The sequence below is a fragment of the Xenopus tropicalis genome, chromosome 1, assembly GCF_000004195.4.
Source record: "Xenopus tropicalis strain Nigerian chromosome 1, UCB_Xtro_10.0, whole genome shotgun sequence".
Lineage (NCBI taxonomy): Eukaryota > Metazoa > Chordata > Amphibia > Anura > Pipidae > Xenopus > Xenopus tropicalis.
The window spans coordinates 3,336,329-3,480,507 of NC_030677.2; the positions used below are offsets into that span (position 1 = coordinate 3,336,329).

Here is a 144,179-nt window from a genome sequence, read left to right on the forward strand (position 1 = left end):
TATTGGGGGCAGAACAGCCCTATTGGGTTTATTTCATGGTTAAATGATTCCCTTTTCTCTGTAATAATAAAACAGTACCTGTACTTGATCCCAACTAAGATATAATTACCCCTTATTGGGGGCAGAACAGCCCTATTGGGTTTATTTCATGGTTAAATGATTCCCTTTTCTCTGTAATAATAAAACAGTACCTGTACTTGATCCCAACTAAGATATAAATAATCCTTATTGGGGGCAGAACAGCCCTATTGGGTTTATTTAATGGTTAAATGATTCCCTTTTCTCTGTAATAATAAACCAGTACCTGTACTTGATCCCAACTAAGATATAATTACCCCTTATTGGGGCAGAACAGCCCTATTGGGTTTATTTAATGGTTAAATGATTCCCTTTTCTCTGTAATAATAAAACAGTACCTGTACTTGATCCCAACTAAGATATAATTACCCCTTATTGGGGGCAGAACAGTTCCACTGGGTTTATTTAATGGTTAAATAATTCCCTTTTCTCTGTAATAATAAAACAGTACCTGTACTTGATCCCAACTAAGATATAATTACCCCTTATTGGGGCAGAACAGCCCTATTGGGTTTATTTAATGGTTAAATGATTCCCTTTTCTCTGTAATAATAAAACAGTACCTGTACTTGATCCCAACTAAGATATAATTACCCCTTATTGGGGCAGAACAGCCCTATTGGGTTTATTTCATGGTTAAATGATTCCCTTTTCTCTGTAATAATAAAACAGTACCTGTACTTGATCCCAACTAAGATATAATTACCCCTTATTGGGGGCAGAACAGTTCCACTGGGTTTATTTAATGGTTAAATAATTCCCTTTTCTCTGTAATAATAAAACAGTACCTGTACTTGATCCCAACTAAGATATAATTACCCCTTATTGGGGCAGAACAGCCCTATTGGGTTTATTTAATGGTTAAATGATTCCCTTTTCTCTGTAATAATAAAACAGTACCTGTACTTGATCCCAACTAAGATATAATTACCCCTTATTGGGGCAGAACAGCCCTATTGGGTTTATTTAATGGTTAAATGATTCCCTTTTCTCTGTAATAATAAAACAGTACCTGTACTTGATCCCAACTAAGATATAAATAATCCTTATTGGAGGCAAAACAATCCTATTGGATTTAATCAATGTTTTATTAATTTTTTAGTAGACTTAAGTTATGGAGATCCAAATTACGGAAAGACCCCTTATCCGGAATACCCTTGTCCCCAGCATTCTGGATAATGGGTCCTATAGCTGTAATACAATGAATGGCCCGGGAGCCACACTGATGCAGGAGAAAGAACCTGTAGCATTTGCAAGCAGAGCTCTAACAACTACACAACGTGGTTATGCTCAGATGACACGTAACAGTGCATTCAGATCATAAGCCTCTGGAGACCATTACAAAGAAGCCTCTAATAAATGCTCCAAAAAGACTGCAGCGCATGCTTCTTAGATTGCAAATATATGATTGTGACATTTCCGACTGTCCAGGAAAAGATTTACTAATTGCAGATGCACTGAGCAGGGCCTACCTTCCTAACTCACATGGAGGTGACAAGGATATTGAAACCATCAATAAGTGTGAATATTTGCCGATGAGTAAAGATAGGCTTAAAGGGTACAAACATGCACAGAACATGATTCCACAATGCAGTTCTAAAAACTACCATTTTACAGAGTTGGCCAAAATATAAACAATATACCCCTGTTGAACTCCCTTTTTTCACATCAGAGATGAACTACGAATACATCAGGGCATCATATTCAAGGGAGAAAGAGTTCCCATACCAAGGAGTCTCAGAAGAGACATTATAGAAAGATTACACTCCTCACATATAGGTATAGTGTTATATAGGTATATATGTTACTCCTTGTAGATTGTAAGCTCTTTTGGGCAGGGCTCTCTTCCCCTCCTGTATCGGTTACTGATTGCTTTATATGTTACTCCTTGTAGACTGTAAGCTCTTTTGGGCAGGGCTCTCTTCCCCTCCTGTATTGGTTACTGATTGCTTTATATGTTACTCCTTGTAGACTGCAAGCTCTTTTGGGCAGGGCTCCCTTCCCCTCTTGTATCGGTTACTGATTGCTTTATATGTTACTCCTTGTAGAGTGTAAGCTCTTTTGGACAGGGCTCTCTTCCCCTCCTGTATCGGTTACTGATTGCTTTATATGTTACTCCTTGTAGACTGTAAGCTCTTTTGGGCAGGGCTCCCTTCCCCTCTTGTATCGGTTACTGATTGCTTTATATGTTACTCCTTGTAGAGTGTAAGCTCTTTTGGGCAGGGCTCTCTTCCCCTCCTGTATCGGTTACTGATTGCTTTATATGTTACTCCTTGTACAGTGTAAGCTCTTTTGGGCAGGGCTCCCTTCCCCTCCTGTATCGGTTACTGATTGCTTTATATGTTACTCCTTGTAGAGTGTAAGCTCTTTTGGGCAGGGCTCTCTTTGCCTCCTGTCTTGGTTACTGATTGCTTTATATGTTACTCTGTATGTCCAATGTATGTAACCCACTTATTGTACAGCGCTGCAGGATATGTTGGCGCTTTATAAATAAATGTTAATAATAATAATAATAATAATAACCCCATGAAACCACTGACAGACCATGGTCAACATGTTTTAGTGTTACTTTTTCTTAAAGGTTGCTAAAAAATAGGAATGAAAGTATTAGAGACAGATTCAGTTTGAATTGATTTCTTTTTGTTCAATAACATCACCTTGCTAAAAAAGGAAAAACTTTACGTGAAAGTGTATTTACTTTTCATATGACTATATATATAACAATTATCAGCAATGGGAAATGTGATATTACATTTTGTTTCCAAGTAATTGGGTTTTTGTGTTCAGGTCTGGTCTAATTAAAATGACATAACACTTTGGTACAAATATACAGGCTAAAAGGCCGGCGCTTGAGGTGAGTATGGCAAATATCTCCACACACACAGTGTTTTTGCCTTTGGTGCTCAGATAGGCTGGGATCATTGTGATCCAAACACTGCAGAAGAGCAGCATGCTGAAAGTGATGTACTTGGCCTCATTAAAACTGTCCGGTAAGCTCCGAGCTAAAAATGCTAAAACAAAACTAACAGCTGCCAGAAGCCCCATATACCCAATAACTGAGTAAAAGCCAATAGCTGAGCCCTCATTGCACTGAATGATGATGGTTCCAGGGGAAGTGTGAATGTCCAGTTCCTGAAAGGGAGGAGAAATGGCCAACCAAGTCATGCAGATGATTATTTGAATGGATGAGCAGAACAAGACTACAGAATTGGACAGTTTGACTCCCAGCCATTTTCTCCATGAGCTCCCTGGCTTGGTGGCTTTGAAAGCAACACAAACCATGATAGTCTTGGCCAGGAGAGAAGAGACAGCTATGGAGAAGGTGATTCCAAAAGTGATGATGCGCAGCATGCAGGTTATATCCACAGGGCGACCGAGGAACAGAAACACACTGAGGAAGCTCAGCTTGATGGAGACAAGGAGGAGGAAGCTCAGGCTCCGGTTGTTGGCTCTCACTATGGGGCTGTCCCAGTATGTAATAAACAGTATCAATATTAGCATGGTAATTAGAAAAAACAGAATTGAAATAGCTGAAAAAGTAATGGAAATTATATCATTAGTATAAGAGAGAAATTCCTCCACTTTGGCAATACACTGAGTCCTGTTTTCATTGGGCCATTCCATGTCGGGGCAATGGACACAGTTTTCACTGTCTGTAAAAGTAAAAAAAGAAAACAATGTAAAGTACAGATACAACCTCACCAATTACAATTCTGTCAGATTGCATTCCCTGAATTAAAGCCCCGGTACGTAGCTTTATGCTCTGATCATGGCTAACTGGTATAATCCCTTCTGTGGCACCACAAGCAAACTGTGTGATTTTCCTATTTACATAATAAAGAGCCCAAATGCTAGATGCAAATGTTAACATTTGTATTTTGCTCTTTCCATATTTTTCAGGATCCAGTAAGAGATAACATTAATCAAGGAAGAGTATTCCCATGACTATTAGCAAATATAAAGTACGGTTTAAAAATTCTTATTTGCATGTGTAAAATTAATGAAACAAATATACAGGTAAGAGGTCCATTATCGGGAAACCCATTATCCAGTAAGTTCCAAATTAGGGGAAGGCCATCTCCCATAGACTCCATTATAAGCTAATAATTCTAATTTTTAAAAATGATTTCCTTTTTCTATGTAATAATAAAACAGTACCTGTACTTGATCCCAACTAAGATATAATTACCCCTTATTGGGGGCAGAACAGTCCTATTGGGTTTATTTCATGGTTAAATGATTCCCTTTTCTCTGTAATAATAAAACAGTACCTGTACTTGATCCCAACTAAGATATAATTACCCCTTATTGGGGGCAGAACAGTCCTATTGGGTTTATTTCATGGTTAAATGATTCCCTTTTCTCTGTAATAATAAAACAGTACCTGTACTTGATCCCAACTAAGATATAATTACCCCTTATTGGGGGCAGAACAGCCCTATTGGGTTTATTTAATGGTTAAATGATTCCCTTTTCTCTGTAATAATAAAACAGTACCTGTACTTGATCCCAACTAAGATATAATTACCCCTTATTGGGGCAGAACAGCCCTATTGGGTTATTTAATGGTTAAATGATTCCCTTTTCTCTGTAATAATAAAACAGTACCTGTACTTGATCCCAACTAAGATATAATTACCCCTTATTGGGGCAGAACAGCCCTATTGGGTTTATTTAATGGTTAAATGATTCCCTTTTCTCTGTAATAATAAAACAGTACCTGTACTTGATCCCAACTAAGATATAATTACCCCTTATTGGGGGCAGAACAGCCCTATTGGGTTTATTTAATGGTTAAATGATTCCCTTTTTTCTGTAATAATAAAACAGTACCTGTACTTGATCCCAACTAAGATATAATTACCCCTTATTGGGGGCAGAACATCCCTATTGGGTTTATTTAATGGTTAAATGATTTCCTTTTCTCTGTAATAATAAAACAGTACCTGTACTTGATCCCAACTAAGATATAATTACCCCTTATTGGGGGCAGAACAGCCCTATTGGGTTTATTTAATGGTTAAATGATTCCCTTTTTTCTGTAATAATAAAACAGTACCTGTACTTGATCCCAACTAAGATATAATTACCCCTTATTGGGGCAGAACAGCCCTATTGGGTTTATTTCATGGTTAAATGATTCCCTTTTCTCTGTAATAATAAAACAGTACCTGTACTTGATCCCAACTAAGATATAATTACCCCTTATTGGGGCAGAACAGCCCTATTGGGTTTATTTAATGTTTAATGTAAAGTATTTTTTAGTAGATTTAAGGTGTGGAAATCCAAATTATGGATCCTTTATCTGGAAAACTCCAGGTCCTGAGCATTCTGGATAATGGGTCCCATACCTGTACTACAGTTCCAGGTGATTCTATCCCATCAATAATTTGAATAACATTTTCTGACATGACCTATATACCATTTATCTGCAGGGGGATAATGACAGTTAATCTAAGCATGTTTGAGGGTGCAGACTGCAGGGTGTAGGCATCATCAGCCACGTTTGATACTTTATTGTGTGCATTTAAACTTGTGCCTAGAGAAGAACTACTGAAACATCTGAACAACCAGCTTGTTATATAAACATATGGATATTATTATTATGGTGTTTGTACCAGATGTGTTTGCAATTTCTCCATTAGAACACGGGACACAGTTATAACAACAGGAATGGGCTCCGGGCTTTGGCACCTTCCTGAAGCCGGGGAGGCAATTATCTGTGCATTGAGACGCCGGGACCTATAAACCAAAATGCAGAATATTTTTTTTTTTATTTTAACATTTTTTAAACTGGAGTCCACAAATGGTTTACATTTATTGAAAAGTCTGAAATCAAAAAAGTCCCCCAGAGAAAAGTCGTTAAACTCTCAAATATTTCGACTGTCTCTGCAGCATTATCTCAAAGGAGACCATGTTGGGATCACTGTTCCCCAAATGCTCATCCACACAAATGTTAGAGATGAGTTCAGTATTATTAGATATTACCAGGTCCAAAATAGAGTCATTCCTAGTGGGTTCTTGAACCGCCTGAAATAAAAAGTTGCCATTTAGCATATTTACAAACCTACTAGCTGTTTCTGACTTAGCCCCCCCCATTACTGCAGTCAGTGTCCGGATAATTAAAGTCCCCCATAATAACAACTTGACCCAGTTTTGAAGCCTCCTCCATTTGCATCTATACGGGAGGTTTATAGCATACACCAATAATCATTTTCTTTGTGACCTTCAGCCCTACTGAAATTTCTACCCAAAGAGATTCAACGTTTTCATTGGTAATGTCTTTATTACATGGCTTTAAGTCTGACTTTACATAAAGACAAACCCCTCCACCCTTTTTAATCTCTCTGTCCCTCCTAAAAAGCGTATACCCATTTAAATTCACAGCCCAGTCGCATTTTTCATCCCACCAGGTCTCAGTGATACCAATTAAATCATAATTTTCATTACATGCAATAGCTTGCAGCTCCCCTAATTTACCCGACAAGCTACGTGCATTACCCAGCATGCAGCGGAGATTATTACTTCTCCCTCTGATGTTTACATTAGCTAACGGAGAGTTAGTGCTAAGGCGAATATTAGACTGTTTCCCTTGTAACAACGGGAGCTCCTTATCTGATAAACTAAAACATAAAGAAACATTTTCTAACCTCATTGTTCTTGGTCTTCCATCCTATCTTTGTTATAAACTGTAGATACTTATCTGGTGGAGCCCATGGTGTACACACCCCAAAAATATGCAAAGACATCTGTTTATAAGACCGAAAAGTAACATATTGGATCTTGTACTGAGTAATTAACTCTCCGTCCTCCTCAAATGATAGAGTTCTATTCATGTCAAAAAAATCGTACTGAACTTTTTTCAGATAATGATGCATCTATTTACAAAACATACAATACATATTATTATTATGTTATTAACCATCAAATCATTTATAATAATCACAGCCATCTGTGTATTTTGGAGCCCTTAATATGAGCTTTTAATTTCAATATTCCTGAGATCAGAATGCTGCAGCCAATAAATGTTTGTTTTGAGCTTTCTGTACTATTATTGTTCCTTGTTACAGGCCTGAAGAACTGCAACTCACAATGGAGCATGTGTCTCTTTGTTTCTTAGGTTGTCTAATGACAATCCTCAGGCTGTAGAATTGGAAGAAGGGTTTCCATGCTTCTCACATACTTTATAATACAACTTTGGCACCAGTGTTGAAATGTTGTGTTGAGTTTGGGATATGCTTTGGATATTGCTGTTTGATTTGCCCTTTATTCTGGGGGCTGTGTCCCGTTAACTTTGGCCCCTTTTTACTAGTCATTTAGGATCCTTAACTTTAATAAATTGTGAACCAATGGTTCTTAAAACACAGATAATTGGGGGTGTGTGGCTTGGATGCCTATGCAGTAGGATGCGCACATAGAGAGTCTCGTATTCATAGGACCAAAAAAGTGGCACAAAGAGGTGGAAACTCAGAATATACCTGCCTGTAACACTGTGACCAGCGAACAAAAGTAAGCAGATTAGTTAAACAATGAAAAAAGGAAGCCCGGCGAAACTAGCCAAGTTTTTTCCAGCAGCAGAGAGTAGGTTGCGGCAAAACTACCCTCAAAAGATACTACCCCACAGGCTAACCCACTATACACTGAACCCCAAGGACCAGCAGTCCCATTAATGCCAGAAGCCCCACTCACCGAGAATAAAATGTGAAACCTCCTGCACATGAAAGGTGCCATGATGTGGGAGCTAAAACACATGATGACAGATTTCCAGCAAGAGTTTCTACAAATAGGTGAGTGCACTAGTGATTTGCCAAATCACATAATGACTTGATAGAAGCTAATGAGGCTAAAAACCTTAACCTTCCCAAAGTAACATCCCTACAATTAGAACAACTGAATCTTCCTATACAGAATGCAGAAGTAACTGCAGCTATCCAAACACTAAAGCCACATAAATCTCCAGGTCCAGATGGACTGATACATGAGTACTATAAAAAAAAATTACTCAACCATAACGCCCTTTTTAACTAAAGCTTTTAACTTTGCAATAAGCCAAAAATTATTTCCATTGGAATTCTTGCAGGCTACTATAGTTACTCTACCTAAACTTGGAAAAGAACCAGACAGACCAAGCAACTTTAGACCAATATAATTGCCTAATTCGGACACCAAATCATGCACAAAAATCTTAGCGGCCGAGTTAATTAACATTATTCTTCACTTGGTCCAAAAAAATCCCATAGGAATGAATAGAAAGTGGGTGATTTTTTTTCTGTGGTGAGCGCTAATCTCATACTTTTATAAATCTCCCTTTATGTGTACAGACTTGCACTGTTAACTTTTTAGGAATGTTGAAGGCAATTTTACAAACCATAGAATGGGGGTTTTTAAAATAAAGACAATAAGGGGGATTTGGGTATTGTGTCAATATATGAAGTACATAGCAAATTATCAGGAAAGAGTCCTTATATCTCTATATCAGGGGTCCCCCAACCTTTTTTACCCGTGAGCAACATTTAAATGTAAAAAATGTTGGGGAGCAACACAAGCATGAAAACATTTCCTAGGGGATGACCAGTAAGGGCTGTAATTGGTTATTTGATAGCCTGATGATGACTAGCAGACTACAGGAGGCTCTGCTTGACAGTACACATGGTCTTTATGCCTCCAAATCTTGTCTTCTAGTCAGAAATTCAAAAATAGAATTCTGCTTTGCGGCCACTGGGAGCAACATCAGAAGGGTTGGTGAGCAACATGTCGCTCACGAGCCACTGGTTGGGGATCACTGCTCTATATTATATCATTATTATGTGTACAATTTGGAAAATAGCATAAATCAGTCAGTGAAAGACAAATTTAGGGGGCAGATTTTCTAAAACTCCATAACTCTTGAATGTCTAATGTTTACTAAAAAAAGAGTTGCAGGGAAAAGTCATAAAAATACTCTACTTTTCCAAATAGTTGCTATAAAAATGCAGAATTTATTGAATTGTCACATGATGATCTGAAAAAGTCAAGTTTTCTGACAATCCCAGCGAAGTTTTGCCGTTGACATCTACACGCTCTTGTCAAGTTTAACCTGGCGAATTGTCAAATTTGGATTTTTAGCCAGACACTAAGTTTGTCCAGGAGCTGTAAACCATAGCAACCAATCAGCAGGTAGATCTTACCAGTCACCTGTTTAAAAGCAAACATCTTATTAGTTGCCATGGCTTACTGCTTCTGGGCAGAATAAGTTATACCAAAATAGTCACCTGATTTCTATAATTCTGCTCTTTTTTGGCCTTTCCAGTAGTTCTGTTGGCAAGTGATATCTGCATATTATGAAGCGCACGAGCCATTATATCAACTGCAAAGGGAACGCGGGGGGAATAAAACTTGTTGTCAAAGTGTCGAACATTTGTAATGAGTTCCCTGCCACTGCAGTTGTACAAGGTGGCTGAGTACAGTTGCTCATATACTTTATTCTTAGCTGGGTCCTTTGATAAACATGAATGATACTGCATCCAGATGTCTTCAAGCAACTTGTCTTTGGGGTATTTTGAAGGATGAAATTCCTTTAGAACTTGAGTATTCTCAGGGCTGTACGGGGAGCTCAGCAACATTTGTGTAATTCCCAAACTGCCATTAAATATTTCTATTGCATAATCCATAAAGTGAAGAGACGATGCCAAATTATAGGAAACAATTAGTGTTTTTTTAATAAACAAATCTGAAAGGGGAATTAATTCTTCTACAACACCGGAAGGAACTGTTCCACAAAGTACAATTACACTGGCTGTGGATTCTTCTATAATCCTTTTATAGACCATATAATATGGAATATTGGCCTCAAGTTCATTTCTCAATATATAACTTGTTATCTTTATAGTGAAATCAATACATATCCCGTCATTAGAAAGGATGCTTTTCAGCAGTTGATGTTCTTTTTCTCCACCGTAATCATCTAATCGTATGATTCCAACCCAGGTCCAGCCAAAATATTTCAGTAACTTGCTCAAAACAAAGTAATGGCCACGGTCACTTTGTGTTATGCGGAAAAAGTACGGGAATGAGACTCTGTTGCTGAGCACGGTGTCTGTAGCTCCGTAACTGACCTACACAGTAAATATGGAACAAAGACGAAACAATGATAACTCTGGCACATACACTATGGGGTGCATTTATTAACATTGAAGACAAATATCACCAGTGATGAGATCAGATTGTTGCTTTTCTTGACTAACTTGTAGGTGACTGTTCATATTTAATTTCTGATGTATTGCTATGAGCAACATCACCAATGGTGTTTGTCTTCAATGTTAATAAATACACCCCTATGGGTGTCATATTGATTGGGTTACTCCAAGACAAGTTGTTTTCTAGTATCAATAGCTGCACTGTAACAAATAAGACTTTTGATGAGTGGAGACCTTGGTTTAGCTCTACTGGAGTCAGGCAGGAGGTCACTGTGTATCTGCAGAGTTCCTGTTGGTTCGTAAACTAATGGTAAGTTAAGGGGCAGATTTACTAAAACTTTATAACGTCTCATTTTTTTCATTTTCAAAATTGACTAAAAATTTTTTCCGAAGGTCTAATATTTTTTTTAAAAAAATTGCTAGGCAAAGTCATAGAAAACTCGATTTTGTAGAATCCTAATTTTACTGAATTAATAAAAACCCAGCGGCAAAAATCCAAAAGTTTCGAGACAAAAGAAAGACCTTCAGGGAGAGGAAAGGGACCCTTGTCATTGACTTCTACATAAACTCGGCAAGTTTAACCCAGGGAATTGTCAGGTTTTTAGCCATTTATATGCAAAGTAAATCTTGAAAAAGTTGCAGCATTTTCTATCTACAAATTAGCTAAAAATCCAATTCGAGTTAAAAAAAAAAATCAAAGGTTAGTAAATGAGCCCCTAATCAATTTGTTTTATTGTGGTTAAATGCAAATTAGTTTTTTTAGTGATCCATGTAATTGTTTCATCTGTGATTACTGATACTGAACTCATCTCTAACATTTGTGTGTGGGGGGGCATTTGGGGAACAGTGATCACAACATGGTCTCCTTTGAGTTAATGCTGCAGAGACAGCTCTATAAGGGATTAACTAAAATGCTTGATTTTATACATGCAGTATAAGGGCATCTCTGCAATGTGTCAACTGGTAAAGGCTTTTCATAGGGTTAGGCACAGAAGGAAAATGGAACATATTTAACCCTTTCCCTGCCAAGCACGTAGCTCCTACATGCTGGCATAAAAATATGTTAACCGCCAAGGACATAGGACCTACGTTTTCTTTATCTTGCACTCGTTCTCTGTGCTTGCTGCTTAATCCAAGGGCAGAGAATGAGTGCAAGGTAAAGAACCCCCTAGAGAACAAGCAGAAGGGGGTTACTAGTGGCCCCTGGGGCGCGATTGCCCAGGGGCCCCATAGAAAAAGTCGGGTACGTAGATTCTGCTCTCTCCCTCCCTTCCTGCGCTCCCCCCAACTTCCCGTGCTGCCTACTCACCACTGCAGTTGCTGTCCCTGCGTCTCCTGTCTCCCTCTTGTGATCTCCAGTGATCTTCAGCTCCTTTGACCCCAGGTAAGTGCAACATACACACATATATTACACTAATACACACATACTCACACTTACACACTCACATATACATTTTGGGGGGGTTGGGGGTTTCACACAGTCACAGCACTTACAGCACTCACACTTACTTGCACGCTCACACACATGCACACAAAACACATTTTACCTAGTGTACACACACTTACACACTTATATAATTTTGTAAATTTTTTTATTTATCACATCGTTTTTATTCTTGCCTGAAAAAAATGTTTTATTGCCTTTGCGGATAGTGTATTCACTAACCACACTGCGCAATACCTTTTGTGTATTATTTTGGTGTTTTTCTGGCATTTTCTGTGATTTTGGTGTATTTTTAGTCATTTTATTGCATTTTTAGCCATTTTATTACATTTTCAGTTATGCATAGTTGTTGTTTGCTTGACTTTGTCTGTAAAACTAATTTGCCCAAGCCAGAATACTCAAACTGTGATTCTGACTGCAGATATCACTAGGAAAAAAAACCATTGATTTTAGTTTTTTGGGGGGGGATTTTAGCAATTTCATTGCATTTTATATTGTTCTTTGTTACTTGTCTTGCACATGGACATTTTGTCTGCTGTATTTCAATTTGGCTTCCTCTGTACCCCACATATTTTGGTAAATCTATGCATATTGGTCATCAAACTGTTCAGTAGACCCCTGGCGTTCATATTTATGAAATGTGGGGGTACATAATGGGGCAAAATGCAAGCTTTGTGACAATTTTCAGAAATGTTATAAAAACCATTCTGTTTAGCATAGCTTTGTAGTTTGGTAGTTTGCAGTAGAAAGATATATTTACCCATTTTTGTTTTGTCAGAATGTGTACTTACAGAAAATGTATGGTTTTCTAGGGTCTCCATACTGTTAGGGGGTCTTATGGCACATAATACACATACCGGGTGCAAAAACTGCACGAGCCGGAGCATCATTCGTGAAAATTCATATGCACTATTTTCCTTTGGGTGCCCCTGTACCCCACATAGTTTGGTAAATCTATGCATATAGGGCATTAAACTGTTCAGTAGACCTCTGGTGTTCATATTAAGAGTGTTTTATGTTGATACATTACAAATTGTGAGGGTACATAATGAGGTAAAATGCAAGCTTTGTGACGATTTTCAAAAATGTCATAAAAACCGTTCTGTTTAGCATAGCTTTCTAGTTTGGTATTTTGCAGTAGAAAGATGTATTTACCCATTTTTATTTTTTCAGAATGTGTACTTTCGGAAAATGTACAGTTTTCTAGGGTCTCCCTACTGTTAGGGGGTCTTATGGCACATAATACACATACCGGGTGCAAAAACTGCACGAGCCGGAGCGTCATATGTGAAAATTCATATGCACTATTTTTATTTATGTGCACCAGTACTCCGCATAGTTTGGTAAATCTATGCATATAGGGCATCAAACTGTTCAGTAGACCTCTGGGGTTCCTATTTGGGGTGATTTTCCTTTGCATGCAAGAAATTGTGTGAGATAAATGCGGCAAATTGCAACATTTATAGGCGATTTTCTGAAATGTCATAGAAACCACTGGCTTTAGGAAAGTTTTGCAGATACTTTGGTGCAGAAAGGGCGCTTTACCCATGTTGGATTTGTCAGAATGTGTACTTTCAGGGGTTACCCTACATTTCTGCAGTTTCTATCCCACATAAAACTGCCATGTGTTTATGAATTAGGTAAAGGTAAGCCATGAAATTAGTGTGCACAAGGTATATTTTGGGGTCTCTAAGTGCCATGTGCTTTGATAAACCTATGTACAGTGGGCATCAAACTGTTCAGTAGACCTCTGGGGTTCATATTTAGGGTGTTTTATCTTGGTACCTAATGACCTATAGAAAATAAGATGCTGCATATTGGAAGTTTTGAGGTGATTTTTTGAAATGTCATAAAATCGGCAAACTTGAGAAACCTTTGCGGCTTTGTACTTTGGAGTAAAAAAACATCGGTACCCATTTTAGAGTTCAGGGAATGTGTACTTTCCAAAAATATTTGACTTTCTGGGGTGTGTACTTTTTACTAACTTTATCCCACATAAAATTATTTAAATGTGTTGATTTTGCAGAAGCTGAAATAACAGAAATGATAGATCATATGGGGGTATGTTCACATTGGGGCCCCTACATGCCACATACTTAGGTAAACCTAAACATATTGGGCATCATACTGTTCAGTGGACCCCTGGTGTTCATATTCAGGGTGTTTTATCTTGGTACCTAATGCTATGTGGGAGATAAAATGCTGTGAACTGGAAGCTTTGAGAGGATTTTTGGAAATGTTATCAAAAATGCCAACTTTAGGATAGCTTTGCGGCTTGGTACTTTGGCGTAGAAAGACATGGGTACCCATTTTACATTCAGGAGAATGTGTACTTTCCAAAAATATATGGCTTTCTGGGGTGAGTGTACTTTTTGTAGCTTTATCCTACATTACATTATGTAAATGTGTTGATTTTGCAGAAGCTGGAATGACAAAAATGATAGATCATATGGGGGTATGTTCCCATTGGGGCCCCTACATGCCACATACTTAGGTAAACCTATACATATTGGGCATCAAACTGTTCAGTGGACTCCTGGCGTTCATATTTAGGGTGTTTTATCTGGTTACTGGTATCAGAATGGCACTCAATAGTAAGAAATCCAAGTCCGGCTTGGGACTCCTCCAGTTACATGGGAGTAGGAGAAACAAAAGGTTAGCTGAAAGTAGTTGTGTTGCGCTGGCTTCGTCTGAAAGCTCAGACTCAGGCACACTTTACTGCTGCGCTGCAAGTTGGAGTGATATCCCCCCCTCACCCCCAGCAGCCGATCAGCAGAACAATGGGAAGGGAGCAAGATAGCAGCTCCCAGTAGGTATCAGAATAGCACTCAATAGTAAGAAATCCAAGTCCGGCTTGGGACTCCTAAATTATTTTTTAAATATGTAAATAGTAAGAAAATCAAGGCAGTGGCACTCAGTGGCTACTGAAGCAATGAAAGTTCTGTATTGTACTAAAAAAGGCACTAACTCAGACAGACATTTCTCTGTACAAGTACATTAGGGGGGGTTATGGACAGATAGACAAGAGCAAAACTGAATTCTCACAGTCTGTACAGAAAGGTAATAATTCCAAAACCATAAAAATACCAACTAAAAGGTTTCCTCCTTTTACCTGAACCTCTTCCCTTTATTCTCAGATACATTAAAACCCACCTCCGTACGGCCTTTCTGTTGCCTTTCCAAGCTGACCCATGCTTTTTTCCCAATAGATCCAGCCTTCCCATTACTCTATCTTCCTTATAACCTTCTCCTAAACTCCCCCCTTTTGTTTTTCATTCCCCTTCTCTGTTTTCACACCATCCTTTGCTGAAACCAACACATCTGAGTGAAGCATTCTGTTCTATGTTGACCCCTTTGCATGCATCTTTGCATTATGCTTTAACTAACTAAATAAATATATTTACACCCACCACCCAGTTATGGTCAAGTATTGTCCATAAACATATTTCTTACCTGGGAATAGCCATACAAGTTCAGAATCTGGGCTATTGCTACTGTATTCTCTGAGCTGAGATCCCCAATAAACCCAGCAATGTTTCTCTTTCCCACACAGGAGTAATTGGGAACCGGCTCCCTGGTACCAGATAATATCTGTAATACGCTCCTCACAGCCTTCCGGGGGTCCCCACAGGAATCATATATATGGTACCCCAGGGTCAGGTTAAGGAGAAAGTTTGGAGACTGGTTAATTTGCTTGATGGCTATAAGTAAATCCACTAATTGTCTGTAATACTCTGGGAAAATACTATAAAAAAAATATATACATATACAATTCAGGTCAAAATTAAGTTACAGATATTTCCTAGTTTGGCTTTGATATGTTTCTTATATACATATACTTGTACCCGAAGATGCATTATATGTATCCAAGTAAGGTTGTTCAAAAAAAAGTTAAGTGACAAAAGAAAGTTAGAGGGAGCAAACATATTAATATTGATGTTGTTGTTGATAGTGATGATGATGATGATAATAATTATAATAATATCAGGGTATTCAGTTGATGGGATCGCTACAATCAAACAGTTGGCAGTCTCGTTAGTTGATCATGTGGACAAATTATAGTTGTTATTGCTGGGTACTGCAGAAAGGATATTAGGGGGCTAAATGTGTAGCTAAAGTTTTGGGGTATTTCTGGGTTCCTAGAGCACTAAGTTTTCTTTCAGTAAAGGTTTATAGTTTGGTGATTGTGAATATAGAGATATTGTTATCCATTTTGTCCCATTTTGCTTTTTGGCGAAAACTCACAAAAAAAAATTTTGCTCATCACTAATTAGGAACATGGAGTGGATGGAACAATCCACCCATTTTTTTTAGAATATATCATTATCAAAATTATCTGTATAAATATTTTGTGGTGATAATGGAGAGGCAGATTTACCAGTTTTTGAGGTCAAGAAAAAAGCTGTCGTAGAAAAAAACCCACGACAATACGAGTGTGAAATTATTCTCAAACACAACCTTAGTGAAGAAAGAACACAGAGAGAATAGTTGTGTTTTGTTCCGTGTTCCGCGCAACTCTTCATTATTTTAATAAATCTTTACTAACGTTGAATTTTCAAAAATAGTGCTGAGTATACTTGCATTTGATTTTTTTTCAACTGGGATTTTGGTGGAATCTGCGCCTGGGTTTTTGTGGCACTTACAATCTAGGCAGTGTGTAATGATTACAGAGGCCCAGCCATTAGAAATTGTAGGCACTTTATATATGTTGGAACTTGTAGAAACCACACATTTTTTATACCCTGTGATTAACAGTAGTGATGAGCAACATTTTTCACCAGGCAAAGATTTGCTGCAAATTTCCACGGTTCACCATTGGTGGATTTTTTCACAAAAGGGTGCACCAATTGATCAAAACTGTTTCATTATTCAATTGATTCAATTTTTTTTTACAGTTCTGCAAATTTTCCACCTTTTCACAAATCTTTTCAAGTGCAAGAGGGAATATAGTGCTAAAAACAGGACTTTTCCATTCATTGTGAATAAGCTGGAAAAGATAATTTGTTATTTGTAGGGTGTCGGCAGCTTTTTTTCTACAAAATATAGTTTCCAATGCGGTTTGACCATGAAACCTAAAATATGTTTGTATCGTGTATGGAGCTTAAGGGCAGGGTACACGGGGAGATTAGTCACCCTGCAACAAATCTTTGTTGTTGCGGGTGACTAATCTCCCCGCATTGGCATCCCACCGGCTAGAATCTAAATCACCGGTGGGATGGCATACGCGTTGCTGCGATGTCCCACAGTTGGCCGGAGTTGTCTTGAGAGGAAACTTCAGGCAAACTGAGGGACATCGCAGCGACACGTATGCCATCCCACCGGTGATTTACATTCTAGCCGGTGGGATGGCATCGCAGGGAGATTAGTCGCTAATCTCCCCGTGTACCCCTGCCCTAAACAAAACATGTATTTCCATATTATTATGTTCACATTTGCTTCTTGTGGATTGTGATAAATAAATAACAGATAGAAGTAATTGCCCTAGGCACACAAAGTTCCCCCTCAGAAAAAAATAGCAAAACATTATGAAAAATTGCTAGACAGTTAACTTACTCAACACACAGCATTCTCAGGTAACCGTCGTGTGGATATCTGAAAGGAACTGTATACGAGTTCACTGTTAACGCTCCACCAATCATAATGTCTCCTTCCTGGATGTATTCATAGTCTTCATATGTTGGAATGATCTTCAGCTCACAGGCAGGATTTATGGTCTGAACTGTAGATGTGCAGGGAACCAGGAATAAAACTATGATATATATGGTCAGTTTAAAGGCATTAGTTATGTCTGTGACTCTTACCATTGCAGACCCACAGAGTGTCATGTATCCCAATATAAAGTAGAAAATCAGAGCATTCCCCCAGCAGCAGTCAGTGGCACAGAGAGACACAGGGGCCCCAGGGTTGGGCTGTGTGTGTAGAACAGAGTAAGGGGCCCGGCTCATCCAACCCTCATTTTATAGAGAGCAGAGAGAGGATTTGCCCCAGTAACAGTCAGTGGCACAGAGAGACACAGGGGCCCCAGGGTTGGGCTGTGTGTGTAGAACAGAGTAAGGGGCCCGGCTCATCCAACCCTCATTTTATAGAGAGCAGAGAGAGGATTTACACAGTAGAATGAATATAGACACAGCCACCTGGGAGTGCTCCCATCTATTCTGGAAGTGTTACATTTTAAAATTACCAGTAAAAATAGTACCTTCATTTATTAGTCTTTCCTTCTCACTTTGTAGGCATCTCAAAAAATCCAGATCACTCTCTAGATTTCTGTCTATGTGTCTATCTCAGTCTATCTGAGTTCGTGTCAATGTGTTACTTGTTTTTTATCTCTTAACTGTACAAAACCAATATAAAGCATGATGATTTGTATCTCTCAATACTTGATTGCAAACGTTGGCATTCTCTTATCTGGGCCTTCAGCCGGTCAATCTTTGACACCTTCTCCCTATCTGAAATGCAAGATTCCAGCTTACTTATGAGAGATAGGTACTTTTTATACTTGTTACCCTCCCTGCGTACAGATAGTCTCTGGAAGAAAGTCCTAAAGGAGCACTTGGCATCTTCCCACCAAAGTGACACTGAGTCATAAAAACAACTCTTCCAAGCTCATGCTGAAGAAGTACCACTAACTCACTCTTCAGAGAATCCTCACTGAGTCGCCCTTGCCCTTTGCTGGAACAGAGGAAACTCCCAAAAGAAAGTGTGAGATGGTCAGAATACTCCACTCCAACCTCTCTGACATCTACAAATGCCTCCCCTGCCCCAACAAAAGCCATGTCCAGGCAACTACTTCTCCCTGCACACCTGTATGTATGTGCTGCCTTCCTACCATCCTGAGTGGCAACATCAACCAGGCCTGCCTGCTGTATCATCTGGTTTAAATAATATCCTTAAGATCTCCTAGGATTTCCTGTGCAATCCTCAGGCCTCAGTACCTGGTTAAAGTCACAAGACAACTGGGAGTGACATCTGTAGGAAAGGTTGTACCTCAGCCAACAAAGCCCTCCTGTGTGACCCATAGATGTTAATGAGATATAGGCGTCTCCCACCCACAGTTTCATCCCCAAGAAGACAACACCCTACCTGGATTTCAAGAAAATGATGCACTCTAACTCCAAGATAATCACAAATTGCATAGCAATACCCCCATATGGTTCCTCAGCTCTTGACCAAAAAGAGGGACCATGCCGCCAGTCAGCCTTGCCCTTCTAAGATCCACCTTTTTAGCAAGACAGGTGTCCTGAAGGAAAAGGGAGTCCTGCTTCTCTTTTGGAATGCCAGCTGCACTTCCATATCCTCCTGCTCCCTCTCCTCCTCCCTCTATATCCTGTCAAGCCCCTTCTGCTCCTCTCTTTCTGCCCTATTACTCCAGGCATCTGGGTCCTCATCCAGCACTCAGTGTTTATTCCTAGTGCTGACTGAGGCAATTCCAGACACACCTTCCCCTGGGTCAATTGAGTGAGCCTGCTTTTTGTTCTTTTTATTTTGGGTAATTTGTGAACCATCATTTGTATGTTTAGGCCGGGCCTCCTTTCCTTTAGCTTAATTCCTAATCTCCAGTTCTTTTGCCTTCTCTGGTTTCCTTTCTTTCTATTTAGTATTTCTTGCCTTTGTCCCTGATCTTTTTGTAGTTTCCGCCTCATGTGCAGCTGAAACCTCTGTATTTGGCTCCTGACTAGTTTGCTCTGCTGGGGGTGACATCTCCTTTCTCATCTCCTTATCCAGGCCTGGAAAGATACGGACCATGTTAGGGTAGGCTTCAGGGCACTTCCTATGTGTGTGACCCATCCTAAAGCACAAGTTACACCTGATACAGTCACAGGACACGGCTTCATGCCCTACTGCATGGCATAAGGCACACCTTAGGACATCACAGGCTTTAGCCAGATCGTCTGCTGCTCCACATTTAAAGCAGCGGTGTGGCTGGCCTACATAAAAACAGATGCCGCACTCCTTACCTATGAAGAAAGAATTGGGCAGGTGGTCCGGCACATTACCAGACACATTCAACTTGTGTCCGCTAAACACCTGCCCAGACTTCATCGATGTCATATTCCTTAACCAAAGGGGGTTAACACTGCGAAGTGGCGGTGTAGCCAGACCAAGATGTCTTCCTGTGGGACTTGATCATTTTTCATAACAGTGGTAATATTTTTTGTGTCTGGCTTTGTCATAGGTATTACAATCAAGTTCTCCAGGATTCCCCTTGAGAAAGACTTTATTTGCCGAAAGGTTGGGTAATTCTCATCTTTGGTAAGTGTATCCGCCAACTTGTGTATATTCTTTTGCTGTTTGCACATTTATGTGGTATGTATCGACTCTTTAACTATGTGAAATTGATGGTATTGTATTAAAATAAATTGAATTATATGGGGGTATGTTGTAATGAGGTGTTTGAGTGCCTTCCATTGATCTATATTTTGTATATTACAACCAAGTTCTCCCAGTTTTGGTATCTTGCCCTTTTTTGGATGTTGTAAAGCCTCCAGAAATGATCTAGGGCCTCAGGTAACTTAAAGGTGATGTTAAACTCTGTTTCTGACTGGGAAATCACTGCCGAGATGTCACTTGGTGAGAATCCCATACCATCTAAAAGGATGGACTGAATAAAAACCTCCTAGGAGGTGCATTCTCTTTCTCTCTAGCACACCTGATCTTTACCCAGTTTCTCCTTTGAAAGGGCTCATTATGAGAGGAGAGATCTGGCACAAGGAAAAGTCTCATTCTCTCCCAAAAATTTGCAGAAGACTCCCCTGTTCCCTCCCCCCCCCCCCCACATGTACCAACTGCACTGCCACTGACTCCTGCACTTCCTGCTGTACTTGAACTTGCTCTTCTACCTGCCCATTTCCCCCTCCCCCTTACCACCATCTGCATTAGGGTTTGACTGGTCTCTCTCTCATGCTCCCTCTCTGCCACCGCATCCCCATCTATCACTTCAACTTCTCTCTCCAAAGTCACACTTTTACCATTCTCTCCCGGATTCAGCGTATTCACCTCATTCACACTATCACTCCCATTAGGACCAGCAGTAGGACCGGCAGTAGGACCGGCAGTAGGACCGGCAGTAGGACCAGCAGTAGGACCAGGCAGTGATACTTTTTTGCTTTCTGGCATAGCTGTGACTTGGCTTTCAGGGCTTCTGGTGCCCTGATCTGATGCTATTGCAAATGCTCCTGGTTCCTGGTTTTGTTGAAATATAAAGCACTTTTAATTCAAATTTGGTTTGGCCAGGACCATGGATTTGTCCGAATTCTACCAAATACCAAACTGAATCCTGGATTCGGTGCATCCCTAATTTTAGCCCCCCCAATGATTGTAACTTTCCTTCTCCTTTAACATCCCAGTAAATTTATCTTAAAAAGGCCGACAAACAGGAATGAAAGGTTGTGGAATGGCAAAGCCAAATCCAAGTATTAGAGATAAGGGAGTGTTTGCTTTTTCCCCCTGACAAAAAATTGCTAAACTATTGCAAAGTCAATTTTAAAATGTTTCCTTTTTGTTCAATAGCATCACCTTTATTTTTATATAATGTTTGAGTAAAGATGAAATATCAATATGTCCAGATATGCTAAAAAAGAATAAAACTTTACATGGGGGGGTGTACTTGAGTTTCATATGATTGTAACTATATTCAAATAGACCAAAGGGATTCTGGGAACAAATTCCTTAAGTCTCCTAAAAAAATCCCATTTACATGGGTTTATCTTATAGGCTAAAGCTCCCCCACTGGGTTTAAAGCAGAAGCCAGGATAATAGCTGATCAGATTCCCAACTACAGACCGGTTTCACCCTTTTTGGGGCTCATCAGTGTAGCGCAGGGTTTTCTGATCAGCTTGTGTAGAGCCAGGAGTGGGGATTCAGGAACAAGTCAAAAGAGTTGAGGAGACCGCCTCATATGTATGCAAATAGGCCAAAGGGAGCCCTAAGCCTTAAGAAATTTGTTCCCAGAATCCCTTTGGTCTATTAACTATATTCAGTGATGGGAAATGTGATATTACATTTTGTTTCCAAGTAAATGGGTTTTTGTGTTCATTTCTGATTTAATTAAAATGATATAACATTTGGGCAGAAATATACAGGCTAAAAGGCCCGCGCTTGAGGTGAGTATGGCAAATATCTCCACACACACAGTGTTTTTGCCTTTGGTGCTCAGATAGGCCGGGATCATTGTGATCCAAACACTGCAGAAGAGCAGCATGCTGAAAGTGATGTACTTGGCCTCATTAAAACTGTCCGGTAAGCTCCGAGCTAAAAATGCTAAAACAAAACTAACAGCTGCCAGAAGCCCCATATACCCAATAACTGAGTAAAAGCCAATAGCTGAGCCCTCATTGCACTGAATGATGATGGTTCCAGGGGAAGTGTGAATGTCCAGTTCCTGAAAGGGAGGAGAAATGGCCAACCAAGTCATGCAGATGATTATTTGAATGGATGAGCAGAACAAGACTACAGAATTGGACAGTTTGACTCCCAGCCATTTTCTCCATGAGCTCCCTGGCTTGGTGGCTTTGAAAGCAACACAAACCATGATAGTCTTGGCCAGGAGAGAAGAGACAGCTATGGAGAAGGTGATTCCAAAAGTGATGATGCGCAGCATGCAGGTTATATCCACAGGGCGACCGAGGAACAGAAACACACTGAGGAAGCTCAGCTTGATGGAGACAAGGAGGAGGAAGCTCAGGCTCCGGTTGTTGGCTCTCACTATGGGGCTGTCCCAGTTTTTAATAAACAGTATCAATATTAGCATGGTAATTAAAAAAAACAGAATTGAAATAGCTGAAAAAATGATAGAAATTATATCATTAGTATAAGAGAGAAATTCTTCCACTTTGGCAATACACTGAGTCCTGTTTTCATTGGGCCATTCCATGTCGGGGCAATGGACACAGTTTTCACTGTCTGTAAAGGTAAAAAAGAAAAAAACACTAGATGAAAAAAAAAAGAACTCAATGTAAAGTACAGATACAACCTCACCAATTACAATTCTGTCAGATTGCATTTCCTGAATTAAAGCCCCGGTACGTAGCTTTATGCTCTGATCATGACTAACTGGTATAATCCCTTTTGTGGCACCACAAGCAAACTGTGTGATTTTCCTATTTACATAATAAAGAGCCCAAATGCTAAATTTTGCTTTTTCCATATTTTTCTGAATCCAGTAAGAGATAACATTAATTAAGTAAGATTATTCCTACAACTATTTAGAAAATATAAAGTATGGTTAAAAAGCTCTTACTTGTATGTATAAAAGTGTATTATTGTAAACGTTGTAAAAACTTCTGATTACCAATAAATAAAAAGAGAAAATTTGTTCCTACCTGAAATTTTCATTTTCTTGAGTCCGAAAGGCAGCACCAAATGAAGGGTTAATTGTCTGATCCACTCTGGTAGGACAGGAGAAATAGAATAACCAATTAAATACATTATAAATACCTCTTAACTCCCCCTTATTCCCCAGTGTTTTTAAAAAGCTCAAGAAAAGACCACGCCATCTCATGCAAATGAATTTATTAGGGTAGGGATTATGTGCTGCCTTTCGGACTCAAGAAAATGAAAATTTCAGGTAGGAACAAATTTTCTCTTTTCTTTACGTCCTACAGGCAGCACCAAATGAAGGATATAGCAAGCTAACAATGGGGGGGGGAATTTTGCCTCATAGAAGCCGACTCCAACACCGAACTGCCAAAGGCTGCATCCTGCTTGGCTGCTAAGTCAAGTCTGTAGTGTCTGGCAAACGTGTGGACGTTGGACCAGGTGGCTGCTTTACAAATTTCTTGCACATCCATGGCCGATCTTTCCGCCCAGGAAGTAGAGATTGATCTTGTTGAATGAGCCTTTAATTGAGAAGGAGGATCTTTCCCAACAGAATCATAAGAGCAGGAAATAGCATTCCTTACCCAGGATGCTATAGTCGGTTTAGAAGCTTTACAACCTTTTCTTTTTCCCGCAAAAAGGACAAATAGAAGTTCTGACTTTCTAAATTCTTTTGATCTCTCGATATACAGCAACAAACACCTGCGCACATCTAAGGATTGCAACTTTTTTTGAGAATCCGATGAAAAGGAAGGTAGCACAATCTGTGAGTTAAGGTTGTTAGATGAAGCGATTTTTGGCCTGAAAAAGGGCAAGGTTTTTAGGATAACTTTATCTGGAAAAATTTGAGTATATGGAGGCTCTACTGCCAAGGCCTGCAGCTCACCCACTCTTCTTGCTGAGGAAATTGCAATCAAAAAGGTAGTTTTCCAGGTTAGATGTTTTATGTTGATGTCTTGTAAAGGTTCAAAGGGTTTTTCGCCTAACGCGGATAATACAATATTTAAATCCCACGGGGCTAAAACTTCCTTGATTCTCGGCCTTAGTCTTGAAACAGCCTTGAAAACTCTTTTAACCAACTGATTATTGGCAAGATTGACTGAAAGCATAGCTGATAGGGCTGACACATGAACCTTTAGTGTATTTGGCTTAAGTCCTTTAGAAAAGCCATCCTGTAGAAACTGAAGAACATTGGGAATTGAACATTCTTTAGGAACAATTTCCTTCTCCAGAGCCCAGTTTTGAAAAACTTTCCAAATTCTTCTATAAATTCTAGAAGTTGAAGATTTTCTGGAGTTCAGAAGTGTATCGACTACTTCCTCTGAAAGACCTTGGACAGTTAGAATGTCCCTATCAATCTCCAAGCTGTCAGACATAATTTGTCTGGATTTGGGTGGAACATCTGACCTTGAAGGAGAAGATCTGGTCTCATTGGTAACTTCCAAAAACACCCCTTGCTCAGGCGAATTAGATCCGTAAACCAAGCTCTTCTCGGCCAGAATGGGGCAATTAGGATTGCTGCTGCTTTGTCCTGTCTGATTTTCTGAATCACCCTTGGGATCATCGGAAGAGGAGGAAAAATGTAACAAAGATGGAATTTCCAAGGAATGTTCATTGCATCCAGGTAATTGGGATTGTCTGATTTCACCAAGGAGCAAAACTGAGGAACCTTCCTGTTGGATCTGGAGGCCATCAGATCTATTGATGGATAGCCCCACATCTGAGCTATCTTGAGAAAAACCTGAGAATTGAGTTCCCACTCGCTCTGATTTAGAGTTTTCCTGCTGAGTCTGTCTGCCAGCACATTCTCTTCTCCTTTTATATGAACAGCTCTGATCATCTTCAGATGGTTTTCGGCCCAAAACATCAGTTTCCTGCATTCCTTCATCAACAGAGGGGCTCTTGTTCCTCCTTGACGGTTTATGTAGGATACTGTTGTAGAATTGTCCGACTGAATGAGGACTTGACAACCCTTGATCTTGTCTCTGAATTTCTGAAGAGTTAGACGGACTGTCCTCAATTCTCTGAAATTGGAAGATTGACTTTTTTCCCAATATGACCACTTTCCTTGGACCACCTGACCTCCAAGGTGAGCACCCCAACCTGATGCGGATGCATCCGTCGTCAACCGAAGAAACTCTGGAGTCTGAAAAGATTTCCCTTGAGTTAGATTGTGACCGCTCAACCACCATCTCAGATCTTTCTTTAACTGAAGATTCACATGAAAGAACCTGTCTAGTGATAGAATATTCTTGTCCCAATTCTTTAGGATTACTTCCTGAAGAGATCTCATATGAGCTCTGGCCCAGGGGACAGCTTCCAGAGATGATGTCATCAGCCCCAGCACTCTCATGGCTTGACGAATAGTCACAGATCGTGATTGAATTAATGATTTTATTGCCGTTCTGAGAGATAGAACTTTCTCGCCTGGAAGAAAAACTTTCATTTGGCATGTGTCTAGCTGGAGACCTAGAAAAATGGTTGAAGTTGACGGACGAAGATTTGACTTTTCTTTGTTTATTATCCAGCCGTGATTTGTCAATACTTCCATGGTCAGATTCATATGATTGATCAACTGAGCTACTGATGAAGCTTTGATCAGCCAGTCGTCCAGATAAGGAATCACAAAAACTCCCTGCTTTCTCAAATGAGCTGCTAGAACAACAATTAGTTTTGTGAAAACCCTTGGAGCGGAAGTAATCCCAAATGGAAGAGCCCTGAATTGGAGATGAAGAACTTTCCCCTTCAGAAAAATCGCTATGCGAAGAAACTTCCTGCTGGTCAGATGAATAGGAACATGAAGATAAGCATCCTTCAAATCCAAGGTAATCATCATATCTCCCTTCTGAAGAATACTCAGTGCTGACCTGATGGTCTCCATTCTGAACTTTTCCTTTAGAATGAACTGGTTTAGGTACTTTAGGTCTATAATAAGCCTGAACCTTCCGTCTGGTTTGGGAACCAGAAATATTCGGGAATAAATACCTAACCCTTCTTCCAACCGGGGAACGGGTTCCAGAACTCCCATTTTTAGGAAATCCATGACTGCTTTCTCTAAAGCCTGCTGCTTTAGATTGTCTGCCTTTTCTAAGTTCACACAAAATTTGGGAATTGGCTTCCTTTGAAAATTGATGAAGTAGCCTGATCTTATGATGCTTAAAACCCAAGAGTCTGAAGTTGTTTTTTCCCACACTGGGAGAAATTGGGTTAACCTTGCTCCCACTTCTCCCTGACTTCTGGCGTCAGAATTCTGGCTTCTTTGAGGAAGAATCCTTTCTTTGAGTTGGATCTTTGGATGTCTGAGATCTAAAGGGTCTTGATCTGAAATTTCTGTAAGTGTATCTGTTTCCATCTCTGAAGTTATTTCTTCTGGAAACATTGGACTTAGGCGAAGATCTTTTAAAGGATGGACGAAAGGACGACCTATACTGCGACTTTTGTTTATTTTGCGGCAACACTTTATCCTTTCCAGTAGACAGATTTTCTATTAGTTTATCCAAGGCTGAGCCAAAAAGTTTCCCAGGTTCGAAAGGCATGGAAATCAGAGTATTTTTACTAGCTGAATCTGCCGCCCAAGCTTTAAGCCATAAGGCTCTCCTGCCTGCTGTAGACAAGGCCATAGTCCTGGCCCCCAGTTTTAAAGTATCCACTGCAACATCACACAAGAAATCTGTTGCCAGCTTTATTGGATAAAGCATATCCAGAAGGACATCTCTTGAGGTCCCAGAATCTATATCCTCTTCTAGCGCATTAAGCCAATGTTTTAGAGATCTGGATACTGAGACAGCAGCTAAAGAGGGTTTACAGATTGAAGCCCCTGAAATATAAGACCTGCGCAAGGCACACTCTGCCCTACGATCCATCTGGTCCTTTATTGCCGCTTCCTCTACAGGAATTGTTGTTCTTTTAGACAATCTTGCCACGGGAACATCCACCTTGGGAGGATTTTCCCATTCTTCAACATCTTTTGTCTCAAAGGGAAACATAAGTTTAAACCGTTTAGAAGCTTCTGGTTTCTTCCCCGGATCCTTCCATTCCTGTTCAATAAGATTTTTGACAGAAGGATGTACAGGAAAACTCAATGCCTTTTTTTGAACAAAAAAGGGGAACTCCTGAGTGTTGGGATCCGCTTGAACAGTATCCCTTGGTGATATAACTTTACAAACTTCTTTTAACAGCCGGGGCATTTTTTCAACAGGAAAGAGAAAAAAAATCCTCTTTTTGAGATGTATGGGGTTCAGATGTTGAAGCAGAACTGGAGACAATCTCTCCAGATGATTCCTCATCAGAGACAGAATCTTTATTTAAGGAGGCACGATGTAAAGTGGGAACTGGAGAACCTTTATACTCATCCACAGCTTTTAACATAAATGATTTAAACCAGTTAAGAAAATGGCTTGTATCACTGTCATGAGACCCAGGAACAGATTGTGAACATGCAGAACATGTGTTGCTATCCCAGTTATCTGGTAGTAACTCTTCACAGCCAGAACACTTTAAATGCCTCGATTTCCTTTTTCTCTTGCCAGACTTATCCATCTGCAAGAGAAAAAACTAGTATAAGAATAATCCCCCATACACAATTTTGTCTGGGAAGGAGGCTAGCTACAGGCACATTACCTTAGCAGCCAAGTCCCTGGAATACAGCCCAGCAGCGCACCAGCATGTAGCTACAAAGGCAATAAATTTTCCCTTCAGAAGGATTTAAATACCTTTTAGCCGCCATAGATTAACTCCTCCGGAGATAAAGATCAGCGTTGCTCCTTCCCTGACACGCGCGTGTACTGTCGCATGATTGATGACGTCATCTGGAACGCATCGCTCTCCCTCCGTGCAGGCACAGGGGAAGCGTCTGAAGGGAAGGTACAGGATATGCGGCTCCATTCATCATGCACTACTATCTGCAGAGCGTCGCCCACAGAAGTGTCAGGTACCTTTCCCAGCCTAGGGTATATTCATCCCCCTGACTAACCCGCTCTCAAGCGGTTAGTCCACGGCCCTCAAACTCCTCAGAGTCTGGATCTTCAGCCTATCAAGGCCCCAAAGATTCTCTGGCTACCTTGAGAGGACAAAAAAACACTGAGGAATAAGGGGGAGTTAAGAGGTATTTATAATGTATTTAATTGGTTATTCTATTTCTCCTGTCCTACCAGAGTGGATCAGACAATTAACCCTTCATTTGGTGCTGCCTGTAGGACGTAAAGAAAACATTGATTCAAAAAAAAAAAAAAAGTGATGAAACAAATATACAGGTATGGGGTCCAATATCCGGAAACCCGTTATCCAGGAAGTTCCGGATTATGGGAAGGCCATCTCCCATAGACTCCATTATAAGCAAATAATTCTAATTTTTAAGAATGACTTCCTTTTTCTCTGTAATAATAAAACAGTACCTGTACTTGATCCCAACTAAGATATAATTACCCCTTATTGGGGGCAGAACAGCCCTATTGGGTTTATTTAATGGTTAAATGATTCCCTTTTCTCTGTAATAATAAAACAGTACCTGTACTTGATCCCAACTAAGATATAATTACCCCTTATTGGGGGCAGAACAGCCCTATTGGGTTTATTTAATGGTTAAATGATTCCCTTTTCTCTGTAATAATAAAACAGTACCTGTACTTGATCCCAACTAAGATATAATTACCCCTTATTGGGGGCAGAACAGCCCTATTGGGTTTATTTAATGGTTAAATGATTCCCTTTTCTCTGTAATAATAAAACAGTACCTGTACTTGATCCCAACTAAGATATAATTACCCCTTATTGGGGCAGAACAGCCCTATTGGGTTTATTTCATGGTTAAATGATTCCCTTTTCTCTGTAATAATAAAACAGTACCTGTACTTGATCCCAACTAAGATATAATTACCCCTTATTGGGGCAGAACAGCCCTATTGGGTTTATTTAATGGTTAAATGAATCCCTTTTCTCTGTAATAATAAAACAGTACCTGTACTTGATCCCAACTAAGATATAATTACCCCTTATTGGGGCAGAACAGCCCTATTGGGTTTATTTAATGTTTAATGTAAAGAATCATTTAATAGATTTAAGGTATGGAAATCTAAATTATGGATCCCTTATCTGGAAAACTCCAGGTCCTGAGCATTCTGGACAATGGGTCCCACACCTGTACTACAGTTCCAGGTGATTCTATCCCATCAATAATTTGAATAACATTATAATTTATTTAAATTAGCACATTTTCTATATTCTATAGTTTCTGCCCAGATTCAAACTGTCACCAGTGTTGGTCATTACTGCTGTGCCCACAGGTTTCTGACATGACCTATATACCATTTATCTGCAGGGGGATAATGACAGTTAATCTAAGCATGTTTGAGGGTGCAGACTGCAGGGTGTAGGCATCATCAGCCACGATTGATACTTTATTGTGTGCATTTAAACTTGTGCCTAGAGAAGAACTACTGAAACATCTCTTGTTATATAAACATATGGATATTATTATTATGGTGTTTGTACCAGATGTGTTTGCAATTTCTCCATTAGAACACGGGACACAGTTATAACAACAGGAATGGGCTCCGGGCTTTGGCACCTTCCTGAAGCCGGGGAGGCAATTATCTGTGCATTGAGATTTCGGGACCTAGAAAACAAAATGTAGAACTTTTTTTTTTTATTTTAAAATTTGAGTCAACTCGAGTCCACAAATGTTTTACATTTATTGAAAAGTCTGAACTAAAAGAAGCCCACCCGAGAAAAGTCGCAAAACTGTCAAATATTTTGACTTCTTGTGTGAAAACTGCCACTCTTTCAAACTGTCACATGTAAATCAAGCGCCAAAAATCCGGAAACCTCTAAAGTATTGAGTCAAAAGAAGAATCACCCAGGGAAGGGACCTCTGCCATTGACTTCTACATGAGCTCGACAGGTTCAGGCGGAGAGTAATCGGAATTGTCACTTAATAAATCTTCTTTGGAAATATTCCTTGGAGCCTCAAATAGTCGATATTAGTGATGAGCAAATCTGTCCTGTTTTGCTTTGCTTAAAAATTTGCAAAAGCGGGTGTCACGCAACTTTTTTGTCTAACCCCCACACATTTTGACACAATAGTGCCTCATTTGACGCAAGCGCTTTTCTTATCTTTTTTTTTTTTTTTTGATGCACTGTGAATTTTTTACTTGGCGAATTTTTATATATTTTTTGTTCGCCAATGTCGAAATGCGGAAATTTGCGGCAAATCCATGCCAGGCCACAAAAATTCGGTCATCACTAGTCGATATTTATTAAAGAAGGAACTTGGGAAACGTAACATAAAAAAAATTCAATAATCAAAACGGGCGAGGTTCAGTAGAAGCCAATATTCTCTAACGATTTTATTTATTTTCCAATTTCATTACAACATGAGTTTAACCTAATTGAAAATGAATGGAACAATGTCATTCTCACAGGCGTGAAACTTTTTTTCTGCCAAAAAGTGCGGTGGGAATATTCTGTCGCATTTTTTTTCTTAAATAAACTTGGTTTGAAACAAAATTGCATGAACTTTTCATATTTTGGTGTGCATTTTTTTTCATGTTTAAAATTAGTAAGAAACATTCAGACTATGTAGGATTCACCCATATTCTTCCTCAGCACACACCAACTTGAACATAGATTATAAAGAATAATAATATTCTATTCTATTCTACTTAAATATACAGTAAAAGGCTATATGTGCTGCAATGGTGGGCATAACCACAACACTAGGGCCAGATTTTACAAGGCACAGACTCCTTATTTTCATCACACACGAGGTGCTCCAGAGAAATGGATAGATGATTGATAGATCGATAGATAGATAGATAGATAGATAGATGATAGATAGATAGATAGATAGATAGATAGATGATAGATAGATAGATAGATAGATAGATAGATAGATAGATAGAAAGATAGATAATAGATAGATGATAGATAGAAAACAAGAGGCTCTCTATTTAGGCTTGAGGGGCAGAAGTTTCACTCACAGAGAGACAGCCAGGCTTTGGGACACCCTGCCAGGTCATGTTGTGATGGCAGATTGTATTAAAGCCTATAAGATGCGCTTGGATTATTAGTTTAAATGTAAAAACATAAAGAAACATTTTCTAACCTCATTTTTCTTGGTCTTCCATCCTATCTTTGATATAAACTTTAGATACTTATCTGGTGGAGCCCATGGTGTAAACACCCCAAAAAGCTGCATAGTAATCTGTTTATAAGACCGAAAAGTAACATATCTGATCTTGTACTGAGTAATAAACTCTCCGTCCTCCTCAAATGATAGAGTTCTATTCATTGTTGGGTCAGAAAAATTGTACTGAACTTTTTTCAGATAATGATGCATCTATTAACAAAACATACAATACATTTGCTATTAACCATCAAATCATTTATAATAATCACAGCCATCTGTGTATTTTGGATCCCCTAAAAGCTTTTAATTTCAATATTCCTGAGATCAGAAGGCTGCAGCCAATACATATCATGTAAATTAAAAAATTCCACTGGAGAGCCGAGTAAATTCTGTGTTTTTATTGAGAGATACATAGCACTAGATGTTTTGGACCTCTTGGAAAGTGGACATGGCGGACCCTACACCATTGTTTGATTGAGCCCTTCACTGAGCTTCACATTTTGTGGCTTCAAAATGTATTTTTCCTTTGATGCAGCCAATAAATGTTTGTTTTGCGCTTTCTGTACTATTATTGTTACTTGTCACAGGCCTGAAGAACTGCAACTCACAGTGGGGCATGGGTCTCTTTGTTTCTTAGGTTGTCTAATGACAATCCTCAGGCTGCAGAATTGGAACAATGGGCTTCCATGCTTCTCACACACTGTATAATACAACTTTGGCATCAGTGGTTCTTAAAATTTTCAAAAGAAATAAATCATTTAAAAATGTGATTTATTTTTACTTTTGAAATTTTGTGTTGAGTTTGGGATACGTTTTGGATTGTTGTTAGATTTGCCCTTAAATTTGGGGACTGCGTTCCATTAACTTTAGCCCTTTTTGACTGGTCACTGAGGATCCTTAACTTTAATAAATTGTGAACCAATGGTTCTCAAAACATAGATAATGGGGGGGTGTGGCTTGGATGCCTATGCAGTAGGATGCGCAGATAGAGAGCTCCGTATTCTCAGGACCAAAAAAGCGGCACAAAGAGGTGGAAACTCAGAATATACCTGCCTGTAACACTGTGACCTGTGAACAAACGTAAGCAGATGGGGAAAACAAGGGAAAAAAAGAAGCCCGATGAAATCTGTGGACAATTCCCTAACCTTACTGCACTCCGGAAACCTAATTGATGCTAATGAATCCCCCTGCCTTACATCAGCAAAATGAAAAAGACAAGTGGACAGTGGCTGGATGGTGACATCTCAAAGGAGCCAGTGACAAGGGCCTACATGAAGTAGAACTTTAAACAAGAAAAATATCTAGTATAAATAAATCTAAAGCAACTGGACTTGTTAAGTAATCATTGAAGACGTTTCACTACTCATCCGAGCAGCTTCTTCAGTTCAACTGACTGGTATGGGAAGCCCTCAGCATATGTAAAGATATTCAAAATTTTGAAGAAGCTGCTCGGATGAGTAGTGAAACATCTTCAATGATTACTTAACAAGTCCAGTTGCTTTAGATTTATTTATACTAGATATACCATGACCTGGATGAATAAAAATCTTCATAGACATAAACAAGAAAAACTTATTTGCGACAAAAAGGGTAGATTTATTACATAAATAAATCAAAATGTGTTTTTTTAAAGCAAAAAGTTATGATCTTGTTTATTTTCAACGTCAACTATAATTCAGTTTTTCCAGACTTAAATACTCAAGAGTCATTAAGAGGGAAAAAAAATTGGATCAAACTATTTTTTATCTAAAAATTGCAAGCTTTAGTACAGGTATGGGACCCATTATCCAGAATGCTCGGGACCAAGGGTATTCCGGATAAGGGGTCTTTCCGTAATTTGGATCTCAATACCTTAAGTCTACTAAAAAATCAATAAAACATTAATTAAACCCAATAGGATTGTTTTGCATCCAATAAGGATTATTTATATATATTACAAGGTTCTGTTTTATTTCTACATAGAAAAAGGAAATCAGTTTTAAAATTCTGAATTATTTGATTAAAATGGAGTCTATGGGAGACGGGCTTTCCGTAATTCGGAGCTTTCTGGATAACGGGTTTCCGGATAAGGGGTCCGATACCTGTACTAGATATACCATGACTTGGATGAATAAAAATCCTCATAGACATAAACAAGAAAAACTTATTTGCGACAAAAAGGGAAGATTTATTACATAAATAAATCAAAATGTGTTTTTTAAAGGAAAAAGTTATGATTTTGTGTATTTTCAACTTCAACTATAATTCAGCTTTTCCAGACTTAAATACTCAAGAGTCATTAAGAGGGGAAAAAAATTGGATCAAACTATTTCTTATCAAAAAATTGCAAGCTTCAGTATATAGTGATGAGCGAATCTGTCCTGTTTCGGCAAAAGATTCGCAAATCTTTGAAAAGGTTCTCGAAGCGGTGAAAAATTTGCGAATATTCGCTCCGATTTCGAGAAACATTCCACCAATCGTGAATCCGTGCCTGCCGAAAATTTCACTCATCACTATCTTAAAAACTTAATGGGAGGTAGATTTTCAAAATTCAAGCTAATTTAAAATTCTTGTTTTCGAAATAACTTTGAGATTTTGCAGGCACATTGAAAATGAATTTTAACTGGGTTTTTGAGATTTGAGCATTTTCATGAATAAACTCTAGCAATCAAGATTTTCAGGTTTTTTCAAGTTTTTCCAAATTTTGAAAAAAATAATAATAAAAAAAAAATTAAAAAGAAACACAAATTTAATCCACCTCTAAGGAGCAAATTTATTGCCATGTCTCCAGTATAAGCTGCCATCATCTCATTATTTTTTGTTGCTCATTAGCAGTGAACTCCCTCCGCTGTATATGTAGTGAAACATTTTCTGTGTAGCCTCTGACCCTATGGAACCACTATACTCCTGACATGTGACCTATTACAGTGCATTGTGGGAGTCCAGACTCCATTTTGTAGCCCATGCTGTGGAAGAAGCATACTACATTATGGGCATAAAACCTCCACTGAGCCACCATTAAAGCTGCCAGCACCTCAGAGACACTGTTGCATTTAATTACTGTCAGCATTGCCATGTTGATGTTCCAGCTGTTTTCTGTGTTACATATTTTGCCATATACTCATTGTGTTTTATTTAATTTACATTCCAGCTTCACCTCATTTTCCATAATCATCCAGTAAAGTTCAACAGATTTCACCCTATTAGAGCTCACCACATAAAAAAATATCACCCACTTTCTATTTATTCTTAGAAACAAATCATTAGGGTTGAGGAGACTCAGATACAGATACATATAAAAGTACACAAAAGGAATTCTGGGAATGAATTCCAAACTCCTAAAAAAAAATCTTATTTACATGTGTTTACCCTATAGGCTACAGCTCAACCACTGGGTTTAAAGCAGAAGCCAGGATAATAGCTGATCAGATTCCCAACTACAGACTGGTTTCACCTTTCTTGAGGCTCATCAGTGTAGTGCAGGGTTTTCTGATACCTAAGCTGATCAGAAAACCCTGCACTACACTGATGAGCCTCAAGAAGGACAAAACCGGTCTGTAGTTGGGAATCTGATCAGCTATTATCCCGGATTCTGCTTTAAACCCAGTGGGTGAGGTTTAGCCTATAGGATAAACCCATGGAAATGGATTTTTTTAAAATTAATTCCCAGAGTTCCTTTTGTGTATTTATTCTTATGGGATTTTAAGAAGTATATTTATCAAAATGTGTACCCTAACTTTCAACCTTTTATAATTAGGCTTCTAAAAATCCCATAGGAATGAATAGAATGTGAGTGATTTTTTTTCTGTGGTGAGCTCTAATCTCACACTTTGATAAATCTGCCCCTATGTGTACAGACTTGCACTGTTAACTTTTTAATAATTTTGAACATAATTTTACAAACCATAGAATGGGGGTTTTAAAAATGAAGACAATAAGGGGGAGCATTTGGTTATTGTGTCAATATATGAAGTACATAGCAAATTATCAGGAAAGAGTCCTTATATCTCTATATTATATCGTTATTATGGGTACAATTTAGAAAATAGCATTATAACTCAGTAAATGAAGACACATTTAGGGGCAGATTTACTAAAACTCCATAATTTCAAATTTTTTGAAATTTTCGAATGCAACTAAACTCGTTTTCTCGAATGTCTAATATTTATTAAAATAAAATTGCAAGAAAAGTCATAAAAAAAACTCTTTTCTAAAAGAGTTCTACTTTTCTAAATTGTCGCTACAAAAATTATGAATTTATCGAATTGTCATGGGACAATCCAAAAACATCGAGTTTTCTGACAAAACCCAGCGAAATCTCTTAAGTTTTGAGACAAAAGAAAGAACTTCCAGGAAAGAGAAGGGACCTTTGCCATTGACTTCTACACGATCTCGGCAAGTTTAACCTGGTCAATTGTCAGATTTGGATTTTTAGCCCGGCACTAAGTTTGTCCAGGCACAGAAACCCATAGCAACCAACAGGCAGGTAGATTTTACCAGTCACATGTTTAAAAGTAAACATCTTATTGGTTGCTATGGTTTACTGCTTCTGGGCTAAATAAATGCCTACTATTATATATGGGGAAAGTTTTTTCAGTTTTGTGTAGTGTAGCCATGGAGATCAAATCTACCAGTATTCCCACTCTTTTGGTAAAATCTACCCTAATCTACCCTGACAAAAAGTGTTTTTTCTGAATTGTGATTACAATGACAATTTTGAGATAAAATGAATAATAAAATGACTTCTGATTCTGAAAATAGAGAGCAGATAAGTTTTTGGCTATAAATAGTATCTATTGGTGATGGATATTCCATAAATATATAACTATTGCTATAATGATAGAAATCCAAGTTAGCTGTAGATGAGCAAGAGTATCATATAGATTTATGGACAAAATAAGTTATTAAGCATCAAAATAATTACCTGATTCCTATAATTCTGCTCTTTTTTGGCCTTTCCAGTAGTTCTGTTGGCAAGTGATATCTGCATAATATGAAGCGCACGAGCCATTATATCAACTGCGAGGGGAACGCGGGGGGAAAAAAACTTATTGTCAAAGTTTCGAACATTTGTAATGAGTTCCCTCCCGCTGCAGTTGTACAAGAAGCCTGAGTACAGTTGCTCATATGCTTTATTCTTAGCTGGGTCCTTTGATAAACATGAATGATACTGCATCCAGATGTCTTCAAGCAACTTGTCTTTGGGGTATTTTGAAGGATGAAATTCCTTTAGAACTTGAGTATTCTCAGTGCTGTACCGGGAACTCAGCAACATTTGTGTAATTCCCAAACTGCCATTAAATATTTCTATTGCGTAATCCATAAAGTGAAGAGAAGATGCCAAATTATTGGAAACAATTAGTGTTTTTTTAATAAACAAATCTGAAAGGGGAATTAATTTTCCTACAGAACTGGTAGGAACTGTTCCACAAAATACAATTACACTGGCTGTGGATTCTTCTATAATCCTTTTATAGACCATATAATATGGAATATTGGTCTCAATTTCATTTCTCAATATATAACTTGTTATCTTTAAAGTGAATTCAATACACATCCCGTCATTAGAAAGGATGCTTTTCAGCAGTTGATGTTCTTTTTCTCCACCGTAATCATCTAATCGTATGATTCCAACCCAGGTCCAGCCAAAATATTTCAGTAACTTGCTCAAAGCAAAATAATGGCCACGGTCACTTTGTGTTGTGCGGAAAAAGTACGGGAATGAGACTCTGTCGCTGAGCTCTGTGTCTGTCGCTCCGTAACTGATCTACACAGTAAGTATGGAACAAAGACGAGACAAGGATAACTCCGGCACATACACTATGGGGCGTGTTTATTACCATTGAAGACAAACATCACCGGTGACGAGATCAGATCTTTGCTTTTCAACTTGTAGGTGACTGTTCATATTTAATTGCCGATTTATAGCTATAAGCAACATCACCGATGGTGTTTGCCTTCAATGGTAATAAATACAGCCCTATGGGTCACACTGATTGGGTTACTCCAAGACAAGTCATTTTCTAGTATCAATAGCTGCACTGTAACAAATAAGAGTTCTGAGAAGAGTGGAGCCCTTGGTTTAGCTCTACTGGAGTCAGGCAGGAGGTCACAAGGGCTCGACAGTGTGTCTGCAGAGTTCCCATGGGTTAGTAAACTAATGGTAAGCTAAGGGGCAGAGTTACCAAAACTCTTTAATTTCTAATTTTTTCGAATTTTCAAATTCGACTAAATTTGTTATCCGAAGGTCTTATATTTACTAGAAAAAAAGTTGCTAGGAAAAGTGGTAGAAAATTTTTTATTGAGTTAATAAAAACCCAGCATCAAAAATCCAAAAGTTTCAAGACAAAAGAAAGACCTTCAAGGAAAGGAAAGGGACCATTGTCATTGACTTCTACATAGGGCCAGATGTATCAAAGTCTGAATTACGGATCATTAAAAGTATGATTGCAAAGAATTTGGATTAAATACAAAAATTTCTGATGTTCGTTAATTGTGTGAGAAATTGTATCATGGTCGGATGAAAATATCACGGTATGATCCGAAAGTTACGAAATTTTCGTATCCGAATGATCGCAAATGGTGTGAAAAACTTTCTGACTTTGATCCTTCAGTTCATGATTTTGGAAGCCTCCCATAGGGCTTAATGGCACTCTGCAGCTCCAACCCGGCCCAAGGAAAGTCTCCCATAGGGCTCAATGGCACTCTGCAGCTCCAACCCGGCCCAAGGAAAGTCTCCCATAGGGCTCAATGGCACTCTGCAGCTCCAACCCGGCCCAAGGAAAGTCTCCCATAGGGCTCAATGGCACTCTGCAGCTCCAACCCGGCCCAAGGAAAGTCTCCCATAGGGCTCAATGGCACTCTGCAGCTCCAACCCGGCCCAAGGAAAGCCTCCCATAGGGCTCAATGGCACTCTGCAGCTCCAACCTAGCCCAAGGAAAGTCTCCCATAGGGCTCAATGGCACTCTGCAGCTCCAACCCGGCCCAAGGAAAGCCTCCCATAGGGCTCAATGGCACTCTGCAGCTCCAACCCGGCCCAAGGAAAGTCTCCCATAGGGCTCAATGGCACTCTGCAGCTCCAACCTGGCCCAAGGAAAGTCTCCTATAGGGTTCAATGGCACTCTGCAGCTCCAACCTGGCCCAAGGAAAGTCTCCCATAGGGCTCAATGGCACTCTGCAGCTCCAACCCGGCCCAAGGAAAGTCTCCTATAGGGCTCAATGGCACTCTGCAGCTCCAACCCGGCCCAAGGAAAGTCTCCCATAGGGCTCAATGGCACTCTGCAGCTCCAACCCGGCCCAAGGAAAGTCTCCCATAGGGTTCAATGGCACTCTGCAGCTCCAACCCGTCCCAAGGAAAGTCTCCCATAGGGCTCAATGGCACTCTGCAGCTCCAACCCGACCCAAGGGAAGTCTCCCATAGGGCTCAATGGCACTCTGCAGCTCCAACCCGACCCAAGTAAAGTCTTCCATAGGGCTCAATGGCACTCTGCTGCTCCAACCCGGCCCAAGGAAAGCCTCCCATAGGGCTCAATGGCACTCTGCAGCTCCAACCTGGCCCAAGGAAAGTCTCCCATAGGGCTCAATGGCACTCTGCAGCTCCAACCCGGCCCAAGGAAAGTCTCCCATAGGGCTCAATGGCACTCTGCAGCTCCAACCCGGCCCAAGGAAAGTCTCCCATAGGACTCAATGGCACTCTGCAGCTCCAACCCGACCCAAGGGAAGTCTCCCATAGGGCTCAATGGCACTCTGCAGCTCCAACCCGTCCCAAGGAAAGTCTCCCATAGGGCTCAATGGCACTCTGCAGCTCCAACCCGACCCAAGGGAAGTCTCCCATAGGGCTCAATGGCACTCTGCAGCTCCAACCCGACCCAAGTAAAGTCTTCCATAGGGCTCAATGGCACTCTGCTGCTCCAACCCGGCCCAAGGAAAGCCTCCCATAGGGCTCAATGGCACTCTGCAGCTCCAACCTGGCCCAAGGAAAGTCTCCCATAGGGCTCAATGGCACTCTGCAGCTCCAACCCGGCCCAAGGAAAGTCTCCCATAGGGCTCAATGGCACTCTGCAGCTCCAACCCGGCCCAAGGAAAGTCTCCCATAGGACTCAATGGCACTCTGCAGCTCCAACCCGGCCCAAGGAAAGTCTCCCATAGGGCTCAATGGCACTCTGCAGCTCCAACCCGGCCCAAGGAAAGTCTCCCATAGGGCTCAATGGCACTCTGCAGCTCCAACCCGGCCCAAGGAAAGTCTCCCATAGGACTCAATGGCACTCTGCAGCTCCAATCTGGCCCAAGGAAATTCACCATGCCAAAGCTTGAATGAATAACAAAACTTTGGTACTCGTTTCGTCAAATTCGATTTTGTCACACAAATAGACACAAAGCATGAAAAAGTAGCAGAAATGTATTAAAAAATCTTAGAAAATACGCACAGTTCTAAAAGTTAGAAAAAATATGAATTTTTCCCATTTTGACCAATTCTTTCTTTGATGAATGTGCCCCATAAACTCGGCAAGTTTAACCTGAGGAAGTGTCAGATTTTTTTTTTCAGTGATCCATGTAATTGTTTCATCTGTGATTACTGATACTGAACTCATCTCTAATATTTGTGTGGGGGGGCATTTGGGCATCACCATCAGTGATTGAAGAGTATTTTCTCAGATTTTTTAAGGTTCTTTGTTCTCTTTATACAGGTATCAGACCCCTTATCCGGAAACCCGTTATCCAGAAAGCTCTGAATTACGGAAAGCCTGTCTCCCATAGACTCCATTTTAATCAAATAATTCAGAATTTTAAAACTGATTTCCTTTTTCTCTGTAGTAATAAAACAGTACCTGATCCCAACTAAGATATAATTACCCCTAATTGGGGCAGAACAGCCCTATTGGGTTTATTTAATGGTTAAATGATTCCCTTTTCTCTGTAATAATAAAACAGTACCTGTACTTGATCCCAACTAAGATATAATTACCCCTTATTGGGGCAGAACAGCCCTATTGGGTTTATTTCATGGTTAAAAGATTCCCTTTTCTCTGTAATAATAAAACAGTACCTGTACTTGATCCCAACTAAGATATAATTACCCCTTATTGGGGCAGAACAGCCCTATTGGGTTTATTTCATGGTTAAAAGATTCCCTTTTCTCTGTAATAATAAAACAGGACCTGTACTTGATCCCAACTAAGATATAATTACCCCTTATTGGGGCAGAACAGCCCTATTGGGTTTATTTAATGGTTAAATGATTCCCTTTTCTCTGTAATAATAAAACAGTACCTGTACTTGATCCCAACTAAGATATAATTACCCCTTATTGGGGGCAGAACAGCCCTATTGGGTTTATTTCATGGTTAAATGATTCCCTTTTCTCTGTAATAATAAAACAGTACCTGTACTTGATCCCAACTAAGATATAATTACCCCTTATTGGGGGCAGAACAGCCCTATTGGGTTTATTTCATGGTTAAATTATTCCCTTTTCTCTGTAATAATAAAACAGTACCTGTACTTGATCCCAACTAAGATATAATTACCCCTTATTGGGGCAGAACAGCCCTATTGGGTTTATTTCATGGTTAAATGATTCCCTTTTCTCTGTAATAATAAAACAGTACCTGTACTTGATCCCAACTAAGATATAATTACCCCTTATTGGGGGCAGAACAGCCCTATTGGGTTTATTTAATGGTTAAATGATTCCCTTTTCTCTGTAATAATAAAACAGTACCTGTACTTGATCCCAACTAAGATATAATTACCCCTTATTGGGGCAGAACAGCCCTATTGGGTTTATTTAATGGTTAAATGATTCCCTTTTCTCTGTAATAATAAAACAGTACCTTGGAATTGATCCCAACTAAGATATAAATAATCCTTATTGGATGCAAAACAATCCTATTGGGTTTAATTAATGTTTTAATGATTTTTTAGTAGACTTAAGGTATGGAGATCCAAATTATGGAAAGACCCCTTATCCGGAATACCCTTGGTCCCGAGCATTCTGGATAATGGGTTCCATACCTGTACAAAGTTAGCCAAGCAGCTGCTATGTTAATGTCCTATACAATAACTTAGTTATAGGAGCAGGTGCAAGTCATATAATTTAATTGGTTAATATATATTATGGTCTGATGTAATTAGCCTTGGGGTGTATGTGTGTGTCTTATGAGGATTGGGGGCCTGGAGAGAGATCTACAGAAAAGGAGATATGTCAAAATTCGCCGATAAAGTACTATTGGGTCAAAAAGGTCATTTTAGGATATGTAAGAAGGGTCATTATAACCCTGACCTTTAGGCACAATCTAATATATTTGACTAATTTATAAATATTAAAGAACGAAGGAGGTACATATATTTTATCTTATATGTTGAAATATTTCGCTCTTCTGTTGATGATCATTTGTATCTGCAGACTCTAAGCTTTGCATCACTGCTTTTGTTGTTAGAAATAAATGATTTCCCTAAGCTATAAGGCTTGGTGTTGTGGACTGAGATAGAATTCAATTTATTTGGCTCAGAATTCTACACTGTTCTATGTTGACCCCTTTGCATGCATCTTTGCATTATGCTTTAACTAACTAACTAAATATATTTACACCCACCACCCAATTATAGTCAAGTATTGTCCATAAACTTTATATTTCTTACCTGGGAATAGCCATACAAGTTCAGAATCTGGGCTATTGCTACTGTATTCTCTGAGCTGAGATCCCCAATAAACCCAGCAATGTTTCTCTTTCCCACACAGGAGTAATTGGGAACCGGCTCCCTGGTACCAGATAATATCTGTAATACGCTCCTCACTGCCTTCCGGGGGTCCCCACAGGAGTCGTATATATGGTACCCCAGGGTCAGGTTAAGCAGAATGTTTGGAGACTGGTTAATTTGCTTAATGTCTATAAGTAAATCCACTAATTGTCTGTAATACTCAGGGAAAACACTATAAAAAAAAACAAAAAAACAAAAATAAATAAATATATATATATATCAATCCAAATGGTGTCCGCACTCCAAGGCTCAATATTCTGCGGGGTGAATAGTTAAAATTATGTGTATACAGAAAATAATCATCCATGGCCAGCACACCCTTCAATGCTTTATCAAAAATTTATTGAAAATACAGTATATTGTTTAAAACCAGGTTTTTATATATTTTCAATACATTTTTGATAAAGCATTGAAGGGTGTGCTGGCCATGGATGATTATTTTCTATATATATATAGCATACAGGGAGGAGCACACCCTATACAAGTCCAAATGCCCTTGGTGTAGATCAAAAACAGAAATATAATAGAAAGAGTGCCGCACACATAGGGACAAAACCTGAGGAAGAGCACAGATTGTGCTCAAACCTTGGAATTTTTTTCAATAAAACCACTTTTTCTTTTGTATCAAGTCCCTATGTGTGCGGCACTCTTTCTATTATATTTCTGTTTTTGACTTGCACCAAGGGCATTTGGACTTGTATGTATACAATTCAGGTCAAAATTAAGTTATTGATATTTCCTAGTTTGGCTTTGATATGTCTCTTATATACATATACTTGTACCAGAAGATGCATTATATGTATCCAAGTAAGGTTGTTCAAAAAAAAGTTAAGTGACAAAAGGAAGCTGGAGGGAGCAAACATATTAATATTGTTGTTGTTGTTAATAATAATAATAATGATAATAATAATTGACAATTCCTTTTTCTTGATACAACTGATACAGTACAGTACATACCAGTGTTAACATTCAGATTCTTAAGAGTTACATTGGGGATTATACACACAGAAAATGCAAACATAGTGTAACAGGCAGGCAAATGGGGACCGTGCAAATGCCACCTCCAGCCTGCAGATGGCAGCCTTAGACAATCTGGAAACAGTAAGGTTGATACCATGTGACTTAAAAATAACTACCCAGGTATATGAACCAGGAGAAAATGTATGGGTAAGAGATTAAACCAGGCAAAAAGGTGTGTGCCCAAAACTTCGACCAAAGTATAAAGGTCCATATGTAATTGCTCAAAAATTGTCTGATGTATTGTATATATGTTATATGTGATACAGAGGGAAAACACAGTTCTGTTCAGCATTATGCACGCTTGAAACCATTTTTTGGCCCTTGGACCCAACTGGCTGAACAGCCCCCTACTCAAGACCCTCTGTTACCTGACCAACTCCCAACAGGTGAATCTGCAATTCCACTCCCTGATGAGGATTCTGACCATTCTAACTCAAATGACCCACAGCTATCTGATGTGGAAGAGTCCAATGACTCCAGTTCGGAAACAGATGGTGAGGAACCATTGCTACATGCCACCCCAATGCCTGATCCAACTGTAAGTCCTGGACCTCAGAATGTTACAGATCCTCCTAACTTACAAGCCAGGCCCCAGAGACAGAGAAAGGCACACAAGTGGCATTCAGACTATTGTGCTCAGTTAACTGGATGCGAGGATGCATCTTTTCAAAGGAGGGGGCAGTGTAACAGGCAGGCAAATGGGGACCATGCAAATGCCACCTCCAGCCTGAAGATGGCAGCCTTAGACAATCTGGAAACAGTAAGTTTCAAGTTTCAGTAAGGCTGATACCATGTGACTTTGCAAGGAGAGATGGGAAAGAGGAAGTCAAGGCAATAAGGCAAGGAGAGAGCATGGACAGATCTGTCAGCAGGGAGAGAGAGAGACCCCTTGGGATGCATGGTTGGAAGAAGTACAGGAATAGCTGCACCAACTGCAAGTTTCCCTTAGTGTGCCAGTAAGTGTCAGTCAGGGAAGGATTTTACTCTCCTTGCACCTTTGGATCATTAGGTTCCAGTTCCAATAGGCCCTCACTATAACCAAGTACATTTCAGAGATTGATGGACATTGTACTGGCTGATTTGCAAGGATTGGCAGAACATTGGATGAACACCTGCATAGATTGTCCTGCGTGTTGCAAAAATTAAAGGAAGCTAACCTGAAAGTGAAGCCATCCAAGTGTAAATTATTCTGTGAAAAGGTCCGCTATCTGGGACATGTTATTTCATCAGCAGGTGTGGAGCCAGACCCAGAAAAAGTCACCACTATTACCCAATGGCCTGTTCCACAAAATATCAAGGAATTACGCAGTTTCTTAGGGCTGGCCTCCTATTACAGGAAATTTATTGAGGGATTTGCACATATTGCTGACCCCCTGCACAAACTAGCTGAGAAAGGTGCAAAGTTCATATGGAGCAAGGCCTGTGGAGATGCATTTTTGGAATTAAAACAACGCTTATTGTCTTCTCCAATTATGGCCTACCCAGACCCACAGTTGCCTTTTATATTGGACACTGATGCTAGTGAAACAGGAATTGGTGCTGTGTTGTCTCAAATACAAGATGGTCATGAAAGAGTAATCTCTTATGCAAGCAGAGCGCTGACCAAACATGAACGGAAGTATGCAACAGCTTGTAAACAATTGCTAGCTGTTGTTATATTTACCCGCTACTGTAGACATTACCTACTAGGAAGACATTTCACTGTCAGGACTGATCATAACTCTCTGAAATGGCTACACACCTTTCATGAGCCGGAAGGTCAATTGGCTCATTGGTTGGAACAACTTTCCATGTTTGATTATGTAGTTGAGCATCGAGCAGGCCGCCATCACCAGAATGCAGATGCGCTATCCCGCAGACCATACTCTGAGACCCAAAGCAGCACCTCAGAGCCTCCTTCTTGTTCCATAGCAGAGAACTCAATAACACAACCAGTTCATGTTCTCCCTGTGGATCTAAAATCAGCTCAAGACCTAGACAATGACATCTGCCAACTTAAAGAATGGATTAGGGCAGGAGAAACTTCTCTCCCAACTGAGGCTCATAGCTCCCCACATCAAGAAGTTTTTCAGAAACACTGGTCTAATTTATCAATCAGGAGTGGACTCCTGGTAAGAAAAACACATGGAGATGACCCCAGGCAGGCTAAATTCCAAATTGTTGTCCCCCGCAGAGCTGTACCAGTGATTCTAGAGATGTTACACAATGACAAAATAGGTTGGCATCTAGGTGTGGATAAGGTCACTGGCAAGGTCATTGCTCGGTATTTCTGGCCATCCTGGCGTAAAGATGTCAAAGCATGGTGTAAAACCTGTACTATATGTGGGGCTCGTAAAAATGAAAAGAAAACTGCTAGGGCACTAATGGTATCTTCACAAACAGATTGTCCTTTGCAAAGGGTCGCCCTTGATATATTGGGACCCCTACCAGAAACCCACAAGGGTAACAAATACATCCTAGTGATTGGTAATTATTGGTGATTATATCTCAAAATGGGCTGAAGGGTTCCCTCTCCCAGACCAGGAAGCTAAAACTTTTACAAAAACGTTACTGGAGGACTTTATATGTCATTATGGAGTACCAAGGTCTCTCCATACAGATTCGGGTAGGAATTGTGAGTCAAAAGTCTTTAAAGACGTGTGTTCAATGTTAGGCATACACAAAACAAGAACTACCCCTTATCATACACAGTTAGATGGATTTGTGGAGCGGTTCAACCGCACACTCCTTACTATGTTGTCTTCATTTGTGGAAGACCATCAGAGGGATTGGGATGACATTCTCCCATATGTTATGATGGCGTACCGTAGCAGTGTACAGTCCTCTACAGGATATTCCCCATTCATGGTAATGTTTGGGAGGTATGTTTGCCTGTAGACCTTGTTAATGGAGGGGACGTAGATGAAAAATTTACAAGCCCTACCAGTTATGTAATTAAAGTTGCAAGAAGGTTGGCAGGTATAAGAAATATGGTTAAATATCACCAAGCTAAAGCTACTGGAAAGCAGAAAGAGTACTATGACTTAAAAATAACTGCCCAGGTATATGAACCAGGAGAAAATGTATGGGTATAAGATTAAACCAGGCAAAAAGGTGTATGCCCAAAACTTCAACCAAAGTATAAAGGTCCATATGTAATTGCTAAAAAATTGTCTGATGTATTGTATATATGTTATATGTGATACAGAGGGAAAACACAGTTCTGTTCAGCATTATGCACGCTTGAAACCATTTTTTGGCCCTTGGACCCAACTGGCTGAACAGCCCCCTACTCAAGACCCTCTGTTACCTGACCAACTCCCAACAATCTGGAAACAGTAAGTTTCAAGTTTCAGTAAGGCTGATACCATGTGACTTTGCAAGGAGAGATGGGAAAGAGGAAGTCAAGGCAATAAGGCAAGGAGAGAGCATGGACAGATCTGTCAGCAGGGAGAGAGAGAGACTCCTTGGGATGCATGGTTGGAAGAAGTGCAGGAAAGGCTGCACCAACTGCAAGTTTCCCTTAGTGTGCCAGTAAGTGTCAGTCAGGGAAGAATTTTACTCTCCTTGCACCTTTGGATCATTAGGTTCCAGTTCCAATAGGCCCTCACTGTTGTTACTAGCTGTTGCTTTATTTATACAGAGGATCCACGGATTGGGGGAAATGTAAATTGTACAGCATTCTCATATTAACAAAAGATTTCCCTTCACATTAATAAAAATACCTTTATTACAGTGGTAATTGTTGTAGACAGTATGTGGGACTTACTCAACACACGCCATTCGCAGGTAACCATCCTGAGCATATCTGAAAGGAATTGTATATGAGTTCACTGTTAACACTCCACCAATCATAATGTCTCCTTCCTGGATGTATTCATAGTCTTCATACGTTGGGATGATCTTCAGCTCACAGGCAGGATTAATGGTCGGAACTGTAGATGTGCAGGGAACCAGGCATAAAACTATGATATATATGATCAGATTAATGGCATTAGTTATGTCTGTGACTCTTACCATTGCAGACCCACAGAGTGCCATGTATCCCAATATAAGGCAGAGGGACAGAGCATTCCCCACAAAAGTCAGTGGCACAGAGAGACACAGGGGCCCCAGGGTTGGGCTGTGTGTGTAGAACAGAGTAAGGGGCCCGGCTCATCCAACCCTCATTTTATAGAGAGCAGAGAGAGGATTTGCCCCAGTAACAGTCAGTGGCACAGAGAGACACAGGGGCCCCAGGGTTGGGCTGTGTGTGTAGAACAGAGTAAGGAGCCCGGCTCATCCAACCCTCATTTTATAGAGAGCAGAGAGAGGATTTGCCCCAGTAACAGTCAGTGGCACAGAGAGACACAGGGGCCCCAGGGTTGGGCTGTGTGTGTAGAACAGAGTAAGGGGCCTGGCTCATCCAACCCTCATTTTATAGAGAGCAGAGAGAGGATTTGCCCCAGTAACAGTCAGTGGCACAGAGAGACACAGGGGCCCCAGGGTTGGGCTGTGTGTGTAGAACAGAGTAAGGGGCCCGGCTCATCCAACACTCCTTTTTTAGAGAGCAGAGAGAGGATTTGCCCCAGTAACAGTCAGTGGCACAGAGGGACACAGGGGCCCCAGGGTTGGGCTGTGTGTGTAGAACAGAGTAAGGGGCCCGGCTCATCCAACCCTCATTTTATAGAGAGCAGAGAGAGGATTTGCCCCAGTAACAGTCAGTGGCACAGAGAGACACAGGGGCCCCAGGGTTGGGCTGTGTGTGTAGAACAGAGTAAGGGGCCCGGCTCATCCAACCCTCATTTTATAGAGAGCAGAGAGAGGATTTGCTCAGTAGAATGAATATAGACACAGTCACTGTGGGAGCTTCGGTCTATTCTGGAGATGTTATGTTTACAAATTACCAGTAAAAATAATACCTTTATTTAATAATATTTTCTATGCACTTTTCTACTTTGTAGACGTCTACTTTAAAAAAAAAAATAGATAATCTAGATTAGTTTCTAGATTTTTGTCTATATGTTCTGCAAAAATGTTTTCTCTATCTCATTGTAGTTGAGTGCGTGTCAATGTTTCACACTTGTTTTGCGTTTCTTAGCTGCGCCATCAGTACTTGAATGGAAAAGTATATTGCATGTTTGGTTACTATGCCGAGGGTTAGTCTCCTCTTTAGCAGCCTTTAATATTTTATTGGCTTTATGGCTTGACCTACTAGGAGTTGAGATATGTCTTACCTTCCTGTGGGTTCACAAATGCAGGATCTATTTGCTCTGTATGAAATTTGAGCAAATGGCTTGTTCTTGTTCTCTCTTGTGGAACTCATTGACCAGTATCAGACATAGGTTGTGTCTGCTCATCTGGGTCAACTTCAGTTATTTGTTCTGGAGAACAAATGTACTTGTTACCTGTTCAGTACTGATCTCCTTTTCTGGTCTTAGTTCTAGTGAAGTCATTAAACCATCTCTTAAGTCTTTAATAAAGGTTTCACTGTTGATGGTCATCACCTTGTCAATCTTTGGATGCAGAATTCTATACCCCTTGGAATTCTCAGCATGTCCAACAAGGATACCTTCCACTACCCTATCTTGCAGCTTGCCATTTCTCTTCTTAAACTAAACAAATGATTGTTTACAGTTTTAGAGTATGATCTGTTCTGTGGGTAAGTAGCTGTTATTGCTGCTTCATCCCAGGTTTTTTTTTTGGATAGATCAGAATCATCCCAGCGATAGTGATGAATGAATTTTTTGGCAGGTAAGGATTTTCTGCGAAATTCCATATTTCGCCATTGGCAGTTTGTTTTTCGCGAAACTGCAGCAAGAATTTGCCGCAACAAAATATTCACAGAGTAAAAGAAAATTTCATGGTCGCATCAAAAAAGTTGCAGTCCTGTCAAAAAAGTTGTGGTCGCAGAAAAAAAAATGTGGTCCCATTAAATAAGTCATTTTCACGTCAAAAAACACGGTCGTGTCAAATACGTTCTGGTTGAGTCAAAAAAGTTGCATCAAAAAAAGTCATGCGGTAGCTGCGTTTCCTGAATTTTTTGATGCAAATTTTTCGGCAGTTTTGTGAATTTTCCACCGAAGTGAAATGGAACAGATTCACTCATTAATATCCACCAAACAGCTGATCATTTTTGGCAGGATTCTATTTAAACTTCCAGCTACCCCATTCTGCTCTTGTGTATATCCGATTGTCTTCTGATGCTCTGGTGTAAGTCCCTACTTTGTGTCCAGAGAATTCCCCTCCATTGTGACTGTTAAACACAAGAAGTTTTCTCTGAAATGTGTTTCTTGCCTTTGTCACATAGTCCTGCAGATTATCAAACACTTCTGATTTGTTTTTAATTAGATATGTGACTCTGTACACTGTAGTTCTCAATACTCTATATGGGGGTATTTTTGTAGGGGCTTTTTTTGCATTACAGTAAATCTGTATGTTGTAATTTCTTATAGAGGTGTTTGAGTGCCTTCCATTGACCTACATTTTGTATATTACAACCAAGTTCTCCCAGTTTTGGTATCTTGCCCTTTTTTGGATGTTGTAAAGCCTCCAGAAATGATCTAGGGCCTCAGGTAACTTAAAGGTGATGTTAAACTCTGTTTCTGACTGGGAAATCACTGCCGAGATTTCACCTGGTGAGAATCCCTTACCATCCAAAAGAATGAACCGAATTATAAACCTCCTAGGAGGCGCATTCTCTTTCTCTCTATCACACCTGATCTTTACCCAGTTTCTCCTTCTAAGGGCTCATTATGAGAGGAGAGATCTGGCACAAGCAAAAGTCTCCTTCTCTCCCAAAAATTTACAGAAGGCTCCCCTGTTTCCTCCCCCCCACCCACATGTACCAACTGCCACTGACTCCTGCACTTCCTGCTGTACTTGAACTTGCTCTTCTACCTGCCCATTTCCCCCCTCCCCCTTACCACCATCTCCATTAGGGTTTGACTGGTCACTCCACTCATTCTCTCTCCCATGCTCCCTCTCTGCCTCCGCATCCCCATCTGTCACTTCAACTTCTCTCTCCAAAGCCACACTTTCACCATTCTCTCCCGGATTCAGCGTAATCACCTCATTCACACTATCACTCCCATTAGGACCGGCAGTAGGACCAGCAGTAGGACCAGGCAGTGATACTTCCATTTTGCTTTCTGGCACAGCTGTGACTTGGCTTTCAGGGCTTCTGGTGTCCTTAGCTGGATGTATGTATGTATGTATTTATGTATATCTTTATTTATAAAGCGCTACTTATGTACGCAGCGCTGTACAGTAGAATACATTAATACAAACAGGGTGTTAAGATAATAGATAAATACAAAGTATAATAATAAATACAGGTAAATACAGCAGCAACAAGTTAAGAGTCGAGGACAGAAGAGGAAGGAGGTCCCTGCCCCGTAGAGCTTACAATCTATAAGGGAGGGTAACTAACAGACACAAATAGGCAAATATAAGTGCTGTAGGTCACAGTGGGTGACAGTACAATATAAGTGCCAGTTCCCAGATCAGGTGCTGGGCGAGTGCTCCAATAGGGAGTCTTTAACCTTAGTTTTAAAAAGACTGGGGGAGGATTCTCTCCGGAGGAAATCAGGGAGGGCATTCCAAATGTAGGGGGCAGCCAGGCAGAATGGTTTAAGACGGGAAACCGCAGTAGTAGTGGGGGGCGCAACCAAACAATTGCTCTGCGAGGAACGAAGGAGTCAGCCGGGAACATACGGAGACACAAGGGACGAGATGTAGTGAGGAGCAGAGGAATGGAGGGCTTTGAAGGTTAGGAGAAGAAGTTTGTAGGATATTCTTTGTTTGATAGGAAGCCACGATAAGGACTTTAGCAGGGGAAGGGCCTGAACTCTCCTGGATGAGAGGAGGAGAATTCTGGCAGCAGTGTTTAATATAGACTGTAGGGGGGAAAGATGGGAGTTAGGGAGGCCGGTTAGTAGCAGGTTACAGTAGCCCAGTCGTGACAGGATGAGAGCATGGATGAGCAGCTTAGCAGTTACAGTAGAAAGAAAGGGACGGATTTTGGCAATATTGCGTAAGAAAAAGTGACAGGTTTTGACAGTGGAGTTAATGTGGTTAGAAAAAGAGAGACTGGAGTCAAAGATCACCCCCAAACAACGCGCCGAATTGACGGGGTTGATGAGGGTGCCATCAATAGAGATAGAAAAGGGGGGGTAGGACCAGGCTGAGGCGGAAAAATCATTAGTTCAGTTTTTGTTAGGTTGAGTTTGAGGTGGCGTTGGTTCTTCCAGTTAGAGATAGCCAGGAGGCATTTAGAGATTTGAGTCTCAGTTTCAGCTGTTAACGAAGGGGTCGACAGATAAATTTGGATATCATCAGCATACAGATGGTATTTGAAGCCAAATGGATGGATGAGATCTCCCAAAGACAGCGTGTAGAGGGAGAACAACAACAGCCCAAGTACAGAGCCTTGGGGTACCCCGACATTAAGTACAGATCCTTGGGGTACCCTCACATTAAGTACAGAGCCTTGGGGTACCCCCACATTAAGAGGAACTGGAGACGAGGTTTTATTAGCATAGGAGACAGTGAATGAACGGTTAGAGAGATAAGAAGAGATCCAGGATGCAGCCTGACTGCGGAGACCAATCGAATGCAGAATTTGCATCAGGAGGGAGTGGTCAACCGTATCAAACGCAGCTGATAGATCTAGGAGGATTAGTACGGAAAAGTGACTTTTGGCTTTGGCAACCTGAAGATCGTTTGTAACTCTGCACAACGCTGTCTCAGTAGAGTGCGCAGGCCGAAAACCAGATTGCAGAGGGTCTAATAAATTATGGTCATTGAGAAAGTTAGTAATACGGGAGAAGACAATACGCTCTAAGATTTTGGAGGCAAGCGGTAGAAGTGAGACAGGGCGGTAGTTAGAGAGGCAGGACTGGTCCAGCGTGGACTTTTTTAGGATGGGCTTGACACAGGCCTGTTTGAAGGAAGAGGGGAAACTACCAGAGGTCAGAGAAGAGTTAAAGATGTGAGTAAGAGCCGGAGTGAGTTCAGGAATGCAGTGTTTGAGCAGAGAGGAAGGCATAGGGTCAAGAGAGCAAGTGGTGAGGGGAACAGACAAAAGAAGGTGGGAGACCTCGGAGACAGTTACGGGACCAAAAGAGTTAAGACATGCAGAGGGGGGCTGAGGAAGGAGGAGCTGGTCTGTATTAGTAGAGGGGGGAATCTGATTGCGGATGGACTCCACTTTGTTCATGAAGAACTCAGCAAAGTCCTGGGGAGAGTGCATAGGGTGAGGTAATGGGGTCTGTGAGGGACGCAGAAGGGTATTGAAAATAGAAAATAGGCGTCGTGGGTTGGATTTATTGTGGTGTATGAGGGTGTCATAGTATTCCTGTTTAGCCTTAAACAGGGCAGAATTGAGGCAGGCCAATAGGAATTTATAATGTATAAAGTCTGCTTGCGTACGGGATTTCCTCCACATACGTTCCGCAGACCTCGCACAGGAGCGTAGGAATTTGGTTTGCCCATTCAGCCACGGGCGGGGGTTTTGAACCCGAGTACGCTTAGGCTGATGGGGTGCAAATAGGTCAATGGTGGAGGCAAGTATACTGTTGTACTTGTTACTTGTTCTGCTGCTAATTCACCCGCTGGCTTTGGAAAGTCTTGAAAGCCCTGATTTGATGCTATTGCAAATGCTCCTGGTTCCTGGTTTTGTTGAAATATAAATCACTTTTGATTCAAATTTGGTTTGGCCAGGACCATGGATTTGTCCGAATCCTACCAAATACCAAACTGAATCCTGGATTCGGTGCACCCCTAATTTTAGCCCCCCCAATGATTGTAACTTTCCTTCTCCTTTAACATCCCAGTAAATTTATCTTAAAAAGGCCGACAAACAGGAATGAAAGGTTGTGGAATGGCAAAGCCAAATCCAAGTATTAGAGATAAGGGAGTGTTTGCTTTTTCCCCTGACAAAAATTGCTAAACTATTGCAAAGTCAATTTTAAAATGTTTCCTTTTTGTTCAATAGCATCACCTTTATTTTTATATAATGTTTGAGTAAAGATGAAATATCAATATGTCCAGATATGCTAAAAAAGAATAAAACTTTACATGGGGGGGTGTACTTGAGTTTCATATGATTGTAACTATATTCAAATAGACCAAAGGGATTCTGGGAAGAAATTCCTTAAGGCTCCTAAAAAAAAATCAGTGTAGCGCAGGGTTTTCTGATCAGCTTAAGGAGAGCCGGGAGTGGGGATTCACGAACAAGTCAAAAGAGTTGAGGAGACCGCCTCATATGTATGCAAATAGGCCAAAGGGAGCCCTAAGCCTTAAGGAATTTGTTCCCAGAATCCCTTTGGTCTATTAACTATATTCAGTGATGGGAAATGTGATATTACATTTTGTTTCCAAGTAAATGGGTTTTTGTGTTCATTTCTGATTTAATTAAAATGACATAACATTTTGGCAGAAATATACAGGCTAAAAGGCCCGCGCTTGAGGTGAGTATGGCAAATATCTCCACACACACAGTGTTTTTGCCTTTGGTGCTCAGATAGGCCGGGATCATTGTGATCCAAACACTGCAGAAGAGCAGCATGCTGAAAGTGATGTACTTGGCCTCATTAAAACTGTCCGGTAAGCTCCGAGCTAAAAATGCTAAAACAAAACTAACAGCTGCCAGAAGCCCCATATACCCAATAACTGAGTAAAAGCCAATAGCTGAGCCCTCATTGCACTGAATGATGATGGTTCCAGGGGAAGTGTGAATGTCCAGTTCCTGAAAGGGAGGAGAAATGGCCAACCAAGTCATGCAGATGATTATTTGAATGGATGAGCAGAACAAGACTACAGAATTGGACAGTTTGACTCCCAGCCATTTTCTCCATGAGCTCCCTGGCTTGGTGGCTTTGAAAGCAACACAAACCATGATAGTCTTGGCCAGGAGAGAAGAGACAGCTATGGAGAAGGTGATTCCAAAAGTGATGATGCGCAGCATGCAGGTTATATCCACAGGGCGACCGAGGAACAGAAACACACTGAGGAAGCTCAGCTTGATGGAGACAAGGAGGAGGAAGCTCAGGCTCCGGTTGTTGGCTCTTACAATAGGGGTGCCCCAGTTTTTAATAAACAGTATCAATATTAGCATGGTAATTAAAAAAAACAGAATTGAGATAGCTGAAAAAATGATAGAAATTATATCAGAATAAGAGAGAAATTCTTCCAATTTGGCAATACACTGAGTCCTGTTTTCATTGGGCCACTCCATTTTGGGGCAATGGACACAGTTTTCACTGTCTGTAAAGGTAAAAAAGAAAAAAACACTAGATAAAAAAAAAGAACTCAATGTAAAGTACAGATACAACCTCACCAATTACAATTCTGTCAGATTGCATTCCCTGAATTAAAGCCCCGGTGCGTAGCTTGGTGCTCTGATCATGACTAACTGGTATAATCCCTTCTGTGGCACCACAAGCAAACTGTGTGATTTTCCTATTTACATAATAAAGAGCCCAAATGCTAAATGTTGTATTTTGCTCTTTGTATGTTTTTCTGAATCCAGTAAGAGATAACATTAATGAAGTAAGATTATTCCTACAACTATTTAGAAAATATAACGTATGGTTAAAAAGCTCTTACTTGTATGTATAAAAGTGATGAAACAAATATACAGGTATGGAGTCCGATATCCGGAAACCCGTTATCCAGGAAGTTCCGCATTATGGGAAGGCCATATCCCATAGACTCCATTATAAGCAAATAATTCTAATTTTATAATTTCTAATAATAAAACAGTACCTGTACTTGATCCCAACTAAGATATAATTACCCCTTATTGGGGCAGAACAGCCCTATTGGGTTTATTTCATGGTTAAATGATTCCCTTTTCTCTGTAATAATAAAACAGTACCTGTACTTGATCCCAACTAAGATATAATTACCCCTTATTGGGGCAGAACAGCCCTATTGGGTTTATTTAATGGTTAAATGATTCCCTTTTCTCTGTAATAATAAAACAGTACCTGTACTTGATCCCAACTAAGATATAATTACCCCTTATTGGGGCAGAACAGCCCTATCGGGTTTATTTAATGGTTAAATGATTCCCTTTTCTCTGTAATAATAAAACAGTACCTGTACTTGATCCCAACTAAGATATAATTACCCCTTATTGGGGGCAGAACAGCCCTATTGGGTTTATTTAATGGTTAAATGATTCCCTTTTCTCTGTAATAATAAAACAGTACCTGTACTTGATCCCAACTAAGATATAATTACCCCTTATTGGGGCAGAACATTCCTATTGGGTTTATTTAATTTTTAAATAATCTTTTAGTAGATTTAAGGTGTAAAAAGCCAAATTATGGAAAGATCCATTATTCGGAAAAATGCAGGTCTTGATTATTCTGGGTAATGGGCCCCATACCTGTGCTACAGTTTGATTCTAACTCATCACATTTGAACAACATTATAATTTTTTTGAATAAGCACATTTTCTATATGCTATAGTATCTGCCCAGATTCAAACTGTAACCAGTGTTGGTTGTTATGAAAATGACCTAACAAGTGTAGGCTCAAACACTGGAGAGAAACCGTGTAGCATTCCAGCACTTTATTTTTGTAAAGTCCAATGACATCACACAGCGACAAATCCTTCTAAGAAGTAAAATAGCAAAAAGACAGTTCCAAAGTCCCACAGAAGTAACTCCACAGTCTGAAGAAAATAATGGCCGAAGAGTAACTGAAGCGGTTGATCCGAAGTGCAGGAATCCTTTCCTCTCTCTCTCTCTGGAGACTGACTTTTTATGTCCCTGTGGGCCCATTCTCCCAGCAAGCCCCTATTGTTTCTATGCAGGGGTGGGGAGACATATAGGTGCCAGGGTAACTGGATTATCTGCCTATTGTTTCCAATCAGGCCAGGGCAGATGTGTTGGAGCCTTTGGGTATCAGTCCCTAATCTCATCAGAGAGAAATTAAATCAATTCCGCCATTGTTTAAGATAAACCCGTCACATTGGTCATTACTGCTGTGCCCACAGGTTTCTGACATGACCTATATAACATTTATCTGCAGGGGGATAATGACAGTTAATCTAAGCATGTTTGAGGGTGCAGACTGCAGGGTGTAGGCATCATCAGCCACGTTTGATACTTTATTGTGTGCATTTAAACTTGTGTCTAGAGAAGAACTACTGAAACATCTCTTGTTATATAAACATATGGATATTATTATTATGGTGTTTGTACCAGATGTGTTTGCAATTTCTCCATTAGAACACGGGACACAGTTATAACAACAGGAATGGGCTCCGGGCTTTGGCACCTTCCTGAAGCCGGGGAGGCAATTATCTGTGCATTGAGATTTCGGGACCTATAAAACAAAATGCAGAATATTTTTTTTTATCAACTCGAGTCCACAAATGTTTTACATTTATTAAAAAGTCTGAACTAAGAAAAGCCCACCTGAGAAAAAGTCACAAAACTGTGAAATATCTGACTTCTTGTGTTAAAACTGCCACTCTTTCAAACTGTCACATGTAAAACAAGCACCAAAAATCCAAAACCTCTAAAGTATTGAGTCAAAAGAAGTATCACCCAGGGAAGGGACCTCTGCCATTGACTTCTACATGAGCTCGACAGGTTCAGAGTAATCGGATTCGGAATTGTCACATAATAAATCTTCTTTGGAAATATTCTTTGGAGCCTCAAATAGTCGATATTAGTGATGAGCAAATCTGTCCTGTTTTGTCTAACCCCCACACATTTTGACACAACAGCGCCTCATTTGACGCAAGCGATTTTTAAAAATTTTTTTGATGCACTGTGAATTTTTTCTTGGCAAATTTTTGTTAATTTTTTGTTTGCCAATGTCGAAATGCGGAAATTTGCAGCAAATCCATGCCAGGCCACAAAAATTTGGTCATCACTAGTCGATATTTATTAAAGAAGAAACTTGGGAAACGTAGCATGAAAAAAAATTCAATAATCAAAACTGGCGAGGTTCAGTAGAAGCCAATATTCTCTAACAATTTTATTTATTTTCCAAGTTCATTAAAACATGAGTTTAACCTAATTGAAAATGAATGGAACAATGTAATTCTCACAGGCGTGAAACTTTTTTTCTGCCAAAAAGTGCGGTGGGAATATTCTGTCGCATTTTTTTTCTTAAATAAACTAGGTTTGAAACAAAATTGCATGAACCTTTTTGCATCATGTTTTGGTGTGCATTTTTCCCCACGTTCAAAATTAGTAAGAAGCATTCAGACTATGGAGGATTCTCCCATCTTCTTCCCCAGCACACACCAACTTGGCCATAGATTATAAAGAATAATAAACCACCTACTTAAATATACAGTAAAAGGCTGTATGTGCTGCAGTGCAATGGTGGGCTCAACACTAGGGCCAGATTTTACAAGGCTCAGACTCCTTATTTTCATCACACACGAGGTGCTCCAGAGAAATGGATAGATGATAGATAGATAGATAGATAGATAGATAGATAGATAGATAGATAGATTGATAGATAGCTAGAAAACAAGAGGCTCTCTATTTAGGCTTGAGGGGCAGAAGTTCCACTCACAGAGAGACAGCCAGGCTGTGGGACGCCCTGCCAGGTCATGTTGTGATGGCAGATTATATTAAAGCCTATAAGAGGGGCTTGGATTATATTTTAAATGTAAAAACATAAAGAAACATGTTCTAACCTCATTGTTCTTGGTCTTCCATCCTATCTTTGATATAAACTTTAGATACTTATCTGGTGGAGCCCATGGTGTAAACACCCCAAAATGCTGCATAGTAATCTGTTTATAAGACTGAAAAGTAACATATCGGATCTTGTACTGAGTAATAAACTCTCCATCCTCCTCAAATGATATAGTTCTATTCATTGTTGGGTCAGAAAAATTGTACTGAACTTTTTTCAGATAATGATGCATCTATTAACAAAACATACAATACATATTATTATTATGTTATTAACCATCAAATCATTTATAATAATCACAGCCATCTGTGTATTTTGGAGCCCTAAATATGAGCTTTAAATTTCAATATTCCTGAGATCAGAATGCTGCAGCCAATACATATGATGTAAATTAAAAAAATTCCACTGGAGAGCCCAGTAAGTTCTGTGTTTTATTGAGAGATACATAGCACTAGATGTTTTGGACCTCTTGGAAAGTGGACATGACGAACCCTACACCATTGTTTGATTGAACCCTTCATTGAGCTTCACATTTTGTGGCTTCAAATTGCATTTTTCCTTTGATGCAGCCAATAAATGTTTGTTTTGAGCTTTCTGTACTATTATTGTTCCTTGTCACAGGCCTGAAGAACTGCAACTCACAGCGGTTTCTCTTTGTTTCTTCGGTTGTCTAATGACAACTCTCAGGCCACAGAATTGGAAGAAGGGTTTCCATGCTTCTCACATACTTTATAATACAACTTTGGCATCAGTGGTTCTTAAAAATTAAGAAAAAAAATCATTTAAAAATTTGATTTTTTTTCTTTTGAAATTCTGTGTTTAGTTTGGGATACGTTTTGGATATTGTTGTTTGATTTGCCCTTAAATTTGGGGACTGCGTTCCATTAACTTTAGCCCTTTTTGACTGGTCAGTTAGGATCCTTAACTTTAATAAATTGTGAACCAATGGTGGCTTGGATGCCTATGCAGTAGGATGCGCAGATAGAGAGCTCCGTATTCTCAGGACCAACAAAGTGGCACAAAGAGGTGGAAACTCAGAATATAACCATCTGCAACACTGTGACCAGCGAACAAAAGTAAGCAGATGGGTAAAACAAGGGGGAAAAGGAAGCCCGGTGAAATCTGTGGACAATGCCCTATCCTTACTGCACTCCGGGAACCTAATTGATGCTAATGAATCCTCCTGCTTTACATCAGCAAAATGAAAAAGACAAGTGGACAGTGGCTGGATGGTGACACCTCAAAGGAGCCAGCAACAAGGGCCTACATGAAGTAGAACTTTAAACAAGAAAAATATCTAGTATAAATAAATCTAAAGCAAATGGACTTGTTCAGTAATCATTGAAGATGTTTCACTACTCATCCGAGCAGCTTCTTCAGTTCAACTGACTGGTATGGGAAGTCCTCAGCATATGTAAAGATATTCAAAATATTTTGAAGAAGCTGCTCGGATGAGTAGTGAAACGTCTTCAATGATTACTTAACAAGTCCAGTTGCTTTAGATTTATTTATACTAGATATACCATGACCTGGATGAATAAAAATCTTCATAGACATAAACAAGAAAAACTTATTTGCAACAAAAAGGGTAGATTTATTACATAAATAAATCAAAATGTGTTTTTTAAAGCAAAAAGTTATGATCTTGTTTATTTTCAACTTCAACTATAATTCAGCTTTTCCAGACTTAAATACTCAAGAGTCATTAAGAGGGAAAATTGGATCAAACTATTTCTTATCTAAAAATTGCAAGCTTTAGTATATAGTGATGAGCGAATCTGTCCTGTTTCGCTGAAAGATTCACAAAGCTTTGAAAAGGTTCTGGAAGCGGTGAAAAATTTGCGAAATGGCGAAAAATGATGCACTCGTCAAAAAAAATTGTGACAATTTTTGCCACAAGGCGAATATTCACTCCAATTTCGAGAAACATTCCACCAATTGTGAATCCGTGCCTGCCGAAAATTTCACTCATCACTATCTTAAAAACTTAATGGGAGGTAGATTTTCAAAATTCAAGCTAATTTAAAATTCATGTTTTCGAAATAACTTTGAGATTTTGCAGGCACATTGAAAAATGAAGATGTGACTTTAGAGTAGAGTTTAGAGTGCTATTTTCACCATAATTTTAACTGGGTTTTTGAGATTTGAGCATTTTCATGAATAAACTCTAGCAATCAAGATTTTTAAGTTTTTTCAAGTTTTTCCAAATTATGAAAAAAATTAAAAAAAAATTAAAAAAACACAAATTTAATCCACCTCTAAGGAGCAAATTTATTGCCATGTCTCCAGTATAAGCTCCCATCATCTCATTATTTTTTGTTGCTCAGTAGCAGTGAACTCCCTCTGCTGGTCGTTTGCTGTAAATGCAGTGAAACATTTTCTCTGTAGCATCTGACCCTATGGAACCACTATACTCCTGACATGTGACCTATTACAGTGCATTGTGGGAGTTCAGACTCCATTTTGTAGCCCATGCTGTGGAAGAAGCACACTACATCCACCTTCTTCTCCATGGTACCATCGCTGGTAAGCATTATGGGCATAAAACCTGCACTGAGCCACCATTAAAGCTGCCAGCACCTCAGAGACACTGTTGCATTTAATTACTGCCAGCATTGCCATGTTGATGTTCCAGCTGTTTTCTGTGTTACATATTTTGCCCTATACTCATTGTGTTTTATTTAATTTACATTCCAGCTTCACCTCATTTTCCATAATCATCCAGTAAAGTTCAACAGATTTCACCGTATTAGAGCTCACCACATAAAAAAAATTTCACCCACTTTCTATTTATTCTTATAAACAAAGCATTAGGGTTGAGGAGACTCATACAGATAAAAGTACACAAAAGGAATTCTGGGAATGAATTCCAAACTCCTAAAAAAAATCTTATTTACATGGGTTTATCTTATAGTCTACAGCTCACCCACTGGGTTATAAAGCAGAAGCCGGGATAATAGCTGATCAGATTCCCAACTACAGACCGGTTTCACCTTTCTTGAGGCTCATCAGTGTAGTGCAAGGTTTTCTGATACCTAAGCTGATCAGAAAACACTGATGAGCCCCAAGAAGGGTGGAACCGGTCTGTACTTGGGAATCTGATCAGCTATTATCCTGGCTTCTGCTTTAAACCCAGTGGGTGAGCTGTAGCCTATAAGATAAACCCATGTAAATGGGATTCTTTTTAGGAGTTTGGAATTCATTCCCAGAATTCCTTTTCTTTGTTTTTATCTGTATGAGTCTCCTCAACCTTAATGATTTGTTTGTAAAACCACACAGTGACTCTTCCTAAGCTAATCAGAAAACCCTGATGAGCCCCAAGAAGGGTGGAACCGGTCTGTAGTTGGGAATCTGATCAGCTATTGTCCTGGCTTCTGCTTTAAACCTAGTGGGTGAGCTTTAGCCTATAGGATAAAGCTATGTAAATGGGATATTTGTTAGGAGTTGGGAATTCATTCCCAGAATTCCTTTTGTGTACTTTTATCTGTATGAGGCAGTCTCCTCAACCTTAATGATTTGTATACCACATGGTGACTCTACCTAAGCTGATCAGATAACCCTGCACTACACTGATGAGCCTCAAGAAAGGCAAAACTGGTCTGTAGTTGGGAATCTGATCAGCTATTATCCCGGCTTCTGCTTTAAACCCAGTGGGTGAGCTGTAGCCTATAGGATAAACTCATGTAAATGGTTTTTTTTTAGGAGTTTGGAATTCATTCCCAGAATTCCTTTTGTGTATTTTTATCTGTATGAGGCAGTCTCCTCAATCTTAATGATTTGTAAACCACATGGTGACTCTCCCTAAGCTGATCAGATAACCCTGCACTACACTGATGAGCCTCAAGAAAGGCAAAACCAGTCTGTAGTTGGGAATCTGATCAGCTATTATCCTGGCTGTAGCGTATAGGATAAACCCATGTAAATGGGATTCTTTTTAGGAGTTTGGAATTCATTCCCAGAATTCCTTTTGTTTAGTTGTATCTGTATGAGGCAGTCTCCTTAACCCGAATGATTTGTTTGTAAAACCACACAGTGACTCTCCCTAAGCTGATCAGAAAACCCTGCACTGCCTCAAGAAGGACAAAACCGGTCTGTAGTTGGGAATCTGATCAGCTATTATCCCGGCTTCTGCTTTAAACCCAGTGGGTGAGCTGTAGCCTATAGGATAAACCCATGGAAATGGATTTTTTTTTAATTCATTCCCAGAGTTCCTTTTGTGTATTTATTCTTATGGGATTTTAAGAAGTATAATTATCAAAATGTGTACACTAACTTTCAACCTTTTATAATTAGGCTTCTAAAAATCCCATAGGAATGAATAGAATGTGGGTGATTTTTTTCTGTGGTGAGCTCTAATCTCACACTTTGATAAATCTGCCCCTATGTGTACAGACTTGCACTGTTAACCTTTTAATAATATTGAATGCAATTTTACAAACCATAGAATGGGGGTTTTAAAAATGAAGATAATAAGGGGGAACATTTGGTTATTGTGTCAATATATGAAGTACATAGCAAATTATCAGGAAAGAGTCCTTATATCTCTATATTATATCATTATTATGTTTACAATTTAGCAAATAGCATTTTAACTCAGTAAATGAAAGACAAATTTAGGGGCAGATTTGTGAAAACTCCATAATTTCTAATTTTTTGAAATTTTCAAATTCAACTAAACTCATTTTCTTGAATTTCTAATATTTACTAAAATAAAGTTGCAAGGAAAATCATAAAAAACTCTACTTTTCCAAACTGTTGCTACAAAAATTCAGAATTTATCGAATTGTCATGGGACAATCCGAAAGCATCGAGTTTTCTACCATCGAAATCTCCTACATTTTCAGACAAAAGAAAGAACTTACAGGAAAGAGAAGGGACCTTTGCCACTGACTTCTACACAATCTCAGCAAGTTTAACCTGGTCAATTGTCAGATTTGGATTTTTAGCCCGGCACTAAGTTTGTCCAGGCACAGAAACCCATAGCAACCAACCAGCAGGTAGATTTTGCCAGTCACCTGTTTAAAAGTAAACATCTTATTGGTTGCTATGGTTTACTGCTTCTGGGCAAAATAAATGCCTACTATTATATATGGGGAAAGTTTTTTCAGTTTTGTGTAGTGTAGCCATGGAGATCAAATCTACCAGTATTCCCACTCTTTTGGTAAAATCTACCCTAATGTGGTCCTGACAAAAAGTGTTTTTTCTTAACGGTGATTACAATGACAATTTTGAGATAAAATGAATAAAAAAAAAAGACTTCTGATTCTGAAAATAGAGAGCAGATACGTTTTTGGCTATAAATAGTATCTATTGGTGATGGATATTCCATAAATATATAACTATTGCTATAATGATAGAAATTCAAGTTAACTGTAGATGTGCAAGAGTATCATATAGAATTATGGACAAAATAAGTTATTAAACATCAAAATTATTACCTGATTTCTATAATTTTGCTCTTTTTTGGCCTTTTCAGTAGTTCTGTTGGCAAGTGATATCATAATACCAAGCGCACGAGCCATTATATCAACTGCAAGGAGAACACGGGGGGAATAAATCTTATTGTCAAAGTGTCGAACATTTGTAATGAGTTCCCTCCCGCTGCAGTTGTACAAGAAGCCTGAGTACAGTTTCTCATATGCTTTATTCTTAGCTGGGTCCTTTGATAAACATGAATGATACTGCATCCAGATGTCTTCAAGCAACTTGTCTTTGGGGTATTTTGAAGGATGAAATTCCTTTAGAACTTGAGTATTCTCAGGGCTGTACGAGGAACCCAGCAACATTTGTGTAATTCCCAAACTGCCATTAAATATTTCTATTGCGTAATCCATAAAGTGCATAGAAGATGCCAAATTATAGGAAACAATTATTGTCTTTTTAATAAACAAATCTGAAAGGTGAATTAATTCTCCTACAGCACTGGTAGGAACTGTTCCACAAAATACAATTACACTGGCTGTGGATTCTTCTATAACCCTTTTATAGACCATATAATTTGGAATATTGGTCTCAATTTCAGTTCTCGATATATAACCTGTTATCTTTATAGTGAATTCAATACATATCCCGTCATTAGAAAGGATGCTTTTCAGCAGTTGATGTTCTTTTTCTCCACCGTAATCATCTAATCGTATGATTCCAACCCAGGTCCAGCCAAAATATTTCAGTAACTTGCTCAAAACAAAATAATGGCCACGGTCACTTTGTGTTGTGCGGAAAAAGTATGGGAATGAGATTCTGTCGCTGAGCATGTTGTCTGTAGCTCCGTAACTGATCTACACAGTAAATATGGAGACAATGATAACTCTGGCACATACACTGTGGGGCGTATTTATTACCATTGAAGACAAACATCACCGGTGATGAGATCAGATCTTTGCTTTTCAACTTGTAGGTGACTGTTAATGTTTAATTGCTGATTTATTGCTATGAGCAACATCACCGATGATGTTTGTCTTCAATGTTAATAAATACAGCCCTATGGGTGTCACATTGATTGGGTTACTCCAAGACAAGTCGTTTTCTAGTATCAATAGCTGCACTGTAACAAATAAGACTTCTGACAAGAGTGGAACCCTTGGTTTAGCTCTACTGGAGTTAGGCAGGAGGTCACAAGTGTTCGACAGTGTGTCTGCAGAGTTCCCATTGGTTATAAAACTAATAGTGAGCTCAACTCTAGGAAAATGGTCATATGTACCAGGCAAAAAGAGAACATTTACAAGATATGAATGCATTGGTACTACACTTCAGATAGACTCCATGCCCTCTTCCCAGACCACCCCAACACATGCTGGAGACTTTGCGAGGACAAAGGCACCCTATACCACATCTTCTGGACCTGTCCCAAGATACAGACTCTTTGGGATAATGTAGCAGATTTACTAACAAGTCTTACCACCCAGGTCTTGCCGAAAGACCCAATAACCTATTTGCTGGGGAGGCCTTTCCCTGAACTCCCCAAATACTCCCAGATCTTAGTCAACCACGTTTTAACAGCCACTCGACTAGCTATAGCAGCTAAATGGAAAACTATGGATCCTCCCACTATATCCGAAATTATAGCCAGAGTAAACAGCAACAGACGATTTGAGGACAAAATAGCATTTATACAAAACAAATCTGCTAACTTCCAAAAGATCTGGTCTGTTTGGGTGTTCAGGGGCCTCTCTGACTAATTGTTCAATAATGTGCAGACCTACTTTCATAAAGCTAACATACCCTAGCTATAAGCTCTCTTGACTGATCAACATATACCCTTAAGACCAACAAGGCGGACAGTTACTGTTTTCCTTTCCTTTTCCCTCCCTCTCACTTAACTCTCCAAGGTTTTTATGCCTTCTTCAACAAACCCCATACCTTCCTCTCCTCTCCTTCCCCCTTTTCACACCCCTCTTTCATTAAACCTTCACTTTCCTTGAAATTTAGACACTGTACCAAAATATGGAAAGCATATCCTGTTAATTATGTCCATGTCAATGTTTCAAATGGATCTCCACCAGATGACTGTCTAAAATGTCAATGTTTACCCCCTCCTCTCATTTTTCTTTCTGTACCCCCCCCAAATACTTTAATATCCTTTCAATAAAATATTAGTTACAAAAGAAAAAAAACTAATGGTAAGCTAAGGGGCAGATTTACCAAAACTCTATCATTTCTAATTTTTTGCATTTTCCAATTTGACTAAATTTGTTATCCGAAGGTCTTATATTTACTAGAAAAGAAGTTGCTAGGAAAAGTCATAGAAAATGTTTTATTGAGTTAATAAAAACCCAGCATCAAAAATCCAAAAGTTTCGAGACAAAAGAAAGACCTTCAAGGAAAGGGAGCTTTGTCATTAACTTCTACATAGGGCCAGATTTATCAAAGTCTGAATTTCGGATCATTAAAAGTATGATTGCAAAAAATTTGGATTAAATACGAAAATTTCTCATGTGTGTTAATTGCGCGAAAAATCTTATTGTGGTCGTACCAAAATATTGCGGTACGATCCGAAAGTTAAGAAATTTTCATATCCGAACGATCGTAAACGGCGTAAAGAATTTTCTGCTTTGAACCTTCAGTGCATGATTTTGGAAGCCTCCCATAGGGCTCAATGGCACTCTGCAGCTCCAACCCGGCCCAAGGAAAGTCTCCCATAGGGCTCAATGGCACTCTGCAGCTCCAACCCGGCCCAAGGAAAGTCTCCCATAGGGCTCAATGGCACTCTGCAGCTCCAACCCGGCCCAAGGAAAGTCTCCCATAGGGCTCAATGGCACTCTGCAGCTCCAACCCGGCCCAAGGAAAGTCTCCCATAGGGCTCAATGGCACTCTGCAGCTCCAACCCGGCCCAAGGAAAGTCTCCCATAGGGCTCAATGGCACTCTGCAGCTCCAACCCGGCCCAAGGAAAGTCTCCCATAGGGCTCAATGGCACTCTGCGGCTCCAACCCGGCCCAAGGAAAGCCTCCCATAGGGCTCAATGGCACTCTGCGGCTCCAACCCGGCCCAAGGAAAGTCTCCCATAGGGCTCAATGGCACTCTGCAGCTCCAACCCGGCCCAAGGAAAGTCTCCCATAGGGCTCAATGGCACTCTGCAGCTCCAACCCGGCCCAAGGAAAGCCTCCCATAGGGCTCAATGGCACTCTGCAGCTCCAACCCGGCCCAAGGAAAGTCTCCCATAGGACTCAATGGCACTCTGCAGCTCCAACCCGGCCCAAGGAAAGTCTCCCATAGGACTCAATGGCACTCTGCAGAACCAACCTGGCCCAAGGAAATTCACCATAACAAACCTTGAATGAATAACGAAACTTTGGTACTCGTTGCGTCAAATACGATTTTGTCACACAAATCGATGCAAAGCATGAAAAAGTAGCAGAAATTAATGAAAAAATCATAGAAAATACACACAGTTCTAAAAGTTAGAAAAAATTAATTTTTCCCATTTGGACCAATTCGTACTTTGATGAATGTGCCCCATAAACTCGCCAAGTTTAACCTGGGGAATTGTCAGATTTTTAGCCATTTAGATGCAAAGTAAATCTTGAAAAAGTTGCAGCATTTTCTATCTGCAAATTTTACTGTTAAAAATCTATTTCGAAATAAAAAAAAGTAAATGAGCCCCTAAGTGTTCAACATAATTGTTCTATTGCGGTTAAATGCAAATTAGTTTTTTCAGTGATCCATGTAATTGTTTCATCTGTGATTACTGATACTGAACTCATCTCTAACATTTGTGTGGGGGGGGCATTTGGGCATCACCATCGGTGATTGAAGAGTATTTTCTCAGATTTTTTTAAGGTTCTTTGTTCTCTTTATACAAAGTTAGCCAAGCAGCTGCTATGTTAATGTCCTATACAATAAGTTAGTTATAGGAGCAGGTGCATATAATTTAATTGGTTTATATATATTATGCTCTGATGTAATTAGCCTTGGGGTGTATGTGTGTGTTTTATGAGGATTGGGGGCCTGGAGCGAGATCTGCAGAAAAGGAGATATGTCAAACTTCTCTGATGAAGAACTATTGCATCAAAAAGGTCATTTTCGGATATGTAAGAAGGGTCATTATAACCCTGTACTTTAGGCACAATAGAATATATTTGACTAATTTATAAATATTAAAGAACGAAGTGGGTACATATATTTTATCTTATATGTTGAAATATTTAAATGGTATATGTATGTATGTATGTATGTATGTATAACTTTCTTTATAAAGCGCTACTTATGTACCCAGCGCTGTACAGTAGAATACATTAATATAAACAGGGGGTTATTAAGATAATAGATAAATACAAAGTATTAGATTAAGCGCAAATAAATACAAGATACCGTTGCAATAAGAGTCAAAGACACAAGAGGATGGAGGTCCCTGCCCCATGGAGCTTACAATCTATATGGGAGGGTAACTTACAGACACAAATAGGCAAATATAAGGGCTGTAGGTCACAGTGGGTGACATTACAATATAAGTGCCAGTTTCCTGGTCAGGTATATACATGGAAATAGATATTCTATGTTGGTTTTGTCATATATTCATGTTATTCTATGTAGTTATTATATATTTAGTGTTTTGGGAATATATATGTTCAACTAATTGTATAGCCTTAGTAATTACAATTGATGCAGAACTGACATTTTGACGATGATTAATGATCCAATTTAAAGGCAGATGGCACTTTTATGACAGTTGGATATATTATGCAAAGCAGTTTATTATTCTAAGAACTGTATACAAACTGGCTGAAATTTTGAGTAAGAGAGCTCATTCCTTACTCCTACCCCCGAGAAGGTCCGAACAATCAGAGCTCTAACTGTGCGGAAGGCTATCAGATTCCCACCACTGAAGGACAAAGACTTTTGTTAGACTTTATCTGCCTTCCAGTCGCTCTTCTGTTGATGATCATTTGTATCTGGTGTTGTGGACTGGGATAGAATTTAATTTATTTGGCCCAGAATTCTAGAATGGTCTATGTTGACCCCTTTGCATGCATCTTTGCATTTTGCTTTAACTAAATTGTCCATAAACTTTATATTTCTTACCTGGGAATAGCCATACAAGTTCAGAATCTGGGCTATTGCTACTGTATTCTCTGAGCTGAGATCCCCAATAAACCCAGCAATGTTTCTCTTTCCCACACAGGAGTAATTGGGAACTGGCTCCCTGGTACCAGATAATATCTGTAATACGCTCCTTACAGCCTTCCGGGGGTCCCCACAGGAATCATATATATGGTACCCCAGGGTCAGGTTAAGGAGAACGTTTGGAGACTGGTTAATTTGCTTGATGGCTATAAGTAAATCCACTAATTGTCTGTAATACTCTGGGAAAACACTATAAAAAATATATCTATATTACAATTCAGGTCAAAATTAAGATACAGATATTTCATATTTTGGCTTTTGATATGTTTCATATATTCATATACTTGTACCAATCGATGCATTATATGTATCCAAGTAAGGTTGTTCAAAAAAAAGTTAAGTGACAAAAGGAAGTTGGAGGGAGCAAACATATTAATATTGATGTTGTTAATAATGATGATAATAATAATAACTGACAATTCATTCTTATTGATACAATGTACGTACCAGTGAAAAAACATTCAGATTCTTAAGAGTTATATTGGGGATTATACACACAGTATATGCAAACATATTAAATATCATTATAGATATATATATTAAAGATAATGAGTTAAAGATAGAGATATTGTTATTTATTTTGTCCCATTTTGCTTTGACGAAAAAACTTAAGAAATGGCGAAAATCCACAAAAAATAAATTTTGCTCATCACTAATTAGGAACATGGAATGGAAGAATATTTGTAATATATAATTTTCAAAATTATCTGTAAAAGTATTTTGTGGTGATAATGGAGAGACAGATTTACGAGTTTTTGAGGTCAAGAGGTTTCATTGTGGAAAAAAAAACAAAACATGACAATTCGAGTGTGACTCACATTGTTCTCAAACACAATCTTATTTAGGAAAGGACACGGACAGAACAGTTGTGTTTTGTTAAAGAAGAAAGTTACACATAAAAAAAAATCACATTATTCCATTTATATTCAATTGTGCTGAAAACCTCAAAACTTTACATAAAGAGGAAAAAAATGAATAAAATAATGGATTTTTTCACAAAATGGGCGCAACAATTAAAAAAAGATTGTTGAATTTTTCAATGTATTCATTTTTTCTGACAATTTTTTTCGCCGTTCCGCAAATTTTTCACCGTTTCGCAAATCTTTTCAAGTGCAAGAGGGAATTATAGTGCTAAAAACATGACTTTTCCATTCATTGTGAATAAGCTGGAAAAGATGATCTGTTATTTGTAGGGTGTCGGCAGCTTTTTTTATACGAAATATAGTTTCCAATGTGGTTTGACCATGAAATCTAAAATATGTTTGTATCGTGTGTGAAGCCTAAACAAAACCTGTATTTTCATATTATTATGTTCACATTCGCTTCTTGTGGATTGTGATAAATAAATAACAGATAGAAATAATTGCCCTAGGCACACATTGCCCCTCAGAAAAAAAATAGCAAAACATTATGGAAAATTGCTAGACAGTTGGCCAAGTAATATTGAAAATCCAGCGGTTGGATTTAGGATTAAACATTAACTCCTGTTGCTATCAGCGAGGATTCATACTGTATTACTATATGTTAGTTACTAGTTATTGCTTTATTTATACAGAGGATCCGCAGATTGGGGGAAATATAAATTGTACAGAATTCTCATATTCATTAACAAAAGATTTCCCTTCACATTAATAAAAATACCTTTATTACAGTGGTAATTGTTGTAGACAGTATGTGGGACTTACTCAACACACGCCATTCGCAGGTAACCGTCCTGTGCATATCTGAAAGGAATTGTATACGAGTTCACTGTTAACGCTCCACCAATCATAATGTCTCCTTCCTGGATGTATTCATAGTCTTCATACGTTGGGATGATCTTCAGCTCACAGGCAGGATTAATGGTCTGAACTGTAGATGTGCAGGGAACCAGGAATAAAACTATGATATATATGATCAGATTAATGGCATTAGTTATGTCTGTGACTCTTACCATTGCAGACCCACTGAGTGCCATGTATCCCAATATAAGGCAGAGGGACAGAGCATTCCCCACAAAAGTCAGTAGCACAGAGAGATACAGGGGCCCCAGGGTTGGGCTGTGTGTGTAGAACAGAGTAAGGGGCCCGGCTCATCCAACCCTCATTTTATAGAGAGCAGAGAGAGGATTTGCCCCAGTAACAGTCAGTGGCACAGAGAGACACAGGGGCCCCAGGGTTGGGCTGTGTGTGTAGAACAGAGTAAGGGGCCCGGCTCATCCAACCCTCATTTTATAGAGAGCAGAGAGAGGATTTGCCCCAGTAACAGTCAGTGGCACAGAGAGACACAGGGGCCCCAGGGTTGGGCTGTGTGTGTAGAACAGAGTAAGGGGCCCGGCTCATCCAACCCTCATTTTATAGAGAGCAGAGAGAGGATTTGCCCCAGTAACAGTCAGTGGCACAGAGAGACACAGGGGCCCCAGGGTTGGGCTGTGTGTGTAGAACAGAGTAAGGGGCCCGGCTCATCCAACCCTCATTTTATAGAGAGCAGAGAGAGGATTTGCCCCAGTAACAGTCAGTGGCACAGAGAGACACAGGGGCCCCAGGGTTGGGCTGTGTGTGTAGAACAGAGTAAGGGGCCTGGCTCATCCAACCCTCATTTTATAGAGAGCAGAGAGAGGATTTGCCCCAGTAACAGTCAGTGGCACAGAGAGACACAGGGGCCCCAGGGTTGGGCTGTGTGTGTAGAACAGAGTAAGGGGCCCGGCTCATCCAACCCTCATTTTATAGAGAGCAGAGAGAGGATTTGCCCCAGTAACAGTCAGTGGCACAGAGAGACACAGGGGCCCCAGGGTTGGGTTGTGTGTGTAGAACAGAGTAAGGGGCCCGGCTCATCCAACCCTCATTTTATAGAGAGCAGAGAGAGGATTTGCCCCAGTAACAGTCAGTGGCACAGAGAGACACAGGGGCCCCAGGGTTGGGCTGTGTGTGTAGAACAGAGTAAGGGGCCCGGCTCATCCAACCCTCATTTTATAGAGAGCAGAGAGAGGATTTGCCCCAGTAACAGTCAGTGGCACAGAGAGACACAGGGGCCCCAGGGTTGGGCTGTGTGTGTAGAACAGAGTAAGGGGCCCGGCTCATCCAACCCTCATTTTATAGAGAGCAGAGAGAGGATTTGCTCAGTAGAATAAATATAGGCACAGCCACCGGGGGAGCTTCAGTCTATTCTGGGAATGTTAAGTTTACAAATTACCAGTAAAAATAATACCTTTATTTAATAATATTTTCTATGCACTTTTCTACTTTGTAGACATCTACTTTTTTTTTTAAAAAAAACAGACAATCTAGATTAGTTTCTGCAAAAATGTTTTCTCTATCTCATTGTAGTTGAGTGCGTGTCAATATGTCACACTTGTTTTGCATTTCTTAGCTACGCCATCAGTGCTTGAATGAAAAATTATATTGTAAGTTTGGTTACTATGCCGAGGGTTAATCTCCTCTTTAGCAGCCTTTAATATTTTATTGGCTTTATGGCTTGACCTTCTAGGAGTTGAGAAAAGTCTTACCTGCCTGTGGGTTCACAAATGCAGGATCTATTTGCTCTGTATGAAATTCGAGCAAATGGCTTCTTCTTGTTCTCTCTTGTGGAACCCATTGACCAGTATCAGACATTGGTTGTGTCTGCTCATCTGTGTTGTATGATTTAGTGTCAACTTCAATTATTTGGAGAACAAATGTACTTGTTACCTGTTCAGTACTGATCTCCTTTTCTGGTCTTAGTTCTAGTGAAGTCATTAAACCATCTCTTAAGTCTTCAATAAAGGTTTCACTGTTGATGGTCATCACCTTGTCAATCTTTGGAAGTAGAATTCTATATCCCTTGGAATTCTCAGCATGTCCAACAAGGATACCTTCCACTGCCCTATCTTGCAGCTTGCCACATTTCTCTTCTTAAATTAAACAAATGATTGTTTACTGTTTTAGAGTATGATCTGTTCTGTAGGTAAGTAGCTGTTATTGCTGCTTCATCCCAGGTATTTGTTTTGGATAGATCAGAATCATCCCAGCTATAGTGACGAGTGAATTTTTTGGCAGGTAAGGATTTTCTGCGAAATTCCACATTTTGCCATTGGCAGTTTGTTTTTCGCGAAACTGCAGCAAGAATTTGCCGCAACAAAATATTCACAGAGTAAAGGAAAATTTCATGGTCGCATCAAAAAAGTTACAGTCCTGTCAAATAAGTTGTGGTCACAGAAAAGAAAATGTGGTCCCATTAAATATGTCATGTTCACGTCAAAAAACACGGTCGTGCCAAATACGTTCTAGTTGAGTCAAAAAAGTCACTGTCGCATCAAAAAAAGTTTCCTGAATTTTTTGATGCAAATTTTTCGGCAGTTTTGCGAATTTTCTACCGAAGTGAAACGGAACAGATTCACTCATTAATATCCATCAAACATCTGATCATTTTTGGCAGGATTCTATTTAAACTTTCAGCTACCCCATTCTGCTCTTGTGTATATCCGATTGTCTTCTGATGCTCTAGTGTAATTCGCTATTTTGTGTCCAGAGAATTCCCCTCCATTGCGACTGTTAAACACAAGAAGTTTTCTCTAAAATGTGTTACTTGCCTTTGTCACATAGTCCTGCAGATTATCAAACACTTCTGATTTGTTGTTAATTAGATATGTGACTGTGCATGTTGAATGGCCATCTGTGAAAGTCACTAGGTATCTGTTGCCCCCTGGAGCGGCACTTTCATAGCAGCACAAACATCACTGTGTATAAGGTCAAACGGCTGAAGTTTGGTTCTGGTTTATTTTTGGAGGAGTTGCTCTTGTAGCTTTGGCCTTGATACAACACTCACTTCTCACAGTATTTTGAAAGATTTACAACACAAGATCTTTTGTCAGGTTCCACCTCTTCAGTTCCTGCAAACCATCAGGATGTTTGTGGCCTGTGTCAAATATAAATAAATGTAATGTGCCCATGTATACAGAATCTTGCTGGTTCCTATGCTCGTATCCATACTCATATCTATACTTCCTACCCAGTCACTACAGATGCTTAGCCACTCTGGCTGTTGCTACTATAGGTGCACCGAATCCACTATTTTCACATTCGGCCCAAATCCTTCATAAAAGATTCATGAATACCGAACCAAATCTAAATCCTATTTTGCATATGTAAATTAGGTTATGGAACACTTAAAGAGTGCTGCATGCAGCAACAATGTTTCAACTTCCATGTTTACAAAAAGTCACATTATTTTAAGGATTTGGTTCGGTTTGACCAGAAGCGTGGATTCGGCCAAATCCAACTCCTGCTGAAAAAGGCCGAATCTTGGTCTAATACCAAACCGAATCCTGGATTCAGTGCATATGTATTTGCTACCACCTTTTCTCCATTCTGGACACTTGTCACCTTGGAAGTTTCTTTGTTATTTGTATCAAACTCTGTCAAGAATTTTCTGTCGCTTATTATGTGACTTGTTGCTCTGTATGAGTACTGTATGAGTCAGGTAACTGCACTGTATGAGTCAGGTAACTGCACCGAAGTATGGCTGATACACAACTGTTTTTATATCCTCTCCAACTGACCAGAGTTGTGCCACAACCTCCAACATTGTATTTATATGTTCCTGCATGTCCTTTCCTGCACCTAGTCCCATCTGGTATAGTTTCCTTAGCAGGAATAACTTATTCTTCAGGATGGATCTTGATGCCTTATACTGTATGAATGGTCATCTTCCAGACTTATTGTTTCTGATGCCTCTCTGTTGTTTTCATCCCATTCCTGGTGATTAGCGTCTGGTCTGTCCATGGTTATAACTTTCCACAAATCATCTCTGGATAGCAGCATTTCTACTTTAACCTTTTTAGTGCCATAGGACGTAGATTCTACGTCCTAGGCACTAAAGGACCAAAGTGCCATAGAACGTAGAATCTACGTCCTATGGCACTTTCGGGTTTACAAGCGCTGCGCTCGCTTTTAAAGCAGCGCAGCGCTTGTAAAGCCTGCACAACCCCCTAGGCAACGAGCAAGAATGGACATACTCACCGATCCGGTCGCCCAGCCGCACCGATCCGGTCCCTTAGCCAATGACAGCAGTGGACACGCATTGATGACGTGTCCACTGCTGTCCCTTTAAATGTCGCCGCCCCTGTGTCGCCTCTTCACTCCTGCTGTGCACGTGTGACTGCTGGAGCCCCCCTGCTGCCTTCCTGCTGCCTTCCTGCTGGATTGGTCGCCCTGATTGCCTGCCTGCATTGTGTGAGCTGAACTACAACTCTCTAACCACTGTTTATTTTGCTTATTTTATCTCAACTGTCTAAAAATTTTTTTTTTTTTTTTTTTCCATTTCTTCTTCTATCTTTGTCATTATTACACTTTTACACACATACACACTTATTTACAACTTTCCAAAGCACACACAGACACTTACACACACACTTACACTTAGAAAAAAAAAAAAAAAAAAAAACTTTCTTTCTTTTCTTTTCTTTCTTTCTTTGCTTTCTTTGGCAGTCTTTTTTTTTACTAAAACTTTATTTCTGATCTTGCTCTATAATTATCTGATTTATTTGGTTGCATTTTAGTGTTTTTTTTGGCATTTTCATAATTGATTTCTGTTTTTATTGCACTGTAACTTTTGTATTGCTATTGGGTGCTGAATTTGCAGTGACGTTGGTGGATCCAGGGCTCTGGCCACCGATTTCATTGCAATTATTGTTCTTCTGTTGGTTTAGGTGGTTTTATTCGGTTTTACTGATTTTATGGTGTTTTATCCTTGCATTGTTCTTTATTGTGTGTTTAGTGCCCCAAAAAAGGTTGCTTTTGCAGTGACATTGGTGGATCCAGGGCTCTGACCACCGATTTCATTGCAATTATTGTTCTTCTGTTGGTTTAGGTGGTTTTATTCGGTTTTACTGATTTTATGGTGTTTTATCTTTGCATTGTTCTTTATTGTGTGTTTAGTGCCCCAAAAAAGGTTGCTTTTGCAGTGACATTGGTGGATCCAGGGCTCTGACCACCGATTTCATTGCAATTATTGTTCTTCTGTTGGTTTAGGTGGTTTTATTCGGTTTTACTGATTTTATGGTGTTTTATCTTTGCATTGTTCTTTATTGTGTGTTTAGTGCCCCAAAAAAGGTTGCTTTTGCAGTGACATAGGTGGATCCAGGGCTCTGACCACCAATTTCATTGCAATTATTGTTCTTCTGTTGGTTTAGGTGGTTTTATTCGGTTTTACTGATTTTATGGTGTTTTATCTTTGCATTGTTCTTTATTGTGTGTTTAGTGCCCCAAAAAAGGTTGCTTTTGCAGTGACATTAGTGGATCCAGGGCTCTGACCACTGATTTCATTGCAATTATTGTTCTTTGATTGCTTTTAGTGGTTTTATTCCATTTGATTTCAGTTGTTCTAGAAAGGTCCAGAGGTGCTAAGTTCAGATTGTTCTGGTAGTTTCTATTGCCAAAGGTTAACTCCTGGTCATCTCTTGCTGGCTTGAGTTTATCAAAAGGTTACAGTGAGTTTTTTTTTTCTAGCTTCTCCTATTACAAGTGTTCTCCTATTACATTATTACATCATTACAAGTGTTGTCTTGCTTTTTTTTTTTTTTTTTTTTGCTTGCTTGTTTTGACTTTGCCTGCTGATTGCTAGATTTGTAGTTGTCTGTATATTTCTGGCACAATGGCCAAACGGTTTTACAGCACAGAGGAAGCTGCTAGGTATTGCATGGACTCCAGCTCAGAAGAATTTAGCGATTCTGGGTCTGAGTATGTTCCATCTGACCACTCTACTGAGGAATCAGAGATAGAGGATAGTGACACGGTTAGCGCAGAGTTTAGTAGTGGTGGCACGCTTACTGCTGAAGAGGCAGAGGCTAGTGGTAGTGCCCAAGATGTACCCATGGATGTAGAAGAGGGTGAGGGTAGCACTGATGCAGCAGTTGGAGAGCCTGCGTGGGGGCGTCCCTGTAATTATGTCCCTGAAATTCCCCCTTTCACTGCAGTCCCTGGCCTCAGTGTGGACACCACTAATTTTGAAATTATAGATTTTTTTAATCTCTATATTACAGAGGCCATCCTACAGGACATGGTCCGTTACACAAATTTGTATGCTGAGCAGTATCTTGCCAGCAACCCTTTACCGGGTTTTTCAAGAGCCCAGGCATGGTATCCCACAAATATAAACGAAATAAAAAGATTCCTGGCTCTTACATTGGCAATGGGACTCGTAGAACGTAATTCTTTAGCTTCCTACTGGGATACCAATACAGTCCTTTCCATCCCTCTTTTTTCAGCCGTTATGGCAAGAAACCGTTATCAAATTTTATTGCGGTTTCTTCACTTTAACGACAACACAACGGCTGTTGCCCCTAATGAGCCCGGTTATGACAGGCTTTATAAATTGAGGCCCCTTATAGATAGCCTGTCTCAGCGCTTCGCAGAGGTTTACACCCCCTCCCAAAATGTCTGTGTAGATGAGTCCCTTTTGCTCTTCAAAGGGCGCCTAAAATTTCGCCAATATATCCCTAGTAAGCGTTCTCGCTATGGGATTAAATTTTACAAACTCTGTGAAAGCAGCACGGGCTACACTAGTTATTTCATGCTGTATGAGGGAAAGGACACTAATTTGGACCCCCCCGGTTGTCCCACTGACTTGACTACCAGTGGTAAAATTGTTTGGGAGCTCATAACTCCACTGCTGGGCCGAGGTTACCACTTATACGTGGATAACTTTTACACAGGCATCCCTTTATTTAGAGCCCTAAATTCTTTGGACACCCCAGCCTGCGGCACAGTCCACCGTAACCGCAAAGGACTGCCCAGGGAATTGCTGGATAAGAAACTGAAGCGTGGAGAAGTACATGCTCTAAGAAGCAATGAGCTCTTGGCCATAATATATTCAGACACCAAAGTTGTTCTTATGCTTACTACTATCCACGATGAGACCATGATTGTCCAACACAGAAGTGGCGGTAGGCCCTCAAAAACAAAGCCCCTGTGTAGTAAAGAATATAGTAAGCATATGGGTGGTGTTGATAAATCCGACCAAATACAACATTATTATAATGCCACCAGAAAAACCAGGGCCTGGTACAAAAAAGCAGCAATTTATATGATCCAAATGGCCCTTTATAATTCTAATGTCGTTTACAAGGCGGCAGTACCAGGCCCCAGATTGTCTTATTATAATTATTTGCTGCAGTTGCTCCCTGCCTTGTTGTTTGGTGATGTAGAGGAGGTTCCTGACATGCCAGGTAATGACAATGTTGCCCGAATGGTGGGTAAGCATTTTATAGCACAAATTCCACCAACACCTAATAAAAGATATGCCCAGAGAAAATGTAAGGTTTGCCGTTCCAAGGGTGTTAGGCGAGATGTCCGGTATTATTGTCCCAAGTGTCCTAGCAAGCCTGCTTTGTGTTTCCACCCATGTTTTGAAGTGTACCATACTGTGGTACACTATGAGAGGACTTGAATTTTGTGTTTTTATAGGTAGGTTATGGTTCTCTGGGTTTGTTGGTGGAATAAGGATTTAGCATATCAGAATAGTGGACTTGGCATGTTCTAGGTTTTTATGCACAAGGTTGCAGGCCTCCAAACTTAGCTGTGCTGGCAAAGTGACGCTGTTTTTTATTTATTGAGTTTATCTATTCTGGCAGGTCCGTACTTTACTTATAACTAGGTTATAGATATATGTGATGAAAAGTTTGGTAAGGTGTGTCATATTATTGGCAAAAGTTTTCTTTTTTTTAGTAAAGTAGGGTTTTATGGTATGTGATTTTGTTTTTTGCACAGGTTGTCAGAAAAACAGTGTGTGCTTGTAGCTTGTGGTTGTTTAGACTTGTTCTTGGGCATTCAGATTTTTGTGTTTGAGCTATGGTTATTCAGGCTAGTTGCAGTGTTTCTTTGGTTATGGGGTAGGACTTGTATTGTGCTGTTGGTATAGCGAACTGAGGTGCTGGGTGACTGACAGGGCGCATGATAAAACTTGTGGTGTGTGATGAATCAATGAGATGTTTTTATCTCTAAAGCTGATGCCACAAGTCCTTTTACTGGCACCTCAAAAGCATGCCTGTCAGCGCAGTTATCTGTGCATAGTTTTGTATTATATACTTTGTATTTCTGGGCAGCATTTAACTACTGTAAGTGTAGGCCTTAAGTTTTTTGCAAAGGTTCTTGAGCACAGGATGACAGATACATTACGGTTTTTTGTGCTTGTAGTACAAATTGAATATCTACTGTATGTTCTGGTTAGGTTACACAAGTTGCAGTGGCTCTCTAAATATAAAAACTTTGCGTAATACTGGTGTGCCACTGGTGACTGCTGCACGGCACGTAATGGTGCACATAATTTTATCTCTGATGCTAATGCCCCAAGCTTTATTGTTGGCACCTTTAGTGCAACTTCTAAGGACACTTGCATCATTTATGGGCCAAATTACTATGGATTTTTTTGGCAAATATCCTTCTAAATGTGGTGCAGATTTTGTCATTTCTAAAGTAGTGTAGGAAGAAGCAAAAAACTGGTATCATAACACCACAGGAAAGATGGAACTCAAATCAAAGATGCTCCGCTAAACTGAAATAGGTGAGTAAAGTACAATTTAGGGGTTTATTTGGGGGGGGGGGGGTTAAAGTTAAAAAACTGCAAGGGGTGCATAGAGTGCAGCCCCAATATTATGCATTTTCAGGTTTGGCGGCCATGTACTTATGTGCAACCAGACATATGGGGTGTAATTTTATTCAGGGTAACTTGCTAATTGATACTGAGCAAGTTTTTTGATAGTTGCCATTGAGATTTTGGGGAGAAATCTAACTTATTATATTTTTTTTCAGACTAAAGTCCAGCTTGTATAGGGAACTGCATCCACAATTTTGCCTGTAGAAAACCAAGAATGGTGTTTCTAAATAGCTGAAGTTGTCTATTTCAATGTATAGTTTATATGGGTTTTTTCACAGGTAAGGGGCAATTTTGTCTGAAAAACTTTGAGATGTGCACATAAATTGCAGCCCCATTATTATGCATTGCCCCTGTTTTGGGGCATTTGGTGGCTGCATCTTTATGTGCACCCATACATATGGCATATCGTTTTATTCAGGGGAACTTGCAGATTGATGTTTAGTAAGTTTTTGGTAGTTGCCATGGAGATTTTGGGGAGAAATCTAGGTTTGTATCTGGTTTTTCCTTGATTTCTGACCAAAGCGCTGACTTCTGCAAGGGACCACGGCCACAATTTTCCATGTAGAAAGAGGAGAGTGGTGTCTCTGAATAGCTGAAGTTGTCTATTTTTAATCAATGTATAGTTTATATGGGTTTTTTCACAGGTAAGGGGCAATTTTGTCTGAAAAACTTTGAGATGTGCACATAAATTGCAGCCCCATTGTAATGCATTGCCCCTGTTTTGGGGCATTTGGTGGCCACGTCTTTATGTGCACCCATACATATGGGGTATCGTTTTATTCAGGGGAACTTGCAGATTGATGTTTAGTAAGTTTTTGGTAGTTGCCATGGAGATTTTGGGGAGAAATCTAGGTTTGTATCTGTTTTTTTCTTGATTTCTGACCAAAGCGCTGACTTCTGCATGGGACTGCGGCCACAATTTTCCATGTAGAAAGAGGAGAGTGGTGTTTCTGAATAGCTGAAGGTGTGCACTTTTCAGAAATATATAGTTTGTGGGGGTTATTTTACAGGTAGGGGGGGTTAACACTGAAAAACTGCAGGAAGTGCACATAGAGTGCAGCCCCCAAAATTTCAACTGAAATTGCCCTTATGCATTGCCCCTGTTTTGGGGCATTTGGTGGCCACGTCTTTATGTGCACCCATACATATGGGGTATCGTTTTATTCAGGGGAACTTGCAGATTGATGTTTAGTAAGTTTTTGGTAGTTGCCATGGAGATTTTGGGGAGAAATCTAGGTTTGTATCTGTTTTTTTCTTGATTTCTGACCAAAGCGCTGACTTCTGCAAGGGACTGCGGCCACAATTTTCCATGTAGAAAGAGGAGAGTGGCGTTTCTGAATAGCTGAAGGTGTGCACTTTTCAGAAATATATAGTTTGTGGGGGTTATTTTACAGGTAGGGGGGTTAACACTGAAAAACTGCAGGAAGTGCACATAGAGTGCAGCCCCCAAAATTTCAACTGAAATTGCCCTTATGCATTGCCCCTGTTTTGGGGCATTTGGTGGCCACGTCTTTATGTGCACCCATACATATGGGGTATCGTTTTATTCAGGGGAACTTGCAGATTGATGTTTAGTAAGTTTTTAGTAGTTGCCATGGAGATTTTGGGGAGAAATCTAGGTTTGTATCTGTTTTTTTCTTGATTTCTGACCAAAGTGCTGACTTCTGCAAGGGACTGCGGCCACAATTTTCCATGTAGAAAGAGAAGAGTGGCGTCTCTGAATAGCTGAAGGTGTGCACTTTTCAGAAATATATAGTTTGTGGGGGTTATTTTACAGGTAGGGGGGGTTAACACTGAAAAACTGCAGGAAGTGCACATAGAGCGCAGCCCCCAAAATTTCAACTGAAATTGCCCTTATGCATTGCCCCTGTTTTGGGGCATTTGGTGGCCACGTCTTTATGTGCACCCATACATATGGGGTATCGTTTTATTCAGGGGAACTTGCAGATTGATGTTTAGTAAGTTTTTAGTAGTTGCCATGGAGATTTTGGGGAGAAATCTAGGTTTGTATCTGTTTTTTTCTTGATTTCTGACCAAAGCGCTGACTTCTGCAAGGGACTGCGGCCACAATTTTCCATGTAGAAAGAGGAGAGTGGTGTCTCTGAATAGCTGAAGGTGTGCACTTTTCAGAAATATATAGTTTGTGGGGGTTATTTTACAGGTAGGGGGGGTTAACACTGAAAAACTGCAGGAAGTGCACATAGAGCGCAGCCCCCAAAATTTCAACTGAAATTGCCCTTATGCATTGCCCCTGTTTTGGGGCATTTGGTGGCCACGTCTTTATGTGCACCCATACATATGGGGTATCGTTTTATTCAGGGGAACTTGCAGATTGATGTTTAGTAAGTTTTTAGTAGTTGCCATGGAGATTTTGGGGAGAAATCTAGGTTTGTATCTGTTTTTTTCTTGATTTCTGACCAAAGCGCTGACTTCTGCAAGGGACTGCGGCCACAATTTTCCATGTAGAAAGAGGAGAGTGGTGTTTCTGAATAGCTGAAGGTGTGCACTTTTCAGAAATATATAGTTTGTGGGGGTTATTTTACAGGTAGGGGGGGTTAACACTGAAAAACTGCAGGAAGTGCACATAGAGTGCAGCCCCCAAAATTTCAACTGAAATTGCCCTTATGCATTGCCCCTGTTTTGGGGCATTTGGTGGCCACGTCTTTATGTGCACCCATACATATGGGGTATCGTTTTATTCAGGGGAACTTGCAGATTGATGTTTAGTAAGTTTTTAGTAGTTGCCATGGAGATTTTGGGGAGAAATCTAGGTTTGTATCTGTTTTTTTCTTGATTTCTGACCAAAGCGCTGACTTCTGCAAGGGACTGCGGCCACAATTTTCCATGTAGAAAGAGGAGAGTGGTGTTTCTGAATAGCTGAAGGTGTGCACTTTTCAGAAATATATAGTTTGTGGGGGTTATTTTACAGGTAGGGGGGGTTAACATTGAAAAACTGCAGGAAGTGCACATAGAGTGCAGCCCCCAAAATTTCAACTGAAATTGCCCTTATGCATTGCCCCTGTTTTGGGGCATTTGGTGGCCACGTCTTTATGTGCACCCATACATATGGGGTATCGTTTTATTCAGGGGAACTTGCAGATTGATGTTTAGTAAGTTTTTAGTAGTTGCCATGGAGATTTTGGGGAGAAATCTAGGTTTGTATCTGTTTTTTTCTTGATTTCTGACCAAAGCGCTGACTTCTGCAAGGGACTGCGGCCACAATTTTCCATGTAGAAAGAGGAGAGTGGTGTCTCTGAATAGCTGAAGGTGTGCACTTTTCAGAAATATATAGATTGTGGGGGTTATTTCACAGGTAGGGGGGGTTAACACTGAAAAACTGCAGGAAGTGCACATAGAGCGCAGCCCCCAAAATTTCAACTGAAATTGCCCTTATGCATTGCCCCTGTTTTGGGGCATTTGGTGGCCACGTCTTTATGTGCACCCATACATATGGGGTATCGTTTTATTCAGGGGAACTTGCAGATTGATGTTTAGTAAGTTTTTAGTAGTTGCCATGGAGATTTTGGGGAGAAATCTAGGTTTGTATCTGTTTTTTTCTTGATTTCTGACCAAAGCGCTGACTTCTGCAAGGGACTGCGGCCACAATTTTCCATGTAGAAAGAGGAGAGTGGCGTCTCTGAATAGCTGAAGGTGTGCACTTTTCAGACATATATAGTTTGTGGGGGTTATTTCACAAGTAGGGGGGGTTAACACTGAAAAACTGCAGGTAGTGCACATGGAGCACAGCACCCACATTTTTAGCTGTAATTGCCCTTGTGCATTGCCCCTGCTTTGGAGTGTTTGATGCCCATGTCTTTATGTGCACCCATACATATGGGGCATCATTTTATTCAGGAGAAGTTTGTCTTTCAAATTTGCCTTTGTTAGAAAATTTTTATGAGATTTTTTTTTGTCAAATCCACATTTGATCATGCGTCCAAGTTTACGTTTTAGAAAAAAAAAAAAAATGTCAAAAAAAGTTCCAAATTTCACAATGCACTGACAAAAGGTATTTGGCTTTTGAGTGAAAACTACATTGCACCTGGAAACCTGAAGGTCTGTAGTTTCTAAAGATACCAAACATGAGGGGATATTCTAGATTTACATATAAGTTATGCTGCATCAACTGTTACAAGCGCTTTTCCGCTTTGTTCTGGTGTGATATTGTACTAAGTATTGCTTTAGTTTGGGGGTTACTTCTGGACAGGAACTGTGGGGTACCACCACATATTTGGTATCGTTGGACTTGGGAGTATCAGGGCTTTTACAAACAACAAAAAAAAGTGTGTAAAATTAACTTTTCTATGGAAAAAAAACTCAAAATATACAGAAATTTTTCATAATTTTATTTTTTTTTTACATATTTCACCCAAAATACACATCATATCTCCAGAAAAATTATAAAATTTGGTATGTATGTCGAAGCCCATTTAGTGACAAAAAAAACGATATATAATTTCCCTAGTTTCATGGAGGTTTTCCTACCAAAAAACATTTTTAAAGTGAATGAGTACAAAATGCTTAAAAAACGTCTGGCACTGGGGGGAACTGAAATGACGAATTCGGCTGGCACTTAAAGGGTTAACCTTCCACATTTGATAGTTATCATTATTCGACTTTGCCGCTAACAGTTTTAGTTCTGATCTGCTAGCCATGTCTGTTATACTCACAGTTGTTCCTACTCATAATTTCAACCCTTCTGCCAGTTGGAAAATCCCACACACTTTTAGAGGCTTTGTTTCCAGCTTACTTTGCTGCATTGTCTGTGCGCTGTACCCACCACTTACCCACCTTATTCTGCCCCCCATGTCTGGGCTGGATCCAATCTCAGGCCTCTGCAGTAACCCATGGCCTTTTAACTTTGGTGTTTGCAACACCCAACACATTTTGCTTAACATGGTTACCATATGAAAGAGACCACATAGGGAAAATACTTTATTGCTGTGGGGTAGGGTGAGAATCTCTGCGGCACATTTTTTTGTTTTATTGACAGTTTTTTTGCATTTGCAAGTTTAACAGTAAAGCTTTGCGTTATATCTAGATGTATCTCAAATATTGAATGTGTCTGTACGTATTAAGACATACACTCACACGAAGAGAGAGCACAGAGAGAGAAGGAAGTGAAGTAGGAAGAAAGAGAAGGGAGGAGAACAGGGGGAAAGAGAAATAAGGGAAAAAAAATTATGAAGCGCAAATAACATAAATTATAAGCTATAATTCCTGGGTTTCAGCCTCAGTAAAGTTCTTCCATGAGTCCCATTTCTTATGGTGGTTACGTAGAGAGTTCTTAATCCTTGCGTTGTGATATTCAAGGGTTCGTGGGAGGTTGATAAAGTTTTTTAGTTCTAGCATTGAGGGAATAAGATCGGTTTACCATTTTTGAGCTAAAAGAAGCCTTGCTGCTTCTAGTATGTGTACTACAAGGAGTTTGTCGGAGAATTTCAGAAAGTCCAAATCCAGATTCAGAAGAGTTATTGAAGATGAGTGGTTCTCTCTGCGGAGCTGGGATGAGCACCTCAATTCAGGGATAGCTATGACCATAACCAATACTGGCTTCAGGGAATTAAACAGATACACTACACTAAAGTGTGCAGCACTATCTGAGCCAAATCACTAGTGAGATGTTTGTCATCTTTGTCTCAGTATTTCCCCCTCAGTTTCCTGCCTGATCATCTGAAATAGAGCAACATAGATGTAAGGAGCATCATTGTTTTAGCTGTTTGTTGTTTTGGGCAGGTACAGACCATAAACATAAACAAAATGTTTCAGCACAAGAAGGACAAGAAACTAAAAATAATTTATAAAACAATATTGCATTTGCTATACCCAGAAACCCATAGAACAGACCGGACTGGTAACTCTATAATGCAGACTAGTAGAGTGAAGTAATTGTAAAACACCCCACCTTGGGAACGTTACACACATCAAACTCCACATACAAACAACGACAAACAAAGTTTGAAAGAAAACTATAGACTAAATACTGCTTTGATACAGAAACACATAACATATATAGAGGTAACCAAGCAGCGTGCAGTCTGTGTACAAATGTTATAAACATGTTGCTGCTAATGCAAAGGGTAAAACTTCTATTAAACTAAAGCAGCAGCCATTTTACCCCACCACAGGGCAGGTCATTGTTACTATTAAAAACCAACATCTTTTTGGAATTTGTATAACCTGACTGTACCGTATCAATTTAGAGGCTTCTCCTTGTGCACAAAAATCATGAACAAATAGGTAAGGTCCTCTATAATTTTTCAAAAGATAATTGGGAAGGGACGAAACAGGAAAAAAATTGTCTTTTCTGGAATTTACCTTCTTATTTAACCTGTAAACAGACTCAGGGAAGGGGGAAAATATTAGCACAAATTCAAATGCTGGCAATAATCTCCCCTCATTAAACCTCTGTTTTCACTAGTTTTGGTTCTTTTCATTTGGGAAATCTCTTTACATTTTCCCCATGCATTTTTTAAACTGAAATTCTCTTCACTCAGCCTTTCATTTTGAATTTTCAGAACCTTGTATGGAACCCATGTATTCCAACTTTTATTTTGCTTTTGAAATGCCCACCTAGAGAAATTCCAATTCTCTCTTTCCTTGTACCAAGTATTATTATTACTATAATTATATTGCATGGCACAGTGCCTGGCTGTGTGTCCCACCCTGGAACATGCATAGCACCTAAACAGTTTCTTTTCTGTATGTTTTTTATATGTGAGGGACAATGTACTGCTATTAGCATGCATTTGAGGGTGAGAAGCCCTTACTGCAGACACCCTTTCATTGCCATGCTGTTTCCTAGGTTGCAGAGGTAAACAACCCTGTTTTTCTGTACTATTCTGTTTTAGTTTATCAGCCCTGTACTCTGCACAATTAATAATCACTTTAGAAGGCCTGGCATGACTGGTACATTCTATACTAGCCACATTACCTTCACTTGCAGTTTCACATTTCCTACAGCTTTCTTTTATACTATTAGCAGACAGATCTCTTTGCTTATTAGTATTAGTCTGCCTAATTAAAGCTGATAAAACAGGACTTCTTGCTCCTAACTGAGCTTTTAACCCTTTAATCTCCGGTATACATTTAGAATTATCAGCCCCTACATTGCTGGAGGTTGAAACCAAACTTTTAATGGTGCCCTCTGCCTCCCTCAGCCTCTGTTTGAGCTGTTCATTCTCCTTTCCTACCTTCTGGTTTTCTGCCATTGTTTGCTGGTTGCTAATGGACATAGCAGCAGCATTCTCAGCAGAAAATGTTAGAGAATCCACAACATCATTCAAATTAACAAGCTTTTCCTCCAGATTCTCTTTCTGCCCCACTAGAGTTTTATACTGTTCTGCTATCCAGCAGGCAGCAAAAACCAATGCACTTTTCCCTTTTGATTTCGACATACATTTTTCCTGAGTTGCCCTGGTCACATAGACCTGTGCCCCAGCCCATTGATCTAGAGATCCCTGCATACACTTAGCAATCTCCCCTGAACATGTGACCGTGTCCATCTTTTTCACTAAGACATCCATTATTTTAACAAAACAAGAACTAAAACAACACAAAACAATTGACTGCTTTGATACACAATACTATACACTTATAAATATGAATTAAATGCCATGCATTGCTCTCCTGCCTGGCTCGCCATCTGTAAGATTTGCTTATATATATATATGTGTGATATTATATTAATCACCCCTCATACTAGGAAGATAACAATAATAATAAAGGTCTGAAATGGAAAAAAAATCACACTTAGGGGCTGATTTACTAAGACATGAATTCGAATCCGAATTGGAAAAATTGTGATTGGAAAACGAACATTTTGCGACTTTTTCGTATTTTTTGCGATTTTTTCGGCGCCTTTACGACTTTTCGGAAATTATCGCAACTTTTTCGTTACCAATACGGTTTGCGTGAAAAAACGCGAGTTTTTCGTAGCCATTAAGACTTGCGCGAAAAAACGCGAGTTTTCATAGCCATTCCGAAAGTTGCGCAAAATCTGGCGATTTTTTTGAGCGTTAAAACTTGCGCGAAAAGTCGCGCCTTTTTCGTAGCGTTAAAACTTAAAAGGCGCGACGTTTCGCGCAAGTTTTAACTCTACGAAAAAATCACGACTTTTCGCGCAAGTTTTAACGCTACGAAAAAATCGCCAGATTTTGCGCAACTTTCGGAATGGCTACGAAAAACTCGCGTTTTTTCGCAAAAATCGTATTGGTAACGAAAAAGTCGCGATAATTTCCGAAAAAATCGCAAAATACCGATCATTATGAAAAAAACGCAATCGGGCGCATTCGGCCCGTTCGTGGGTTAGTAAATGTGCCCCTAAATTTCACAAAACTTAACAATGAAATATATTTTGATTGACTGTTATTGAAATTTTAATTTCACAAAGGACACTTTTAAGATGTGCTTAGAGGGTGGCATACTCTTTAGAAGCGAAAATAGCAACTTTTTCAATCAAACGTTTTATTACCCTGCACACTGGTGCAAACTATAAAATGTTCAATCTTTATTCCACTGTCAGAAATGGGCACTAAACAGTTTTGAGTTCACAACAGCTCTATTAAATTTGGTAATACATTTTCATATTGAGGAGGTAACAGTTATATAAAAGTCCCCTTGCACTTTTTCAAATTAAACCTGTGGCTGCTGGATTCTGAGACAGGGTCACAAGAATGGAGTAGAAAAGAAAGAAAGAAAGAAAGAAAGAAAGAAAGAAAGAAAGAAAGAAAGAAAGAAAGAAGGAAGGAAGGAAGGAAGGAAGGGATAGTTAAAGAAAAGTAGTAAAATATGGGTAGTGGAATAAAGGAGAATGTATTGAAAAGGGTAAAGGCACAATAGGAGAGGGAATCAGTGGAAGAGAAAATTGGTAAGAAGGATGAAGAGAACATGAAGTAAGTATAGGGCATTAGAGAAAAAGATAGGAGTAGGAACGAGGAGAAGAGAGAATAGAAGAGGAGGGTAATGAAACAGAAAACTTCAATGAGAAAGTTACATTCAGGAATATTCCAATATTTTTCTCTATATCAAGAGGGGAAGTCACACACGTGCAGGTTTGAGTGAGATATTCAGATTTTAGTGAAGAGTGAATTATTTTATCTTACTGCCATTAGTAAGAACATTTATGGATACAAAAACATGGGACACTGTACATATTCAGCCTCCACATAGCACAGTAGACTTCCTTCCACTGAGGCACAATCCACTGTGACTATAGAGATCTTGAAAACTAATACATTTGCCTCAGTATAATAGAGGACTAATACCAAGCTTAGTCATGAAGCCCACCTATGGCAAACAAAATCCTCCGACTCTCTCCGGGGGGCTTAATTCATTAGCGATCATCTCTAGCAGATATGATCAGGTATTTTTTACATAACTACATATATGGGGGATTATATGAGGTATAACTTTTGGATTTATGGGTTTGATTTATGCATACAATATGAATTATGCAGGCATATGCCTGAAAATCTCTCAAAGTACCTGAATATAATTTTTAGTAAGAGTTTAGTTTCCACACAGGCCATTTATGCAGTTAATAATAAATGACATTATAAGGATTTGTTTCTGAGTAAATTAAATTTTTTGTTCATTGCAGACATAAACAAAATAGTGTAACATTTGGGCAGAAATATAGAGGCTAAAAGGCCCGCACTTGAGGTGAGTATGGCAAATATCTCCACACACACAGTGTTTTTGCCTTTGGTGCTCAGATAGGCCGGGATCATTGTGATCCAAACACTGCAGAAGAGCAGCATGCTGAAAGTGATGTACTTGGCCTCATTAAAACTGTCCGGTAAGCTCCGAGCTAAAAATGCTAAAACAAAACTAACAGCTGCCAGAAGCCCCATATACCCAATAACTGAGTAAAAGCCAATAGCTGAGCCCTCATTGCACTGAATGATGATGGTTCCAGGGGAAGTGTGAATGTCCAGTTCCTGAAAGGGAGGAGAAATGGCCAACCAAGTCATGCAGATGATTATTTGAATGGATGAGCAGAACAAGACTACAGAATTGGACAGTTTGACTCCCAGCCATTTTCTCCATGAGCTCCCTGGCTTGGTGGCTTTGAAAGCAACACAAACCATGATAGTCTTGGCCAGGAGAGAAGAGACAGCTATGGAGAAGGTGATTCCAAAAGTGATGATGCGCAGCATGCAGGTTATATCCACAGGGCGACCGAGGAACAGAAACACACTGAGGAAGCTCAGCTTGATGGAGACAAGGAGGAGGAAGCTCAGGCTCCGGTTGTTGGCTCTCACTATGGGGCTGTCCCGGTATGTAATGAAAACTCCCGATATCATCAATGTTACAATGAAGAAGAAAACTGACATAAATGAAAAAAACACAGAAATCATGTCATTTGTATATGAGAGGAAGTGTTCAGATTTGGGGATACACTGATTCTTCTTGTCATTGGGCCATTCCTTGTCTGAACATCGGAAACAGTTTTCACTGTCTACAAAGATAACATAATAAATGGCAAATAAGTAATAAAAAATGTAATTATACTAAGAAATATGCCAACAATTTACTTTACATTAATTGGGAAAGTAACACACATAAAAATTTGTACAGTATTAGTGTTTTAGTTGGCTGCCATTTGCTATGGGATAGCAGGTATAGTAGGGAGAGATGGTGCCTATAGTAGCAGTGGGGGGATAATAGCCTCTGGGAAGGGACTGGGGCTGTGGGATAGCAGGTATAGTAGGGAGAGATGGTGCCTATAGTAGCAGTGGGGGGATAATAGCCTCTGGGAAGGGACTGGGGCTGTGGGATAGCAGGTATAGTAGGGAGAGATGGTGCCTATAGTAGCAGTGGGGGGATAATAGCCTCTGGGAAGGGACTGGGGCTGTGGGATAGCAGGTATAGTAGGGAGAGATGGTGCCTATAGTAGCAGTGGGGGATAATAGCCTCTGGGAAGGGACTGGGGCTGTGGGATAGCAGGTATAGTAGGGAGAGATGGTGCCTATAGTAGCAGTGGGGGGATAATAGCCTCTGGGAAGGGACTGGGGCTGTGGGATAGCAGGTATAGTAGGGAGAGATGGTGCCTATAGTAGCAGTGGGATAATAGCCTCTGGGAAGGGACTGGGGCTGTGGGATAGCAGGTATAGTAGGGAGAGATGGTGCCTATAGTAGCAGTGGGGGGATAATAGCCTCTGGGAAGGGACTGGGGCTGTGGGATAGCAGGTATAGTAGGGAGAGATGGTGCCTATAGTAACAGTGGGGGGATAATAGCCTCTGGGAAGGGACTGGGGCTGTGGGATAGCAGGTATAGTAGGGAGAGATGGTGCCTATAGTAGCAGTGGGGGGATAATAGCCTCTGGGAAGGGACTGGGGCTGTGGGATAGCAGGTATAGTAGGGAGAGATTGTGCCTATAGTAGCAGTGGGGGGATAATAGCCTCTGGGAAGGGACTGGGGCTGTGGGATAGCAGGTATAGTAGGGAGAGATTGTGCCTATAGTAGCAGTGGGGGGATAATAGCCTCTGGGAAGGGACTGGGGCTGTGGGATAGCAGGTATAGTAGGGAGAGATGGTGCCTATAGTAACAGTGGGGGGATAATAGCCTCTGGGAAGGGACTGGGGCTGTGGGATAGCAGGTATAGTAGGGAGAGATGGTGCCTATAGTAGCAGTGGGGGGATAATAGCCTCTGGGAAGGGACTGGGGCTGTGGGATAGCAGGTATAGTAGGGAGAGATGGTGCCTATAGTAGCAGTGGGGGGATAATAGCCTCTGGGAAGGGACTGGGGCTGTGGGATAGCAGGTATAGTAGGGAGAGATGGTGCCTATAGTAGCAGTGGGATAATAGCCTCTGGGAAGGGACTGGGGCTGTGGGATAGCAGGTATAGTAGGGAGAGATGGTGCCTATAGTAACAGTGGGGGATAATAGCCTCTGGGAAGGGACTGGGGCTGTGGGATAGCAGGTATAGTAGGGAGAGATGGTGCCTATAGTAGCAGTGGGGGGATAATAGCCTCTGGGAAGGGACTGGGGCTGTGGGATAGCAGGTATAGTAGGGAGAGATGGTGCCTATAGTAGCAGTGGGGGGATAATAGCCTCTGGGAAGGGACTGGGGCTGTGGGATAGCAGGTATAGTAGGGAGAGATGGTGCCTATAGTAGCAGGGGGGTGATAATAGCCTCTGGGAAGGGACTGGGGCTGTGGGATAGCAGGTATAGTAGGGAGAGATGGTGCCTATAGTAGCAGTGGGGGGATAATAGCCTCTGGGAAGGGACTGGGGCTGTGGGATAGCAGATATAGTAGGGAGAGATGGTGCCTATAGTAACAGTGGGGGGATAATAGCCTCTGGGAAGGGACTGGGGCTGTGGGATAGCAGGTATAGTAGGGAGAGATGGTGCCTATAGTAGCAGTGGGGGGATAATAGCCTCTGGGAAGGGACTGGGGCTGTGGGATAGCAGGTATAGTAGGGAGAGATGTTGCCTATAGTAGCAGTGGGGGGATAATAGCCTCTGGGAAGGGACTGGGGCTGTGGGATAGCAGGTATAGTAGGGAGAGATGGTGCCTATAGTAGCAGTGGGGGGATAATAGCCTCTGGGAAGGGACTGGGGCTGTGGGATAGCAGGTATAGTAGGGAGAGATGGTGCCTATAGTAGCAGTGGGGGATAATAGCCTCTGGGAAGGGACTGGGGCTGTGGGATAGCAGGTATAGTAGGGAGAGATGGTGCCTATAGTAGCAGTGGGGGGATAATAGCCTCTGGGAAGGGACTGGGGCTGTGGGATAGCAGGTATAGTAGGGAGAGATGGTGCCTATAGTAGCAGTGGGGGGATAATAGCCTCTGGGAAGGGACTGGGGCTGTGGGATAGCAGGTATAGTAGGGAGAGATGGTGCCTATAGTAGCAGTGGGGGGATAATAGCCTCTGGGAAGGGACTGGGGCTGTGGGATAGCAGGTATAGTAGGGAGAGATGGTGCCTATAGTAGCAGTGGGGGGATAATAGCCTCTGGGAAGGGACTAGGGCTGTGGGATAGCAGGTATAGTAGGGAGAGATGGTGCCTATAGTAGCAGTGGGGGGATAATAGCCTCTGGGAAGGGACTGGGGCTATGGGATAGCAGGTATAGTAGGGAGAGATGGTGCCTATAGTAGCAGTGGGGGGATAATAGCCTCTGGGAAGGGACTGGGGCTGTGGGATAGCAGGTATAGTAGGGAGTTTCTTGAAGTTTCTTGCATCTATAATTATGTTTTTCAGCAACTTCTATAGCAAAACTAGGGGGCGCAGTGGAAAAGTTGGGTTTACAACCCCTTTAACTTGATACCCTTTTACAAGGATTTATACCAATAATAGTGGAAATCTCTCCTTCTGAGCACTGGATACAGTCATAACAGCAGGACTGGGCTTCAGACTTTGTTGCCTTCCTAAAGCCGGGGAGACAGTTGTCTGAACACTGAGCTCTTGGGATCTAAAACAAAAAGTATGAAAGTGAGAATTATATCTTTGCTGGTGCTGGTCTATCAGACTAGGGTGCCTCAGTTTAAAGGGTAACTAAACCCTGCGGCACAACGCGGCTCAACCCAATGTTACTCAGCTGTTGCCGGGCTACAAATCCCAGAATAATGTAACATATAATGAAGGGTGAGGCATGCTGGGAGCTGGGGGCCAGATACAGTGCTGGGAATCAGCATTCTCATTGGTCAGTTCTCTTGCATCTTTAATTAAGAATTCTCATTGGTGAAGTGGTTTCAATGAATGATGTTTTTCATCAACTTCTATATAGAACTAGGGGGCTCAGTGGGGCAGCTTTACGGTTGGGTTTAGTGCCCCTTTACATGCCTCAAATCTGCATCTGAAGGACAAAAACACATAAAAAAAAGCCTGTGTGTATGAGCCTTAAAAGTATACCTGCCCTGCATAGAATACTAGAATACTGGACATAGAAGGATTGAGGCAAATATATTAAAGAACCGCAGCTCCCAGTTGACTGTTGGGTTGGCTCTTACCAGTCAATGATCCTAATGACTTATTGGTTAGAATTTTTAGAGCTGGGCAGATAGAGGCTACCCACATATCAGTGAGTTGTGACTCTTCAATCCTTTTCTTAGAGAGTTAAAACTACTTTTGTCCAGTCAAGAATACAACAGATTCCTAGAATAACAATCATTTTTAAAAGAAGGTTGAATAACTTTCCCCGTATTTTCTCATAGAGTTCACTCACTGGGGCCGTTGCACTTTAAACAAAGAGACAAAGCAATATCGCCCCCTACCTGGTTACTTGTTGTTTTCCATTTGATTGCATCCAGCATGACAGTAAGTCTCTGATCTCTCGGAGCCCAGGGAATGTATTGTCCCACTCTGGTCTCTGTTACTTGCCCATTGGGCTGAAGGTAGAAGTTAGTAACCTGATAGGCTGACACAAACTCCCCCTTCTCATTGAAATACTTCAGTGATTGACCCTGGAGCTGCATTTCTTTCAGAAGGCGGTGTGGCTATAAAGGGCACATAAAAAATCAAGCTATGTTATTGTTAAATGTGAATTTTTGTTTGTCATGTTTAATAGTTAAAAATAAATTCCTCATGTCAATCCATGATTGGCCCAATGAGCACTAACTTCTACCAGTGATGGATAATTTTAGGGGCCCCAATGCCCTGAGTGCTGCAAAAAGCAGGAAAGGCCCTCAAAGGCATCATTGTGTGCAAGAGATGAAAGTTACATTTAGCCCTACATTTAATGGTCTCTTCCACAACCCAATGAAGAGTAATCATGCATACACACTAATCAATCACAGCCCTGTCTGGCTGCTTCCTATGGAACTACAGTCCTGCTATGGTTCCTTATCCCTCTGCCTTCTCCCTCTAGTCACTGCCTACTCACTATTAATCATGCATACACACTAACCAATCACAGCCCTGTCTGGCTGCTTCCTATGGAACTACAGTCCTGCTATGGTTCCTTATCCCTCTGCCTTCTCCCTCTAGTCACTGCCTACTCACTATTAATCATGCATACACACTAACCAATCACAGCCCTGTCTGGCTGCTTCCTATGGAACTACAGTCCTGCTATGGTTCCTTATCCCTCTGCCTTCTCCCTCTAGTCACTGCCTACTCACTATTAATCATGCATACACACTAACCAATCACAGCCCTGTCTGGCTGCTTCCTATGGAACTACAGTCCTGCTATGGTTCCTTATCCCTCTGCCTTCTCCCTCTAGTCACTGCCTACTCACTATTAATCATGCATACACACTAACCAATCACAGTCCTGTCTGGCTGCTTCCTATGGAACTACAGTCCTGCTATGGTTCCTTATCCCTCTGCCTTCTCCCTCTAGTCACTGCCTACTCACTATTAATCATGCATACACACTAACCAATCACAGCCCTGTCTGGCTGCTTCCTATGGAACTACAGTCCTGCTATGGTTCCTTATCCCTCTGCCTTCTCCCTCTAGTCACTGCCTACTCACTATTAATCATGCATACACACTAACCAATCACAGTCCTGCTATGGTTCCTTATCCCTCTGCCTTCTCCCTCTAGTCACTGCCTACTCACTATTAATCATGCATACACACTAACCAATCACAGTCCTGTCTGGCTGCTTCCTATGGAACTACAGTCCTGCTATGGTTCCTTATCCCTCTGCCTTCTCCCTCTAGTCACTGCCTACTCACTATTAATCATGCATACACACTAACCAATCACAGTCCTGTCTGGCTGCTTCCTATGGAACTACAGTCCTGCTATGGTTCCTTATCCCTCTGCCTTCTCCCTCTAGTCACTGCCTACTCACTATTAATCATGCATACACACTAACCAATCACAGTCCTGCTATGGTTCCTTATCCCTCTGCCTTCTCCCTCTAGTCACTGCCTACTCACTATTAATCATACATACACACTAACCAATCACAGTCCTGTCTGGCTGCTTCCTATGGAACTACAGTCCTGCTATGGTTCCTTATCCCTCTGCCTTCTCCCTCTAGTCACTGCCTACTCACTATTAATCATGCATACACACTAACCAATCACAGTCCTGCTATGGTTCCTTATCCCTCTGCCTTCTCCCTCTAGTCACTGCCTACTCACTATTAATCATGCATACACACTAACCAATCACAGCCCTGTCTGGCTGCTTCCTATGGAACTACAGTCCTGCTATGGTTCCTTATCCCTCTGCCTTCTCCCTCTAGTCACTGCCTACTCACTATTAAGTAATTGCTTCTTGTTAATACAGAATACATTTGCCTATTCAAATCGTTTAATAGAATTTAAACAAACTCACTTGGGAAACAACCTTGGGCCAATTAAAACCAAGTGCTAATCAAAGTGCACCACTGATATGTGGGTAGAATGAGTGGCAAGATATATTGCACAGAAGGGACATCCATTAAAGAGACTGTAAACCTGACCAAAACACTGTTCCACTGGGCCCCCTAGTTTTGCTATAAAAGTTGACAAAAATGTAATTATAGATGCAAAAACATTGAGAATGGGAATTATATATATACACATTTTTTTTTAGTGAAAAAACAACCATTTATATCATGTAAGTCTTCCAAAATTAGTCTTACAGACCATCATTGTAGTTTCCAAGAGTATTTGAAATAATTAAAAATTTAAAGTTAGAAGTTGATGAAAAATGTAATTACACAAGGAAACCAGGCCTCTCGTTACACTCCTTAATATAGTGCCTTTGTCTAGTAATACTTTATGGCAAGGTAGCAACGCTTACTACAGTAATGCTGCGCCATCTTTACCAGCATGCAATCTATGAAAGGTACCATCGCCATCTGAAACTTACCTGATACTTATAATTGATCCCCTTTTTGTCTCCAGAACTTTGCTGATTAAGTGAGTGTATATCATTCAGACTGCTACTGACTTCAGACAAAGCTTGGACTGCAACCACCATATTGATGGTATGGAATTCATCATCAAAGACTTTAATATCTGTTAGTCGCTCCTCTCCTGTGCATGTGTGAAGACGTTGTGAATAAAGATATTCGTGTAAAATGTTCCTTCTCTTATCTTTTGACAGACAAGAGTGATACAACATCCAAATATCTTCTAGCAACTTGTCTTCTGGGTACTCTGATGGATGGACGCTTTCAAGGAACTGTCTGAAGTGGTTATTATTTTTATTATAGTCCGCTGTGTTCTGCACAAATACCAAACTCCCATGAAATAATGCAAGTGCGTAACCAAGAGCAAAGCTATAATCTAACCAGTTGGATGGGAAGATAAAGGTCTTTTTACTTAGTATATCTGATAGTTCATGTAAATGTTCTGCAGTCTCCAAACGAATTGTCCCACAAAAGATAACAACACTGGTGGAGGATTGTTGGATGATCTGGTTATACAAAGGAAACTGTTGCTGGAAATCTTCATAGTGGATCTTCATTATGAAGTCAATGCAGATGCCTTCACTTGAGAGATACTTTGTCATAAATTGATAAGCTCTGTCTCCATTTATATCATCAGATGTAATAATCCCAACCCAGGTCCATCCAAAATATTTCAGTAATTGTGTTATAGCAAAATACTGTTCTTCCTCACTTTGTACTGTCCTGAAGAAGAACGGGAAGGTGTCTCTGTCACTGAGGAATGGGTCTGTAGCTCCATAACTGATCTGTAAAAACAAAAGGGTTACCCACTATAAGAGATCAGCTTAATGGTTTACTGCAGTCAACAGAACTCATGTAATAGACAAGCACTATCCATTAGGGATGAGCAAATTTTTTGACAGTGGTGAAAATATTTATTAATTATGTCTGTAAGTAAGAATAACACCCATTGACTTTAGTGCCCATTGGCCTTCTAGCATTTGGTGCATTGCAGTTGCTATAAGAAAAATGTATGAGAAAATACCACTGACTCCAATGCATTTGGTGGAAAAAAAATCACAACAAAAAAAGCCGAATAATTACATTGCATTTGGTAAAATTTTGCCACTTTGTTAATTTTTTATGTTTTTTAAAAAAATTTTGGTGATCTTTTTTCCATTTTACTCATCACTACTATTCACTGAATTTTGAAAACTATGTGCCATGAACCATTAAAACGATGTTTGCTTCTCTGTCTACATCAGTGTTGGACCAAGCTGGCCGGGCACCCTAGGCAACCCTGCCGACCAGACTGCCCACCCTTCCATGTGCATGTGTGCAGGACTGTGCTAAAGATGGGGATGAGGGAGGTAGTGCTGGTGGTGGAGAGACAAGGGCCCTTACATTACCCCCACACCCACAGTTGCACCCAAGGCAAATGTCTCTTCTGTCTACCCCTAGTTCGGGCCCTGGTCTCCATGCTCCTCTTCCTTTCACTCAGGGGACATTTATACTGTATCTAGATTTTGAATGATTTCTATATAATAAACTGTATATATGAAAATATCCAATAACCTAAGCATAGCCATCTGCAAGAAACCTGTCTTAAACTCATTCAAATGAGAAACAAGTAATTTTTATTACCACATTACACAGTGTACATTGCAATAATTTATTCCTCTATTAAAAATGTTACTCTTGAACCACCAAATGTATTTGTAGCTGTAATATTGGTGTGTAGACGCCATCTCAGTGCATTGTGTCTGAGTCTGAGCTTTTAGCCAGCGCTACACATTAGAACTGCTTTCAGCTAACCTATTGTTTCTCCTACTCCCATGTAACTGGAGGAGTCTCAAGCCGGACTTGGGTGTTTTACTACTAAGTGCGGTTTTCATAACTACCACTAGGTGGGGAGCATTTTTAGCAATGCAGGTGCTAGGAAGCTGCTGTCTTGTTACCCTCCCGTTGTTCTGCTAATTGGCTGTTGGGGAGGGAGCAAGAGTGACATCACTCAAACTTGCAGCACAGTAGTAAATCTGTTTGCTCTTTTGAAAAACTAATTTCCATGAAGGATTCTGCTGGGAGAGTGCTATTGACTGATACATTTTGTAAAGGAGACAGCTGATGTGCATACAAACAAACCTGCATATGTGAATATGAACTCTTGAGTAGGTTCTTTCTACATAACTGTCCCTCCCCTAGTTCTAATGCAGAATCCACACTTCTCCTTAATTGCTTTTCTATAGTGTCTAAGTTCCCTGGATGTCTTGGATGAACATCACCCTCATACTGTAGGACTTGTATGTTTAATTAAGTGGATTGGCTTGCACAAGCTTATCCCATTGCACAGTTGCAAATACAGCGCTATCCTAATTACAAGAGCCGTTGTTTCTTACCTGGGAGTAGCCAAGCACACTGAGTATGTGGGCAATGGGAATAGTTGTTTCTGAGGTGAGATCCCCAATAAATCCAACAATATTTCTCTTTCCCACACAGGAGTAATTGGGAACCGGCTCTTTGAGTCCAGATAATATCTGTAATACGCTCCTCTCAGCCTTATATACATCCCCGCAGGAATCATATATGTGGTACCCCAGTGTCAGGTTTTTTTTCTTGTTGAATTCATTGATGTAATAAAATAAATCCAAAAAATATTTGTAATTCTGGGGACTTGGCCTAAAAAAAAAAATATATATATGTAATTTCTCAATTTATTTAACATATCTGTTATTCCATTGCCAACTTCAAGCTCTTAAAGGAGAACTAAACCCTATCTCCAACCCAAGACCTCCTTGAAAGGCCTCCCTCTCTGCTTCAAAACCAGACCACCCCTTAGTCTCAGAAGTGGACCTATCTGTGTACTAAGTTAAAAAATGCAGAGTTGCGCAGTCTTGCACCATCTCATGCCACTTTGGCACATCTGTGCAACCACCAACAGAACATGGATTACACTCATATCTCTTATGATAAGCCCAGCTTTTAATAATGAACAGTATGGTGATTAACCTTACTTTTAGGGCACACATATGATGTGCATGTGATGTCCCTGACACCTGCATTGTTTAAAATGCTCCCCTATTGTTAGGTATGAGAACAGCACTGAGTAGTAAAACACCCAAGTCTAACCATGACTCCTCCAGTTCCATGGAGCAGGAGAAACAATAGCTTATCTGAAAGCAGTTGCATTATGAAGTGCCGGTTCTTCTGAAAGCTCCTCCAGTTCCATGGAGTAGGAGACGCAATAGCTTATCTGAAAGCAGTTGCATTATGAAGTGCCGGCTTCTTCTGGAAGCTCCTCCAGTTCAATGGAGTAGGAGAAGCAATAGCTTATCTGAAAGCAGTTGCATTATGAAGTGCTGGCTTCTTCTGAAAGCTCAGACTCGGGCACAATGCAGTGAGATGGTGCGTACACACTAATATTACATTTAAATATACATTTTTGGTTCAAGATTAACATTTTCAATGAAGGAATGAATGGTAATCAGTGTAGGACTCATGTTAAATATGGAGCCTTGATGTGGGTTGTGACATGAGCTTATATTTTGGCCAAAATGTGGTACTAACACCTCAAATGTTGTTCACACAGGCTGAATTTGTACATAATTGGTGGTGATATAAGAGGAACCCCTAACTGGAACTAGGCTATCACTGCCTAATACTTACTTAGTGGGTATGCAACCCTACGTTATCTGGACGGGGATCCACCATCTTCTAACACTGCCTTACCTTATGTATTCTTGTTGGGGGAATAATCAAGTCACATAACACCCTATCCAGTCACAAACTACATTTTATAGTAAGGCTACTATATGCTGAACCAAAATGTCTAACGATTATCAAAATGGTGGAAAAACAATAAGGCTATTGTGGAAACAGCAACACTTCTATCCAAGTACAGTATATAGCAACAAAGAGCCCACGGCTATCCTCACCAAATATGAAAGTAAGCATCTCCCTCAACAGATCTTTATTTAGTGTTAGCAAGAAAATGGGACTTACCTAAAACACAACATGAATTTGTCGTACCTGTCTGTATGTCTGAAACGAGACACCAATGCATTCACAGTTATGACTCCTCCGATCATGAAGTCTCCTTCTTTAATATATTCATAGTCCTCAAGTGGCCTAATGATCTGCAGGTAACAAGCTGGATTCATGGGTTTATCTCCAGAACACCTGTACCCAACCCACAGGAGTGGCATTAGATGTATGAACACTGTGAAAGGATCAGTTAAACCCATATTCCCTATAACTGCACCCTCATAGAACAATGAACCTTTGATACAAGGCAGAAGAACAGAGCATTGCCCCAGTAGCACTCAGGGGCCCCAGGGTAGGGCTGTGTGTGTAGAACAGAGTAAGGGGCCCGGCTCATCCAACCCTCATTTTATAGAGAGCAGAGAGAGGATTTGCCCCAGTAACAGTCAGTGGCACAGAGAGACACAGGGGCCCCAGGGTTGGGCTGTGTGTGTAGAACAGAGTAAGGGGCCCAGCTCATCCAACCCTCATTTTATAGAGAGCAGAGAGAGGATTTGCCCCAGTAACAGTCAGTGGCACAGAGAGACACAGGGGCCCCAGGGTTGGGCTGTGTGTGTAGAACAGAGTAAGGGGCCCGGCTCATCCAACCCTCATTTTATAGAGAGCAGAGAGAGGATTTGCCCCAGTAACAGTCAGTGGCACAGAGAGACACAGGGGCCCCAGGGTTGGGCTGTGTGTGTAGAACAGAGTAAGGGGCCCGGCTCATCCAACCCTCATTTTATAAAGAGAAGAGTGAATATTTATACACAATCTCCTGGAGAATATTCTGTGTATTTCAGATAAATTTACCAGCCGTACATGAACAAATAGCATAACAATTATATTTCCTTTACTTTCCTGAATAGTTCTGTTGTTTTTACTCTACTCCCTTCATTGCAAACTGAAGTACATAGATGTTCTCAGATGTTGCATCTCTGGTTTAGACTGCCGGCATATTTATTTAAAGTGAATAGTTTCTATAGATGCAGGAGTAAATATGATGAATTATCCATCTAAATTAGAATAATCCAGCCCCCCCATAAAACACATTCAAACATCATTGAATAAAATACAGTACATTATTATGTAGGGACCCATGTTCATGGTTACTATGCCCCCATGGCTTTGAACCCTACAATTTCCTTCTTTCTCCTTGTTACTGGGGAAAGACCCATGTATCTAGTTTGCTATTAGCATTTGTGCCTTATTGGTTCATAGGTAGGCCACTCCCTTTGCACTCTAATATAATGCTTAGCAAAGGGCTGGGGCTTCCTCTTTGCCTGCATCTGTTGACTCAGTTGGAAGTTCCACTGAACCTGGGATCAACAGGGCCCCTGTAAGCTATCTACCCTTGAGACTACATCTAACTCTAGTGTAGTCAGGGAACAGGGACCCCGTGAATGAGGAGTAATAATTTATAAGAGCACATTCTAGGAAAGTGAGATAATTAGTCAAGTTAGATAGAGCGGCTTCTGGCTCCAACCAGGAGAGATTAGCTGGAAGTTCTCTACCTTACAGGCATTGTTGCCTTACTGTAGGGCTGCAGTTAAGACACAGGTATCAGGTTAGTTCTTATCCCTGATCCACTGTTCACCAAGGTACACATCTTAAGGATACTTATCCAGTAGTGATGTTCGGGTCAAATTCACTGTTTATTTGACACTAGTGATGAGTAGTGATGAGCGAATCTGTTCCGTTTTGCTTCGCCAAAAAATTTGCGAATCTTTCAAAAGATCCGCGAAACGGCAAAAATGTCGTGCGGCAAAAAAATTGTTGCGCGCGGCTATTGTTCCGTCGCACGCGGCTATTATTTTGTCGCGCAGCTATTGTTTCGTCGCCCGCGGCTATTGTTTTGTCGCACGGCTATTGTTTCGTCGCATGCGGCTATTGTTTCGTCGCCCGCATCTATTGTTTTGTCGCACGGCTATTGTTTCGTCGCACGGCTATTGTTTCGTCGCACGGCTATTGTTTTGTCGCACGCGCCTATTATTTTGTCGCAAGGCTATTGTTTCGTCGCCCGCGACTATTGTTTTGTCACAAGGCTATTGTTTTGTCGCACACGGCTATTATTTCGTTGCCCGCGGCTATTATTTTGTCGCGTGGCTATTATTTCGTTGCCCGCGGCTATTCTTTTTTGACGCCGGCGACAAATTTTGGACCTGCGCCGAATTTTTCCGCTGCAAAATTTTTCATCAGTTTCGCGGAACAATCCGCCAATGGCAAAACGCGGAAATTCGGCGCGAATCCATGCCTGCCGAAACTTTTCGCCCATCATTAGTGATGAGTGAATCTGTCCCATTTTGCTTTGCCGGAAAAATCTTGAAATGACAAGAAAATTTGGGAAACGGTGAAAAATCTGTGAAACGGGTTTGTCGCACAAATTTTTTTTGTCACATGCCATGACCGTGGCCATTTTGATGCAACCACGCCTGTTTTGATGCGACTGTGACTTTTTTTGATGTGCAGCCATTGTTTAATTTCGTGAAACAATTTGCCAATGGCAAAACGTGGAAATTCGCTTTCAATCCATGCCTGCTGAAAAAATTTGCTTATTTTTTTGACAACAGCATCGATTTTTACACAACCTCACCCTTTTTTTGAAATGACGATGACTTTTTTTGATGCGACCATGACAAATTATCATAAATGATGATAAACGATATGTAAAGGACTTTTTGAAGTAAAGTTTGTGAAGAAGCTCCTCATCAACATGACATATCTTATATTCTCATCACCAAACATGACATATGATGGACTCTACCCTTATTGCAAGCATCTGGCAGTTTTTACATTTGCTGGCAGCAATATTTTTTTTTATACTTTTTTCTATTTTAAGAAATTTCATCCTCTAACATAGAAGCTTATAACTGCAGCTCAGATTAGATACTTCCTTTTCTAGATGCCCCATTTATCTCCTTCTGCAATACCTGGAAAGCCAGTTGAAGAGCTGCCTCCTGCTCCTCTGTAGACCCCTCAGACATGCACAAGAGACAGGTTTTTGGGAAAATGTAACATTTACATGTCTTGAGATTCTTGGAAGCCACACAGTTGATTCTACTGTTATATTGTACCCTGGAAGAGCAAGAGTGTAGCCTTCTCCTCCAATTAATTTTAGCTTCAAATATTCTAATACCTAAATATTGGAGGGATATCAACTCTCCTAATATTGTCTTGTAAGGGTAACTATATCTAATAGAGGAAATTACATCCTAACTGCTACCAGTTATCATTCATTAATTGCAACATGGTACCTGTGGTCTCCTGCTTATTATATATTTAAGGCCTATGTGCAAGCTATATCTGTGCCCCATACTGGCTCAAAATGAATTTTTTGGAGGAAAAATGAGAATGTAGAGGTGATGGAGATCAGTTCCTCTGCTGCACTTCTACATTCTCATTTTTCTTCTCAGTCTCCTTGTAATGTGAGACCCAGTTGGCACAATGCACCCTATTTTTTTTCACAGAAACAACTATTTTCTATCAAATAATCTGCTTTTCATGCAATGCTGTATGTTGCAATTTTCCGCTGAGCAATATTTACATTAAAAGACAAATATCCTTTTGTGTCTGTTTTTTCAAGAATATCTAATACCACCATCAACCTTCTCTTTGGTCTATCCATCTTCCTCCTCCACCCTCTACACAAAAGGCCTCCTTACCACAACACTAGACTTTCTTAATTCTCTTAAAACCTTTCCTTTCCTTGAAGCAAATCCTCTTATAACTCCTCTACATATCGGAGTAGGCCCCCTAGCTATAGCCCTTTCAAAAACCTCAACCTCTACTTCTCCACCAACCCATCCAAAAATGCTAAAAAAAGTCCCTCTCACCTACTTCAGGACCCCCAACATCCCTACCCACAACCCTATGCACGCTTTCCCCTACCTTTGCTTTTACTGCCTTACACTTATAACAATCACTAATCTTATTACTTCTCAACATATTGGAGTAGGCCCCCTTGCTATAGCCCTTCCTAAAACATTATGGTGAATATTACCTCTCCCTCTGCACCAACCCTTCCAAAAAACCCTAAAAAAAATCACTCTCTCACCTACTCCAGGACCCCCAAGATCTCTACACACAACACCATACACGCTTTCCCCTAACTTGCATAACAATCCCCCCTTTTCCTTCTCTAACTGCCCCCATATGCTTCCTAGCACCATCCATACCTTCAGTGGCTCCCTCTCAAAACACACAAAACCAGACTAAAATTGTCAAACTATCACTAAACAGCATGCCTTCATACCTTAACTAAAAGTAAAAGAAAATGTGTCCCAGGCTTATTATTAAGCATAATTTAATCATTTTCTACCTATATACTTTATTCACATATTTACATTACAAATATTTATGCTATGCATTACATTAAAAAACAGCTCCATGAGTAAATTGCATTTAGAACATTATCAGGTTTTCATTACAAGTAAATGAGATTTTATATTAATATCAGCTCTAAATAAAACTGTGTAGCATTTGGGCAGAAATATAGAGGCTAAAAGGCCCGCGCTTGAGGTGAGTATGGCAAATATCTCCACACACACAGTGTTTTTGCCTTTGGTGCTCAGATAGGCCGGGATCATTGTGATCCAAACACTGCAGAAGAGCAGCATGCTGAAAGTGATGTACTTGGCCTCATTAAAACTGTCCGGTAAGCTCCGAGCTAAAAATGCTAAAACAAAACTAACAGCTGCCAGAAGCCCCATATACCCAATAACTGAGTAAAAGCCAATAGCTGAGCCCTCATTGCACTGAATGATGATGGTTCCAGGGGAAGTGTGAATGTCCAGTTCCTGAAAGGGAGGAGAAATGGCCAACCAAGTCATGCAGATGATTATTTGAATGGATGAGCAGAACAAGACTACAGAATTGGACAGTTTGACTCCCAGCCATTTTCTCCATGAGCTCCCTGGCTTGGTGGCTTTGAAAGCAACACAAACCATGATAGTCTTGGCCAGGAGAGAAGAGACAGCTATGGAGAAGGTGATTCCAAAAGTGATGATGCGCAGCATGCAGGTTATATCCACAGGGCGACCGAGGAACAGAAACACACTGAGGAAGCTCAGCTTGATGGAGACAAGGAGGAGGAAGCTCAGGCTCCGGTTGTTGGCTCTCACAATAGGGGTTTCCCGGTATGAAATGAAAACTCCCGATATCATCATGTTCATAAGAAGTAAAAGGGCTGAAATGACTGAAAAAAACACAGATATTACATTGTCAGAGTATGACAGGAATTCTTCTATCCTGGCAATACACTGATTCCTCTTCTCATTGGGCCATTCATTGTATGGACATCTGGCGCATGTTTCGCTGTCTGTTAAGGTGACAAGAAAAGAAAGGATAATTTTACTTTTCAAAGGGGAATTATAAACTATTTAAATTAAAAGTAATACTTTTATTAAATTGTAACTTACTAAAATAAATATGTGGATTCACCTACACATGTAAAATGCTGTCTACAACTGTGGTTAACAGAAAAAAATGTCCTCTGGCCACAGATACAGCTGTATATAACAGAAAATGGAATGAAAGCCTAAATAAAGAATATTTCTTGGATACAGTGGTATGCAACTTGGTTCCAAAACATTAGAGCTATCTCTCACACCACACATACATAGCAGCATAGTAGATCAGGTTGAAAAAAAGACCAAATACATTTAACTTTTTAAAAAAAAAAATGTAATGAATCTGCCTGTGCAACCCGTATTCATGTCTTAAAATGGACCCTCCTTTCCTCTAATCTAACCTTGTGCCTTTATTGTATGGTCCACTTATATATTTATACATGTTGATCCCCTGACAGTAGTGATGAGCAAATCTGTCCCATTTCGTTTCGCCATAAAATTTGCGAAACAACAAAAAATTCGCAAAACGCATTTGCCACGTGATATTTTTGTCGCCCGTGCTTTTTTTGATGCACTGCCCTTTTTTGATGCGACCGTGTCCAATTTGACGCACAATTAAATTTTTTTACACGCGTCGAATATTTCAACAGCGAATTTTCACTGAAGTTTCGCAAAACAATTCTTCAATGGTGAAATGCAGAAATTCGCTACAAATCCATGCCTGCCTCATCACTACCTGCCAGCCTTGTGTGAAGACAGGTGTTGCCAGTGTCGGACTGGGACCCCTGGGGCCCACCAGAAAACCTTAGACCATAGGCCCGTTCTTCAAACTATTTTTTCTTCTTTCCTCACTCTACCACTTATTTCTCCAAGTCTCTTTTATTTACATGCTAGCATCTATTCTTCCATCTATTTCTCCTCTCTATCTTCTCATTCATGAATAGGGAATGACCATGAAGTAGGCTAAATGGTTAGAACCAGGAGGACCCACTGACACCTGGGCCCACCGGGAGTTTTCCTGGTATCTTGGTGGGCCAGTCCGACACTGGGTATTGCTCCTGAACCTGCTACATGGGAGTAATTGCCTTATCCAAAGTGAAGGTACTTTGGTGGGAGGTAGCACTACCTGGGTTACTAAAGAGATCTTAGAGAAGGGACACTTTACCAGGAACTGAACTGTGCAATTACAGTAACCCATCCAGAGGGAGTGTGGAACTGTGGCACTTGAATGACTGTGCTAGTGAGTTAGCCCCATGGGTCCCCATAGTAGGATTCGGTATTTGTATTTTATACTATTGCATGTTTTTCATCTATATAAAGTTAATATTCTTTGCTGCAACTGTGTGTGATTTATTTTTCCTAGTGTAATTCCCCTGAGGTGTGCTTAGTAGTAACACTAGGAATCCCAGTCCCCAGTATCTTTCATAACAAAGAGGTTTTGCTGGATTAGAAATAGTTAACAGCCAAGAAAAGAAATTGTGATCCAGTTCTACAGGAGTGTGGTAAGTGCAGTAAGAAAAGGGTTAAAAATGTATAGAACTATTTATATAACATGTAAAAATAATTAGAATTTGGCATTGAATGTGAATTAATTATAAAATACAGTGCAGTTTGTTTAGGATTTCTTCAGTTCACGTATTACCTACTTAGGGGCTGATTTACTAACCCACGAACGGGTCGAAATGAGTCCGATTGCGTTTTTTTCGCAAAGATCGGTATTTTGCGATTTTTTCGTATTTTTTGCGATTTTTTCGGTGTCTTTACGAATTTTTCGTTACCAATATGATTTTTGCGTAAAAACGCGAGTTTTTCGTAGCCATTACGAAAGTTGCGTAAAATCTTGCGATTTTTCGTAGCGTTAAAACTTACGCGAAACTTCACACCTTTTAAGTTTTAACGCTACGAAAAAGGCGCAACTTTTCGCGTAAGTTTTAACGCTACGGAAAAATCGCAAGATTTTACGCAACTTTCGTAAAGGCTACGAAAAACTCGCGTTTTTACGCAAAAATCGTATTGGTAACGAAAAATTCGTAAAGACGCCGAAAAAATCGCAAAACATACGAAAAAGTCGCAAAATGTTCGTTTTCAAGTCGGAACTTTTCCAATTCGGGTCGGATTCGTGGGTTAGTAAATCAGCCCCTTAGTCTGCTGTACTCTTTTCACCTTTTGAAACATGTGATTTAAAACTGGATCCAAAGTATCGGTATTTATAAAATTATTGGTTTAACTGTAGGGCAGTGCTGTCCAACTTCTGTTGTACCGAGGGCCGAAATTTTTCCGATCTACGTGGTGGAGGGCCGATAATGGAAGCCAGTTTTGGCCACTCCCCTTTTTGAAACTGCACCCACTTGAAACCACACCCATGTTATCACATGACCATACCCATATTAATGGTTATAGTACAGCAAAAACCTGCCATACTCTGCCTTCCCTACCCTGCCTGTGTGTGCCATACTCTGCCTTCCCTACCCTGCCTGTGTGTGCCATACTCTGCCTTCCCTACCCTGCCTGTGTGCGCCATACTCTGCCTTCCCTACCCTGCCATACTTTCACTGTGTGCCATTCTTGGCTGGTTTGTGCCATACTCTGCCTGTGTGTGCCATACTCTGCTTGCCCTATGATGCCTGTGTGTATGGCACACACAGGCAGCCTACAGTGACACAATGCTGGCACTGCTCCTACAGTCTGCACAATAACTATATATTAAAAAACTTTTTAACTGAAGTACCACCTCAGTATATGTTCTTTTTGTAGTGTGCAGGGATTATTTGTGGGTTTCTACTGCTCCTGAGGTGTGAACAGGTGAACAATGGGGGTGATTACAGCCTGAGCCTGAGGTGTGAACACTGCAGGGGGTGAACAATGCAGAGATTAAAAGGTGTGAACAACACAGGGAATTACATATTTAAACAATACAGCCTGATTACAGCCTGAATCTGAGGTGAGAACACTGCAGGGGGTGAACAATGCAGAGATTAAAAGGTGTGAACAACACAGGGGATTACATATTTAAACAATACAGGGGGATTACAGCCTGAATCTGAGGTGAGAACCATGCAGGGGACCAGTTAATCACAGTACTGATACCATTTAAAGCTTACACAAGAGTAAGCCATCAAAGCAGCCAGACAGGTGGGGGGCCACACAGAGGGGGGTCGCGGGCCGCATGCGGCCCGCGGGCCGCCAGTTGGACAGCACTGCTGTAGGGTAATGTTATGTATGTAACTTTTTAATTCAGCAAAATTATTATAGATAAAAATACTTTTGTAAACATTTATACCAGTTCTATTGGAAATCTCTCCTTCTGAACACGGGACACAGTCATAACAACAGGGCTGGGCTCTTAGCCTCAATGTCTTTCTGAATCCAGTGGGGCAACTCTCTGAACACTGAGACCTTGGAACCTTAAACAATGATTTACAACTTTGTTACATTGTGAGAGTTGGGGCATCTGTTCCTTTGCCACTTGCATTAAATATATTTTAACATTTTTTTGGAAATTTAGGGAAAATAGTGAAAATAAGAAAGGGACATGTAATATACTTAGAAGTGTCTACTGACAGGGCTCTTTCTTCTCCCAGATTTACCCAACTTTAATTCGGCACAGAAACTGCTGCACTTTGTAATGGCGGCATCTCTTTCTCTCACTCTCCTCAAACCATGGAAATGGTGGGGAAGTACAAAACCTCCTTTTCTTCTCACTGTCATTTTAATCATGTTCCTGTCCCCCCCAGCCTTCTCATTCAATTCATTTGAGGTCTCCATGCTCTTCAAATCTTCTACCCTCTCTCTAAATGTGTCAGCTTTATTTAAAGACCTCACTCAGCCTCCACTACTACTTTCCTCTCTGATTTCGAAACATGGATTTCTGAGAGCCAGTGTTATTAACTGCATTAGTGTGCAATTTGCATGGTTCATATCTGTATTGGCCATTGTCACAATCTGTCATTTGACACATGGTCAATCCAGGATGCTCCAGTGTATGTCATTCATCAGAGCAGGCTAGATGGGCACACTGGAGCCCCTGCAAGTACAGAGAAGTTCAAGGAGCATGGATAGGTGCCTTTAGTATCTTTTATGAATGGTGCTGATAGGAGCACAATTTGCATCCAATTACTGCTCCATAACTGCAGAGCCTTGGTGAGTGTGGATCTGGCAATAGTCCTTAAAAGTAGACAGTGGTGGGGGAAGTATGTAACTAAAAACAATAGACAAATTTGCACTGGAGTAGTAACCCATAGCAACAAATCAAAGATCAGATGAGTTTAGCCTTCTTCAAATAAAACAATAAAGGCAACATTGTGGTTGCCATGAGGTACCCATGTACTAACGTACTCACTGTTACTAAATGAGTCCCAATGGGTACATACCATGTCTGGGAGCATGATATTTCTGAATAAGGTTAAATCTATTGATAACAAGGAAAACATAAAATAATTCTCACTGAGCCAACCAACTCTATGTAGCTATCAGTGAGGCCTCTCAAATGCATTTGGATCAAATGAAATAAGAGAGTCAGTTTCTGACCTTGTTATCTTTGGTTTTCCATTGTATTTTTCCTGGTGTGATATTTAGTTTCAGATGTTCTGGGGCCCAGGGGGTGTAGGTTCCACATATTTTCCAAGCAGATTGTTGCCCCAACTTAAGATATAAATTGATAATCAGATACCGAGTATCAAACTCTCCCTTTTCATTGAAAGAAAAAACATGATTTGTACTGAAGTAATGAACTCTTCTCAGGTAGAGATGCATCTAAAATTGTAAGATAAAAAGCATTACTATTAAACAGTTGCTATGAAGCACGGTGGGGCCTATATGCCTACATGGCCATGCAATTGACCCCACCCCAATTGAACCAAACTTCACTAGTTTTGTGGGAATCCCAGCCCTTTTTGTGGCAGTCCTGTTCCCTGATGATGGAGGCCCTGGTTTTGTTTATACTACTGTTTCCCTCCCTATTGGACACTGTCTTGAAAAATGGAGAAACAGTTGCAGCAATTATATTTTATCTTGCTGATGTGCACAGGAAAATAATGTATGAATACCCCCATGATAATCGGTATATGTATTGGGTCACAATAACTGGTAAAATCTTAGAGGGAAGGTACATTGAATACTCTATGAAACATGAGGGAATAGCAGTGTATGTGAGTAATAAGGCTGAGGGAACCAGGGCAGGTGCTGTGAGTGATGGGTCACTAACTGGGAAAAAGGGGAGTGGCTAAAAAAAACTATCTGTCTATGAAGCAGGAAGTAGGAGGAGGTGCTTGTACAATAAATCTTTGGAGAGTCCCGAGGAGAGTTAAAACTGTATTTTTATGGAGTAGTGGTGAGTGAATCTGTCCTGTTTTGCTTTGCTGTAAAACTTGCGAAAGGTGAAATTTGCAAAACACATTAAAGTCAGTAGGTATTTTTGTTGCAACTTTTTTCCTGCGGCGACTCTGTTTTTTTCGTGGCACCTTTTTCAGCACACAATACATTGGAGTCTATGGGCATTTTTTTCATGGCAAACCTGGTGAAAAATAGCCAGCATGGAGTAAACTGCCCTGAGAGTGGCTGAAGCTTTGCTAAAAAAATAAGTCCTATATAGCCATACTGCCAGAGTGTTCTGGATAAAGAGGAATGAACTGGGAGTTGCTATCGCTTTTGTAACGCACTGCTGATATTTTATGAAGACTTTGGTTACCATGGGTGTTGCGGTCTTTTAGTTTGGAAAAAGTATTGGCAAGTCTGCAATTTGAGTGACTTACCACAGTATCTAAAGCAAGGGTCCCCAACCTTTCTTACTCGGGAGCCAAAGTCAGATGTAAAAAGACTTGGAGAGCAACACAAGCACCATAAAAGTTCATGGAGGTGCCAAGTATGGGCGATTGGCTATTAGGGGCCTCTATGCACCCTATCAGCTTACAGGGGCTTTATTTGGTAGGAAATCTTGTTTTTATTCAACCAAATCTTGCCACCAAGTCAGGAATTAAAAAATAACTGAAAAAGTATATATTACACGGGAGCACTTACTGCTAGTCCAAGTGTGTTGACATGCAGACCCACTCCCAAGGGTCACAAAAGCATTAGACCCTGTGGGACGTGCATGTGCCTTTTATCACTGATGGAATAAAGACTGGATTTTATTTTTATCCTTGTGGTGCTCCGCTAATTATTTCTTTCAAAAAATAACTACCTGGTGTGGGGGCACTGAGAGCAACATCCAAGTGGTTGGTGAGCAACATGTTGCCCATGAGCCACTGGTTGGGGATCACTGATCTAAAGTATAAGTAAAAGGTGGAAGGGTTGATTTATTAATAGAAGTGCTGAATACTATAAGTGCAGTTGCCCATAGCAGCCAATCTGCAATTACTGGCCACTATCAACAAAAAGCAACAATCTAATTGGTTGCTGTGGTCAACTGCACCTCAGAGAGAAATCAGCAGAGAGAGAAAGGTTGCCATTATACATTTTAAAGCTGGTCTTCCTGTAATTCGGAGAAGCCGTGAATAATGGGTTTCCAGATAACAAATGGAACCTCCTAGATATGCACCTAAACAAACAACCATACAATTTGTCTTGCTTACCTTGTACCTGTAATGATAAATCTTTCTGTTCATCCCAAAAGTTTCCTTAGCAGGTGAGTTACCCTTATAATACAGAGCCTTTACAAACATATGAGCAGCAAAAATCATGTTGAAAGTATGAAATCCATTATAATAAATAGGAATTTTGGAAATACTTTCATTTTCAGTGCAATTATTAAGAGGCCGCATAAACTGTTTTCTTATCAACTCATTATTTTTGTGATTTTTTGCCAAACAGAAATTGTACAGCAACCAAATGTTTTCAAGTAACTTGTCATCAGGGTATCTTGTTGGGTGGAACTGCTTTGAGAACTGTGCATATGGGGAATTACTGGGGTGATCTTCTTTATTTTGCATAAATACCAAACTGCCATGGAATACTTTATGAGAAAAGTCTAAAACATGATAATAATATAACCAGTTAGATGTAAAGATAAATGTCTTTTCACTGAGCATGTCATATAGGTAATTAAACTGTAATACAATTTGTATATTAACTGCTCCACAAAAAATAACAACATTTGTTGAGGATTTCTGGATGATCTCCCTGTACCTTATGTTCCCATGGATTATATGAGTTATCTTTAGTGTGAACTCAATGCAGATATTTTCACTAAAAAGATAATCTTTCAGCAGTTGGTGGTCTCTCTCCCCCCTGTCATCATCGAATGTAATAATCCCAACCCAGTTCCACTGGAAATACTTTACTATTTTGCTTATAACAAAATAATAACTGTCATCACTTCCTGTTGTCCGAAAAAAGTACGGGAAGGAGAATCTGTCGCTCAGCGCTGGGTCTGTAGCTCCGTAACTGATCTGTAAATACAGAAGGAAGGTCAAACACTCACAACTCAATTCATCTGCACTCATATTTTATAATTTGTAAGCCACATTGAAGTCGAGGGGTGATTTTCATGACTACTAAGCAACCTATATATATATATATATATATATAAGGACAGAGAGTATTTGTGCCTTAATAGGGTGTGCTCCACTCTTTCTATTTTTTTTTTATTTTTACCATGTAGTCTTTTTTTGCAGCCATTGGAGTCTATGAGCATTTTTCAAGGCAAAACATGGTGAATAGTTTAATATATTTTGTACTTCTTCATCTGGTGGTTCTCAAAGGGAGAAACTGTTTTGTACTCTAGAGTTTCAAAGTCATTGGAATGAGATCTCTTAACTCACCTATTTCTACTCAGGAAGTTATGAATACTGTTTATAGTCTTAAGAAAAATAAGGCTTGTGAACTGGTTAACAATGCAAATTTATCATATTTATGTTTTCCCCCTTATTTAACAAGCTCATATTCTTTTGATGAGGGTGCCGACTTTTTTGTTGCGCTGTGTATTTTCAAGTGCCAATTTTGCCTATTTGCTGCCAAAGGCGGAACACAGAAATTCTATGTGAATTCATGCCTGGCAAATTATTTTGCAGATGACTAGTTGTCAACAAATATAACAACAAATATCTCAATCCTGAAATAAAATTCTAGACATAGTATCTTTTTCCTGCACATAAGGATGGGATGCCCACTCAAAAGATGTTAAGACAAATCTCGTTTATGTGGAAACAAATTTGACATGTAATGAATTATCTATAAATTATAAATTAGATTATAATTGAATATATGAAAAGTGGATTTTAATATACCACCTGTCTCAAACCTTCTTTCAATCATTTTATCCAATGCTCATTCATTTATACAAAGGATATTGCTTATTTTCATAATGGCCAATTAATGAATTGGAAGGATATATGGGGATTGGATTTACTTTTGTTCTTAAAATCTTATTTATATTCTATAGATTGTAAGTTATATCAATATTAATCCTACTGTAAAATAAATCTACAGAAATGTATTGATCTTGGTCAGTTTCTCTCCAAAACAGATGACAGATTCTGTCCACATTTCAGATAAAAGAATGAAGTCAGAATTACTTCATTATTTTTTATAAAAACTCTGACAAAATTGTCCACATTCTTAGATTAAAGAATAAAGCCAGAATAACATAATTATTTTTTATAAAAACTATGACAAAATTGTGCACATTCTTAGATTAAAGGATGAAGCCAGAATTGCCTTTTAATTTTTTATAAGAACTCTGACAAAATTGTCATCATTCTTACATTAAAGAATGAAGTCAGAATTACATATTATTTTTTTATAACTCTGACAAAATTGTCCAAAGAATAAAGCCAGAATTACATAATCATTTTTTATAAAAACCATGACAAAATTGTCCATATTCTTAGTTTATAGAATAAAGCCAGAATTGCATAATCATTTTTCATAAAAACGATGACAAAATTGTGCATATTCTTAGATTAAAGAATGAAGCCAGAATTTCTTATTCATTTTTTATTAAAACTATGACAAAATTGTGCACATTCTAAGATTAAAGAATGCAGCAAAAAATACATATTCTTTCTTATAAAAACTCTGACAAAATTGCCCACATTTTTAGATTAAAGAATGAAGCCAGAATTACATATTTATTTTTTATAAAAATTTTGACAAAATTGTCCACATTCTTAGATTAAAGTATGAAGCCAGAATTTCATATTCATTTTTTTTATTAAAACTATGACAAAATAGTCCACATTCTTAGATTAAAGAATAAAGCCAGAATTACATAATCATTTTTTATAAAAACCCAGACAAAATTGTTCACATTCTTAGATTAAATAATGAAGCAATAATTTCTTATTCATTTTTATTAAAACTATGACAAAATTATCCACATTCTTAGATTAAAAAATAAAGCCAGAATTTCTTATTCATTTTTTATAAAAACTATGACAAAATTGTCCACATTCTTAGATTAAAGAATAAAGCCAGAATTATATAATCATTTTCTATAAAAACCATGGCAAAATTGTCCACATTTTTGATTAAAGAATAAAGCCAGAATTACATAATCATTTTTTATAAAAACTATGACAAAATTGTACACATTCTTAGATTAAAGAATCAAGCCAGAATTGTATAATCCTTTTTCTATAAAAACCATGGCAAAATTGTGCACATTTTTGATTAAAGAATAAAGCCAGAATTACAGAATCATATTTTATAAAAACTATGACAAAATTGTGCACATTCTTAGATTAAAGAATGAAGCCAGAATACATATTCATTTTTTAGAAAAAAAAACTATGACATTTTACATATTCTTAGATTAAAGAATCAAGCCAGAATTGCTGTTTAATTTTTTATAAAAACTATGACAAAATTGTTAATTCAAAATGGTGGGGAGAACAACAGTTTAGAATAATACATTTGGCATACTGAGAAACCTTTACCAAGCATCTTCCCTTAAATCATCCTATTTTTGTGTTTAATGTCATAAAACAAACAATAATATTTTTCATTATATATGAAACTTTACGAAAGTACAAATTTTGTATCATCATTAAGATTTATCTCAAAAAAGTCTCTCTCTCTCTTTCTATGAAAACTCAATTCACTTTATTGGATAATGGTGTTGCACTTAATGCAAATTAAATGACATAAAACGCATTCAACTAGCTATTGTAGTGGACAGAAAAATGGTTTTATGATTCAATTAAACATTATAGAAATGTCCATGATTCATAAGTTTAAGTATCATTTTAGACATGTCTGAATAACTTAATCGGATTTACATATCTTTTCACTTTTATGGTAAATAATAAATTATTAATTAATAGTTAAAGCCATTGTTCTACTTTAATAGTTAATTTTCATGAGTCTAATAGATGACTGCTCATAATAACTGGTCTCATCACTTTATATTACTTTGTTTGAATTTTGAATTAAAGGGTATGTAAAGTAAAAAAATAAAATCCCATTATATGTCCCATTTTGCTTCACCGAAAAATTCTCGAAACGGCAAAAATGTTGCACGTAAATAAAAATTGTCATACGTGCCAATTCTTTTGACGCGGGCGACAATTTTTGAACGTGCAGCAAATTTTTCGGCAGCGAATTTTTTCAGCCATTTAGCAAAACAATGCACCAATGGCGAAATGTGGAAATTCACAGAAATTACATTAAAATGGGGATATATATATATATATATATATATATATATATATATATATATATAATATGCTTTAATTAAGCATGTAAGTGTACCCCTCTCCCTCTCAATTCTATAGAGCAATATATTTAACCATGTAAGCCCCAGTAAGACTTAGCAATCAGTTGCTGACTTATACAGCCTGCCTGGCTATGAAACTACTCAATACTTTGGAGGTATAGTGCATGCATACATAAATATGAACAGATGTTTAATAAGGATTTATTTATATTAAAATAAATGAAAGTAACCATATATCAAATGATTAATATATGATCATTTTCTCTCAAATGCTCAACCTCCTTTGCTTCTAAACCCAGAAGTTCTTTTGATAACCCAGAAACTAGGGAAGCGCCAAACCCACTTTTTTGGGTTTGGCCAAACCCCCAAACCCATCCCGATGGATTCTGCTGAATCCCGAATCGAATCCTAATTAGCAAATGGTAATTAGGATCGGGAAGGGTTAAAAATTGGCGCACGCAGTGGAACTTTTTTTCACCTTACCATTTAACCTATCCAAATGTTAATTAACACATGCTCATTTATGCTAATTAGGATTCAGATTCAGTTTGGCCATGACCGTGGATTCGGCCAAATCCTTCAAATAAAGGCTTGATACAGCCCGAACCAAATCCGGGATTCGGTGCATCTCTACCAGAAACACATCAGGTTATTTTTAGTTTGGTAATGGTAATGAGACAGCTACTGGTGCCATAGCTTTTGACAGGGACCTTATTCCCTCTGTAAACTGAAATTCCTAGTACATGTATAGGACCCATTATCCAGAATGCTCGGGACCAAGGGTATTCTGGATAAGGGGTCTTTCCGTAATTTGGATCTCCATACCATAAGTCTACTAAAAAATCAATAACACATGAAATAACCCCAATAGGATTGTTTTGCATACAATAAGGATTATTTATATCTTAGTTGGGATCAATTACAAGGTACTGTTTTATTATTACAGAGAAAAGGGAATCATTTAACCATTAAATAAACCCAATAGGGCTGTTCTGCCCCCAATAAGGGGTAATTATATCTTAGTTGGGATCAAGTACAGGCACTGTTTTATTATTACAGAGAAAAGGCAATCATTTAACCATGAAATAAACCCAATAGGGCTGTTCTGCCCCCAATAAGGGGTAATTATATCTTAGTTGGGATCAAGTACAGGTACTGTTTTATTATTACAGAGAAAAGGGAATCATTTAACCATTAAATAAACCCAATAGGGCTGTTCTGCCCCCAATAAGGGGTAATTATATCTTAGTTGGGATCAAGTACAGGCACTGTTTTATTATTACAGAGAAAAGGCAATCATTTAACCATGAAATAAACCCAATAGGGCTGTTCTGCCCCCAATAAGGGGTAATTATATCTTAGTTGGGATCAAGTACAGGTACTGTTTTATTATTACAGAGAAAAAGGAAATCAGTTTTAAAATTCTGAATTATTTGATTAAAATGGAGTCTATGGGAGATGGACTTTCTGTAATTCAGAACTTTCTGGATAATGGGTTTCCAGATAAGGGATCCCATACCTGTATTTGTTATTTCTTGCTTTCAAATTTACAATAACATTACCCCAATTGTGTTTATGCCTTGTAAAGCACTGCATACATGGTTACATGTAAAATAACTGTGTCTATGTAGATGAATTCCTACACCATTTTCAGTAAAGTTACGCACTGTATCTTGGAAATAACTGAATAAGGGATGGGGGAACCTGCCTCTGCTCCTGGATTCTTAAATTGGGTGCAAGTTGTGTTGGATGCTATTTTGTGGGTGCCCATTACTGCACTGGAACTCTTTGGGAAAATGTTGCATTGCAGAATAAAAAAAATGTCAATTTATATCTGAATGTTGCATTTTGCATATAACACTGCATTGGTAAATGAGCCTTATGGTGCTGGATAATGATTGCTAAGAAACTGCCCAGAATTAGTGCCAGTGTAATCTGTGGCCAAACCACTGGGCCATGGAGATTATCTGGGGACGTAAAATAGGTTTCAGTAGATAATGTTACTCCGCTCCGCTTTGTTTTCTAATTAGTATTTTTTGCTGATTTGCTAATGTGTAAGGACAGAAACACTTTGTTTTATTACATATGAAACTTCTCACCTGTGTGTAGCCAAACACACTCAGAATCTGGGCTATGGGTATTGTGGTTTCTGAGGTTAGATCTCCAATAAATCCAGCAATTTGTCTGAATCCTGTACAGGAGTAATTAGGAACTGGCTCCCTGGTACCAGATAATATCTGTAATACACTCTTTACAGCCTTCCGTGGGTCTCCACAGGAATCATATATATGGTATCCGAGAGTTGTGTTGGGAAAAGCATAAGGATTCTTGTTAACTTGCTCAATCATGTAAAGAAAATCCACCAGATATTTGTAATTTTGGGCACTTGGACTGGAAAAGAAAAAGAAACTCTTATTTTTATCTAAAACACTTGTTTGTGTATTTTATAGAATAATCTAATTATTGATCAAGTTTTATCCAAACTACAATCCAACTTCTTGGCCTTCTGGGTGGATGAGTTGGATAAATCTATGAAGCTAATTGTGGCCACCTTGTACAATTTATTGGCAAGAAAAACAACTCACAAGATACACATCAGCCCAGTGAAATAATCCTCTGGCCGAAACATACTGACAGTCAGCACCCCTCCGATCATGATGTCCCCTTCCTGAATGTATTCATATTCCTCAGCTGATTTAATGATCTCCAGGTGACAGGCAGGTTTGATGGTTGGGGTCTCAGATCTATAGGGTCCCACACACATTACAGTTAGATAGAGCAGTATTTTTAGTACAGATGTGCCCCCCAGCATGGCACCCCCAGGTAACATAATGTACCCCAGCACAAGGCAGAGGGTCAGAGCATTTCCCCAGCAGTCATCAGATGAAGTCCCCATAGCGAAGGCTGTATTGATTGTATGTGTAGAACAGTGTGTAGAGGATTGGAAAATCCAACCATTACTTTTATAGGAAACAGAGAAATGGCACCACACTCTGAATATTGGCACCGGCACCTGGGGAATCTCTGTTCTATTATAGAAGTGTTTATAATTATTCTCTAAACTGTGCAAGATGTTTCCATCATGCATAAATAAAGGTGTAGGTGCTCTATTACTTTGCATAGTATATTGAATTAACACTAGTCATATGATATATTATATCATATATTACGTTAACCCTGTAAGTGCCAGCAGAATTTGGCATTTCATTTGCACTCAGTGCAAGGCACCTAGTACCTAGGAAAATATATATACAGTATATACCTATATATATATTATTTTATTTATTTATTTATTTTCAGGAGAACCTGAGCCTAATAAATCTGTTTCATTTTATGAATGAAAATTCTGCTTATTTGAAAGGCATCATGTTCTCAAATGTGGCAATATCAGATATGTATAATTTTAGGGAGAATTATATCTTCTGTAGATCAAAAACTTCCAGTGGTACATTACCAAATGTTAAAAAGCGCTATCACAAAAATCAGCAAACATTAAATTCAAAAGCCAAAACATTTTGGGCACGAAGGGTGCCTCAGACTGTGGGGAGGTGCTGGGATCAGTGAGGAACCCTGGGAGCTACTACGTGGGAGTACTGGATTGGTAGGAGGTTTTGGGGGAGTGGTAGATAAAAGAGGAGACGCTTACCCACCTTTTCCCTCACATCACGTCACAGGCACCTTGAGCACTGCCCATACACCTGGCATGGTGACTGATCATCCCACCCACCCCCTTTTTTCCTTTGTATTTCTGGTTAAAAGTACATATGTATTGCTTCTTGCACAATTATCTTGTTTTTATACTATTTGTCTATGGATACTTTGCTTACATTGTCACAGCTGCGGGTGGGTATTTTTTTAATTTGGTCCTTGCCCTTTTGGGTATGTTGTAAGAGATTGTACTTTACATGCCCACCGCATATGGATGTATACTATTTTGGCTATAATCGGGCAAAGACCTTTATTAGATTAATATCATTCAATAAAGCTGTGGCTGACCTCCACCACAAAAAGGAAAACTGAGTCTTGGTGTTTTCTTTTAATCTATTTAGTATGATCACTTAAACACGTGACTACCTCTCCACAGTCTCCTGGAAAAGTAGGTTTACCCCAGGAAACCATATATATTTAAAAAGTGCACTTTCTGCCTAATCCAAAATGGGCAACAGTATCTTTCTACTTCCAAACATCAAAGCTTTTCTGAAACATCACCTCAAATGTCTATGAAGATTTTCATTCATCCAGGTCATGGTATATCTAGTATAAATAAATTTAAAGCAACTGGACTTGTTTGGTAATCATTGAAGACGTTTCACTACTCATCCGAGCAGCTTCTTCAGTTCAACTGACTGGTATGGGAAGTCCTCAGCATATATACTTTTCCACTAATCCAATCACAATGGCCATTCCCATACCAGTCAGTTGAACTGAAGAAGCTGCTCGGATGAGTAGTGAAACGTCTTCAATGATTACCAAACAAGTCCAGTTGCTTTAAATTTATTGATACTAGATATCACCTCAAATCTTGCACTTTGCTTCTTTTTATATCCCAAATAGAATCAAGTACCAAAAACATCCTAAATATAAATGCCAGGGATCCACCAAATAGGCTCATGCATTACTGCCTCAAAATTGTCCTGGAGGTCACTTCAGCTACTGGAAATTCAACACATTTACTATATTTTTGGTGGGGTAAAGCAGCAAAGAAATACATTTACCCCCCAAAACCACATATTTAAAAAAAAAAAAAAGCATTCTGCCAAATCCAAAATGGGTAACGATGTCTTTCTACTCCAAACTACTGAGTATTCTACTACAGGTATAGGACCCATTATCCAGAATGCTCGGGACCAAGGGTATTCCGGATAAGGGGTCTTTCCATAATTTGGATCTCCATACCTTAAGTCTACTTAAAATTTAATAAAACAATAATTAAACCCAATAGGATTGTTTTGCATCCAATAAGGATTATTTATATCTTAGTTGGGATCAATTACAAAGTTCTGTTTTATTTCTACATAAAAAAGGGAAATCAGTTTTAAAATTCTGAATTATTTGCTTATAATGGAGTCTATGGGAGACGGGCTTTCCGTAATTCGGAGCTTTCTGGATAACGGGTTTCCGGATAAGGGGTCCGATACCTGTACTACCAAAAAAATATATAATGCCTAATATATTAACATTTCTTGAGATTCTGGGATGTCACACAATTGATTCTGCTGTTATATTGTACCCTGGAACACACTATTAAGCGTAAAATTCTCCTCCAATAAATTCCAGCTGCAAAGATTCTAACACCTAAACCTTGAAGGAATATCAACCTTCCTAATATTGAATGGCTTATAATCGTAACTAAAATATATTTAATAGAGGAAATTACATCCTCACTATTACCAGTTATCATTCATTTATTGCAACATGGTACAGGTATGGGATCTGTTATCCGGAAACTCATTATCCAGAAAGCTCCAAATTACAGAAAGCCTGTCTCCCATAGATTCCATTTTAATCAAATAATTCAGAATTTTAAAATTGAGTTTCTTTTTCTCTGTAATAATAAAACAGTACCGGTACTTGATCCCAACTAAGATATAATTACCCCTTATTGGGGCAGAACAGTCCTATTGGGTTTATTTAATGGTTAAATGATTCCCTTTTCTCTGTAATAATAAAACAGTACCTGTACTTGATCCCAACTAAGATATAATTACCCCTTATTGGGGCAGAACAGCCCTATTGGGTTTATTTAATGATTAAATGATTCCCTTTTCTCTGTAATAATAAAACAGTACCTGTACTTGATCCCAACTAAGATATAATTACCCCTTATTGGGGGCAGAACAGCCCTATTGGGTTTATTTAATGGTTAAATGATTCCCTTTTCTCTGTAATAATAAAACAGTACCTGTACTTGATCCCAACTAAGATATAATTACCCCTTATTGGGGGCAGAACAGCCCTATTGGGTTTATTTAATGATTAAATGATTCCCTTTTCTCTGTAATAATAAAACAGTACCTGTACTTGATCCCAACTAAGATATAATTACCCCTTATTGGGGGCAGAACAGTCCTATTGGGTTTATTTCATGGTTAAATGATTCCCTTTTCTCTGTAATAATAAAACAGTACCTGTAATTGATTCCAACTAAGATATAATTACCCCTTATTGGGGGCAGAACAGCCCTATTGGGTTTATTTCATGGTTAAATGATTCCCTTTTCTCTGTAATAATAAAACAGTACCTGTAATTGATTCCAACTAAGATATAATTACCCCTTATTGGGGCAGAAAAACCCTATTGGGTTTATTTAATGATTAAATGATTCCCTTTTCTCTGTAATAATAAAACAGTACCTGTACTTGATCCCAACTAAGATATAATTACCCCTTATTGGGGGCAGAACAGCCCTATTGGGTTTATTTAATGGTTAAATGATTCCCTTTTCTCTGTAATAATAAAACAGTACCTGTACTTGATCCCAACTAAGTTATAATTAATCCTTATTGGATGCAAAACAATCCTATTGGGTTTAATTCATGTTTTATTGATTTTTTAGTAGACTTTAGATATGGAGATCCAAATTATGGAAAGACCCCTTATCTGGAATACCCTTGGTACCGAGCATTCTGGATAATGGGTCCCATACCTGTACCTGTGAGTCTACTACTTAAATGTTTTTAAACAATCGTGAGGATTTAGCTATAGATAAGGTTATAATTCTTATTTATGTGCAAGCTATATCTGTGCCCCCATACCGGCTCAAAATGAATCTTTTAGAGGTCTTCCGTCAGTTTCTCTGCTGCACTTCTACATTCAAGTTTTTCTTCTTTGTCTCCTTGTAATATGTGAGACCCAATAGGCACAACGCACCTTATTTCTTTTTTGTGAGTGCTCAGTGAATGCACAGAAACAACTATTTTCTATCAAATAATCTGCTTTTCACACAATGCTGTTTGTTGCAATCTCCTACTGAGGAATATTTTATTAAAGAGATAAAAAGGTTTTTATGCCTGCTTTTTCTAAAATATATAATACCACCAACAATAACCTCCTCCTCCTTCTATTCATCTTCCTCCAAACTTTGCCCCCAGGCCAAGGCCCTCTTATTACTTCTCAACAGATTAGAGTAGGCCCCCTTGCTATAGCCCTTCCTAAAACATTATGGTGAATATTACCTCTCAATCTCCACCAACCCTTCCAAAAAACCCTAAAAGAAATCACTCTCTCACCTACTCCAGGACCCCCAAGATCCCTACACACAACACCATACACGCTTTCCCCTAACTTGCATAACAATCCCCCCTTTTCCTTCTCTAACTGCCCCCATATGCTTCCTAGCACCATCCATACCATCAGTGGCTCTCTCTCTCAAAACACAAAACCAGACTAAAATTGTCAAACTATCACTAAACAGCATGCCTTCATACCTTAACTGAAAGTAAAAAATTAAAAAAAAGTAGTTCAAGGCTCATTATTAAGCATATAATATTCATTATCTGTATAGACTACAGTATATACTTTATTCACATATTTACATTCTGATGGATATATATATATATGCTATGCTATAGATTAGAAAAAACTCCATATGTAAATGACATTTGGAATATTATCAGGTTTTGATTACAAGTAAATTCAGTTTTTGATTAATATCAGTTCTAAATAAAATTGTGTAGCATTTGGGCAGAAATATACAGAATAAAAGGCCCGCGCTTGAGGTGAGTATGGCAAATATCTCCACACACACAGTGTTTTTGCCTTTGGTGCTCAGATAGGCCGGGATCATTGTGATCCAAACACTGCAGAAGAGCAGCATGCTGAAAGTGATGTACTTGGCCTCATTAAAACTGTCCGGTAAGCTCCGAGCTAAAAATGCTAAAACAAAACTAACAGCTGCCAGAAGCCCCATATACCCAATAACTGAGTAAAAGCCAATAGCTGAGCCCTCATTGCACTGAATGATGATGGTTCCAGGGGAAGTGTGAATGTCCAGTTCCTGAAAGGGAGGAGAAATGGCCAACCAAGTCATGCAGATGATTATTTGAATGGATGAGCAGAACAAGACTACAGAATTGGACAGTTTGACTCCCAGCCATTTTCTCCATGAGCTCCCTGGCTTGGTGGCTTTGAAAGCAACACAAACCATGATAGTCTTGGCCAGGAGAGAAGAGACAGCTATGGAGAAGGTGATTCCAAAAGTGATGATGCGCAGCATGCAGGTTATATCCACAGGGCGACCGAGGAACAGAAACACACTGAGGAAGCTCAGCTTGATGGAGACAAGGAGGAGGAAGCTCAGGCTCCGGTTGTTGGCTCTCACTATGGGGGTGTCCCGGTATGAAATAAAAACTCCCGATATCATCACGTTTATAAGAAGTAAAAGGGCTGAAATGACTGAAAAAAACACAGGAATTACATTGTCAGAGTATGAGAGGAATTCTTCTATCCTGGCAATACACTGATTCCTCTTCTCATTGGGCCACTCATTGTATGGGCATGTGAAGCAGTTTTCACTGTCTGTTAAGGTGACAAGAAAAGAAGGGTTTATTTTACTATGCAAAGGGGAATTATAAACAATTGTAATTAACATTTTTAATGCTACTTTTATTAAATACACCTACACATGTTCCATCTGTTGTCAAGAATGTAAAATGCTGTCTACAACTGTGGTTAACAGAAAAAAATGTCCTCTGGCCACAGATACAGCTGTATATAACAGAAAATGAAATGAAAGCCTAAATAAAGAATATTTCTTGGATACAGTGGTATTCCCCTTGATAAACGACTTGGTTCCAAAACATTAGAGCTATCTCTCACACCACACATACATAGCAGCATAGTAAATGAAGTTGAAAAAAGGCACTTATACATTCCTTTTTTTTTTTTTTAAATATCTAATGTATCTGCCAACACAACCACTTTTGAAAGGAATTCTACAACTTTTAGGTAGTTTATTTTAGGCTGAAGCTAGGTCAAATGGATCCAGGTCAAGGCAGGCAGCAGAGGTTCTTAAGCAGAGGAACAGGCCAAGAGGATGGGAACAGCAGGTCAGTCAGGCAGTGGTCAAATCCAGGTAAGCAGATAAATCATGAACAGGCTAGGCTTCAAAGAGAGACCAACCAGGCAATTATTTTTTAGTTCCCACTGAAATAGGGGCATCAGGCATCAGGACGTGAGGACACACATTGTGATGTGTGCAATGCACAGTGATGTAGATGTTGAGATGTGCTGTGTGACAAGATATTAACTTTGCAACATTCACAGTCAGTTGAACGTTGTGCAAAAGGTGGCTCACTGGTAGCATCATTGGCAGCGAGCCATGAGTAGGAAGTGTAGTAAGTGGAAGAATGATCCTCCCCTGTTGAAAACTGGAATTGCTTGCTATAGTGAAGTTTAATATCCACAAGTACAAGGCCTTCTCCATTTAGAATTTCAGTCAACTCAATCCCATTAATAATATAAGTGGCTGCATATTTTTGCATCCTATTCTTACATTTATCAACATTGAACATCTGCCATTTGGCCTTCCAGATTACCCATATCTCTTCCAAGGATGCCACATACTGTATGAAATTGTGCTGCATTGTTTTGGCTTTGGATAACATAAATACACAATTACTTACAATATCCACCCCAAGTCATTAATGGACAAATTGAATAAAAGTGCACCAAATACAGAACCCTGCAGTGCCAAGCTAAGAACCCTATTCCAAGTAGAGAAGTAGAGTTCCCTATCCAGGTAAAGATATCAGCACATACCACTATGTTCTAGAATATTCTTAATTAAGGTGTTTATTAGATTTTCTATGATATATTAGTTCTCTTCCTCTAGCTTATTATGGCTAAAGGGCTCTGTACCCATCCTCATCTTTAATTTGTGTATTTATATAAACTTTGTGTGCTATATATTACATACATTTGTTTCAAAGCCATACTCTAACTTTGGTGGCCACATAGGATAAGAAATAAATATAGTTAAATATTCTTACATTTTATTGTTCCTTAATAGGTAGTAAATTCATTGCATTCATCATGCCAATATGCATGACAACTTTACCTTCCAAAAGGATGGCCTAGCATCAATTATTCAGAAAACTCACAGGCACGCCTACCTATTAGCATCAATTGTGACACTGAGGGGAACAGTCTACAGTTTGTATTTCTTAAATTAAACAAGCACTAAATTAATTTTAAGATGGCTATTAGACTTGTATTCATGAAGCTAAGCAAGAGTAAGGTGGCTGGTTTGTTTTCATCCATTGTGCTTTTACAGATGCAAATGACTAAATAACTACAACATTCTGGGACTTCTATACCCCTAGATATCTGGAGAATCTATAGACCCTTTTCAACTCGGTCATTCTTACTGCCCAGTGCAGTAATTCTAGCTCATCCTGGTTTTATTTCTTGAATTAAAATTCTTCTTAAAGGTATAGGCAAAGAACTCAGTATATGGATTGTCAGGTATTTGCCAGTTAAATGTGTATAACTAGTTATATAACATGTGAAAGTATTAGAATTTGGCATAAAAGCATTGAATGTGAATTAATTAATAAATACAGTGCAGTTTGTTATTGATTTCTTCAGGCTACTTAGCCTGTTGTACTATTATTTGGAAATGTCTGATTTAAAGCTGGATCCCAGCTTTAGAAAATTTTTAAAATTATTGATTTAACTGTAGGGTGATGTTATTTAGGTATTTTTTTTTTAATTCAGCATAATTATTATAGATACAAATACTTTTGTAAAGATTTATACCAGTTCTATTGGAAATCTCTCCTTCTGAACACGGGACACAGTCATAACAGCAAGGCTGGGCTCTTAGCCTCAATGTCTTTCTGAATCCAGTGGGGCAACTCTCTGAACACTGAGATCTTGGCACCTTAAACAATGAAATACAACTTAATTATGAAAGTTGGGGCATTAAATAGGTAATAAAAATATTGAGGAAATTAAGGGAAAATAAGAAAGGGACATGTAATATACATTAGAAATGGGACTGTGGCAGAATCACAAAGGAAAAGAAATACTAAGAACAGTGAAAAGGAGCAGAAGCAGAGATCAGAAATAAGACAGAAAAGCTGGAGGAAAAGGGTTAAAAAAGAGTCAATGAATGGTTAAGAGCAGTGAGGGAAGTGGAAAACTGGGAAAAGTAAGAGAATAGGTAAAGTAGGAGATGTGAACATGTAGGAGAGAAGATTGCAAAGAAAAGAGACCATGATGGAGAAGAAAGAAACACTTGAGGAAAGACCATTTGGAGAAGAGAAGGGAACTGTTAATAGAAATCAGAAGGTGAGCTGAGTAACCGGTGAGCGAAACCATTAGAATAAAACTATGTAGAAAATAAGATAAATAATAATGAGAAATAATGAGCAAAAGTATAATAGGCACTTGTATTAACATTTAAATTTGAGTTTTTACCCCAATTTGTGGATTTCATGGCAAAAATCAAGAATTCGCATTGGGGTTTCTGGAAACTCGAAAGCTAAAAAAATGGCATCTAAAAGCTGGTGAGTTCCAGTAGGAGTCAATGGGAGTCGTATTTTCATACTGAAGGCAATTTTTCAATTTGAGTGTTTGGGATTCATTTAAAATTTGGCAGACTCATTGAAAATAAAAGGTAGAATGTGACCATGTATTTAGGCTGGCAGTGGGCAATTCACTTGGTGCATCTATAGTGGCCACTGTCACAATCTACAATTTAAACCCTGGTCAATCCAGTGTGCCCCAGTGTTAATCATTCATCAGAGCAGCCTAGATGGTCACAATGGGGCCCCTGCAACTACACAAAAGTTTTGGGACCATGTATAGCAACTGTGAGGTTTCATATAATACCCTATATTCTCATGTTGATATAATCATATATTCATGTACGCATGTATTTTGATACTTTGATACACTTTGATGCTCAGCATATCAGGTTCCATTTTAGAAATGTATCTCCATTTTGTAACAGCAACCAGCAAGGTTTGAACATCCCATAATAGTTGTTTTTCCCAAATAGTACCCTTGCACAGCTTGCACCTTAGGAAATATATGGTTTGAAAAACAACTTAATCTTATCTGTGCACTGACGCCTCTTCTACTCCTTGTGTCCTCCTTAAAATTCCTGTCCTGCACCTGCCATCCTTGAAGGCCATCCTTGAAGCTAATGAGATCCTATTCTATTTTTTGTAATAAATTCCTTTGTATCTGCACGTACACAAGAGGTATAAAAACTATCAGCACCTAAGAATAAACTGAACAAGTTTGAACTTCCATTGTGGTTGCGTCCTTCTTGGTCCCTCAGGTCCCTACACTTGCAGTCTGCCATCAGGAACCCTAACAGCAACATTTTGGTTGCTATGTGTCAAGCCGAGCTGGTCCGACGGGTAATGTCACCCACAAGCACCTCGCACTAGGCTGGAGGCTTAACCTGAGGATGCAACAGGAAGCACAGCAGTGGAGAGAGGCTGGAAGGCCGAACAACGAAGTACCAAGGCAGTAAGCAGAAGGGTAGTCAAACGGATCCGGGTCAAGGGCAGGCAGCTGAGGTTCAAAAGACGAGATAGCAGGCGTAGGGTCAAATTCACAGGAATATTCAGAAGTAGTAAACACTAGGCACACCGAAATGATAACCGAGCACTGATGGCCTGTTGCAAAGGCTATTTAAAGCGTCCCGCGACGTAACGTGGCGCTGTGACACTGTTGCGCGTGAGTAATGACGCAGGCGTAAAATCGTGCGCGCGGCGCGTCAGTCGTGTGCGTAGACGCGCACGCGCGGCACGTACGTCGCTTGCGTGAGCGCGGCAGGCGTGGCGCCGTCGCGTGTTGGAACGCAAGACGGCGTGTGCGTTCCGCACACACCCGCTGTGCCTTAGGTCTCGGCCCTCGGTGCTGGTAAGTAGCCTTACACTATGGGATACATCATGGGTGCAACTTACACATCTTGATGAGATTAAATGTATTAATAACAAGTAAAACATGAAATGATAATTCTCACTGAGCAAACTTACTCTTGTGGATGACAGTGAGGCCTCTCAAATGCTTTTGAATAAACTAAAATAAGAGAGTCAGTTTCTGACCTTGTTATCTTTGGTTTTCCATTGTATTTTTCCTGGTGTGATATTTAGTTTCAGATGTTCTGGGGCCCAGGGGGTGTAGGTTCCACATGTTTTCCAAGCAGATTGTTTCCCCAACTTAAAATATAAATTGATAATCAGATACCGAGTATCAAATTCTCCATTTTCATTGAAAGAATAAACATGATCTGTACCGACGTAACGAGCTCTTCTCAGGTAGTGATGCATCTAAAATTGTAAGATAAGTAGCAATTACTATTAAACAGTTTAATTCAGGGCTGCTGTGAGGCATAAGGGGGCCTATATCTTCACATGGCCATACAACTGACTCACCAAATCCCACCCTAATCCAACTAAACATAACTAGTTCTGTGGGAATTACAACCCTGTGGCAGTCCTGTTCCCTGATGATGGAGGCCCTTGTTTTGTTTATACTACTGCTACAAGCAAATAAATATAGATAATCATCCTGAATGTGATGAAATATCTTAACCCCCCTCCTCTCCCTCCCTATTAGACACTGTATGTATGTATGTGTGTATGTATGTATGTATGTATGTATATCTTTATTTATTAAGAGCTACCTATGTACCCAGCGCTGTACAGTAGAATACATTAATACAAACTGGGGGTTATTAAGATAATAGATATATACAAAGTATTACAATAAACACAAATAAATAAAAGATATAGTTGCAATAAGATAAGAGTCAAAGACACAAGAGGATGGAGGTCCCTGCCCCGAAGAGCTTACAATCTATACACACTGTCTTGGAAAAATGGAGAAATAGTTGCAGCAATGATAGTTTTATCTTGTTGATGTGCACAGGAAAATAATGTATGAATATCCCCATGATTATCTGTATATGTATTGGGTCACAATGACTGGTAAAACCCCAGAGGGAAGGTACATTGAATACTCTATGAAACATGAGGAGAATAACAGAGTATGTGAGTAATAAGGCTGAAGGAACCAATACAGTTGCTGTGAGTGATGGGCCGCTACCTGGGAAAAAGGGGAGTGGATAAAGAGGATTTTTCTGTCCACGAAGCAGGAATTTTTGGGCAAAGCGAAACAGGACAAATACGCTCATCACTAGCCCTGGGTGGCACACTGGTTAATTATACTGCTTTGCAGCACTACAGTATTGACCTTGATTCATATAAGCAGACTATCAAAACTGAGTAAATATATTTAATGGATTTGCTCTTTAAGTCTAAGTATTGGTAGGCAAATTTCAGCATCTAAAAGTTTACAAGGTCATGTAGAAGTCAATGGGGTGTCCTGGGCAAAATTTTAAATATTTATTCAATTCAAGTTTTTTTTATTTTATTATTTTTGAGCTTGGAAACTCCCAAATTTGAGGTATTTGAATTGTCTTTTTACATTTTATTTAATCAAGTTTTTTATATTCTGACTTGAATAAATAAGCAAACAAGCGAGTTTTTTTTAATTGTAAGTTTATTCAAAGTAGAGAAAACCTTGAAAACCTCACAAACAGTTTTCTATAAGGTAAGATCTATGTTTATTTTTGAAAGGGATTGTACCTTACAGGGGAATTCGGGGATGGAATGGGGAGATGCAGCAAGGTAGAAAGACAAAAGTTGGAAGTGGGTATCTATGATAGCTCTGAAATGAGCAGACAGAAAGACTAAGGGGCACATTTACTAACCCACGAACGGGCCGAATGCGTCCGATTGCGTTTTTTTCGGCGTCTTTACGATTTTTGCGTAAAAACGCGAGTTTTTCGGCGTCTTTACGATTTTTGCGTAAAAACGCGAGTTTTTCGTAGCCATTACGAAAGTCGCGCAAAGTCGCGATTTTTTCGTAGCGTTAAAACTTGCGCGAAACGTTGCGCCTTTTAAGTTTTAACGCTACGAAAAAGGCGCGACTTTGCGCGCAAGTGTTAACGCTACGAAAAAATCGCGACTTTGCTCAACTTTCGTAATGGCTACGAAAAACTCGCGTTTTTATGCAAAAATCGTAAAGACGCCGAAAAACTCGCGTTTTTACGCAAAAATCGTAAAGACGCCGAAAAAATCGCAAAAAATACGAAAAAGTCGCAAAATGTTCGTTTCCAATCGGAATTTTTCCAATTCGGATTCGAAATCGTGTCTTAGTAAATCAGCCCCTAAGGGTGGCATTTACTAATGCACTGGGTTTTTTTTTCCAATCTGGATTTTTTAGCACTAAAAGTTACAGAAAAAAAGTCACAACTTTTTCAAGATTTATTATGGAACAAAACAGCTAAAAATCCAAATTTGACAATTCCCCAAAACCTGTTGAGATCATGTAGAAGTCAATGGCAGATGTCCCTTCCCTGAAGGATCATTCTTTGCTTCAAAACTTTAGAGTTTTCAGATTTTTGATGCTGGTCAGTGTAACAATTTTCTTGTATATACTTTTTCAGTTCAGACATTTTAGTAAATGTCAGACATTCGTAGAAATGAGTTTATTCATATTTTTAAAAAGACAACAATGAGAAATGTTAGAGTTTTAGTAAATCTACCCCTAAGTAATAGAAAAGTGAAGACAAGTAAGAAAATTGAATGTGTATACTTTCTGTTACTTAAGGGGTAAGTATGCCTTTTATCTCTCTCTTTTTGACTGTGAAGATGGTAAAAAAGGTGCCTATTGTGCATCCCTGATTAATTTCCATTGGAACAGAGGCTACAAGCATGTGTAGTAGACACCTCTTTAATCATCTTCACAAAGAGAGAAGAATAGCCCAGCAAAGACAAGGGGGTGGAGCTTCACAGTAGATTAGGAAGTAGCAGAGAGAGCTGAAGTTGAGACGCTTGTGATACAGAACCTACATGAGACTGAATGCAGGGAGAAAGGTAAGTTATTTTATAGATAAAAAAAAAGTTTTACTTATTCTTTAACAGGTAGCCATTATAGAAATTTAACCAGTTAATGAACAGGTTTCCTCCTAGGAGAGAGCAGAGGGATTCAAGCAGCATAGTTGAAGATTTTATTTTAGATTGATTTAAGATTTATTGCCAGGAAGAGAGGTCAGGGCTTGGGAGGCTGAATAGATTAAGCAGAATAGGAAAAGAGCATGGATTAGTGTTTTATCTTTTACTTGAACAATATAGGGATTTATCTTGGAAATATAATGAAGGAAAAAAAGCAAATTGTGGGTTCAGCAAATTATGAGTGAGGAGAAAGTAGAACAGGTATAAAACCTATTATTGGAATGCTTTCCATTATTTGGATAACCATACCTTAAGTCTGTTAAAAGTAATTTAAACATTAAGGGAGTGATTTGAGGGTTTTTTTTGCCCTAAAAAACTCAAATTTGAATTATTGTTCAAAAACTCGAATGTCTGGTATTCATTAAGCACAAAAAACATAAAAATTCACCATCTAAAAGCGTGTGAGTTTATATAGAAGTCAATGGGAGTTTTTCCACATTTTTTCAAGTGTTTTTGCGTTTGTAAGCTCGATAAATTTGAGGTATTCACATTTTTTTATTTGAACAAGTTTTTCTTATTAATAAATGATCATTCGATATGCAATTTTATTTAGTAAAACAGGCTGGAATTCACAAACTTGAAAACGGATAAATAAGCCCATAAATGAACCCAGCAAAAAGTTGCCACCAATATGGATTCATACAGCTTAGTTACCATCAAGTACAAGGTATCACTGCTGCATTATTACAGAAAAATAATACATTGAAAAAAATTGGAAGCAGCTCTGGGTAATGGGTTTCCAGATAAGGCTGTCCAATGAAAAAATGGAAGCTCCTAGATATGCACCTAAACAAACAAGCATAGAAATTCTATAGCTTACCTTGTACCTGTAATTATAAATCTTTCCGTTCATCCCCAAAGTTTCCATACCAGGAGGGTAATGCATAAGTGCCCTAAAAAACATACCAACCGCACAAATCATGTTGAAAGTATGAAATCCTCTTTCATAAATAGGAATTTTTGAAATACTTTCTTGTTCAGAGCAATTGTGACGATGATGCCATATAAATTGCTTTTTATAAAACTCATCCTTTTTGTGATTTTTTGGCAAACAGAAATTGTACAGCAACCAAATGTTTTCAAGTAACTTGTCATCAGGGTATCTTGATGGGTGGAACTGCTTTGAGAACTGGGCATATGGGGAATTACTGGGGTATTCTTCTTTATTCTGCATTAATATCAAACTGCCTTGGAACACTTTATGGGAAAAGTCTAAAACATGATAATAATCCAGCCAGTTAGAGGTCAGTATAAATGTTTTTTCACTGAGCATGTCATATAGATAATTAAACTCTAATACAATTTGCATATTAACTGCTCCACAAAAAATAACAACATTTGTTGAGGATTTCTGGATGATCTCCCTGTACCTCATGTTCCCATGGATTATATGAGTTATCTTTAGTGTGAACTCAATGCAGATATTTTCACTAGAGAGATAATATTTCAGCAGTTGGTGATCTCTCTCCCCCCTGTCATCATCGAATGTAATAATCCCCACCCAGTTCCACTGGAAATACTTTGCTATTTTGCTTATAAGGAAATAATAACGGTCATCACTTCCTGTTGTACGAAAAAAGTACGGGAAGGAGAATCTGTCGCTCAGCACCGGGTCTGTAGCTCCGTAACTGATCTGTAAATACAGAAGGAGGATCGATATTCTGCCAGGGCAAGATATTGTATAACATCAATCATTCCACCCTATATGCCTTCATACACATAACCCCCACATTCAGTTATACTGAGACACCAAGAAATACAATATCCTGGGGGTTTGCTTGGCTCTTCTTCCTGCGATTTTTACTTTTTTGATCATGAACGCTTTTTTTTTATATAAATGATTTTTATTGATTTTAAACAAAAAGAAAAAAAAAAGAGAATATTCTGCCATAATCTTAACAGAAATTTTCTCATGTTAATATCACAGGTTACAGTGTTTGAGTTTCTACTTTATATAATTCTCAAAATACTAGACTATATACAATAATACAGGTTTACAGATCAGTGACAATATAATAGAGACCAGTAGTGTGTTACACTTTACTCAATGTTTGTGATAATTGATCATATTTGTACTTAGTGTCAAGTTATTGTATGCATAATCATATTTTAGAAAATGTACTTCCATATTTAGTTACTCTATTGCTAAGTCTTTTTCCCATTTGAGAAAATAAGCAGGTTTCTCATTACCTGTTGTATCATTTAGTAACTTGTAACATAGAGAAATACCCTTTAGCTTAAAACTGGAAGCATTCAAGTACTGTTGGAATACCGATACTCCTTTTGTAGTAATAGACAGAAATGGGTGGATTAAGTGTCTAATTTGAAGATATAGGAAAAAATTATGTTTAGGAATTTGGTATTTTTTAACTATTTGTTGGAAGGGCCAGATTGTATTATTCTCCAGAATATCGCTTACCTTATTAATTCCGTTATTTATCCAAGTCTTGAGATCGGGAACTTGGAGAATTGTTTTAATAGCTAACATAGGTAAATCCATTATTTTTTGTTTCCACCATCTTTCTTGAGATACAAGAAAGAAAATTTGTAGCATAAATGTTGTTGTGGATAATGCCTTTATTTTAAGGTTTGGTTGTGTGGTTAGTGCCCACAAGATATCCTGTACTGTGTTATTGTGTACATAAGCATTCTCCATTTCTACCCAAAGTTTATACGTTTCATTATTCCAGCAGTTTTTACTGTGTTCCAAAATAGTAGCTTTCATATAAGATTCAATATTAGGGACCCCCATACCTCCTTTATCCATTGATTGAAGTATTCCCTTCTCGTTCTCGGGTGTTTACCACCCCATATGAGATCTTGAAAAATTCCCTGAATTTTTTTAAGTATGTCGGTGGGTAACCTTAATGGAATTGTTCTCATTATGTACAACACCTTAGGTAGTAGCATCATTTTAACCAAATTAATTCTTGCAATCCATGAGAGTTCTGTCTGGGAGTAAATATTAATTTTTGCTTTAAGGGAGGATAACAGACTCGTATAATTCAGTTGGGAGATTTGTGCTAAGGGATGAGTTAACTGTATGCCCAAGTATAGAATTGAGTTTTTGCACCAATTATAAGGAAATTTAGTTTGTAGAGATTTAACAAGTTTCTCCTGCAAACCCATATTTAAGATCATACATTTCCCTTCATTAACTTTGTAATGAGAGAAGGATGCAATGGTATCTTGTATAGCAACTAATGACTCTTTTGGGTTACTAATTACCAACAGTACATCATCTGCAAATAAACTTATTTTTTGAGTTCTGGTGCCCACTTTTATTCCAGATATATTAATATTGTTTCTTATTGCTGCAGCCAAGGGCTCCATTACTAGGGCAAAGATGAAGGGGGATAATGGGCAACCTTGCCTTGTACCATTGGATATCTTAAACTCTTTTGATGTAAAACCTGATGCCATCATTCAGAATGGGGCCTTGGAATCCTAAGTATTTTAACAGGGATTGTAAGTATCCCCAATGAACTCTATCAAAGGCTTTCTCAGCATCTAACGCTAGTAGTAGAGATGGTGTTGAGCGAGATTCCACTAATTCTATTAGGTTTATAATTCTTCTAGTTGCATCTGGAGCTTGCCTCCCTTTAACAAACCCTACTTGGTCATTTTGAACTAAGTGGGGAATTATATCAATTAACCTAGCAGCTAAAATTTTTGCAAACAATTTAGTGTCGGAATTAAGTAATGAGATCGGTCTAAAATTACTTGGTCTATCTGGTTCCTTTCCCGGTTTTGGTAAGGTAACTATGGTGGCCTGTAAGAATTCTGCTGGGAATGATTTTTGCTTTATTGTGAGATTAAATGCTTTGGTTAAATAGGGTAGAAGCGTTTCGCTGAATTTTTTGTAATACTCATTAATGAGACCATCCAGACCTGGAGATTTATGTGCTTTCAGAGATTGGATAGCTGCCTTCACTTCTGCATTCTGTATAGGAAGGTTCAGTTGTTCTAATTGCAAAGGTAAAAGTTTAGCTAAGTAGAGTTTACTTAAGAAAGAATCAATCTTACTCTGTATAGGTTGTATGGTATCCTTACTGTTTTTAAGATTGTACAGGTCATGATAATATTCTGCAAATACGTCAGCTATATTTTTAGGGTTGTATTCTTTTTGATTTTTAGAATTTATAATGAAGGAGATTCTTTGTTTGGCTTGTTTAATCTTTATTCTATTGGCTAGTAATGCTGAGGCTTTGTCCCCTTGATGGTAATAATTCAGTTTTAGAGCTTTATAGTTTTTTAATTGTTTTTGCATAGCTATTTCATTAATTTCTTGTTGTAAGAGTCTGATTTGCTTGCTAATAATCATGGAGGGTTTGGATTTATTAAGTTGTTCTAGGTTATAAAGCTGATTAAGGAGATTAAGTTGTTGCTTCATTCTCTCTCGTTTAAATCTGGCTACTATTTGAATCGCTACGCCTCTTATATAAGCTTTATGTGCTAGCCAAATTGTTAAGTCGGAAGTTTCATTATTATCATTGATCAAAAAGTATTCATCTAAGTTACTCTGGAATTCTTTTACAAATTGAATGTTATTCAACCAGAACCCATTTAGCTTCCAGTTGGATGTATGTCTAAAGTTAAATTGTTCTTGTATGGTGGCTGTTACTGGCGCATGGTCAGACCATGTAATGTGGCCTATTTTGGTTTGTTTAATATTTTGTAGTAGCCATTTAGCTGTTAAGATAAGGTCTATATGGGAGTACATCAAATGGACCGGGGAGAAAAAGGTAAAATCTTTTTCCCCCTGATGCTGACATCTCCATGCGTCATACAGTTCCTCTCTTTTAAGGGTTGGTGCCAGGCTAGTATCTTTGCGTTTTTTAGTGGGAGAGCAGTCTATTGAGGGATTAACTATTTTATTAAAATCTCCACATATTATCAAGGATCCTTGTTGTTCTCTTTTTGCCATACTAATGATCTTATCTATAAATTTTATTTGGGCTTGATAAGGGGCATAAATGTTAACGATAGTAAAAGGTGCATTGTTAATGTGACACTTTAGTATGATATATCTACCTTCTTTGTCGCAGAGGAGTTTGTCTTGTTTAAACGCTACTGTATCTTTGACCAGAATCATAAAAATCATAAAAAGCTAAAAATACAAACGGAAATTGAACATGGGAGCATCTAGGAGGCTTGTTTTTGTGAATATGTGTTTCATGAATACAAGCAATATCAGCTTGTGCTTTGATTAATTCTGACCACATCATAGAACACTTAAATGGGCTATTTAGGCCCTTAACATTGAGTGATAAAATTTTAAATACCATAGTGTAGTTTAAATGAATGCTGATGGACTAACAAGCCTTTTAGATAACCCTTGACATCATACAGTATATACCGAAATAATCAGATAATAATTGCTTAACCTTAAACATAAGAGTATGTAGATCAATCATCATTATATACCAATAGTGGTTTGTGAGACCAGTACTATTGCAATCAGTTTTCACCTGTAATGATAAAGTAACACTTATGAAGGGAGTAAGTGTATATACAATAGTGAATAGGAAGGGAAAGTAGAGTTATAAATGAAAGAAATAAAAGAGAAAAAAATAAAAGAAGAAACTAAGAACTAAGCTCTTTGATATAAGTGCGTTTTTTGAGCTGTAGGGTGTATTATCCGATTGAGCTGGAAAGTCTAGGAGGGTGGTGTAAAGCTTTGCAAGGTAGAACTTGCACCCTCAGATAGAACTATTATAGGAAGCCAATTGTGGTTCCAAGTGCAAAAAATTAAGTTCGCTGTTCATTTCATGTAGGCCCTTGTCGTGGATTCCTCTGGGGAGTCTGCATCCAACCGCTATCCACTTGCCTTTTCCTCTTCGCCGGAGTGGCACAAGGTGATTCGGTCGCGTCGATTAGGTTCCATGAATGCAGTAAAGAAAGTGCGTCATCCACTGAAGAGGCCACATGTTGTACTCCATTTTTCACTATGATTTATAGCGAATAAGTGGGTTTCATACATTGGACATACAGAGTAACATATAAAGCAATCAATAACCGATACAAGAGGGGAAGAGAGCCCTGCCCAAAAGAGCTTACACTCTACAAGGAGTAACATATAAAGCAATCAGTAACCGATACAAGAGGTGAAGGGAGCCCTGCCCAAAAGAGCTTACACTCTACAAGGAGTAACATATAAAGCAATCAGTAACCGATACAAGAGGGGAAGAGAGCCCTGCCCAAAAGAGCTTACACTCTACAAGGAGTAACATATAAAGCAATCAATAACCGATACAAGAGGTGAAGGGAGCCCTGCCCAAAAGAGAAAGGGTTGAGACATCTTGTTTAGAGTTGGACTGTCCCACTGGGAAACAGGGAAAAATTCCATTGGTCCTGCCCACTCCTGTGGAGGGCCCTGCCAACTTCCTGTTGCCCACATAAAACAGTTTTTTTTTTTGGAATGCATTGAAAAAAAATCAGGATGATCATGTATTTAACTGTTGAATGCAGTTACATTTTTTTGGAAGAAGATTCAGCTATACAGGAGGCAGAACTAGGCAAGCAGCATTGGAAGACTAAGGGGCACATTTACTAACCCACGAACGGGCCGAATGCGTCCGATTGCGTTTTTTTCGTAATGATCGGTAATTTTGCGATTTTTTCGGCGTCTTTACGATTTTTGCGTAAAAACGCAAGTTTTTCGGCGTCTTTATGATTTTTGCGTAAAAACGCGAGTTTTTCGGCGTCTTTACGATTTTTGCGTAAAAACTTGAGTTTTTCGGCGTCTTTACGAAAGTTGCGCAAAGTCGCGATTTTTTCATAGCGTTAAAACTTGCGCGAAACGTCGCGCCTTTTAAGTTTTAACGGTACGAAAGAGGCGACTTTGCGCGCAAGTGTTAACGCTACGAAAAAATCGCGACTTTGCGCAACTTTCGTAAAGACGCCGAAAAACTCGCGTTTTTACGCAAAAATCGCAAAGACTCTGAAAAACTCGCGTTTTTACGCAAAAATCGTAAAGACGCCAAAAAAATCGCAAAATGTTCGTTTCCAATCGGAATTTTTCCAATTCGGATTCGAAATCGTGTCTTAGTAAATCAGCCCCTAAGAGAGCAGAAAAGTTTGTTGTATTCTGTCTATGAAGATTTCCATTCATCCAGGTCATGGTATATCTAGTTATTATTATTATTATTAACATTTATTTATAAAGCGCCAACATATCCCGCAGCGCTGTACAATAAGTGCGTTTCATACATTGGGCATACAGAGTAACATATAAAGCAATCAGTAACCGATACAAGAGGGGAAGAGAGCCCTGCCCAAAAGAGCTTACACTCTACAAGGAGTAACATATAAAGCAATCAGTAACCGATACAGGAGGGGAAGGGAGCCCTGCCCAAAAGAGCTTACACTCTACAAGGAGTAACATATAAAGCAATCAGTAACCGATACAGGAGGGGAAGAGAGCCCTGCCCAAAAGAGCTTACACTCTACAAGGAGTAACATATAAAGCAATCAGTAACCGATACAAGAGAGGAAGAGAGCCCTGCCCAAAAGAGCTTACAATCTACAAGGAGTAACATATAAAGCAATCAGTAACCGATACAGGAGGGGAAGAGAGCCCTGCCCAAAAGAGCTTACAGTCTACAAGGAGTAACATATAAAGCAATCAGTAACCGATACAAGAGGGGAAGAGAGACCTGCCCAAAAGAGCTTACACTCTACAAGGAGTAACATATAAAGCAATCAGTAACCGATACAAGAGGGGAAGAGAGCCCTGCCCAAAAGAGCTTACAGTCTACAAGGAGTAACATATAAAGCAATCAGTAACCGATACAAGAGGGGAAGAGAGCCCTGCCCAAAAGAGCTTACACTCTACAAGGAGTAACATATAAAGCAATCAGTAACCGATACAAGAGGTGAAGAGAGCCCTGCCCCAAAGAGCTTACAATCTACAAGGAGTAACATATAAAGCAATCAGTAACCGATACAAGAGGGGAAGAGAGCCCTGCCCCAAAGAGCTTACACTCTACAAGGAGTAACATATAAAGCAATCAGTAACCGATACAAGAGGTGAAGAGAGCCCTGCCCCAAAGAGCTTACAATCTACAAGGAGTAACATATAAAGCAATCAATAACCGATACAAGAGGGGAAGAGGGCCCTGCCCAAAAGAGCTTACAATCATTTAGAAGAATTCTCTTCTTCATACATACTGAATATGTATTGGAGACATTTTGCACTTCTTCATCTGGTGGTTCTCAAAGGAGGAAACAGTTTTCTACTCAAGAGTTTTTAAACTTATTGGAATGAAGTCTCCACGTTCTTAACTCATTTCTACTAAGGAAGCTACTGTAGTGTATAGATAAATAAGGCCGGTGAGCTAAATTGGAAACACTGCATTTATCTTATTTAAAAAGCTTTTGAACAAAAAGTTGCTATCAGTTAATTTACTTAATATAAAAATTATTTCCAAAACTAGAAGAGATAGTTTAGTTCTTTCTTCCTAAAGTCTTAACCAAGACATTATCTATTAACCATATTAACTATGGAAATTTATGTCTGCGTGTTGCATTTTGCATTTGACACTGCATTTGTAAATAAGCCTTATGGTGCTGGATAATGATTGCTAAGTAACCACCCAGAATCAGAGCCATTGTAATCTGTGGCCAAACCAATAGGACATGGAGATTATATGAGATTACTGTCCAGTAGATTCTCCTTCAACCCTATTTTGTTTTCCAGTTTTAATTTTTGCTGATTTGCTAATGCTAACAGACAAACTTTGTTTACTAAATATGAAACTTCTCACCTGTGTGTAGCCAAACACATTCAGAATCTGGGCTATGGGTATAGTGGTTTCTGAGGTGAGATCTCCGATAACACCAGCCATTTGTCTCATTCCGGTACAGGAGTAATTAGGAACCGGCTCCCTGGTACCAGATAATATCTGCAATACGCTCTTCACAGCCTTCCGCAGGTCTCCACAGGAATCATATATATGGTATCCAAAAGTTGTGTTGGGAAAAGCATCAGGATTCTTGTTAACTTGCTCAATCACATAAAGAAAATCCAGAAGATATTTGTAATTTTGGGCACTTGGACTGGAAAAGAAAAAGAAACACAATGTTTCTAGTTATTTATATCTTAAAAAAAAAAAACCTTGAATGTGTTAGCAAACTATTTGACCAGTCATGGATCTGCATTGGAGAATGTTCTGGCGAAAGTGCTTCAAATATTTGCCACAACAAAACATTTGCAGAGAAAAATGCCCATTGACTTTAATGTATTTGGAGTGAGAAAAAAAGTCATGGTGGCGTAAATCAGTGTTTGAATCAGTTTCAATGTTTCCATTGAGAATCACTGACAAGTAAGGGCTTCCCTTTAACATTTGAAGATGTGTGCCTACAAACGCTTGGCCAATAAATGTTAGTGTTGATTGGTTGCTCTAGGCTACTAGACCAGAAGCAAACTTTGCACCAATTATTACATTGCCCCCTTGCACTCTTATTTTCTACTCACCCTTATTTTCTACTCACCCAACCCAGATTTCACACAGATTGAATTGAAATCTGTCTGTATGAAAAGCCACAACACACAATGTCCAACATCTTGGCCTACTGGTTGAATTAGTTAATTAAGTCTATTAAGCCAATTGTAGCCACCTTGTTCAATTTACTGGCAAGAAAAACAACTCACTAGACACACGTCAGTCCTGTGAAATAATTTGCTTGGCGAAACATACTGACAGTCAGCACCCCTCCAATCATGATGTCTCCTTCCTGAATGTATTCATATTCCTCAGTTGTTTCAATGATCTCCAAGTGACAGGCAGGATTGTAGGTTGGGGTCTCAGATCTGCAGTGTCCCACACACATTACAGTTAGATAGAGCAGTATATTTATTACAGGCATGTCCCCCAGCATGGCACCCTCAGGTAACATAATGTACCCCAACACAATGCAGAGGGTCAGAGCATTTTCCCAGCAGTCATCGGGTGAAGTCCCCATAATGAATGCAGTGTTTCTTGCATTTGTAGAACAGAATAAGGGGACCAGCTCATCCAACCCTCATTTTATAGAGAGCAGAGAGAAGGTTAGCACTATATCCTGAATATAGGCACCAACACCTCGGGGAGCTCCGCTCTATTATGGAAGTGTAATTATTCTCTAAGCTGTGCTGATGGAAAGCCCTAAATATAAGATCTTAATGTACTGGATACTTTGGTTCCTCAGCAGGTGCTTTAATACTTTGCATACTATATTGAAATAACACTAGACAGAACTTCAATATAATAATTTAACCATTTAACGGCCAGCAGAATTTCACATTTCATTAGTACTCAGTGCTAAATGTTTTTGAACATTTTGTGCTCTCACTTTTCCTGAGGATATTGTTTTTTTTTACCAGGAGAACCTATGCTTTTTGATCATTTCCCCCTCTAGGACAATATTGATAGTTCTAAATGCAAAATATATATGTATCTATATAGATAGATGATAGATAGATAGATAGATAGATGATATATACATAGATAGATAAATATTTAAATATAGTGTCGAAATATTTAATTTCATTTTATTCATGTAAATATAACTGATTTGGAAAGCCTTATGTCTCTTAAATGTGCCAATACGTGATATGTTTAGTTTTAGGGAAATGTATGACTTTTGTACATCAAAACACACATTACTGAATTTTTAAAACATTGTTGCAAAAATGAGCATACTTTTGGTTTCAAAGTAAAAAAGGTTGACCCCATGAAAACATATATTTTTGAAAAGTACACATTCTGCTGAATCCAAAATGGGTAACTATAATCAATCTACTCCAAACTACCAAGCATTAAAGCTTTTCTGAATTTTGCAGTTTTTATACAAATTTTATTTAAAAATTCTGTAAAATCACGTCTAAACTTTCACTTTGCAACTCTGTATTCCAAATACAAATGCCAAGGGTACAACAAACAGTTTCATGGCCATTATGCAAAACATTACCAAAGTATCTGGCATGTAGAGAAGTGCATACAAATTTTCCTGGAATTCACTTCAGCTACTGAAAAAAATCAACACATGTATTGCATTATTGCTGGGTAAAGCCATAAAAAATATGTTGACACTCCCTCCCCACCCCAACAAAAACCCATATATGTTTTTGGAAAGTGCACAAAGCTTTCCCTAAACTTGCCGTTTTGATGAAATACCTGAAAATAACCTTAAAGTTTTCACTTTCCAGCATCTTATCTCTTACATATCATTAGGTACCATAAAAACCCACCCTAAATATCATTGCCAGGGGTACACCAAACCATTTGATGCTCATTTTGCATAGGATTTTCAAAGTATCAGGCATTTAGAGACCCCAAAATTAAGCTAGTGCATACATATTTAATGGCATATATTTCTACTACCAAAAAAATATGTATACTTCATGATTTATGTATGGTAAAAGTGGCAAATAATTAACTTTTTGACTATGAAGATTTTCATTCATCCGGGTCATGGTATATCTAGTATAAATAAATCTAAAGCAACTGGACTTGTTAAGTAATCATTGGAGGCGTTTCACTACTCATCCGAGCAGCTTCTTCAGTTCAACTGACTGGTATGGGAAGTCCTCAGCATATATACTCTCCCACTAATCCAATCACAATGGCACTTTGTAACTCTTCAGAAAGGTGACATTCAAAGTAACTATGCTGATGATACTCAGATCTATCTTTCCCCTCCTGATCTCAACCCAGAGCTTCTAACTGGTGTCTCTCCCTGCCTGGCCGCTATCTCCACTTGGATGTCCCAACGTTCCCTTAAACTAACCCTCTCCGACCCTGAACTGGTTCTCTTTCCCCCATCCAACGCCCACATTGTTCCCGAGGTATCTATACAGGGTAACAATTCTACCATCACCCCATCTTCCCAGGCCCGGTGCCTTGGGGTTACCCCCGATTCTGACCTGCCCTTCACTCCTCAGTCAATCACTTATCAAATCCTGTCACTTTCACCTAAGAAATATCTCCAAAATCCGATCATTTATCACCCAAGATGCTGCGAAAATTCTTATTCACTCTCTTATAATATCTCGCCTGGACTACTGTAACTCCCTATTAATTGGCCTTCCCCTCCAAAGACTGTCCCCTCTCCAGTCCATAATGAATACTGCTGCCAGGCTCATACACCTCTCCAACTGCTCCTCCTCTGCCGTGCCACTCTGCCAGTCCCTCTGCCATGCCACTCTGCCAGTCCCTGCTGTGCCACTCTGCCAGTCCCTCTGCTGTGCCACTCTGCCAGTCCCCCTGCCGTGCCACTCTGCCAGCCCCCCTGCCGTGCCACTCTGCCAGTCCCTCTGCCATGCCACTCTGCCAGTCCCTGCCGTGTCACTCTGCCAGTCCCTCTGCCATGCCACTCTGCCAGTCCCTGCCATGCAACTCTGCCAATCCCCCTGCCATGCCACTCTGCCAGTCCCTGCCGTGTCACTCTGCCAGTCCCTCTGCCATGCCAATCTGCCAATCCCTGCCATGCCACTCTGCCAATCCCTGCACTGGCTTCCCCTACCATCCAGGATAAAATTCAAACTAATGACTCTCACATTTAAAGCAGTCCATAACTCTGCCCCACCCTACATCTCTGAACT

At 39.4% G+C, this 144,179-nt stretch overlaps 3 protein-coding genes across 3 annotated transcripts; all 3 read right to left on the reverse strand.

The window, feature by feature from the left end:
- Positions 1–2,826: 2,826 nt before the first annotated feature.
- On the reverse strand, positions 2,827–18,470 carry LOC100492345 (vomeronasal type-2 receptor 26). Its single transcript, XM_031895163.1, has 7 exons — positions 18,329–18,470; positions 17,251–17,446; positions 15,151–15,442; positions 9,330–10,172; positions 6,729–6,956; positions 5,697–5,820; positions 2,827–3,731 (listed from the first exon to the last, which is right to left on the reverse strand). Exons 1-7 carry the CDS (start codon positions 18,468–18,470, stop codon positions 2,827–2,829), a joined length of 2,730 nt encoding a protein of 909 aa, XP_031751023.1.
- Positions 18,471–21,691: 3,221 nt separating this feature from the next.
- Positions 21,692–49,996, reverse strand: LOC105946401 (extracellular calcium-sensing receptor). The gene is made up of 6 exons (XM_031895164.1): positions 49,780–49,996; positions 46,644–46,809; positions 41,756–42,047; positions 36,039–36,881; positions 29,500–29,623; positions 21,692–22,596 (listed from the first exon to the last, which is right to left on the reverse strand). Exons 1-6 carry the CDS (start codon positions 49,994–49,996, stop codon positions 21,692–21,694), a joined length of 2,547 nt encoding a protein of 848 aa, XP_031751024.1.
- Positions 49,997–53,219: 3,223 nt separating this feature from the next.
- On the reverse strand, positions 53,220–70,086 carry LOC116408387 (vomeronasal type-2 receptor 26-like). Its single transcript, XM_031895165.1, has 5 exons — positions 69,836–70,086; positions 68,049–68,340; positions 62,968–63,807; positions 56,071–56,194; positions 53,220–54,121 (listed from the first exon to the last, which is right to left on the reverse strand). The coding sequence occupies exons 1-5, from the start codon at positions 70,084–70,086 to the stop codon at positions 53,220–53,222; spliced, it is 2,409 nt and encodes an 802-aa protein (XP_031751025.1).
- Positions 70,087–144,179: the final 74,093 nt, after the last annotated feature.

Coding starts and splice junctions, on each gene's coding strand:
- LOC100492345 (XM_031895163.1), bottom strand. CDS start 18,470: ATGGCTTTTGTTGGGGCAGGGGAGGCATTTGTAGATGTCAGAGAGGTT. Junction 10,173..15,150: donor ACTTGTATGGCTATTCCCAG/GTAAGAAATATG, acceptor TTTACTGTGTAG/GTCAGTTACGGAGCTACAGA. Junction 3,732..5,696: donor AGAAATTGCAAACACATCTG/GTACAAACACCA, acceptor TTACTTTTACAG/ACAGTGAAAACTGTGTCCAT.
- LOC116408387 (XM_031895165.1), bottom strand. CDS start 70,086: ATGGTAAGAGTCACAGACATAACTAATGCCATTAATCTGATCATATAT. Junction 68,341..69,835: donor CTGCGAATGGCGTGTGTTGA/GTAAGTCCCACA, acceptor TATTTTTTATAG/TGTTTTCCCAGAGTATTACA. Junction 54,122..56,070: donor AGAAATTGCAAACACATCTG/GTACAAACACCA, acceptor TTACCTTTACAG/ACAGTGAAAACTGTGTCCAT.
- LOC105946401 (XM_031895164.1), bottom strand. CDS start 49,996: ATGGAAGTATCACTGCCTGGTCCTACTGCTGGTCCTACTGCCGGTCCT. Junction 42,048..46,643: donor CTGCGAATGGCGTGTGTTGA/GTAAGTCCCACA, acceptor TTTTTTTTATAG/TGTTTTCCCTGAGTATTACA. Junction 22,597..29,499: donor AGAAATTGCAAACACATCTG/GTACAAACACCA, acceptor TTACCTTTACAG/ACAGTGAAAACTGTGTCCAT.